The sequence below is a fragment of the Microtus oregoni genome, unplaced genomic scaffold (assembly GCF_018167655.1).
Source record: "Microtus oregoni isolate MIOR12 unplaced genomic scaffold, Mior012 000067F_001, whole genome shotgun sequence".
Taxonomy (NCBI): Eukaryota; Metazoa; Chordata; class Mammalia; order Rodentia; family Cricetidae; genus Microtus; species Microtus oregoni.
The window spans coordinates 276609-420412 of NW_024543954.1; the positions used below are offsets into that span (position 1 = coordinate 276609).

Below are 143804 nucleotides of genomic sequence, written 5' to 3' on the forward strand. Positions count from 1 at the left end.
CTTCTCAGAACAGCATGGGCACTGTGGAGAGGTTCAGACTGTGAAAGGATGACTCATTCATCGCCCACTTAAACTAAGAGCATCCAAATCTCCCAAGCTCACTCTCAGGAAAGATTGAGGCGGGGGGGGGGGGCAATAGCTGGGTTTCCTCTCAGCCTCCAGTTAGCCTCACTGACCTCTAGCCCTCAAGCAGTGAGGCAGGCTCTGGCTGACTCAATGGTGGTGGGGGCAACCTTGAGCTAAATGGGAAGACATTTCATTGCCCAATGAAACCAACTCATTCCAGTACTCCTACCTCAACTGGTGCTTCTTACCCATACCTCTTCCCTCTGCTGCCTCTTGTGACGGATAGAGGAACACAGTGCCAACACGTGGCCCTTCTCATGTTTTTTGCTCCCAGGAACATTCACCATGAGTCCCCTGTGGCTACTCACCTTGCTGCTGGCCCTCAGCCAGGCCCTGCCCTTTGAGCAGAAGGGCTTCTGGGACTTCACCCTGGACGATGGACTGCTCATGATGAATGATGAGGAGGCTTCAGGCTCAGACACGACCTCAGGTGTCCCTGACCTGGACTCTGTCACACCTACCTTCAGTGCCATGTGTCCTTTCGGCTGCCACTGCCACCTGCGGGTTGTTCAGTGCTCCGACTTGGGTGAGTCACTAGGCAGTTTAAGGTGAGAGTGTCCAGAGAGGTACCGGCCCTGCCTGGGAGCCCCTCCTAAAGAGGACACATGGGCTGTCCTGTGAGATGGGTATAGAATGGTAGGGGTGGGGATGCTATGAGTCACCACAGGCTGAGGTATTGTGGTATGAGTGTTTGTGGGTGTCCAGTGTCTGGCATGTGAAAAGCAAGTAGAATGCAAGCTTGGAGCTGGCACCCATTAGCTCAGAGTCTCTGCATTTGTACTAATGTCTCTGGGCGTACCCATATGCATGTGTGTGCCCAGCAGCTGTGGGCACCTTTACACCAGCTGTGACAGCAGACAGGATGAGCCAGGCTTATGCTGGTGATGATGCTGGTCCCCAGGTCTGAAGACTGTGCCCAAGGAAATCTCACCTGACACCACACTGCTAGACCTGCAGAACAACGACATCTCTGAGCTCCGCAAGGATGACTTCAAAGGCCTTCAGCACCTCTATGTAAACTTCCTTTTGCCCCCTGTCCTTTCTGAGGAGCTGGGGAGAGTTTGATGTTTCTCTAGCTGGGAGGAGGGATGCTCACAAATGGGACTTGGAAGAGGGACTGGGAACCAATGGAGCTGAGATAAGTCTGGCCCTGGCTGAGGTGGGAACACCCAAGACCATGGATTATGTGCACAGGCACAAGACAAAATTCCTCGGGTCAGTTCCCTTTTTGACTGAAAGCTTTGCATTTTACTGGCTCTTCTGAGCAACACAAAGAGAGTAGATTCTGTTGTTACTCTTGGAGAAACTGACTAGTAGACTGTGCTGGTCAGTAATGGCATTCCCAGGGCAGCTTGGAGCTAAACTTAACCTTAGTTCCTTGCCATGCACTCTGCTCACAAACACTGACCTCCAAGAAACCAAACAGGTTCAGATGCCTCTCAAGTGCTATCAGTAGTTAAGTTCAGGAGGCAGAAGAGGGAAGGTGGTGTCAGGGGTTGGGATACTCACCTTGGTCCCCTGTCCTGCCTCAGGCCCTGGTCCTGGTAAACAATAAGATCTCCAAGATCCATGAGAAGGCCTTTAGCCCTTTGCGGAAACTGCAGAAACTCTACATCTCCAAGAACCACCTGGTGGAGATTCCTCCCAACCTGCCCAGCTCCCTGGTAGAGCTACGCATCCATGACAATCGTATCCGCAAAGTGCCCAAGGGCGTGTTCAGCGGGCTCCGGAACATGAACTGCATTGGTGAGAGTCAGGCATAAAGGAGCCGGGTAGAGGAGATCCCTTCCAGCCAGGGCAGTTGGGTCCTGGACTGTCCTGTACTAGTGGGAAAGCCCTGTATGCCTCAGAATGTTCCAAAAGCTTGATTCAGGGCACAATGAAGGACACTGGGGTGGGTTTAAAGACTCAGGTAAAGAAAGAGTCTCAAAAGTAGTCTAAAAGAAGATTATTATGCTTCTTGACAAAAGCCCAGTTTGCATAATCATTGTGGGTAAAGGGATGGTATAGGACGCAGGAAGATCAGGCTAATAGAAAGAATGGAGAAGGGCAGCAGACCACCATAGCAGCAGAAATTGGAAGCCCTGACTTTCTGGAAGTTCTGACTTTTTCTCTACCTCTCCTATCTAATACTTTCCTATGCCTATCTGATACTTTCCTATTGCTTCCCAACTCCCAGAGGCCAAGAACAGTGCCAGATCTTTGAACTAGTCATCTTGAACAGATGGAGTTTTCAGTTAGTTAGCAGGGCAAATTCTTAGACTGCTTTCTAGAGGAGGTAGGAAGAGTCAGCAACCAGCAGCTCCCCAGCCCAGAAAAGAATGGTGTGTGGGGTGCCACTGATTGGCTCCAGGCTGACAGGACTTCTCTCCTAGAGATGGGTGGGAATCCCCTGGAGAACAGCGGTTTTGAACCAGGAGCCTTTGATGGCCTGAAGCTCAACTACCTGCGCATCTCAGAGGCCAAGCTCACTGGCATCCCCAAAGGTAGGAGAGTGTCAGTGCCCTACCTCCAGGAGCATTGAAGGGGGTTTGTCCAGTATACTGGATCAGGGCTGCCCTCCTGGAGCAGAGTGGGATTTCTTTCTACCTGCTCCAGACTCTGCACTTACCTGCCAGCATGCTCTCTTCTGAATAGATCTCCCTGAGACCCTGAATGAACTTCACCTGGACCACAACAAAATCCAGGCTATCGAGTTGGAGGACCTACTTCGCTACTCCAAGCTGTACAGGTGAGGCTGGGACAGTCCTTGGGGGCTGCGGGGCTCCATCAGTAAATGGGGCAATTCATAGGGTGGCACCCAAGTCCCTGTGCTCTATTCCAGCGTCCTTCCTCCCCTCGAGCCTCTGATGACTTCTAATTTACTTCTCTTCAGGCTGGGCTTAGGCCACAACCAGATCCGAATGATTGAGAATGGGAGCCTGAGTTTTCTGCCCACCCTGCGGGAACTCCATTTGGACAACAATAAGCTGTCCCGGGTGCCTGCTGGCCTCCCAGACCTCAAACTCCTCCAGGTGAGAGCTGGCTCTCCCGGGCTGGGTGGGAGCAAGACACCAGCCTCTGAATTGCCTGCCTCCCCTGACCCCATTTTTTAAGGGACCCAGGGTAGAGAGCATAAGAGGATCTAGATTGCTCCCTGGGTCCCAGGTCCTCATTCAGACCCCACTGGAGTGGTGCCCACTCTCTGTTTGCACCGAGGCAGTACTAACTCCCATCTGTGGGATCTCTTGGGAAGGGGAGCCTCCCTCTTTGACTTAGCTTTCAGCCACATAGGCAAACTAGGTCTTTCCCAGCCCTGTTCTGGACCTCAATTTTATGTCAACTCCATTCCTGATAGAAAGCACATTCATCCTCCCCTGGGGCAGCACATGCCAGGCTGAGAGCACCCTCTACTGGCCAGTGACCTTACTACACCAGTGAGCTCCTAACCAAAGCACCATATCTCCTACATAGATAACCTATCAGGATCACTGTTTGCTTCCTACAGCAGCCTCATTCTACCAAACATAGCCCCCACCCCACGCATCGCAACTCACCTCTCGCTATACACCTCACCTGAGCCCCTCATCCTGGCCTGGGTTCAATCATACGCTAGTACTCTAATCACAACCAATTCCCGCTAACACACTCGGGTCATTGTTCTCTTCTGAATTGGGTGAAGCATCACCAACTGGCCATCAAAGGGTGAGCATGAAATGACACTAGGAAGTGACCGATGGAGTTAAATATGGAGGCAGGCCCTACCACTCTTACATCTGCCCTCCATCTTGCCTCCAGCCTATAACACCCACCCAGGCTGGGACAGAGTGGGAAAGGTGGTCTGTGGCCCTGGGCCCCGATGAAAATCCCCAGTCACATCCCCTCTGCCCCCAGGTGGTCTATCTGCACTCCAACAACATCACCAAGGTGGGCATCAACGACTTTTGCCCCATGGGCTTCGGAGTCAAGAGAGCCTACTATAACGGCATCAGCCTCTTCAACAACCCTGTGCCCTACTGGGAAGTGCAGCCAGCCACCTTCCGCTGCGTCACTGACCGCCTGGCCATCCAGTTTGGAAATTATAAGAAGTAGAGGCAGTAGTAGCCACAATGGTAGCCTTGGTGAGAGTCTCTGAGGAACATAACCAGATAGATGTTCCACAGGGGAAGGGGAAGCAAAGAAGCAAAGCCCCCTCACCACACACACACACACACACACACACACACACACACACACACCTTTGTTCCCCAACACTAACTCACTGCCCCAGCTCAGCCTCCCCCGGCTCCCAAGCCTGCATGTATGCACATGGCATGGCCCTCTCGCCCGTTCCCCTCAGCTTTTGAGATTTAACACTCACCTTCCATGTACACTCAAAGACTCCCTATAAATCTTTCTTCTTGTCCATTCTGACACCCAGCTGCCGGTGGCAGGAGGAGCTAGCAAGTGTGGACACAGAACACTACCACAGCTACTGTTCTCTCCAGACATGTGTTCCTCTTCTTCCTCATCAATGTCTGTCTTGGACCCTACCTGCTGCCCTTGCCCTCTGGTGATCCCGAGTTTACAACCTGTCCATCCCAGGCATTACCTGGCTCTACTAACTCCCAGATCAGTCCTTCTCTCCAGCCCTGCCATGCTTCCTTTTAGGGTAGTAGATATCTCCCCTGCCATCTCTGGACCCCGTTCATATCTCTCTAGCTCTGTATCTCTTTGCCTAGGTCTCTGTCTGTCTCTCTATTTCTGTCTCTCTCTCTCACACACACATACACACACACACACACACACACACACACACACACACACACACGCACACTGACCATCCCCTAGGCTGCTTTCTGCTTCATAGGTCTCTGACCAGGCCTTGCACAAACAAATCTGTGGGCAACTATCTCCGTGATTGCCCTGCGCAGCACTTGACCCCCAGCCCTGGAGGAGGCTGGAAAGTAGAGGCCCAGAATCCTGTCCATATTGTCCAGGAAGGGACCATACTCTGCTACCAAGATGAGGAGCAGGAAGCTTCATAGACCCTGAAGAGGCTCAGCAGGCCACCAGAGCCTCTAGAACCAGTTTGCATTGGCCCGTGCCTTCACCCCAAGATGGCTAGGTCCCTTCCCCTCACCCCTGGGTCCCTGCTGAGGTAGGGGCTGGTGAGCAGTTGCACCCAGTTGGAGGGCGTGCTGCTTCTGAGGTCGGTTGTCTTTCAATTAAAGAAACACTGTGCAATATGACTCGGTGCTACTTCTCTGGAACATCACTGGGCATCAAGAAGAGAACAGAGGTGAAACAAGGGACCTGCTCAGGCCACCTCCGAGGTTCTGCATTTCCACGCTCCCTTCCAGTCCTTGCCCTCAGAAGAAGGCCCTCCTTACCACAGGTCCAAAGATATAAAAGCACATACCAATTGACCAGACATAAGGCTGAGGTCTTGTCTGCTTTCCCGCTCCTTTCTTGGTCCTTCCATTGCTCCAGCTGTTCTTGATCTGAACCCAAAAAGCGGGCCACACCTGAGGTGATATCTGCCTTCCCGGTGTGGAGCATTTGTGAAGCACCTTCTGGCTATGGGATAACAAGCTAGGACCTACTCTCTTCAGAAGGGGAACTTCAATACTCCAGCAGATCCCTGTATGCCTGTCTAGATGGAATTAGGGGAACAGAGTAATTCCAGAGCCCTGTTGCAGTTTGAGTAGTGACTAGTACCTGTGCTGACACTAGGAAAGGGCAGAGGGGAGGAGCCCTTGGCATCAGGCAGTATACTGGTACAGCTACTTGGGCCAGTCTGGCTTGCCCTCCCATTCAGCACCCCACAGGTCCCTGAGAGCTGAGAACAGGCTGCAACTGGATCATGATGGAGGCTCTAGTTTGGGTTCAGGAAGGCAAACCCACTGGGAATACAAGCTGCCCTGAAAAGAAACAGAAGCCCCTGAGGGCTGAAGGGAGCCCATGCTAAGCACAAGGCCTCCTGCTCAGGTCATGGGAACTGGAGCTTCCCTATGCAGTGACAGCCAGACAGCAAAAATAGAGCAGCCAAGGCCAGAGTGAGTGACAGACCAGAAGGGGTTCACCCAGAGGCACTGTCTGTGATTTCTCACACACAGCCATACTCTTATGCCTGGCCTGGCAACCAAGGCACCAACTGTCCCCAGGTTTCTCCTTTTGGGGATGGGAGGCACCACTCAGTGTGGTGGCCCAGCGATAGAATGTCACCGAGCAGCATCATAGCACTATTCTGGGGCATGTGCTCCACAGCCTGGCAATCTCTGCTGAGCTGGGCAGACACAGGGCAAGGGCACTGGCCCAGGGCCAGGAGTCAGGGCCTCAGTCCAGTCCCTGTGCTGGTGGGAAGGAGGGGCAGACAGCAATGAGCCCTGGTAGAGACAGAAAGATGAAGTCCTCAGTGTGTTTCTCTGGGGTATGTTCTGGGGGCAGGATTCACCTCAACAGGTCCCACACTGCGTCGCTTTTCCCTTCCTGCCTCTCTCCCTGGCTATTCACCTTTTTTCTCATTTGACTTTCTCTCATTTCAGTAAAGTTTACAAAGCTATCCTCCGCAGATCTCAGATGAGAGGCCCAGTAGGGCACCACCAGCAGCTCAGGAGACAAGTGTTACATAAGTGTTAAGTTCAGAGAAAGGATTCCACAGACAGTTCCTCACTGTATAGACCAAAGGCTGTAAGGCCCCAGAGAGGAGCCCATGAAGCTGGGCTGTCATGGTTAAAGATGGACTCCATCTTCATAGCACTTGGTCTTGGTCACAGGGATAAATGCCTTTGCCTTGGGACTGGAGAGATGGCTCTGCAGTTATGAACATTTGCTGCTCATGCAGAGGACCCAGGTTTGGTTCCCAGAACACAGATTGGTATCTTACAAACAGGGGATCCAAATTCCTTCTTCTAGGCACCAAATGCCCTCTTGCATGGGCACCAGGCTTATGCATGGTGCACGTACATACACTTGAACACACACATACCCATAAGATAAAAATAAATAAATCTTCCATTATGTGTATTTAAATTCTTCAACCTCACTTTACTATTGAATACATTTCAAGTTACCAGATAATGATCTGAAAAAAATCACAATGAAACCAGGTACGGGGGTGCACTCTCTAATCCTAGCACTTGGGAGGCAGAGGTAAGAGAATAGGAAGTTCACGGCTGACCTTAGCTACATGTGACTCAGTCTAAAAAACCTACAATTGTATTAAAATAGGCCCTGGGACCCAGCAGTCCCTACCTCAATTTTCATTAGGTTGGAAAGTAGATTATATTCTGGGCATTGGCTTTGGTCATAGGTAGCCCCATGGTGGTGGATTATGCAGAGCATAGAAGACAAGTTCCAGCCCAATATTTGTTTGAGTATGAGTTCCTGGACTTTGGGACAAACTAAATGAGGAGTGAAAGGAAGAGTACATTGCAGAGTACTCATGACACCAAAGCAGTCCAATGTGCTGAATGGGGGACAATAGGGGCTGCGGGCACCAGAGCTACCAAAGGCAGTGGGCATGTTCATATGTGACTCCAAGCAAAGGCCAGCTGGGCAGCCATAAGACTGGCAAACACTCACGTGTGCACTTATGAACACACTGAGACAGAAATACATAGATACACACACAAGGATACAAGCTTACATGAATATGTGAAACATATGAACATACATGCACAGAAACACACATGCACACAGACACAAATTAACACATACACAAGTATACACAAATATATACACAAGCACATATGCACATACAAGTCTATGTATGAAGACAGAAGCACATGTACATAATCTACATAGAAACTCAAGCAAACACACATTAATGATACACAATGTAGACATATCTCCACAGGCATACCCATTCATGCACTGCATAGAGAGAAACACACAAATAGATACAAATAGATGAGCATGTAGAAGTACATGCACAGAGTACATAGGAATGTGTGCCATTAGAAACAGCTATTCTATGAACAAGGTAGCTGCCAAGGAGTGGCCTTGGCATGGGTCTAGGATAAGGAATTTTTCTGAGCACTAACTACAGGTCAGGTGCCTTCTGCATTCAGTGGGTCCCAGCTGGAGCCTAAGCCAAATCCACTGCTTAGGTTTAAACAAGTCAGATCTTGTAGAAGAGGCAGTTGGCCAGGTATCCTGGACCAGGGCCTAGATGGAAACAGGGCCCCTGGGGGGGGATCTCTCCTTGAAGGGATTGAGCAGAGGAGGTGAAGGACCTGGAGTGGGGGCCATAGGGCTGCTCTGAAAGTGTGGTTCCAGGCGCTTCCCATGGGTTCCAGGCTCTCCTATGCACTCTGGGATCTCTTGGGAAAACAAAGATCATAGGAAGAGGTAAAGATTCTATTCTGGATACATAAGGTAGAGCCCTTGTTTCCCTTGGGGACCCAGAGAATCCAAGGTAGCCTGGTGATGAAGGGCCCTGGTGCCCACTGCACAAGGAGCGACTAGGGAAGAGGGCAGTGCCCTAGATAGTGAGCTGTCCCTGCTCAAGAGAAGTGGTGTTCAAAGAGTCATTGTGTGCATATGTGTATGCAACCCACACACATATGCACACACATAAAACATAGCTGATCAGAGCTTTTCAAAAGTCCCAAGTGTGGGATCTATTGAGGCTAAGCAGGCTGGGAGGTGGCGGGTTATGCAGTGGACAATACTTTGAAAGATGATTCTCCTTGATAACTAAGTTGGGGTTTATATGAGGATCCTTGGACTTCTGTGACAATTATTGTGGCTGATGAAAAACAATATTATTTATTCTTTTATGGTTCAGGGGTCATGTTGGCAGGGTGGTACTTCCTGATAAGGTCGTGCCTCTTGCAGCTCCTGGTAACTCCTTGTCTTGTGGTTACTTCACTAAGCCTCTGTTGTTCACAGTCCCTTATTTCCATATGTGTTGGGAATTTCTCTCTGCTTGTCTTAGGATACTGTCATTGTACATGGGGCCTGCCTGAAGCACCAGAGAATATCTGCTCAGCTCACCATTCTTCACTTAGTCACATCTGCAATGACCCTAGTTTCAAATAAAGCCCGTTCCAGCAATGGCAATCAGCCAGGATGACTCTCTGGGTTCCTGTCAACGTGCTCCAGGGCTGCAGGTGAATACTGACCCTAGAACATTGGAGACGATCTGTGATGTTAGCCTGGGAAGAGTAGACATGAAAAGGGATGGATAGGTCAGTGTCTACCAAAGGGACCAGGGCCTCTGGACCTGACCAAGAAACTGCCATTCCAGAGGAGGTTGTGACAATCACACTAAGTGGCAGAAGTGAAGTTGAACAAGCAGGGGACATGACCTGGAGGCCAAAAGAAAGCAAGGTGGGTAGCCACAGGGTCCATAGAGTGGAGGTGGCTGGTAGTCGTGACAGAGCGGATTGAGGACTCAAGAAAATGAGAAGGGCTGGACATAAGGAGACCAGCCTGGAAGGTAGTCAGCTGACTGCTTCCTGCAAATTTCTAAGGCTAAGGTGAGATTGCCCAGGAGTAGCATGAAAAGCACAGGAGAGGACCGAGGTCCTGGAGTGGCAGATTCAGACACAGTGGGGGTAAGGGTAGGACCAAGAAGAAAGGAGGGAAAGGACAGGGAGGGAGCAGAGAGTCAGTCTAGTGGCTATCCCCATCATAGACATCTCTGGATCTGTCTCCCTAAGGATTTCCAATGTAGGGAACTGGGACAGGGCTTGGTGTAAGAAAGAACTTTCTAGCAAAGGACACTAACAACTAGATCCTCCCTCTTCTCACTCTGGACCCAGAGCCCTCAAGACTGGCACAGAAGGACAGTGATACCAGGGGTCTTCCCACATTGTGAAAGGCCACAAAGGGGACCTAGTCTGGTGATCTTGGGGAGGGAGGCCACGTTCCTGTGCTTGCAGCTCCTCTACCCTCATTTGCTAACTTTCTCTAGGTGATTTATCAAGACCCCCACAAGCCTCCACTTGTTTATGGAGAATGTGGGTGATAAAGAAGAGCAACTGGAAAGTGGCCAGATCTGGTGCCTGCAGCCCAGAGTTGCCCTTCAGGGAAGCTGGGGCTGCCTAGTCCCCCTGTTCTAGGCAATGGAAATCAGGAAGTGTACCGGGGACTCTGAAGTCCACCCAGTCCCTAAGGAACCAGCTGCTGATTCCAGGCATGCCCAAGTTCCAAGACAGCCATGGATCCTCCGGCAGAGCCAATGACACTGTGGTGGGGGTGGGGGGAGCTCTCACCTGGAGGATAGACAGAAGAAAGGGGAAATGGGGACAGTGTAGTGTGTGAGCAAACATGTGAACAGGAGCGTGAGGGAAAGTGAGTGAGCATTAATTAGTGTGGAAAGTAACTGTCTAAGTACTCATGTGTGAATACCCCCCCCCGTGAGTGTGTGTGTGTGTGTGTGTGTGTGTGTGTGTGTGTGTGTGTGAGAGAGAGAGAGAGAGAGATGATGATGATGATGATGATGATGATGATAAGTGACTTTGTGAATCAATAGGCATGTGTGGATGAATGAATGCAGTCTAGCTTATATGAGTGTGAGGAAATATGTGTAAGTGACCTTCTGTGAGTGTGAGTGAGCAAGTGCCATGTATGAGTGCATGAATGTAGGTACGGGTGAACATGTGAGTAGTGTTTAATGAGTGTGAGAGTACGGTGTGTGACTGAGCACATGTGTGAATTGCATGAGCTTGGGGGTGTGAGGGTGAACATGTGAAGATATGTGTTGGATGAATGAGGAGTGGGGTGAGCTTACAAATATGTATGTTGGGTGCTTGTGGTGTGGGTGAGCACTTGAATGTACATGTCATGTGGGGGGCTGAGCGTGAGCATATGAGTGTGCATGTTGGTGGATGTGGACTGAATGTGGGATGGCATGAGTATGTGAGTGTACATGTTGGCAGCTGTGGATGCCTGTAAATGACTGTATGTTTAGTGAACGTGGCTAGGTGTGAATGAGAGAGTGTATGTGTTGGGTGACTGTGGGATGGAGGCAAGCACCTGAGTGTACATGTGGGGTGAGTGTAGGAAGTGGTGAGCATGTGCATGCTGCTGAACGTGAGTGTGTTGGGTGAGTGTGGGTTGGGACGAGCACATGAGTATCCATTTTGGTGACTGTGGGATGATGTGAATGAGTAGAAATGTATGTTGGGTGAGTGTGTGCAAGTGAGCACACGAATGAGCATATGGGGGGAGTGTAAGTGAGCAAGTGAATGTGGACATTGGGTACAGGGTAGGTACGAATATGAGTGTTAGCACTGGCTGAGTGTGGAATGGCTGTGTAGTAAGCATGCTGGTGAGTGTGAAGCGGCTATGAATGTGTATGTGCTCATGTTGTGAGTGTGGGGTAGCTGTATGAATGTGTATGTGAGTGTGCAAGTAGTCTGCCTGTGCTGAGAAGTGTCAGTATTGGCCCTGGCTTTTCGACAGAACTAGATGCTTCCTGGGGGAGGGGCTGACTATAGGGGTGTGACCTTCCCTGGTTCCACCACAGCAGTGCCTTCCTGTGCTTTAGATACGTGTCTTACACAGTGGCAGCTCCTCAAAAACTGCTTTCTCTGAACTTCAGAACCAAGTCATTCCCCGTCAATGGTTCCCCCATATCCCTTATCCCAAAGATCTGAAGAATCACGGTCTGGCAGCCACTCCCTTTCAGCAGACACCATTGCATCCCCATCACCCAACTCTGCCTGGTATATAGGCTCCCTTGGTGCCCTGTGTGTTCAGGTTTCTCCCTCTCTTCAGCAGGTGGAGTGACCCCAAGGTTTGGCCCATAGCCTTCTCCTCAGCCCCTACACCTGTTCACAGACCAAAGCAAGGTAGGATCTAGGGTCAGCTTCTGCTGTCCCAGCCACTGGAAAGCTCAGTGCTACAAAGACCAGTGACAGGTGCAGCTCCCCTCTTTAGGTCCAGGGGCACAAAAGGGTGACTGCCCTCACTGGTGCGCATGGGTGTTAGGGGGTACATGTGGGTGTCTGCTCTAGGGTATCCCCTATATCTATGTTTAGGTGTCTACTTTATCCTGGAAAATGGTTGTTGCTTGATAACCTTTAGGGGTCACAGACTGAAAAAATCTGTTATAAGCTCTAGCTTCCCTCTGGGGAAATGTGTTTGAATGCCTGCACTCCCAACGCTTACCAGGCGGTTTCAGACAACCATCAACCACAGGATCCCACCAAGAGCCCGGAGACCCCAAGCTACAAATCAGCTCCAAACTCCAAGGGTAGAGGGTCTTGAGAGGTGCTGTCCAGTCATATGCGGGGGCTTTCTTCACCAGCAGCTTATCAGCCCCACTTTCCAACCACGCCCATCGCTATTCTGCCAGTGTCCTTGGAGGGCCATGCCAGGCTAGGAAGTGCTGGCATTCCCTCACATCCTGGGGACAGAAGGGCGCACACCGGGCGCAAGGCTCAGGAGCACCTTGTCCCCAGAGCCTGTTCGCCAGTGCACTGCCCCTCCATCCGCTCCTCCTCCTCCTCCTCCCCCTCTTCCTCCTCCTCTTCCTCCTCCTCCTCTTCTAGCACCATCACCACCACCAACACCACCAACACCACCTCCTCCTCCTCCTCCTCCTCCTCCTCCTCCTCCTCCTCCTCCTCCTCCTCCTCCACCACCACCACCACCACCACCACCACCACCACCATCCACCACCAGCACCAGCACCAACACCACCACCACCACCAACACCACCACTAACACCAACACCACCAACACCACCACCAGCTCCCTCCCTCCCCCACCCCTTCCTCCCTCCCTTCGTGCTTAGAGCTGCGGCTGGAGTTGAACGAGCGCACAGCGTCGCCGCCGCCTCTGGTGCGGAGCGTGGGGAGCACTCGGCCACAGCCCTCGCCTGCTGCGGAGGGTCCTGCTCCGCACTGCTGGTCAGGCCGCCGCGTGCCCGGGCCCTTCCGTCCTTGGAGCGGATTGTTGCCCGCCAGGCGCCCTCCCGCAGCAACAGCGACAGCCAGAGCAGAGGCCGCAGTGGCGGCTGTGTCCATGCCGGGGTAAGTGGTGCCCGGGGCGCACAGGCGGGCGCGGAAGGGGTGGGCGCGCTAGCAGGCGGGGGCGAGAGAGCGGCCCAGCAGGTGGCGCGGCTGCAGGTGGGGGGTACGCAGGATCCTGCCCCAAGGCACCTGATCCCTAAGGGCCTTGCCTGCCTGTCCTTGCTGCAGTATGGGTGCGCGTCACCCTGGGGCCTCAGAGCTGGCGGGCAGCGCCCCGCACCCGCACCCGCACCCTGCACCTAGAATCCCGCGCGTACGCGCATTTGTGTCTAGGGAACAAGGCCGCTGGGGGCTGCGGGCTGTGGGCTGGGGCTCCTGGCAGGCATAGCCAGGGGTGCCAGGCCTGGGCCAAGAGTCTAGCCCCTGCGCACACACCTTCCCAGGGCTTTGAGGCAACCCCTCCCCCTGCCTCCCCGCACTGTATCATCCTCCCCCTCACATGTTCCTACACTGTCCTCTGCACGCCCACATAGCTGCCCAGCTGACCCTGCCACTGGCATGGACAGTGCCACCCGCAAGTGGCGGAGGCACATTGAACAAGTCTTTTATCTCTGCCAACAGCTGCCTTCCTCTCCTCACCTGTGTGACCTTGGCCAGAGGGTTTCTGTGATGGGGAACCTCAGTGTTCTTGGGGTTGAAGGCTCCAGCTCTGCTATTCCAGGATGTGGAGCCACTGGCATCATCTCTGGAGCCCAGGAAGACATGCTCCTCTCTCTATGACCTGGTCTCCCTCTCCTGTGAGCCACTATTGGGCTTAGTGACTCAGCCAACAGAGAGAGGCAGAAGGCAGGGTCCGGGTTCAGGGTCTTGGTGCCTCACCTGGGCAGGACAGGCAGGCAGGAGCTCCCTGTCGGAGCTCTGGCCAAGGGCTCAGGGAAGGAAGGTATGGGAGTATGCAAGCGCATCTCCTTCACTCTCCTGCTGCAAGGTAGGCAGGGCCAGGATCTTCCCCTTCCCACTGAATGTTTGCCACTCCAAGACCAGACCCTGAAGGAGGCTACTACTTCTTTCACAGATGGGGCCTTGAGTTTCTGGCCTAAAGTGGGCTGCTACATAATCAAGTCTCCATCCCAGTCTCCCCTAGCTCTCTACAAGGGTTTTGGCCGCATCCTGCAGATACCACCTGCACATACACCCCCATCCATAGTTCTGGGATCTGAATCTCTACCCTTGCCCCTTCTATTATGTGACCATTTAAAGTAAAGGTTTGATTCTTAATCTACATGGGCTTCCCAGGTGCCTGGCACAGGCTTGACAGAGTGGGCACTTGGTTTTTGTGTGGCACATTCATGACCTTGATTCTGCTAGATCTACAGGCTCACTAATAAGATGAAAAGCTTTGATCTCTGTCCCCATTTCACAGACAAGATCGTTGAGGCTTCAGGAGGGGAGAGACTTATCAGTACACTGAAGGCATAGATGAAGGTCTCTTTGTTTTGTTTGGGCAGATAGCTGGGGATGCTTCTGTATATCTATGGGTTGTATGTATAAATAATGCCATATCACCCCCTTCCTGAGCTCCTCCTGCATCCACACATGGTTCTATGCAGGCTCCTGGATCCCCTGGTGGAGCCTTCCATCAACCGTATTTATGAACTGAAGTATTTACACCCACCACCACCACCCTCCCTCGACAAGGAAACCAAGATTCCCTGGTTTGGAGAGGGGACCTTGGAGGAGTGGTCTGTAAGGCTGTCAAGTTCCGTTGGGGCCCAGATTAGGCCTAGCAGAGGAGCCAAGAGTGAAGCTGACCCCTCAAGTCTGCACCAGGACAGCCAGTTGGTCAGTCGGAAGGAACTGGGCACTTGTGGTCCTGGGGCATTGATTGCCTGCCACTAGCTTTAAGGCAGGAGAAGGCCAAGGGCACAGGCAGTCTTGATCAGCTCCACCTGGTCCAATCCCAGCCCTGCCAGGTGGTTTGAGTGGAAGGCAGCCATGCTCTAGCACAGAGGAGGTGAGGCAGGCAGATGGGAGCAGGGCGGGCGTGGGAGGGGGTTCTGCACAGAGCCAGAAGGAGAGCCAGTCCTTGGGGAAGGGAGCCCCTGAAGCTGGGAGTATGTTTGGAAGAACGCCAGGCTCAACAGAGGGAATGCCACTATGAACCCCTGGGGGCAATCAGGGGCACCAGCAGCCTGTGGCAGACACCTATCTTGGTCTCTGATGACAGGGGCTCCAGGGTATAGTGCCTGCTCTATGCCTGATGGTTTCTGTGACCTTGGCTGAGTCTTTTTCCTTATCTAAATCTGAGGAACAGGGTGCACCTTGCAGGGCCTGCACTGACATTTCAAGATTCCTAGCTGGAGGTGCTAGGTTGAATCATTCGAGAGAGAAGAGATGGAAAGTTAGCCAGCAAGTGAACAAGTGAGCAAGAGAGAGAGGCCAGCCTGTGGATCACTGCACAATAGTCCAATCTGACCCAACCAGTCAGAAAGGCATCCAAAGTGGGCTGCAATGAGCTACCAAAGCCCCTCCACATATGGTTGCTATGAGATGAGCCTAGCTGGATTCTTAGAGTTAATGTAGCCAGGTCCAACTTCTTCCAGCCATTTTACCTTGATCGCCCACCACCTCTCAGAGCAAGTTGATGTACTGTATACCCTTCTGATTTTAAACTGGTGGAGCCTGTGATTCAGAAGTGATGGCTGTCTCCATCCCAGGTTACGAGCACATCAAATGGCAACGGGAACACTAACAATGGGAGTCACCTTGTGCCAGATACTGTTCTGAATGTTCCACAGACATCCTTTGTCCTGCCCTTCACTGAAATAATAACTGAATAAAGCAAGTGTTGTCCTTATCTGCAGTTGACACATTAACAGACTGAGGCCCAGAGAAGTTAAATAATTTCCTCAAGATCACACAGCCAGAGGATGGCAAAAACACCTGTTGTGATATCTCCAGAAGTTTCTTCCATTGTCTCTAGAAATATGTGTTGAACTTTACTAAAGGGAACACTGAGTGTTTGAGCGGACTATCTGGGGAACACTTCTGAGGTAGAGTACAGACTCTTAGAAACATTCTACAGCTCAGGAGCTGAGATATTGGTGTCCCCACCCATGTGCCCAGTGAGAGAAAAGGATAAAATTTCTACCCATACAAAGCACATGGAGAATGATTCACTTTCAATAAATTATCTATGTCATGCCTTCAGGGACACCCCTAAAAAAGAGCAGATAATGAATGGAGACCTGGACTGTGGAAAGTTCCCTCAAGACCCTCCAGGGCCACCTCTGACTTCAGAGTGTGCCCTAGCTGTACCCCAGACTGGCTATGAGAAATCAAGACCTGCAATGAACACATGGTTCCTCCTTGTCCCCTATCCATTTCCCAGCTCCTCACTGTAGCCTTACTCTCTGCCCTGGCTGGGCCAGTGTAAGCCAGGCCAACGGTGCCCAGCTGGGTAGCCCTCCCCTGCCGGGGTACCTTCTGTTGGGTGGGCAGTGCTGGTTCTCAGATGTAGTGGAATTTGGGCATCTGAGACCGTGCCAAGGTTGGAAAGGGAACAAGTCCAAGGTCACATGGCTGAGGAGATGACAAAACTGAACTAGATACATGGTTTAGGCAGATTCCCAGGGCTAGCAACTAGACTCTCTTGGAGCCCCAAAGCTTTTCGGAGACTTGTGCCCAAACCAAAGATATGTAAATGGGCGTTACTGTCATTTACCTCAAACTTTTCTTCTCCTTAAATATTTATTTCTTTTATTTTATGTGTATGTGTGTGTGCTTGAGTGTATATGTGTAGCATGTAAGTGCATACTACATACATGCAGGAGCCTGTGGAGTTGCGAAGGGGGCATCAGACCCTCCAGAACTAGAATTACAAGCAGTTGAGAAACCATCATGTAGGTGCTGGGAACCAAACCAGGTCCCCTGAAAGAGCAGGAAGTACTCTTAAGCCATCTCTCCAGCCTGAAGTGTGCCTTTTTCAAAGGGATCTCGAATTCACTGTTCTTGGTTCTCCCAGGAAATGGGCAGCCATTCCTTCAAATGAGTTCTTTCATGAACCACAGTCTTGAGACACTTTCTAAAGTGACATTATCTGATATGCCATTTATTATCCACAAGTAAGAATTTAATTTAATTAAAGCGAAATTACAAGTCCCCATCTTCGGTTGCACTGAATGTGTTAGTTACAAGTGTTTAGTAGCCATGCATGGCTGCTGGCTTCCCTATCGGATGAGGAGGTATAAATAAATGTTCCCATTGTTGTCCAAAGGTACCACCTCAGCTTGGATGCAGACCTAAGTCCTTACATGGCTCCTAAAGCTACTTGTACTACACTACCCTGTGGTATTCAAGCTACCAGTCCAACTATGGATCAAGATTTCCCAGAAAACCTCCCAGAAATGAAGTCCCCAGTGAGTTCTGGGCACTCATAAACATTTGAGGGAGTGTTCTTTGATTAGCTAGACTCTGATCGGAGGGTTTAACAACTGAGGATACAAGGTGCCAGGATGAATGTATTCTATTGTTGAGATGTGCCCAGCCATGCCAGGGGCCACATCTTATTGGTGTGATGGCCCTTAGGGACTCTGTTCCATAGTCATTCAACCGTATTTCTAGTGACCCTTGTGCCCTGTGTCTGCTTCTGTGAGAGCGGGGAGGAAAGCACAAGCGAATGAGCTTCACTGTGTTCATCAAAGATGCTGCTGCTACCAAAGCGCCCAGCTGGCTGGATCCAGCAGCTTCAGTGGAGGCTGTGAGGCTTTGAAGCCAGGTTGCATCTGTCACAGCACAGTCCCCAACTTTACCCCTGCCCTGCACATCCTGCCTAAGCAACTCAGACTTAGCTAAACAGCCTGAGCTCCAACTTCTCAGGAGCCACGCAGGGCTGGTGCTTGCTAGACTGGTCACAGGAACTAGAGACAATCTAGTCATTCCAGCATGCTCAACAAGGTCAACTCAAAGTCCCTACACAGACCCTGAAGCACTCTCTTCTGACTCCTTGAAAGGGAGTAATGGAGATAGATGTGGACATTCCAGGTCAGCTCATCCATTCCTTGAAGAATCCATTTCGGCCAGAGCAATACTTCCTGAGGACCATTTCAGGGACCTGGACACTTAAGAGCATAAAGCCCACTTATCTGGGGGGTGGGGGATAATTGTGCCAGGCATCCTGATGACTCCAGGGGTCCTCACACACCCAACTTGGAGCCAGCCCCGAATCCTAACACTACAAAATCCTGATGGTGCTAATTAGTCCCCACCATGTGCCCAGGGCACTCCCAGCATTTGGTAGCTGAAAACAGAAGTCAAGACTGGGAGGCCACAGTTCAGAGGCCTGGGAAGCTCTGTATAGATGGGTAAGATATTGTCTGGGGTTTAAAAAATAACATTTGTGTTCCTCCTATTTTTAAATAATGAATGTTTTACAGACATACTCCTTTTTAACTATTAAAAAATAAAACACAAAAAATCTAAGATGTAGAAAGCTCCTCTCCACCTCATTCTACCACCAAAGTACAATCCAGTTTTCCATTCTATTGGACTTCCTTCTGCTCTCTTCTCTTTGCATGAACTATGTATTTTCACATTACTGTAGTTAAACCATGAGCTCAATTGTGTGATCTATTTTTTACTTTAATAAGCATTTTCTTTATTAATATAATCCCCCCAAATGAGCTTTTTTTCAAAATGGACATAGTTTACTTTGTTAAAGTACTCACCACAAAAAAGTCAACTTGAACTGTGACATAAACACTGCAAATGATCATTCACTCATCTGACAGTTATTATCAGGCACGCTGATGTATCAGGGCAGTCCTCAGTAATTACAATTTTTAATGGCAAAATAGTATTCTCTCAAGACATTGTAATTCTCTTAATTATTTGGCTATTTTTGGAAATCTAGGCAGCCAGATTTGTCTCACTCTTTTGCATGCGGCTCTCTGAGCATCTTGGGAGAGAACACTCATGCTGTCCTGAGGAGAGGACCCAGACAACAGTATAGCCTGCCAAGTGGCTCTCCAGAAGGGCTTCTGAATGTGCCAGAAGGGCTCACTCACTGCGGCCTTGCCAGCTTTAGGTATTCCAGTCAAACAAGCTGCCGTAGGTATCTAGGTCAGAAAACATCTTCTTTGCTTTATCTTCAGTTAATTACCATTGAGGGGGAACATTTCTACATGTTTCTAAACTATTTTTTTTAGTAAAATAATACCTGGTCTTAACTTTATTTACTGGGTTTTTCAATGTTTTTCCTGTGTGTTTAAATCAAGGAAACTAATTTATACAAGGGAAATAATGGTATGAAATATTTGCTGCAAAACATTTTAACCTCTTGATTCTTTACCTTTTGATTTTTTTCAACCCATAAGATAAACACTTTTGTGATATTTTACTTGGATTCTAGGCTTACAGAATCTCTTCTTTTTAATTAACATTTTTTATTTTATGTGTATGTGTTTTGTTTACATATGTGTCTGTGCTTATGCCAAAGGAAGCCAAAGATGGTGTCAAATCTCCTAGAACTGGAGTTCCAGATGGTTGCGAGCCTCTAAGTGAGTGCTGGGAACCAAACTCAGGTCCTCTGTAAGAGCAGCAAAGAGCAGCCAGGACTTTTAATCACTAAGCCACCTCTCCAACGCCATTACATGATCTCTTTACAAAATTCTAAGAACTATCAATTCTGGGTTTGTTCTCTCCCTCCTCTTTTGTAGTTATGCTTCTTAAGATGTTTAATTTTTTCCTTTCTTTCTATACTGGGGATTGATGCCAGGGCCTTGGGCATGCTCCCACTGAGCTGCACCCACATTCTTCCTTAATTCTTTTTAAATTTAGTTTTAATTTATTACCAAGACTGGCTTTGAAGTTCCAGTCCTTTTGGCCTCAGCCTTTCCAATAGTTGGAATTATAAGTATGGTAAAATATTTAAGTCTCTAATCCAGGGGTCAGTATCTTCTTTGGTAAAAGTGTCAGATGGTAAATATTTTCCACTTTGCAGAATACATGATCTCTATCCCAGCTACCATGCTCTTTATGAAAGCACAAACATAGACAGAGACCATATAAAAATGAATGGATATGACAATGTGCTAATAAAACTTTATTCACAAGCACAATTTTGCTGGATTTGGTCCTTGAGCTGTAGTTACTGAACCTCGTTTAATCCAAAAGAGATTCCTTTTCAGGACTATGAAGAAAGCAATGTGTCTCCTCAGTCAGGTTGCTAGCCACAGGTCCCCATTTTCTTTATCAAAGCACTTGTTCCCTGGAGAATTTATATGGGATCTTTCATCTTCCTCCCAAAATCCCTCCCCCCATTGACATGCCTGCTGGTGTCAGTGGAGTTCCTGAACTGCAAAATCACAAGCAGAGCTTCCTGACTAAACAGGGAACAAGGAGGGAATCCAGGAAAAGGAGAGATGGAGAAGGCTCTGGGGCCATTGCATTCCCATTGAATTCCCACTGGCCTCTTGGTTTCCCTGAATAAAGAGTATTTGAGAGTGAGCCATCCCATTTTTCCTTTGTTAGTCCCTGAACTATCCCAGAACTCAAAATTACTTGTGCTCTAGTATTATTTTGACATAAACCAGACCTAGGTTATACGTTGAGTTTAGTTCGATACTACTGAACCAAAGTTTGCATGGATGGATGGCCAGGGCCGTGATGGTGGTGGCATGGGACATAACAGAGAAAGGAAGTGTCTGTTGCTCCAAAATAGGCCAGCCCTGCTGAAACCATTTGGTGTTTTCAGAGCACAGTTCTGTTTCCATGGCAGAGTAAGGGTTCTGTGTCATATCTCAGGCCTCAAACTGACTGCCTATGTCTATGGACTTCAGCTGCATTTCTCCCAGAAGAATGTGGGATCAGACACACTACATCTTGGCTTGGAGCCATAGGTCTGGAAGGGATGACTGCGGCCCAGGAATAGCTGGTCCAGGGTCCTCAATTCCTGGGGACTTCCAGGAGGGAGACTGTCACTAGGAATGGTAGCCTAGTGCAGAAAACAAGGAAAGGGGCACACAGACAGAACAGGTCTGTCCTCAGCACTTCTCTCACACCATCTAGTCTCCCTTGTGGTCCATGACTCATTGGCCTCCAGCTCAATGAATACTGGCTGGACATGAGTTTGGAAAAGGCCCTACTTATCCTGGGGGTGGGGGAGCAGAGCAAGAATAGCCGTCACATTCTAGTCTTTGGTCTAGGGAGGAGAGAGGGCTCGCCTGGGGTGGCTGCTTAGGATCCTTGGACTGATGGTCCCTGGGGAGGTCTATTGAGATGTCTGGACATGTGAGTCAGACATGTATGGTCAGAACTCTTGGGCCCCTGTGTTTCCTGCTACCCTTCCAAAGAGGAAGCAGAACCATAGCATCATTGTAGTCACCTTAGGGGACAAGTGGAAGAAACTCTGTGTCTACCTCCCAGAGAGAAGAAGCCTTTTGCAGCCTCACTACCTATCACTGCTTCAAGCTCTCAGCGTCATAGAGCATCTACCCATGAGCATCTACAGGGAAACTTAGAGGAGGGCCTGGCTTGGGCCCCTGATGGCCTCTGTGGCCTGCTGAGGAGTGCACTTGGATTCCTGACTTAGCGCTCATGTGCCCTAATGTAAAGGGACCTCTTCGGGACCTATTCCCTCTCAGGCCACCCCATAGACACTGCATGACTTTGGCCGTGCAAAGCTCAGTGTATGTGATCCTGGTGGCAGCCAGGCCCTGGGTGACCTTCAGGTCCTGCTGTCACAGCCAGTTGGGATTGTTAAAGATGTTGGAGGTGTGCCTAGCAGCCTTTTAGGTGACCCTCCCCCAGCTGCAGTTTCTGAGGTATACTTTCTCAGGACCACCATGGGTCACTGGCCTTTTCTTCCTTTGTTACTGTATTTGCCAATAGGCAGCAGTTGGGACAACTCAGCTGAGGCTGAGTCAGAGAGGTGGCAGCGACTGTTGCTTCCCATCTCTAGTGTTTTCTATCCCCAGTATCCTTGACCTCTTCTAAGAATAGCATGGTCACAGATGTTTCAAAAGAAAGACAGGTAGTTTGGAGACCCCTGTGGCCTCAGAATTCCACGCAGTGACAAGCCCATTTCTTTACAACTCCTTTTCCACATGGGCTTGGTCCTCTGGCTGAGTAAGCTAAGTAACAAAAGGGTCCCAAAGAGACTACTTTATGAGCATTTGGGACCCCTAACCTCCAGCTCCTGACCTTGACCCCAGTGAATTCCTCCTACCCTTGCCTCTGCCTGTTGGCCCAAGGACTTTAACCTGCTTCCAGAAACAACCCTCCTGACACACACATGAGGCTTGTGTCCCCAAGAGGGCGCATGCATGTCCTGGGAGTCTTCTTATCTAGTCCCTGCTTGTCCTGGCCTGTAGCCCCAATGGCTTCCAGCTGTCTATAATTTCCTTAATTACCTGTTTAGGCCTTGGTTATTTCCGATTGTGAGGCTGACTCTGAGACTGGACTGGAACCACAGTAGCCAGCAGAGCTGGGAGACTTGGGTGTCCCTCCTTCCAGCAGGGGGTTTTCTGGATATGATGGGCTGGAGGATTAGAACCTGCTGCCTCCTCGACAGGAGGCTTTCACAGAAGCTAAGCCATGGTGACTTCGGGTCTCCTTGCCCCTCTAGAGAGCACAGGCTTGCCCAGCTGTCTGTGCTTCAGGGCAGGAGGAAAGTGGGGGCCTGCGTGTGGCAGACGCGTGCGGGGGCGGGGCGCGGGCCTGGCTTGGCTCCTGCTGCAATGCAGCTCTCTGCCCGCACAGCTCGCTGTAATTGGATAATTAGTGTCATTATGCTTCCTGCCCATAGGCTTCTCCAGCTCCTGCTCTCTCTCTCTCTCCTTTTTCAGCTTCTGCCTTCTCTGGCAGAAAACAAATGACTGTCCCCTTTCTCCATGTAGAGTCATGACCCCAGTAACTATACTGCATGGCCCCAGCCAGAAGGGAGTTTCTAACTTTCCTTTGTACTCAGGGCCATGCAGCACTGTAAGAACCACTTGTGTGAGCATGTTGACTCATCCCACAAAAAATATTCTAGGGACCCCAGAGCAATGTGGGATCCAAGCAGACCTAGGGATGGCCTCTGGCTTCAGCAGTGGAGCCTGGTCCTGACCTTTGAACTCTGGGATCTGGCTGATGTCAGCTTCGGGATAGGCAGAGATGGAAGGTTTGGGAAATACATGTGAAGAAAAACTAACAGACTGAACAAAGAGCTTTGCCTTGCTTTATTTTCCCTGGGCTAATGGTCAGGAGGAAGCCTCCAGAGCAATGGATCAAGCCCTCTGAAGGGTATGCACTGGGGGCATACCAAACTCAGCAAGGACAAATGAAGTCCTATTTTCAACTAGGCTGTGTGACTGCAGCCAGTGCTTGAGCTTCACAAGGACACTGCCTATCCAGCCACTTTATTAACTCTTTGAATTGGTTCTAATCAGGTGTCCATTGCTTTCTTGGATGTTCTGAGCAGTCACTCAGCAGAAGAGCGATACAGAATCCTCTGAAGACAAATTACTCAAGTTTACATCAGCCTCCACTACTTGTTGGCAATATGACCCCAAGTAAGCACCTCAATCTCTATTCCTTAGATGCCTCTACTCCACAATAGGCATCCCCATCTCTTAACATAGAGCCTCATTGTGCAGGGCAATCATAATCATTTCCACAATGTCTTGGCTTGCATGTAACAGGACTGACCTTTTGTCTCTCTGCTTTGACTAGAACATCTAGGACAGTGTCAAATAACACAGGTAAGAGGGAGTCAGACTACAGATGCTCACGTGCTACACAGGGATCCCATGAAAGTGGAAAGCTTAGAAAGGCTCCTAATTCCCCACATCTAGGCCTGAATTGGGCACATAGTGAAGGTGGGGGCTCTAGTTCTTCCCTCTGCATTTCCAATATCTTCAGGTTATGGGGTTACCCTCTTTTGTGAAGATCAGGAATAATAGCAGCTGTGTGAGCAAAGAAGTCCATTCCTGACTGCACACTTGTGTCCACTGTGATGGCTTCTTAGTCTATAAGGGCTCCTATATGATACACATAGATCCATGTGCAAGATGACACAAGATAAATGTTACCGTCTGACCCTCACACCAGCATTTTAGCTAACAGGCAGAAGAGGAGCAGGGGAGAGTATGTCCCTTCTCTTTTACACCTCAACTCGAACTTTGAAGTTGTCCCTGTCACTTCTGTTTACATTCAATTAGCCAAAGTGTAGTTACATGGTCATATGTAGCTGAAAGGGAGTCAGAAATACAGCCACTGAATTGGACATCAAGACATATAGCTAGCAAAATATTATACAATCTCTTTCAGAACATTCTGGGGGTTCGTTAGCACTTCCCAAAGCTGTTTTGGCATGAGGAGTTGAACTCAGGGCTCATGATGGCTAAGTAAGAGCTCTACTATGGAGCTGTGTCCCCAGATGTCTTAGTTAGGGTTTCTATTGCTGTGAAGAGACACCATGACCACAGAAACTCTTAGAAAAGAAAACATTTGCCGGGCGGTGGTGGCGCACGCCTTTAATCCCAGCACTTGGGAGGCAGAGGCAGGCGGATCTCTGGGAGTTCGAGGCCAGCCTGGTCTACAAGAGCTAGTTCCAGGACAAGCACCAAAGCTACAGCGAAACCCTGTCTCGAAAAACCAAAAAAAAAAAAAAAGAAAAAAAAGAAAAAAAAAGAAAACATTTAATTGGGGTGGCTTACAGTTTCAGATATTTAGTCCATTATCATCATGGTGGGGAGCATGGCAGTGTACAGGCTGGTGTGGTGCTGGAGAAGGAGCTCAGAGTTCTACTCTTGAGACAAAGGCAACATGAAGTGAACTGAGACACTGGGTGTGGGTTGAGCATATATGAGACCTCAAAGCCCATCTGCACAGTGACATACTTCCCCCCAAAGGCCACACCTATCCAACAACACCACACCTCCTAATAGTGCCACTCCCTTTGGAATCCATTTTCAAACCACCACACCAGTCCTTCTTTTATTATTTTTGTTTTGAGACAAAGTCCCACTAAGTTACCCAGACTGACCTTGAGTTTATTCTAAAGCCCAGTCAGACCTTGAACTTTCAGTCCTCCCATTTCAGTCCACTAAATACCTGGAATTACAGGCCTTGACCAACAGGATCTGCTTCCAAAGTCCTATTTTGTATAAAGAATTCACCCATCTTGAGGCCAGATTTTTTCCCCCAAGTGATTAGACCGTCCCTTCTGAGGATGGACTGGGCTTGATGCTCTCAAGGCAGCTCTGCCAGTAGCTCCAAGAATGGGACTACATGCCTGCTCCAACTGTTTCCAAGCAGGAGAGAAATTTGCAGCATGATAGTGAAAGACCACTTGTTTAGAATGCTTGGACCAGTGGGTCTGCCCCTAGCACCAAAAGACAGAAACAAAAGTGGTCCAAGTAGGTGGGCAATAATGGTAGTGGCAGGCAGCAAGTCGCAGGGATGAGGACATAGAAGCTATAAGATATGAGCAGGGCACATGAGGAAGGGTGTTGTAGGAGCTGCGGGCTGCGTTCCTGCCGCCCCAGCTCCTGGTCGCCTGGCTAGCTTATGCCCCGAAATAACAACACACAAATTGTATTCATTTAAACACTGCTTGGCCCATTCGCTCTAGCCTCTTACGGGCTAATTCTCATATTTTGCCTAACCCATTTCTATTAATGTGTGTAGCACCCCAAGGTGCGCTTACCGGGAAGATTCTAGCCTATGTCCATCCTGGGTCAGAGTTTCATCGCATCTGCTCGGGAGAGGGGAGCATGGCCTCTGAGCTCACTTCCTCTTCCTCCCAGCATTCTGTTCTGTTTATTCCGCCTATCTAAATTCTGCCCTATGAGGCCAAGCAGTTTCTTTATTACTTAACCAATGAAACCAACAGATTGATATATGACACTCCCACATCAGAAGGGGCTCTTTAGGTTGACATTTTCCTGACAGGAGTCTCCATACAAGCTCATTTCCACGTGAGTAGAATGGACCACTGATTTGATCTGCCTAGGAGGTGAGACAGTATGACTTAGGATACCACAGGAAACCGCTCAGGCCACCTTGGATACAAATGAGAAACGTGATTGGTTGGACTTATTTCCTTTTGGCATTATGGAACACACACACACACACACACACACCATGAAACAGGACATCACCATTAGAGCCAAAAGACTTGAAATATGCCCCACATCCTCACTGCTGGACTACCATCAGCACCATCAATCTCCAGATCTTGCTCATTATCTCGAGCTTCAGCTCAGCCCCACTAAACACCAGCTCCTCATCCTCCTCCCCAGTCCTCAGCACCCATCATCCTATTGACTACTGCCTGTCTCTGTAAGGCTAGTGACTCTCAGGACCTCCCAGAAATGAAGCCAGACAGTCTCTGTCCTTTTACGTCAACCACATTAGCATGGCATGTGTGGGAATTCCCTGCCTTTTAAAGGTTGACTGATGTTCCATTATATATAAATGGAGGGACACACAGTCTGTTCAGTCATCCATCTATGGACATTGGGCTGCTTCCACCTTTTGTCTATAATGAGTAATGTTTTTGCAAACATGGCTATACAAGTCTCCATGAGTCCCTGCTTTCTACTCTTAAGAGATAAGCTGCTGTAATATGATGGTGAATTTTTTCAGAAACTGCCATGGTGTATTGCATTGTGGTTGTCATATCTATCATTCTGTCCCGAGGCCTCTTTTCACTGGAGAGCTTGGGGCCCTCCCAGAACCTCTGAAAGCAGACAAATATGTAGTCACAAACTTGGCTGGTCATGGGATGCTCTTGAGGGGTGTTAGATGGGGTGGAGGTCCCAAATCCCCCTTTTGGATGGAGTAAACAGTTCTCCAGGTAGGGAGGTCCATTCACTGCTTGCCTGGGCTGCCCTTAGTGAGACTAAAGTGACTGACCATCAGTTTGATACTGACCTACCCACAAGCAAGGGTAAAATTAAGCAATGTCTGGATCCCTACCAACCCCATGATTCTGAATGTGGGCTTTTCTGGGATCCATACACCTTAGCTGGATCCTCAACAGGGACTTCCACTTTTCCTGTGTACATTGGTCTTTCTGCAGAATGAGCAGGGTCTCTATGACTATGCTGACAGTCACCAGTCATCCTCCAGGTGGCCTTGAAAGACTTGCCTGCAAAGGCAGGACTTGAGGCAGGTGGATGAGTGAGCAGGGAGGGAGTACCATGGTGACAGTTGACCCTCTTCTGTTATTATTGTTTTTGCCCAAAGCTGTTCTGGGCTTAGAGCTATTCTGCGGCGGTGGCAGCAATAGCAGAGTATGTACAGATTGTACCAGGAATGGGGGAAGGACGAAATGGAGTAGGGGGTGTGGCTGTCCCTTTAAATCTGTTTTCTCGGTTTTATTTCCTTCTCTTTTCCCACCCTCCTCTCTCCACAAGCAAAAGTGGTGGGACTGTGAGGACTCGGGAGCTGCAGTGACAGTGTCTCTGAAATATTAATGAGGTTGTTCTCAGCCTGGCTTCTTCCCTCCCCTCTCTGGTTGTATGCATGCCTTGTCCTTGGGTGGTCACCAAGGTGCATCAAGCAGAGGGGCGGAGCAGAAGTGGCCAAGAAGACAAGAGCCCTGTGCTGAGAGGGAAGTTGTGGAAAATCAAGGGTTAAAGCACCACCCCAGGGCCCCAAGCCAAGCCTATATCTGCCCCATCATGTTAGAGTGGACAGCCAGCTGCCCTGCAAGATTCTCTCCTCCCAGACCTTCTCCCCACCTGCTCCCTAGCTGGGCCCCAGGCCCCACCCAGTGTGCAAGTGTGGCTGGGATGTCTGACAAAAGGCAGGGGTTAGGCCTCTGTTCCTGCTTCTGGATCTGTTCTCTCCACCACATGGGCAGGCTGGTGTCTTCCAGGTGCCTGAAGATAGAGACAGACCAGGGCCTATTATTTCAAGGAAGCCCAAGTGAGTCACACTGCTGAGTCCTAACCTGGTGAGTCCATAGGGAGATTCTAGTGGGTGGTGAGGGGGCCCAAGGTAGAAGCACATGCCACATCAGCCCAGGCTTCTGCCTGCTGCCCGTCCAGGATGGACTGTTGCCTTAGGTCCTGGACCTGGCTCTAGCACCAGGACATTGGCAAGTCCAGGAGCCATACACTTGGATTTGTGCAAGGGGACTGTTCTTATCTCTCAGGGCCCTGTTCTTATCTCTCAGGGCCCTGTTCTTATCTCTCAGGGCCCAGAAAGTAGGAAACAACTTGGGACTGGGACTTTTTGGCGTAAAACTAGTGCTGGTATCCAGCTGCATCTACCCCAGGAACAATGGCAGCACTTGGTGGCCAGATAGCCCACCACTAGTATGGGTCCTGTGTCCCCACAGACTTGGCTGGTGCTGAGTGAGGGCAGCCTTTGACTGTTTCTAACTTGACAGTGTAATGGATTTTGATGCATTTCTTTTTTTTTTTTTTTTTTTTTTTTTTAGTTCTGACACGGGAAATGGCAGTGGGCTTTGCTCTTTTCCTAGACCTTCTGAACATGAGGCAAAGCAGCTCCACAGAGCAAGTCAACCCAAAGGGGTCCCTCTGAGCCTGCTAGGGAAGCTGCTCAGGGCAGTAACAAGGTGTCCTAACGTGGGCAGCTGAGACTCACCTCCGGCCATCAAGCAAGCGTTTGATACCTGAGGTCTCTGATTCCACCCGAGCGCTAATTCCCCCTGTGTTAAATGGGTATTGCGCACAGTGGGTTGCAGCAAGCCTTGGTGAATATTGTAGGTACTGTTACTGCATGACATTGACAACTCAAAGGTCAATGCTAAGAGTGGTGTCACCAGAGGAAGCCTAGAAGCAGAGGGTCCTTCCCTCAGGACTTGCACCGCTTCCTGAAGGGCAAGGGCTGTCTAGGGTCACAGGAAGCACACTTATATTAAATTGAAGGAGCTGGCAGAGAATCCATTCAAGGTGGTGAGAGAGAGAGGAGAGAGGAAGGAAGGGAGAGAAAGAGGAGATGGAGAGAGAGAGAGAACCAGAAAGGAAGAGCCTTGATATTCTGGTCAAGCAGATTTGAGTCACTAGAAGAATAGGTGCTAGAGGGATGAGACCAGAAGGAATCTGTGTGATGGTCACACAGTGAGGGTGAGCTAAACCAGGGAACCCAATGCAGGTTTCTGCTCTCTCTACTCTATGATGTTGGCCAATTTCTGCCAAGATGGAGCAAATGCCAGAAGGTTCAAGGGCCCCTCTGAGGAGGTTCTCAATTCAATTAAGCCAATTAAGGTCGGAAAGATGAAAGAGCACAGAAATGGTACATTCCCTGTCCTTTTGATGCCTACAGGCCACTCTCGGCAGCCAGCCCAGGCCGGAAATTCTGTCAGGCCTACAGAACTGATAGGCCTGGTCATTTCTGTTCTTGGCCATTTCAGTGATGGTTGCTGTCCTTATTAAAACTGGAAGAGACCATCATCCATGCTTACAGACAAGCCAGGGATGAAGAGAACATATGGCTTCTGCTCTCTGCAGCAGTCAAGAGTCACCCACAGGAGGTCTCCCCTTAACTGGTGCCTTCCGTCTGAACTGTGGCCTGTTGAGTGAATGAAGATGAGGAAAATTTGAGTGCCCACTCCTATTGGCTTCATGCTGCCACCTTCAGAGCTTCAAGCTCCTTCTCTGGGGACCAGGCACCCACTTACTAAATCCTCCAACCCCATCGTCATCTGGGATAGACCACTCTGTGCACTTTGGCAACTCAGTGGTCAACAATGTGTCTCAAAGAATTAAGGATGCAGGTAAAGGCAATTCTGTTTACGGCTGTGCCCAGCCCTGGGAAGTAGGAATGGATAATGGGATCTTGGGCTCAGCAGCAATTACTTATGACTGGAAAACTAACTGGTAGATACATTCTAGAGAACGTTCCACAGTAACTGTAACTAAAGGAAGCCATTGGATGTCAGCAGGTGGTGATGAGAGAAAAGGACGTGTTGTTGAAGCTCGGAGATGGCCTCTGGTAGAGGAGTGATGGCCAGTGTAGGCTGGTGTGAGGTATGGGGAACACGCCAAAGGCAGAGGAAGGGCCGGAAGGTGCTTTGAAGGAATTTGGTCTTCTTGATTGGGGCTGGAGAATGAAAATGTGTGGCAGAAGCAGTCATGGACTACAGGAAGAGTTTCCTAGAGTGGCGGCGCCCAAGCCAGGCAATGAGGATTTTAGGGCAACATGGCCACTAGTTGCTAGCCTATAGGGAGATCCCTCTGCTGGCAAGCAGGGTGTCAGGGTTGCTTAGTGGGAGATGAGGGGACAGGAGCTAGACACAACTGGCAGTCAAGGTGTTGGGGGATACTGAGGTGGTAAGGGCAACTTGACCCCAGGACAGTCACACAGGAGCAGGGGTGCCATGAGCTCCAGAAGTCCCTCTGGCTACAGGGAGGTGACATGGCTTGACCTCTCTACCCAGGACCCTTACTATGAGACACCAAAGGTCCAGCCATCTTCAGGGATGACAGAATTCCAAAATCAGGAGTAGTTCTACGCTGCAGGTCAGGGACAGGGAGGAGGGGGTGGCAAAAATGCTTCAGTTACATTAGGGGAGCCCTGGCCTCCTCCAGGACTCCTAGATCTGGGCGACTGTAGTTGTGACCTACAGATACATGCTCTGAAGAGCATGCAGACATCCCAGCGTTCACTTCACACCCCAGGCCTAAGAGCACCCTTATTTCCAGGTGGGCAAAATGGCTGAAAAGATTAATGGACTTTCAAAGAGTAAAATCCTTCATCTGGCTTCCCTTTCCCAAAGAGTCTCTGTGGAGTCCTTAGGCAACTCAGCTGGGAACTTGCAGGTTCTCAGCTGGAGCCCTGAGGCTTCAAGCCTGGGTGAGTGAATACAGTACTGAGCCCTTGCCTGAGGCGAGTACTGGCCACCCCTCCAAAGGACTGAAAGAGCCTGAGAGCCAATGAGGACCCTTCTGTGATATCACTTGCCAGTACTGGGTACTTAGAGTCCTGTTGATCTGGCCTTTCCTCCAGCTTTGTCTGACTAGGGCCTAAGAAGCTGACTCATGGGGGAGGGGGTTGTGCCGACTAAAGACAGTGTCTACCCTGACAAACTAGACCCATTCATCTTCTCCAGCAGCCTGCAGACTGGGGGGTGGTGGAAGTAGCAGAGGGCAGAAGGCAAATCTGACAGGTACATCCAATTGCTTTTGCACTGGGACTCTGGGGAGCAGTAGAGCTCTGGTCAGAGACAGGAGGGGGGAGAAACACCCTCCTGTAGTCAGGACACCATCCTGAGCCAAGGCCACCTGGGGTAGGGGTTGGGGAAGGCAGATATCAGTGGGAAGCTAACAAGCCTACCTTGAGGCTGCAGTCTCAATTTCCTCTAACTCTGTCGTTTCCCTTAACGAAGCCTTGACTTCTTGCACTGACAATTGAGCGATACTTGTCACCTCCCTCCTAGGTGGTTGGTATGGCAAAGTCACAGAGCGCCAGTGGAAGGAGCACACTCTGCCCAGCTTCCTGTGTGCCCACTGCTTGCCCCTGTCATCCCGAGTCACTGCTTCGGGCTGCTGCTGCTCAACCAAGCAGAAGGGCCACGTCCCTCTCCCTCCCCAGACCTTGCTTAGCTGTTTCTCCTTTCAGTCTTTTTTTCTCTTTGTCCTTCCTAGAGGCCTTCCCTGAAACCCCAGCCGGAACTTTAGTTTAGTTTTGTCAACCTCTAGCCCAAAAAGTCAGTGCCTGCCACAGATACCAAAGAAATATAGAGATCCACCTGCCTCTGCTTCCCAAGTGGCTAGGAGTAAAGGCGTGCGCCACCACACCCAGCCGGATGTTTTCCGAAAGGCAAACCTTAGCTCCTTCATTGGGGTGTGGGAGCAATGCATAGGGAGCAGAGTGTCAGCAGAGTCACTAGTGGCCTGGGGTTGCTCTGAACTTTCTCCTGTGTGCCCTGTCCTGCTCACCTCCACTTTGATTCCCCTTATCCTTACTCTCTTTTATCTATCAATTTCTCTTTACCTCCTTCCCTCCCTCACCCCTTTTTCTGCTCTGCACTGGGCCTCCTCTCCTCCTATCCCCAGGAACCCCGAGGGTTGCGGAAACACCCTGCCCACTCAACCTTGACAAGGAGTGCAGCTGCTCCTTTCCATGTCTCAGTCTATCCCCTGGAGCCCTAGACAGCCCAAGCCTGAGCCACTGAGGACTTCTGGGGACTTAGATCATGGCAGTGGCACTGGGCAAGTGGCACTAGGCAAGAAGTAGGCGGGAGGGTCAAGCAAGAAGTGGTGATGGGCCCTGATCTCTTGTGCATATGAAGCAAGAGTAGCTACCTATGACCCCAAATTGCCTTACTTCAAGTAGGTTTCCAAATGGTTTAGAGAGGCAGTGAGAGCTGGCTGGTGCTGGTGGCAGAAGGGCCCCACTACTCCCTTCTTTCCCACCTAACAAACCCTCTAGCTCTGGATGCTCACGATAGGCAGGACAATGGGGGCTGGTCTAGAGGGTCAATCTAGCATTTGTGAGTCACAGAGTACACTGAATGAAGATGGGGAGAAACGTCCATTTTGTCTGAACCAGTCCCTTGACCTCTTCTTGCCTTGTTCTCCTCAGGTGTTCACATTTAGCCTCTTTCCCACCACCACCTTGCCTCACCTCAGCACTGGGATCTTAGGTGGCCAACTGTCCCTAACTGCGACTGAGTCAAAGCTGCACCTGTGAGAAGGCCTGCCAGACAGGATGGGGGACATGGCAAACAGTTCCATCGAGTTCCACCCCAAACCCCAGCAGCAGCGGGAAATGCCCCATGTGGGTGGCTTTGGGTGCACACTAGCAGAACTACGCAACCTCATGGAACTCCGAGGTGTCGAGGCACTGCAGAAGATTCAGGAAGCCTACGGAGATGTCAGTGGGCTGTGCAGGAGGCTGAAGACCTCGCCTACTGAGGGTAAGTTCATCGGGTTTGGGGAGGGAAAGGGCTATCCTAGGAACTCGGGGTCTGCCGTACGCCTGGAAGACAGTTGGAGCGCTGTGCTGCTCTGACTACCTTAAATGGCTCAAGTTAACCTTGGAGGAAAGCCAGCCACTGACTGTTGCCTTCTGCTCAGTCACTTTGTCTTGACTGGAAGGTGCCTTGTGCAGGGGTACTAAATTCTGAGGGTGTGAGTTGAGCCTCCTCCCACCCCACAAGAAAAAAGAGAAGGAAGGGCAGATGAGAACCGCGAAAGGTGGAGGGTTCAAATGGAAACCCTGGATTCTTTTAAAGAAACAGCAGTGTCGACTGTCTCCTACCGAAGAAGGAGGAAGCCATGGCCTCTGTTAGGGGGAGAGCAACCGAGAAGACACATGAAACTGACCTTTGGTCATAAGCACATATGAGCATAGATGAACACACACATACATAGTGACAGCAGCCGCAGGCTGTCCCAGTGAGGTGCAAGTCTGAGGCACTGCCAGGACCACACCGGTGGGCTTCCAGAGAAGAAACATGGTGAGAGTCCTCTAGAGTATCTAGAGCGGGTACTCTGTGACTGTCCTCTTAGGTTTTCAACTCCCTGGTCTGCTGTGAGACTAGGGTCACCAAAGAGCCAAATCTAGCCCCAGATTTCAAGAGTTGGAACCCTTTTTGGTTCATCTGACACTGGCCTGGCAGGATTGTGGGAGCTTTCCCAACCTGATGCCAGGCCTGCTTCCCAGACACTGCTAATTGATTTTATCAGTCACCCATCTCAGTAGTGGCATTTTGGCCTACCCAGTCCTGCAAGTCCTAGCCACCACCTGGGTTCTTCCGGCTCCCTGGCTCCTCTGTCCCTCCCATTACCAGGCCTTGCCCATTCTTGTTTCTAAATCAGTCCTTTGGTTGCAACACTCATGCTCATCACCTCAAGCCTCCTTGTTCTGCCCTTGCCCCCATTCGGAGCCTCTAAGATACACACCAGATGCTCTTACTCTAGCCTTGCCCTAGGTGGATTGAAGAAAGCATCATGTATCCATAGGAAGTGGTGCATGGGCCCAAGGAAGTATTAGAAATGGAAGAAGGCATGCCCAAGGGCCAGGTTAAGAACTCCAGGCAAGGTGGCCTCCCGGGGCCATCTGGATCTTCCTTAACTGTAGAGTTGCAGAGCTGCTCCATCCATGAATAATCTATTCAGCCTGCCCACCACACACACATACTCCAGCCTGAAGCACTGTTCTGCCAGGACAGATGGCTGGGCTTCATGCCAAAGGCTCTCTTTCCGTCCTCCTCCTTGCCCACCCACCCCCCTGAGGACTGGGGGCCTCTAAGAAGGCTGGGGTAGAGGGTCATTTAGCTACAAGGGCTCTGGCCTCTCCCAGATCAAAGGAAGCAGATGGGCTTTGGCTGGCAGCTCTTCCCTCTGCCTGTCAGGCCTTGTTAAATATTTAAAATGTCAAGGCCCCTGGGAACCTGCCCGATTCTGCCACAGAGCTCCAAGGCTTGTCTGATGCCTATAAATGTGGTGGGCATGTAGAAGAGCAGGTTCCCAGGTGGGTGGCTCAGTCCCTGACAGGCCTCTGAGACCCTATGTCCCCATGGCAGCCCAGGGACCAGCCCTTCCCCCTAGCTCCTAGGGCCCAGCTGTCTGGGGCCAGGAGCAGGTGATTCTCACTCCCCCATTTCCTCAGCGCAGCAAGCAGCAAGCCTGGAGCAGGCAGGCTCCTCAGCAGGCCTTCTTAATGGAAGGGGCAGACTTAACTGTACTTCCGGCCCCATGCCAATCCTCTGGGGGCCCAGAAAGGGTTTGACAGAGGAAAAGCGGGCCAGGTAGGTATGTGGCATGTTGGTGGAGGGGACTTTGGCAGTTATTACCTCTGCAGAGATTCAGAAGGATTCTAGAACCCATCCTGAAAAAGGGTCTGCCTGCTGGTCAGGAACCTCCTGGTAGGCTAGTTAGGGGGCTCTGCACCCTGCCCCTGTCTTATCTGCTCTCCACCGACAGTCAAAAGAAGAAGGGGGCAGATGAGCTGAGAGCTGACACAATGTGGTCCTAATCCAATTCTGATGGCATCTGGCCTCTGCTCTGGGCAAACAGCCCATCTGTGTCCATGCCAACCGCCCAGCCTCTTTCCCCATGTCTTGGGCCTGCTAGGTGGGCACATGTTTGAAACCAGAAGGACCAGAGCTGCCTTCTCTACCACACCCATAAGCAATGGTACCATGGCAGTTGTGACAGCTGTTGGGACCCCCAACCCTACAGAAAGGCCAAGGCTCAATCTGAAGGCAAGTGCTAGTCTTGGGCAGAGGAGGGGAGGGGAATTGCTGCAATAGCAAGGGCAATCCAAGGACAAGGCAGAGGAGGGGAAGGAGCGAATTTCTGTGGGAAAGGGACTAAGGGCCTCATTGGCTTTGGGAACAGTCTGGACATGTGAAGCAGGACAATCAGGAAGCAGAGTCACATGGTGCCATGGGTCTCAGGCTTTCTAGAAGCTAAAATGGATCACTTCCCCTCTCTGGGGGCTCCAGGCCAAGGGCAGTGTAGACCCCAAGTGTCTAGGAGCTTAGAGTTCTGGTGCATCCCTTGTAATGTTGAGTCTTTCATAGCTCCTGCAGTTGAAGGCAAAAAGGCTCAATCTGGGGAAAAGACTGAGGTCTCCCAGATACCCTACTGGGAAAGCTGTGGTGGGGGTAGGGAGAAAGCTGAGGAGGCCCAGCCTTTCTTCCTAACACCTTACTAGGAAAGCTGTGGGACTTCAGAAAGAGGTCTTTGGCCCTAGTAGAAATCTGAGATGCCAGCCCAGCCCAGGCTCAATGAGGGCAGGGAGAGAAAGGCAGGGACAGCTGCAGCCCTTCTGGGTGGGAAGGACACTGTGGCTGGATGCTATGGACGTGCCAAGGCTGTGCTGCTTGCAACTTTTGCTCTTGTCAGTCCTTCATTTAAGCTCCTCCCTGCTCCTCTGAGAAGGCCCATTGTCAGCACTTCCTTATTGATGAGCGATCTGGGGCTGAGTCTTATTGCTTTCCTAAACTCCGCCTGCTGTGCATGCTCCATGGACCAGATGGCTCTTTTGATCACCACTCAGCTCCTTCAGCAGGTGGTAGAAGCTATGTCAATGACTCTGGTGGGAACTTCAACCTACCACCCAAATACTAGGTGTCAGTGTAGAGCTGGTCCCTTTGGGGTGTAGCACTGGAGGCCTGGGTGAACCTAAGGAGGGGCTGGATCAGCCTGCAGAGAAGATTGCCAGCTAAGGGTAAGGCTGTGGCAATTTCTCACTTGTCTGAGATCTACATGGAGGTTACCTCCACGGTCCTGGAGCCATGAGTTAAGGACTTCTCTGCCCTTGGACCCTACAGTGATCGAAGTGTCTCATGTTAGGCCTGAGAGGAGCTTCCCTTTCCTCCCCTTTCCTCTCCTTTCCTCTCCTGTTCTCTGCATGAGTCAGTGACAGTCCCCTTAGTCTCGGCCATCCCCATCGCCAATTCCAAGAAGGTGTTGGGTATTTGGGAGCCACGTGCCTGGGCATTTCCCGGGCACTGTGGGCACCAGACCTTGGGTCATCCTCTCCTCAACTCTGTGTCATGGTATCTTGGCCCTGTGGGACTCTGTTGTCCTTTCCTGGTGCTGGTCCTTTCAAACTCCAGCCGCCTCTGGAGCTGGTAAATGGAGTCCTTCCTCCCCCACTGCAGAACAGGCTCCCTGCACGACCTAGAGGATCAGTTCCCCATAGCAACAGCTAGTTATGAGAAGCCATAAACCTCTGCCTTCGTTTCTTCCTGCAAGCCCCATACTTCCACCTTGAAGGACTTCCAAGCCTCCCTTTCATAAGACCTTATGTAGATCTCTGGAACTAAGAACTTGCTCTCACACTCATTCTCTCTGAGCTTTCCCTGGGAAACTTCTAGAAAGTAGGCCTCCATCCATGTCCAGAAGACATTGTTCTATCTTCCTCAACAGCTATGCTCCTGGATACATCCATGTCCCTGGTTCCCCTGTGCCTTGCCCCCTTTGCAGATCAGGCTGGGTAGCCCTGCATATCTTTGGAAAAGGTAGGCCATAGGGTAGGGTGGCCAAGGTCCAAAGGCTGCCTCACTTTCAAGGTGCCAGAGTCTCAAACACAGTCCCATCTTTCAAGCATGTGTGGGGCCTAGTGACCAGCACTCTCAAGAAGACATGGAGTCTAAGTGTTAGGAGACAGATAACTTTGTCCGATCCCTCTAGAGAGGGCCCTGGCCAATTCTTTGGCACTTGGGTGAAACTGGGCTAATATTACCTGGATCCCCTTCATTGGTAACCTCCCCACAAATCCACTGAAGCCACTTAGATATTGATTCACCTCTCTACTCACCCTCAACCCAAGGAGCCCCTGGGTGCTCTGTTCTGCTCCTATCTCAGCTACCCTTGGCCACATAGCATCCTCCTGGGTCCTTGCTGTCCTTTCCTTTGTTGGGTGTTAGCGCTTCCCTGCAAGCATCCCTCAAAGATAACTTTGACACAGAAATGACAGCAGACATGAATGGTGCAGAGTGTAGGCTAGTGTTTCAGCAATTGAGACATCTACAGGCCTAAGACCTCCTTCCCTAGACTTGCTGTCTTATAAGTGCATCAGGATATACATAGCCCCTTTTCCTGGGTTACCATCTCTTCCTCAGGCTGGGTACTCACTATGAGGGCTGTGCTTGGTCCCCTATGTGCAGGTCCTGTGCCTGCAGAAAGGCTTGTAGCACTTGGCCTGTACCACTCTGCATTCTCTAAGCATCCACTCTGGAGTTCCAGAGAGGCAGGCTTTAGCTAGAGAGCCACAAGGGGCACTCTTGCTGCTGCTGCAGCAGCTTAGTCAGAGATGCTTATGGTACCAAGGGCTAGCCTGTGCCATCTTCTTCTGTGCTTCTGTCATTTTCCCGGCACACTGTGTAGGCCTGGCAGACAACACCAATGACTTAGAGAAACGCAGGCAGATCTATGGGCAGAACTTCATCCCTCCCAAGCAGCCCAAGACCTTCCTGCAGTTGGTATGGGAAGCCCTGCAGGATGTGACTCTCATCATCCTGGAGGTGGCTGCCATCGTCTCCCTGGGCCTCTCCTTCTATGCACCACCTGGAGAGGAAAGTGAAGGTAAGGGGCGAGGCTCTGGGCTAGAAAGGGGGGTCCCAGCGCTTGGTTTCCATGACTTTACATCTCCTTCATGTTCTCCTCCATCCTTGGTCACAGCCTGTGGGAATGTATCTGGTGGGGCAGAGGACGAGGGAGAGGCTGAGGCTGGCTGGATCGAAGGGGCTGCCATCCTACTCTCTGTCATCTGTGTGGTGCTGGTCACGGCCTTTAATGACTGGAGTAAGGAAAAGCAGTTCCGAGGTCTTCAGAGCCGTATTGAGCAAGAGCAGAAGTTTACTGTCATCCGAAATGGACAGCTCCTCCAGGTCCCTGTGGCAGCACTGGTGGTGGGGGACATTGCCCAGGTCAAATATGGTAAGTGTACCCATCTTCTTCTACCCTGCCAAGAAAGCCTGAATGCCATTTCTGAGAAGGGTGAGCCAAAGGAACCTCCCCAGCTTAGACTGTCTCCCCAGTAGTCTGTGTGTTTCCCCCTACAGGGGCCTGGGATTGGAGCATGCGGGGTGTGATTAGGGGCAGAAAAGAAATTTGAGGTACAACAGTACCCACAGGAAGCAAGCTGGCCTCAGCCTCTGGAGAGGTATTCTTCTACTACTATAGGATACAAGTGTTGTCCCTGTTATTTGAGAGCTGGACAACATGGTTAGATGTGGATGATCCCCCCCATACACACACACACAAAAGAGGAGGCAGAAAGAAGAGAGACCCCCAGACCTCTCCCAGATGATAGGACCTCCCCTAGGAAAGGCAGGAAGAGGAAAGGGTAGGGAGGACCCATGGATCCATAGCCTTCAGTTCTGGCCTGGGCTGGCTTATAGGAGACCTTCTGCCTGCCGACGGTGTGCTAATCCAAGGCAATGACCTCAAGATCGATGAGAGCTCCCTGACGGGCGAGTCAGACCATGTGCGCAAGTCAGCAGACAAAGACCCTATGCTGCTCTCAGGTAAGGGTTACCTTCTCAGACAGCCCAGGTAAGGTTGCTTGAAAACCTGGCCCTAGCATCCCCAGGCAAGCCATCCTGGTGGACTTGCCTTAACTAAGATCTCCCTGAATAGCCCTTCTGAGAATGCTACCCACTGCCATGCCAGAGCAGGTCACTGGAGGCCTGGTGGTGTGGCTCCAGCCACAGGACAAAGAAATGATACTCCACTGTTCAAGAGGACCTTTGATATCATGAATGGGACATCCCAAGGGGAGGGCTTTCTGGGGTCAATAGTGTGCTCCATCTACATATAGACTCTGAAGATGACCCCATGTATGTTTTGTTCCTTTTCTAGAAGGTTCAAATTCAGCACACTTTTATCTTAATGGGAAATGTAATATGAAACCGAACAGAAAAACCAGAGGTCCCCTGGTGGGCCCCGTAATGGCTCAGACTGTGCTTCTGACAAAGACCCGCCAGTCTGTGGTACTTTGGCTCATTCCCACTACAGCAAGCCTATAAACAGGCTGCAGTCTAGATGAAGGGGTCAACAGCTGCAGTGACTTCTGCAAGAGAAGTACCTGCTTCAGGGAAACCCTAAGAGCCAGCATATGGGTGCTGAGCGTGTCCTACCAGGTTGTCTTAGTTCCTCTATGTTTCTGTGCCAGGCACTCATGTCATGGAAGGTTCTGGAAGAATGGTGGTAACAGCTGTTGGCGTGAACTCCCAGACAGGCATCATCTTTACATTGCTTGGAGCTGGTGGAGAGGAGGAGGAGAAGAAAGACAAGAAAGGTAAGGCAGCCATGATTCCAATGTCCAGAGATGATGAGACAGCTTCCTTCTATGTTAATGTCCTTGCTTCTTCATCTGCCTGCTGGCCAATCCTGGCTCCAGGGAGATGGGTGGGAAGCCACCACCTTCTTCTAATTCTTCTTGAGGATCCTTCTGGTATTTTTTCTAAGAGTGTAGGGGCAACTTTCCTTAGACGGCTAATCTATGATGGCTTTGGTACATCTGTCCCTGGGGTAAAGTGTGCTCACAGAAATGTAACCTCTTATCTCAACTTTGAAAGGTACTGCTGGGATCTTCAAGCTCACCCTCAAAGTACTCAACTTCCATAGGGAAGATTCGGGGTGCTCACAAAATCTAAAGTGGAAGTCTTCTGAGCAGATAGGGATAGGTCTCAAAATAACAGCCAGGGCCAGGGGATGCCGGATGGGGTGGGCAAGGTAGGCTCTTTAGCAAGTGGTAGCCCTGTCTCTGAGGATAGCAATGGATAGAAACAGAAGATTTTGGAGAGTCCAGCTTCCTTATGACCCCGAGATCCCTGGCCTAAAGCTACTATACCACCCCTTCCAGCCATGGCACTCAAAACCATGGAGTTACAGAGCTTCCCCTTGTCAGACCCTGCTCCTCTGTGACTCAGGCACACACCCTAGCTCTGGTGAGCAGTCTGCCCTTGGTTCTTTTCCACAGCCCCAGGTGACTATGGAGCAGATACTTCCAGATGCATGCCCGCCCGTCTTAGAGGACCTGGAGCCACAGTCTATACAGGGACAGACCAGCATGAGGAAGGACAAGTTAATAGTCCTGGCCTTAGGCTACTTCTTGAGGTCCCCTGTCCCTGGGAGCCTGGAGACATGACTGTCAGGGCTACAATCACTGAGAAGCTTCTATTATCCTTATTCCCTGGCAGCCTGGTCCTGTGCCTCCCTGTATGGGCACCTCCCTGATGTTGACAGGCCAGGTCTTCTGCCACCTGCACCAAGTCCCCAATCTCCACTGAGCCCCTCCCAGTGTTATCCCACAACTTTAATGTGTGCTCCAGGAATACAAAGACAAATGATAGGTTAGTTTGAGTCCCCAGGCATGATGACCTTACCTAGTGTCTTCTTGGTTCTGTTAGGTTGACAGGACACGCCTTCCACATAAATCCCTTTAGGAAATCCACTCCCTCCCCTTGAAGCCAATGGTCTCTCCCTTGAGCTGCTATCACCTGCACTTTCCTGGTGTCCCTGGTGGCTCCTTTCCAAGCTCCTAGCCTCCTGTTCTATCTCTTAGATAGTCTTCACAGCTTGGGCCTAGGCCACTCCCTCCTCATTGAACTTGATCTTCTTCATCCAGACCCTCCAAGACAAGCTGCATGCACTTCACCAACACTGCTTGGCTGTGAGACTTAGGGAACTGGAGTGGGCCAGCTTCCTGGAGAAGTACCCCGAGGGGCTCTGAGGAATAGCATCTATCTTGGCCAGTGCCCTCATCTTACTCTTGTGGTTCTGTCAACCCACTGGGCATGCTCTGAAGCTGTTCCTTGTCAACCTGCCACCCTTACATTCTATTGCTATCTTTTCTCATGACTCCTATATGCCCTTTTCTTCCTGAGTCCCTCTGTAGTAATATGGGGCGGCAGGGCTGCGTCCCCCACACCCGGCCGCCCACATGGCTAGCTTATGCCCGAAATAACAACACACAAACTGTATTCATTTAAACACTGCTTGGCCCATTCTCTTCTAGGCTAATTCTCACATATTAATTTAGCCCATCTCTAATCATCTGTGTGTAGCACCCCAAGGTGCGCTTACCGGGGAGATTCTAGCCTAGTCCATCCTGGGTCCGAGCTTCATCCCGGGAGCAGGGCATGGCGTCTCTCTCAGGCGTCTGTTCCCGAGAGGAGAGCTGTGAGTCTCTGACCTCACTTCCTTTTCCTCCCAGTGTTCTGTCCTGTTTTCTCCTCCCACCTATCCTCTAACCAATAAAATGGGCCAGTGCAGTGCCTTTATTAGCCAATGACCTTCCTCCATCATTTCCCCTTTTTCGGTTTAAACAAAAAAAAAGACTTTAACATAGCAAAATTACATATAACAAAACAGTTATCAAGTAAAAGTTACAATAATCTTTATCATAACTAAGGAAAACTATAACTATTCTTAACTCCATCAAAGACTCCAGAAAGATATAATATTACCTAAGTAAACAAGAACTAATACTTCAAACTCTAGAAATGACAAAGACATCTCGCTGCCTGGACCCAAAGTTCTTTTGTACCATTGGGGCATCCATCTTCAGCCTTCAGGCCCATGGTATCCAGCAGACATTTCCATAAAGCAGGAAAATTCAAAGTCAGTTCAGTCACTATCTGTTGTGTCCTGCAGAATGTCTCGCAGACTCTTTCAAAATGAATCAGGAACCCCGAAAGATCATCTCACCTTTAGGCAAGTTCAGTAGTCCTCTCTCTGAGGGTTCTCTGTGTCCAGTTTATGCAATAGTCCAGGCAAGAGCAGTTTCTTGCCCATATGGCTATCAAACTCCATAAGGTGCCTCTTCGATGCCCATCTTCCTCTTGAAGTACATTGGTGCTGCCAGGAGCAGAGTGTCTCATTGTCATGAAAAGTCCTCAGTTATTAAAACATTAAATGTCCTATTCTGTAATCTTTGAAAGACATGAAGAATGTCTATCTAAAATATATCTATGCACATCTAGAAAATATTAACTAACATGACTACAAGCTTTACTATTATCGATGATTATCCATTAACAACCTATATTTCTTAATTATACAGTACATATTTAAATGAACTACACAATCACAATACCTTAATCAAAATCAGAAACACTTATACATATAACAAAATTGACCTTAAATCTCTATCAATAAAGCAAAATCTATACTAATGCAAATTATTCATATCTATATCATATCCCCCTTTAAATGTAAAGGAACATTTATAAACCATATTTGGGAACATGGGCGCAGTTATTTCTCTCCAAACTGCTTCCTGCTGAATGGGGGCGTCGTTAATTAGGTCTTTCATGGTATAACCTGTGTGTTAGCTTCATCTCAGTTGGCAGTTGAGCGAAGCAATTTTTTGAAGGCGTTCACACCAACCCTTCAGGAGGGCGTGGTCCATCATACCAAATCGGAATAGAAGAAATGAACAGCGTCTCATCCTCTGTGAAAACAAAATAAGAAACTCCTTTCCAAAGTATCATATCCTTAGATACAAATTCAAAATATCTATGTTGGATTAGTTCAGCAGCATTTATAAACAAATATCTTTTAGTAGCTTTTGCTCTTTCCTCAGCATTCAAACAATTCAAAGAGAGCATAATAGCATACAGTATCAAGATTCTCTGTGTATTTTCCATCTTTGTGCAGCTTTGTTTTAACCTCTATTTTGTTTATTTTTACTTTTAACTCTTTGCTTTTTGAGACAGGTTCTCTGTATCTTTGACCTGAAGTAACTCTGTAAACCAGGCTGTCTTTGAACTCTCAGAGATCCGCCTGTCTCTGCCTCCCAGGCATTCGGGATTAAAGGTGTACACTACTACACCTTGAACTCACAGAGATCTGTTTGTCTCTGCCTTCTAGGCACTGGGATTAAAGGCGTGTGCTACCACACACACAACTTTCTTCCTTTTTTTTTGTTACTTTAAGAACTTTAAATTTTAGTCTGCATATATTTTTAACACACTTCAAACCATTTAGAAATTTTCTTTGTCTTTGAATCTCTCTTTACTATATATCTCTCTTTTTCTGACCACACGAGCCTTTAAATTACTGAGCAATATGGGTAGGATTAAAGGCGTGGCTTTGCCAGCTAGATCCAGTCCATTCCTTAGCTTTCCAGCCTCATGGCTGAGGTACTGGCTGTAGCCAGCAAGCGAGCTTCAGCAGCCTGTGTTTGCAAACCGCAGGGACCGCCTGCGTAAAAGAGTCAGAGTTTGTCCTGGCAGGACAGCCCAGAAAGCCGGCATTTTTAAATGGCGCAGCTTTTTTCCTGCTATGGCTGAAAACCGAAAAGCATGCGTTCAGCTTTAACCGTTTAAGTGTTTCGTGGCAGGACCTCTTAATGAGCTGCAGGCTTTTGCAGCTAAAGCTGAGTCAGGAAGCCTCTCTTAGATGACGCGCCCGCTTGCCTCTAGCAAGCAGAGCAGACCCGAGAACACAGCGAGTCAAGTTGCCATCAAACAAATCGTAGCACTTTACTCCAAATGCTCTATTCAAAAGCTCTGTCTCCTGCAGGAGTCAGACAGAGATCGCAATGGTGGCACAGCCCCAGGAAGTCGCGCTTTAAAATGACACAGCGTTTTTTCTGCTACTGTTGCCGAATCAGGAAATCTCTCTACAGCACGCCACCAACAAACAGCAAAAATCTGTGTTAAACTCTCTCTCCCTTATTTTTAAGCCTTCTCAGGTTTTTTAAGTGGGTTTCGGCTGTCCACATGTCTGGGCGCCAACTGTAGTAATATGGGGCGGCAGGGCTGCGTCCCCCACACCCGGCCGCCCACATGGCTAGCTTATGCCCGAAATAACAACACACAAACTGTATTCATTTAAACACTGCTTGGCCCATTCTCTTCTAGGCTAATTCTCACATATTAATTTAGCCCATCTCTAATCATCTGTGTGTAGCACCCCAAGGTGCGCTTACCGGGGAGATTCTAGCCTAGTCCATCCTGGGTCCGAGCTTCATCCCGGGAGCAGGGCATGGCGTCTCTCTCAGGCGTCTGTTCCCGAGAGGAGAGCTGTGAGTCTCTGACCTCACTTCCTTTTCCTCCCAGTGTTCTGTCCTGTTTTCTCCTCCCACCTATCCTCTAACCAATAAAATGGGCCAGTGCAGTGCCTTTATTAGCCAATGACCTTCCTCCATCATCCCTCCCTCGCCTCCTGTGCTCTGCTTTACTCCAGGCTACCTCTTCTAGTCATGTTCACTTTGCTTCCTAGCACCAGTATTGGGAAGTTCACAACCCCCTGCAACTCCAGCTCCAGAGGCCCCAAATGTCCTTTCCTGGCCTCCATTGTCACAGACACACACACAAATAAAAGAGACATAGGCCCATGCATGCACTCACACATGCATGAACACACACACACACACACACACACACACACACACACACACACACAAATAAAAGAAGTCTCTTTCACCTCTAAACTACCCCTAACCCACACAGGGGCCCTGGGCAAAGAGGGTCCAATATATGATCTGCTTATGGTTGAAGATGTCTCTCTCATTCTTGGGACCCCAGATTGTGGTTCCATTGCCTAGAAGCTACCCGATACTCTGTCTTTTGATTCCCCAGTGACATGAGCTACTGGGTAGAAAATGATCCTGTGCTGGAAGATTCCTCCCTAAATGGGGACCAGTGAAGATGTGGCTCCCAGATAAACTCCTCTAACTGCTGTAGTAATACGAGCAGCGGGGCTGCATCCCCAGCACCCCGGCCACCTGGCTAGCTTATACCCTGAAATAATTACACGGACACTGTATTCTTTTAAACACTGCTTGGCACATTTCTATCTAATCTCTTCTAGGCTAATTCTCACATATTAATTTAGCCCATTTCTAATCATCTGCATAGCACCACTAGATGCACTTACCGGGAAGATTCTAGCCTACGTTCATCCTGGGTCGGAGCTTCATCGCGTGTGCCCCAGAGAGCAGAGCTGTCAAGTCTGAGCTCACTTCCTCTTCCTCCCAGCATTCTGTTCTGTTTACTCCTCCCACCTATGTTTTAACCTATGAGGGCCAAGCAGTTTCTTTATTGCTTAACCAATGAAATCAACAGATTGGTATATGACACTCCCACATCAAACTGCCACCTGGGCTGTGCAACCCTCAGAAAGAGTGACTGGCACTATGGGCTGTACCCAACCTAAGGCTTCAGACAGAGCCACCTGGAGTCTAGTATTTGCACCTTCTCCCTAGTGCTGCTGGGTACTCACCACTTAGACCTCCTTTTCACAGTGGCTCTGGACCTACAGTTTGGATGTGCCCACCAGGGCCCTAAAACAGACAGAACCCTGTCCCTTTAAAGGACACACATCTAGTAGTGGCCTCAGAGAAGAGTACAGGGGTTGGGTTGGTTCAGGGCTTGGGAGTTACCTCCTGTTGGGTCTGAAAGATCAGATATCTAAGGGAAGTACATACCTTAAGGCAGCGGGCCTTCCAGAAACTGTCAACAGCTACTTCACCTGACCCAGAAACCGCCCAGGACTGGCTTTAGAGACTCACTGTGGAGCGGAGGTCAAGGCCCAGTGGGAAACACTGGGTAGGAGCTTGGCCCAGGAAGCCCAGAGTATATGCAGTTAACATGTTCTGGGAGGTACTGACAGATTGCTCCTAGAAAGAATAGATCATCAAGAAAGCCCATCCATAGGCAAGGTCATGGCTAGCAGCAATCAGGCCTTTCCTTTCCCTCCTCTACCCCATGGAGCTGCAAACTGCTATATGTGCCCAAGTTCTTCCTGCTCTCCTGTGCTTCTGTGTATGTCATGACCACATGGGTGTTCTCAAGTCTCTCCGTGTCTGTCATTCCTCTTCCATTGTAGGCAAGCAGCAGGATGGGGCGATGGACAGTAGCCAAATCAGAGGTAACGTGCGTGCATGGCTCAGGGCTGCTGAGGAGCTTGTGGGGAGGAGGGAGAGAAGGGGGAATGGGGAGGGACCACCTACTGCCAAGGAAGAAGCAGCACCTAAAGACAGGTGAGTGGGCCCCAAAGTCCCATCCTGGCTTGGCAGTGAAGGGGATACTCTTGGAGGATGCTCCAGTTTCTACCAGACACTGCTTCCATGAAGCCTAGATGAGCCACCTGGAAAACGACTGGTCAGTGCCAAGGCCACCAGCATGGCTTGAACTTGTCCATGTATGAGAATTCCCCATAGACACCTGAGACCACTTTGGCCAGATAAGGAAACTGAGGCATAGAGAGGGTAACTTGTCAAAATCCCTAGGTGACAGTCCTCTGAGTTTCCCAGGTAAGAGGAGTTAGCCAAAGCCTGGAAGATAAGCGAGATTGCTAGGGCTTTGTGGACTAGGAGGCATCTGGCTCTGGCCCTTGCTTGGTGGGATAACAGAAGGTAGGGACTCAAGGCTAGAGTGACCCAGCTAGGCAGGGTCTGGCATGTCCTGAAGGCTGCTAGGAGGAAAGAGCTATGGTAAGTAGTCTCGAACTGCCAGGTGAGGTGAAGGGATGCAGAATAAGAGGAAGACAAACTGAAGCCGGGTGGTGGCAGTGCACACCTAAAATCCAGCACTTGAGAGGCTGAGACAGGTAGATCTCTGTGAGTTTAAAGCCAGCCTGGTCTACAAAGTGAGTTCCAAGACAGGCTCCAAAGCTACAGAGAAACCTTGTCTCAAAAAAAGAAAAATAAAACAAAAAAGTGTAGAGTTGTGCTATGATAGCCATGGTCACCTTTAGCTGGGTGGTGGTGGCGCACACCTTTAATCCCAACACTCGGGAGACAGAGGCAGGCAGATTTCTGCTCTACAGAGCTAGTTCCAGGACAGCCAGAACTGCTACACAGAGAAACTCTGTCTAGAAAAACTAAAATAAAGAAAGGAAGGAAGGAAGGAAGGAAGGAAGGGAAGGAGAAAAGAAAGGAAGCAAGGAAGGAAGGAAGGAAGGAAGGAAGGAAGAAAGGAGGGAAGGAAGGAAGAAGACAAAAACAAAAACAAAATGGGGGACACCCCTACAACTGCTAGGTCAGGCAGCCCCTTCCTTAGGAAGAGTGGAGGAGGCAGGTGGAGTGGACATGGTTATTTTTGGCAATGTAGCTGGAGAGTTTCGAGCCCAAGGACTGTGTAAAACTTGACAAAGAGAGAGAGATGAGGAATCCATGTCACCACCACAAAGGCAGCAAGAATAAAAACTAAGGGGCCTATAAAGGTGAAGTGGAGCCACGTGATCTAAGAGGGAGGTAGGGAAATATCAGGAGGAACAGAACAGGTTTGCCCACAGAGGAGGCGAGCTGGGCAGGGTTGTCTAGGCTAAAAGGAGCATACACTAGGGCCCCTTAGTGATCTTGAGGGGAAAGTAGAAGTGGCTTGGATATCTGTGGGCAAATGAGTCAGATTTTGGTTCCAGAACATTCCTTGGACCAACCACAGGACTTCTTTCAGGTATTGAGCTTTGGGACATTACTGGACTGACCACCTTGTCTGTCACAAGTTCCTTATGCTAGTGTCTGTCCACCCTTCCCATAAAAGAACCATCTCTCTGTCCCACCTAGGACAATGCTGCAACTGCCTGCCTACCTCAGGAGGGCCTGGGCTTAGGATGCAACAGAAGCCTACAGATTCCCTTTGCAAAACTTGAAGTTAAAAGTGCTCCATTGAATCCCATATGATGAGACATGTCTTTCCTTGTGATAACCCTCTATAGCCCCTTTACCCTTGATAGGCCCTAACTTCAGCCAAGGGTTTCCTCTATGTACAGCTAAGAAGCAGGATGGGGCTGTTGCCATGGAAATGCAGCCCCTGAAGAGTGCTGAGGGTGGGGAAATGGAGGAGCGAGAAAAGAAGAAAGCCAACGTACCCAAGAAGGAGAAGTCAGTTCTGCAAGGAAAGCTCACAAAACTCGCTGTGCAGATTGGGAAAGCAGGTATGTTCAAGCCAGAGATGGCATGCCAGGAGCCTGGGGGACACTGGGCTCCTGGAAGGAATATGACTTCCAGATGCTGTGAGTGCAAAGGACAGAATATTGTCCTGGCTCTAGGAAAGCTCGCGTACAGAGAAATGGATAGTATTCCAGAAGAATGTCATATACTGGTGGGCCAGAGGTGCAGGCCAGAGCCAACCATGACTGCCAAGGTCTGGCTTAGCACCCTCCACCCCAATAAGGCCTAAGTCACACACTCATGTATTACCTAGCAAATCCCCTGATTCAAGGTTTCTGGCCACATCATAGTCAACAGGTAGCCAACTTCACCGAGAGCCTGCTGGCCAGAGCCCCAAAATATGAGGGTGGCTAGTACCTCACAGATGTACCTTTCATACCCTTAGCTTTCTGTTCTTTACCCCACACTGTCCTGGGGAACTAGAGCAAAGGCTACCCTAGGACCTCTCATTCCATGGAGTCATCCTTCAAGCTGTTTATCCCAAAAGGTACCCCAAATCCATCAAGCCCTTACAACGGCCCTGACTGGGCTCAGGCCAGCCATGGCTACCTTGCCCTGAACTTTTCTTCCTTCTCTCCTCTCACCTCTTGTGGCCCCTCTCCATCATGGCTGGACAGGGTTGGTGATGTCTGCCATCACTGTCATCATCCTGGTCCTCTACTTTGTGATTGAGACCTTCGTCGTGGATGGCCGGGTGTGGCTGGCAGAGTGCACACCTGTCTATGTGCAGTACTTTGTGAAGTTCTTCATTATCGGAGTCACTGTGCTGGTTGTGGCTGTCCCTGAGGGCCTGCCTCTTGCTGTCACTATCTCCTTGGCTTACTCTGTCAAGGTAATAATACTACTACTTACAACTAATTCCATCACACAGACCCCAAAACTAGAGTGGGATGTCATCAAAGCACCTTAGGTGTAGTGGGGACTAAAGAAGGCTAGGGATGCTAAAGGAAGAAAGGATACTGGCTGAGATGAACTTTGATAATACATCCTAACAGACAGTCCCACTGTGACCACCCATCCCTTGGACACAGTGAAGGGAGCTAGAAAAGAAGCTGATGTCGAGAGAGACCTCACAGGGAGATTCAGAGGATCCAAGACAAAAAAGAACTAGTGCTGCTTGTAGAGACAGAGACAGAGAGGCAGAGCCTCAGAAAAGGCTTTGGGCCACTGAGAAGCAGTTGGAGAGTAAAGAAGAACCAGGGGAGTGTGGAGGAGCACAGATATAGGAGCCAATTGACGAGGGAGCTCTGGCAGAAAGCGTCCAAGTCATTCATACAGAGAGTAGCTTCTTGGAAGCTCACTGTTCCCCATCTGATGACAGCCCTTGCATCTTACTCTCTGTTTGATTGCCACCCATCCCAGAGATGACCAAGGTCACCAAATGGACTGTTAGTATCACTCGCATTGCCTTTATCCTTATAAGTAAACAACTAAGTACCCCCCCACACACTCCATCTTTGCTCTTTACAGAAAATGATGAAGGACAACAACCTGGTACGCCACCTGGATGCCTGTGAGACCATGGGCAATGCCACAGCCATCTGTTCTGACAAGACAGGCACACTTACCACCAACCGCATGACCGTGGTCCAGTCCTACCTAGGAGACACCCACTACAAAGAGATTCCAGCTCCCAGCGCCCTGACCCCCAAGATCCTTGACCTTCTGGTTCATGCCATCTCCATCAACAGTGCCTATACCACCAAAATACTAGTAAGCAAGGCTAGGAGGGCAGATGAGAGAAGGGGGCAGGACTGGTGCATGAGCTTCTTGAAGAGACTCACTGGGCTTACTTATAAATCTTGGGGTGCTGAGAAAGTAACTAAGTGGTATTGGTAAAGAATTTGCCTAGTGTACATGAAGTTTGCCCAAAATGGTTTGCCCCATCATACTATAAAAAGAAACACAGAACAGGGGAGAACAGGTGGACTTTTTCATCAGGACCATTGGCTCCCCAATAATGGCATGAAGATTCATTATTAATTATGAAAGCTCAGCTGATAGATTAAGCCTGTTTCTAACTATCTCTTACAACTTAAATTAACCCATTTCTATTAATTTACTTTCTGACTAATGGCTTTATTACCCCTTCTCTGTAGTGCACATCCTGCTTGTTCTGCATCCCTGGCATCTCTACCTTCTTCTTCCCAGTATCCTCTCTGCCTAGAAATCCTGCCTAACTATTGGCCATTTAGTTTTCTTATTAAATCAATCAGAGTCACACATCTTTATAGTGTACAAAAAGAATATTCTGCAACAGAAATGCAAAAAAACAAGGTTAAGGAGATATACCAGTCAGTAAATTGCTTGCCTTACAAGCATGAAGACTTGAATTTACTTACCAGAACCTATTTAAAAAAAAAAACTAGGCAGAAGTCTGCTTGTACTTCCAGCACTGGGGAGGCAGAGACAGGCAGATATCAGGGGCTCCAGGTTAGTGACAGACCCCATCTCAACAAAACAAGAAAAATTACAGACTTTTAAGAGGAACCTTTAGGGTGCTGGTTGCCTTTGTCCCTGTCCTCCTGTCCTTGGCATTACAGAGTGCTCTTGATATTGAGTGAGATAGGTTGTTCTAGAAGTCCTTTCAAAGCATGCTAAATGATGGAAAACCTACCTATAAAGGGCCACTTTGCAGTCAAGTCATGGCCTGTGTAGTCAACAAGGGTGGCCTTACTCTGTTCCACGCCTCTGCCTCCTAGCTACATGATGATCAAAGCCAAATGGGAACCTTTGCTTTGGGGATGGAACAGAGGGTGCTCTGGGCCCTGATGCCAAGCTGACTGTCCTTTCCTACAGCCTCCAGAGAAGGAAGGCGCTCTCCCACGCCAAGTGGGCAACAAAACAGAGTGTGCTCTGTTGGGCTTCGTCCTGGACCTGAAACGAGACTTTCAACCTGTACGGGAGCAGATTCCAGAAGATAAGCTTTACAAAGTATACACCTTCAACTCAGTCCGCAAGTCCATGAGCACGGTTATCCGCATGCCTGATGGTGGCTTCCGCCTCTTCAGCAAGGGAGCCTCAGAGATCCTGCTCAAAAAGTAAGTGGGTAACAGGAAGGAGACAGAGGCTGGGTGGCTGAAAGCTAAAAGGGCACAAAATTTCTTGTTTTATTCTTATGATAAATAGAGCTAACACAATATTGACCATGTTAGCCACTTTAAAGTATACAGTTCAGTAGCATTAAGTATACTCCTAATGTTTGCAGTCATCACCTGTAGGCGGAGGCTGTTCATTTGTTCCCAGACACCCAGACCTGAAATAATCACACAGAGACTATATTAATTGCAATACTGTTTGGCCAATAGCTTAAGTATATTTCTAGCTATCTCTTACATCTTAAATTAACCTGTTTCTATTTTATATTTTACAACAAGGTTGAGGCCTACTGGTAAAGTTCTGGCATCTGTGTCCTTCGGTGACTACATGGCATCTCCTTGACTCCACCTACTTTCTATATCCCTGTTTGAATTTCTCACCTGGCTTTACTCTGTTAAGCCATTGGCTGAAGGCAGCTTTTTTATTAACCAATGGCAATAAAACACATTCACAGCATACAGATGGGAATCCTACATCATTATCACCACTATGGAACTCCAAAAGAGCTCCATTACCCCCAAAAGAAACACTAGGCCCCACTAAGGAGATTTTCCTGCCCCCTCTCTACCTCTGAAAACTTCTGGTCTGTCCTTGTGGTTTCACCTATCCCAGAGACTTCATAAAAGTGGAATTCTGTACTTTGTACCTTTTGTGTCTAGCTTCTATCATAGTTCATAATGTCCTCAAAGTTCCTTTATCAGAACTCCACTCCCATTTGAAGGCTGAGCAACCTTCCATTGTATGGATGACACCACATTTGGTTCAGCCATTCGTCTATTGTCAGACACCCAGATTCTCTCTACATTTGGGCTCTTGTCATTCAAGCACGGGTACTAGTTTGAACACACACACATTGTCAACCCTTTGGGGTATGCACTGTGTCAGAATACTTGTTCTAGCTGCATCAGATGATGAGTCAGGAAGATATCTTGAATCTAGGAGTTTGAGGCCAACATGAGCAACATAGGGAGGCCCTCTCCTCCAACCACCACCAAAAAAGGAGAGAAATCAACTCACAGAAGATTTATTTAGAATTATAATTTTAAAAGTTCAGTCCATGGTCAGTTGTCCCCACTGCCTATGGAGCTGTGACAGGATGAACGCCCATGGCAAGGAGTATATGGTGAAGCAAAAGGCTAGGAAAAGAACAAGGAAGAGGAAGAGACCATAGTACCACAAATCTCTTCAAGAGTAATGAAGATCCCCCAATGACCTAAAATTTTCCTAAAATGCCCCCATGTTAAAGGTTGTACCACCTCCCAACAGCATGAAAGTGGAGATCAACCATTTGATCATCCCTGCCCCTCAAACTGTCCACTCCTAAGATTCCTCCATGTCTTAACTGTTCCAAAAGTCTAAGTTCAAAGTCTCATTCGCACTTAGTATTGAGTCCCTAAAAATTCAAACAACAATTATTTTAACATACAATGGCACAGAGTCAATATTCCCATTCCAAAAGTCAGGAATGGAAGGAAGCATAGTGAGTGCAGATTGAACCAAAGCAAAACAGAAAATGAAAAACTTGTGACTCCATGTCCAATAGCATCTGAGCCATGTGGTGATGTGATAAGACCTACAAAGGCCTTAGGCAGCCCTACCTCTCTGGTTCTGGTTCTCTCTCTCTCTCTCTCTCTCTCTCTCTCTCTCTCTCTCTCTCTCTCTCTCTCCCTCCCCCCCCCCCCCCTGGATTTCCTATTTCCTACAGTTTTCTTCAGCAGGAGTTACATAGTGTGAGAATCTCCGGTAGCTTCAGCCTCACACTCACAGCTGTGTGCACTGCCTAGAGGGATCCTGACACAACCACACATCTATCTCCTGGCTCCCCAGACTTTCCTTTAAAATCTAGGTGAAAACATCCACAACTCTGCAACTCTTGCATTCTGAACCTCTGCAGAATCACCACATGGGAGATGCCAAGGCCTTCCACTAGTTTGAGCTACATCTGGACCCACTTGAACCTCGGCTGCAGTGACTTCTGGGTTTCTTCCTGGGTGAATGAGTAGGACAAGCAGGACATCCTAGAGCTGTCCCCTCAAAAGACTCTGCCTAGAAAGTCTTTAAAAGCAATTAGTATTTATGCATCCCTGAACTGTGGTGGCTATGGCCTTGCTCATTTCTGAGATTCTGTCCAGATATCGTTCCTATAGTATCAGGGTAATGGTTGCCCTTTTGAGGTAGCACTACCACTTCAGCAATGCCCTCTTGCCTTGAACATTATAGCACATCTTCTCTGATAAAACTGCAAGTCTTCTTTTAAAAACGTTTAAAATTACATTTGTGTGTGTGTGTTTATGCACACACGCAATATGTGGAGACCAGAAGACAATGTGGGTCCTGGAGATAAAAGGAAGTCATCATGCCTGAAGGCAAATGCCTTTACCTGATGAACCATCTCACCAGGCCTCTCTTCCTTCTTACTCTGATTACATTAAATTAGGCTTAAAAAAAAAAAAACAACCACAGACTGAATGCTGGGATGCTTGAAATTTCATCTGCCAGATTAATTAATCTACCCTCCTTTACATTTAACCTCACGCTGAGTGTGAGGGCATGGACGAAAGTGTAGACAAGATCTTTTCCATAGCATAATACAAATGGTTTCCAGTCCAGTTATCAATCCTCGTTCTCATCTGCAAGCTTGCAAGCACAGGCTTTACTGTTTGCATCCCTATCAGCATTCTAGTCCTCTGAGTTCCCAACAGAGCTACCTGTTAAACTCTGCTTACAATTTACAGTTCTTAAATACTAGTAAGGATGAGGAGATATTAGAATATTTCTATGTTGCTGGTGGCAACATAAAATAGTATTATTACCATGCCGGGGGAGGTAACTCAGTTGTTTAAAGAGCTTGCCACACCAAGCAAAAAGATCAGTATTCCAGCCAGGTGGTGGCACACACCTTTACTCCCAGCACTTAGGAGGCAGAGGCAGGTGGATCTCTGAGTTCCAAAGCCAGCCTGGTCTACAGAGAGAGTGTCAGGACGTGTAAGGCTGTTACACAGAGAAACCCTGTCTCCAAAACAAACAAACAAACAAACAAACAAACAAACAAACAAACAAACAACAAGAAGAAAAAAGGTGGGTATGTAACTTGGTCCTTGGAGAGAAGAGAAGGGGCAATGGTGGTAGGGAGAGAGACACACAGATAACTGGATTTCATTGGCCAGCCATTCTAGCCAAGTAGATGAGCTCCAGGTTCAGTGAAAAACCAACCCTATCCAAAGAAATAAGGTGGAGAGTAATTATTGAAGAAGACATCCAAGGTGACCTTCGTCTCACACATGCACACACCCACAGACACATGTGCATATACTACACACACACACACACACCACATACTAATAGTATCATTTTGGAAAGTATTTTTATATTTTATATGGTTTCTTAGGAAGTTAAACATAGCACTACCATGTGACCCAGCTGTTTTATTTCTTGGCATATGCTTGGTAATTCACTGATTGTCACCTTGACTGTACCGAGGGATATTTAGAAAACTGGTACCTAGAACTAGAATCATTGCTGTCACCATGCCAGATCCTGTGAAGGAAAACTTAGGATTGACTTGTAATAAGAGTTAGGAACATTTGGAAGCATACACTAGAGAGTTGTCTGTCTTTTGTGTTTTTAAAAATCCTTGCTATATACTGACTGCTAAATCCTCATCAAACATATAATTTGCTCTTTTTACTCTCCTTACAGTGTCTGTAGATGCACAGATATTTTCAAATCATGATGAAATGCAATTTGTCTGTTTTTGCTGTTGATGTTTATGTGGGTTGCTTTTGGCTTACTTCATTATCTTTAGTTTTTATTCCATTTATTTATTTTTAAATTATTGTTGATTTATGTGTATGGATGGTTTGCCTACATGTATGCCTATGTACCAAGCATGTTTTATGCCCATGGAGACCAGTGGGGGCATTGGATCCTCTGGAACTGGGGTTACAATAGTTATGAGCTACCATGTGAGTGCTGGAAATCAATCCAGGGTCCTCTGAACAAACAGCTACTACTCTTAACAACTGAGCCACCTTTCCAGCCCCTATTTTTTTCAATATATGTGAGGTTTTTCCTATATGTATGGCTGTGCGCCACATGCATGCAGTGCCTGTGGAAACCAGAAGGGGAATCAGACCCCCCAGAACTGGAGTTACAGGTAATTAAGTAGGTGCTGGGAATCAAACCCCTATCCTCTGTAAGAGTAGCCAGTGTTCTTAACTGCTGAGCCATCTCTCTTGTGCCTACTATATTATTTATTGTTTGTGTGACTTCATGTGTGTCACACACATGCATATGTACACACAAGTGGAAGTCACAAGACAACCTATAGGAGACTGTTCTCTCCCTCTACCATGTGGGTCCCCAAGATTGAACTCAGGTCATCAGGCAGAAATCAAGCACCTTGACCCTTTAGGCCATCTCACCTGTCCCATTTGGTTTGTTTTCTGAGACAGAGTCTCCACTCTATAGCCCAGGCTAGCTTGGAACTTGCGGTCTTTCTGCCTTAGCTTCTCGAGTTCAGGAAAAACAGGCATGTGCTACTATATCTGTAGTGGGGTTTCTTTCAGAGATGATAAAAATATTCAAAAGCTGACTGTGGTTATGTTTGTGTGTGTCTGAAGATATACTAAAAATTGTTGAGTTGTATACATTAAATGGGTGAATTGTATGGTTTGTGACTTGTATCTCAATGAAGAAGAAGGAAGCATCTCTGCTTCTCCTACTCCTTCTCATCCTGCATACTTCCCCTTGCTCTTGGCCTTTCTCTTTTCCTGAATCCCTCTGCCTCAAGCACAGGGCTTTTGTCATCTACTCTCAAGGCCTTGAATACAGAATCTCCAATAGGACACCAGGGTTCTCTGCCCCCAGGCTCAGTCTGTTCAGTCTGCCCCGTGCTCTCAGCAGATCTGACCACCAAATAAATACATCTCTACTTGGTTGCCTTACTCAGAATACTGTCCCCAAACAGCCCAGTCAGCCTTTGCAGCCCATAGTGAAGGCCACCTTTCACCTGAAGCACTCCCTACTGGGGTAAGATGAAATGCTACATTTGAAGGCCCTGGTTCTCTTTCTGTGCTGCTCCTTTGATGGGTACTGAGGCTGCCCACCAGCCACTCTGCCCTTTGCTGACTGGGACATAAAGAAGTTACTACTCTGTCCTGCCAGCTCAGCTTCCTCATATAATATGGGGATTCTGGAAATACGAACCTCCTGGGAGTGTTGAGAATTACATGAATGAATCCATGACCCTATGAAGATGTCAGTCTATGGTGGCTTTTGTTAGTTTCTCTCTGTCACCCCCCCCCCCAACCTTGATAACCAGCTTTGCCAGTCTCATGGCACCTTCCAAATAAGGCTCCATTAAGTTTAAACATAACTTTGCTGTAGCTGCCTTCCCTAGACCTGTCCCCTTTGAAGCTCCCAGACTGTCAGAACTGGGGCTGAGGCAGCTACTGCCACATGTTGTGGCTCCACTCTCTCAGAGGACTGTCCATTACTTTTGGGTTCCACCTACATTCCACACCCTTGTCCTATAGAGTCTGTAGGGAGCTATCATAAGCTTCAGGCTTCCACCCCTCACCTGGCTATCTTAGCCAACCAGGGTGTGAGTGTTCATAGGTTGCTGTAACAAATGGCCCTATGATGGCTTAAGATAACAAAGTCTTAGACTGATGAGATAAATGAATTGGTAAAGTTCTTGCCTCAAAAGCACAAGGACCTGAGTGTGATCCTCAGAAGCCATGTAAAAAGCTGGGTGTGGTAATCCTTATAATTCCAACCCTGGGAGGGCAGAGCAGAGATGGTTGATCCTTAGGGCTCTCTGACCAGTTAGCCTACCCCACTCGGCAAGTGTAGGTCAGTGAACGAGCCTGTCTCTAACACAAAACAAATAACAACAGGTGGACAGTGACTGAGGAACAATACCCTAGTTTTGACTTTTGATTTACACACACACACCAACATAAATTTATTACTTCACATTTCTAGTGGCCAGAAATCAAAAGTTGAGGTGTGGGCCAGCTATGTTCTCTCTGAGAGTGGGAAGGGAGGATCTTTGCTTGCCTCTCCCTAATTTTGATGCTTAGAAGGCATCACTCCTATTTCTTACCTGTGGTCACATTACCTTCCCCCTGTTTGTGCACATCTGCATCCTCTGTTCTTTAGAATATCACTGGTTAAAGTCCCATCATAATCCAGTATGACTAGCACTATTTCCTCTTGTTCACTCCCCATTCCCACCTCACCCTACCACCCCTCCCCTGCCAGGTGTACCAACATCTTAAACAGCAATGGTGAACTCCGAGGATTCCGTCCTCGGGACCGGGATGACATGGTGAAGAAGATCATTGAGCCTATGGCTTGTGATGGCCTCCGCACCATCTGCATTGCCTACAGGGACTTCTCTGCAATCCAGGAGCCTGACTGGGACAATGAGAATGAGGTGGTGGGTGAGCTTACCTGCATAGCTGTCGTGGGCATCGAGGATCCTGTGCGACCTGAGGTAGCTGCCCCTTTTCTGGGAACTGCTCTAATAAATATTCCCAAGGTTCAAGGTTTTCCTATAGGTGACAGGGTGGCTTTTTCCACCCTGGACTTCCACACTATAGGCTTGGGACACAAACATGCGTGGTGGGAGTCACTTTCTTCTGACTTTGCAAGATGTCACACCTCTTCCCACCCTATTTATAGATAGAGCAGCCTGGAAAACAGAGACTTGGAGTCCTTCAGGCCCATGGGACCTTCCTCAGTGCTTTTGATGCCCTTGCCAAGGCCTCTTGTCCTTGACCTATGGGAGCTCCGTGGGCCTGCCTGGCCTCTGGACAAGGCTCACACTCCGCTTCTCCTGAGTGTCTGTAGGACCAAGTGATTGAAGGCCCAGATGAGGGGAACTGAAGAACTGGAAACAGCTGAATTGGGTGGATATTGGTTTGGGGACATGGTGAGCAATTGTCAATCAAAGGCTTAATTGTGTCTGAATGAGATTAAGGGCACATCCATGGAGATGTCAACTAGGCATGTAACTGTGGGAATGGAGAGCTTAGAGCATACGTTCTGACTGGAAAGACATCCTAGAAACATCTTCCTGTGCATGTGAAGTCACTGAGAGTAGCTTCCAGTGATAGAGGCCAGATGTAGGGGAGGGGATGGTTCTCAAGGGTCATATGGGTGAAGCAAGCATAGAATGAAACAGGTTGTCTGCCTATTGATGGTCTTGACATTGGGAGGTCACTGAAGCCTTTGACCCAAACACATTTTATGTGATGTTTGTATTTCTTGGTCTTTGAAGATGGGGGATTCTTGTGAGTGGATCCTGAAGAAAAGATTGTGAAAGGGCCCTCTATCTTCCCAGCCCTGTCTGCTGGTATCCGCCTCATGTTAGACTACCTCGATTCTGCCCATTAGCCTGAAAGCATGTATCTGTGGGAACTGCTCTGGAGCTTTGGGTAGGACAAGGAAGGAGAAACTTTGCATACAAGGTCACAAAGCAAAGGTTCTAAAACAAATACTCCCCACATCTAAAGAATGGCCACGGGTCACTGTCAACTGCATATCCTTGTATTCGTTGGGAATGGTGTGAGAACTAGAGTCAGCACAAGAGACCTAGGCTGGGCTGGCAGCAAAGTGAGCCCCAGGGCCAGCTATACAATAATATTTTTGCAAGTTTTCACCTCAGGATATATGAAACACAGACAAGTGTTAAGAAAGATATAACCAGGACCTAGCCTCAGTGGATACCACGGGGCAGGGGTGGTCCAGGGTTGAAGCTCAGGACAAGAAGAATGTATCTCAGTTTAGGTGATAACTGAGGGATCCAGGGAACAAGGATAGCTCCTCTGTGACTTAAAATGGCTGAGAAGGAGTGCTGGGTGGCAGTGGTGGCGCACGCCTTTAATCTCAGCACTCGGGAGGCAGAAGCAAGCGGATCTCAATGAGTTTGAGACCAGCCTGGGTCTACAAGAGCTAGTTCCAGGACAGCTAAGACTGTTACACAGAGAAGAATCTCTGTCTCTAATTCCCCACCCCACAAAAAAAGTGGCTAAGAGGGAGTTCAGCAATAATGTTACTGGGAGACCAGACATCAGGTCCTGGCTCTGGGGCAAGCACAAGGGATTTGCGAAATCTCCATGAGTCTTAGCCAAACTCTCTGGGCATTGGAGAACACAGGATGGCCACCAGAGGGGGGAAGAGAGCTGTGTCTAGAGAAGTCCCACAGATGAATACTAGACCCAGGAACTTCTACAGACATCAGCTCCCTGATTATGCTAAAGGGGCCTTGAGGAGAAACCAGGAAACTGGTCAGAGCAGACGAGGAGAGAACAAGGTAGGGTATCTTCTGGGGTAGTGTCCCTGCCACCTGGCTGGGAGGCTGAGAGCTTGGAGACTGAGTATGTGGGTGGGCCTTGGAGTGGTGGCTGCACCTGGACCCTGGGGCAACTCTGTTCAAAGTTCCCAGATTCCAGATTCAACATGGTCACCTGGAAGCAGCAGAGAAGGCGGCTTCCAGCCAGTTTGGGAAATGAAGCTACAGAGCGCCTTACACCCCTACTTGAGAGGAAGTTCTCTGTACTCAAGGTCTTATGGAGCACCTTAAGACCCTAAGAGAACAGAATGTGTTCTTAAGACTGAGCATAAATAAGAAGACACATCACACACACACACACACACACACACACACACACACACACAGAGAGAGAGAGAGAGAGAGACAGAGACAGAGAGACAGAGACAGAGACAGAGAGAGACAGAGACAGAGGCAGAGAGACAGAGGCAGTGAGTAAGCTACCACTCTATCAGAGGTATGTCTGTCCTTCCCTGTCACTTAACAGTTCTGGCTTTGATTATCAGATCACTATCAAAGCCTTCAATAGGGACACTGTTCTTGTTTGCCACAGTCTACTTCTTTCCTGATCCTGACTATCCCCAAACATCTCTGTTCCTCTTGCCCACCCTGCCTCCTCTAGGCTTACTAGTTCAGGCGATTAGGCCAAATCTAGAGATCTCCTACATTCTTTCCCCTCGGGTTCAGCAGACAGCCCACCACTATTCACGGGGTACCCACCAAGGAAGTCAAAGACCTAGACCTCTCCTCATCCAACTCTTCAAACCCTGAGCTGGCCTTTCTCCTCAGTGTTTATGCTATTCCATCCGGCCTGGTCTGCGGCCCCAGGGCCTGAAGGGCCACACATACCATGTGTTTGGAAACTGTCCTTCCCATCTGCCCACTACTGTTACCATGCTACAAGGCCCAGGCTGGTCTCATGGCTTCCCACCCTCTTGTCCTGTTTTGTGCTTTGTGCTTGGGTTCTCTTTCTCCTTCCTTAGTTCTAGAACCTACTATGTTATTTGAAAAAGAAATGCAGGCGTTGTAATCCCAAGTAATGTCCCACTCCCTCTAGTGAGTACTTTATATAAAAGCTACAGCTGAGACAAAGATTAATTCCTGAGGAAAATGGTTGAGTTCTATGCTGAAAAACCAAAACAAACTAGACAAGAGTGGGAGGAGTTCAGCATAGCTGGGTCTAAGTCACTGCTCATCCTGTGAGCAGCCACAGTGAAGGAGATGTCAGGGACAGTGGGCTGGGGGGCTGGGGTGGGTGCCTGCCCACTGCAGGCCATCCTCTGAACTGCTTCAGACCACACTCCACAGACCCTGCCCTTGAATAATAGGCTTTACTATATACTTCCATATTTGTTGGAAGTTGGAATTCTGCAAATCTGTACCAGACACAAAATATGGGCTTGTCTTGCCAGCCCCACCCATTCTTATATCTCCCAGGTTCCTGAAGCCATTCGCAAATGCCAACGTGCTGGCATCACAGTCCGTATGGTGACTGGAGACAACATCAACACTGCCCGGGCTATTGCAGCTAAGTGTGGCATCATCCACCCAGGTGAAGACTTCCTGTGCCTGGAGGGGAAAGAATTCAACAGAAGGATTCGAAACGAGAAAGGCGAGGTAGCTCCCTGCATCTGTCCCGGGCTGCTGCTTCTCCCATCCCTCTCCCATCACTACCAGCCACAGTGCCTGTCTGCAGCCTAGACGCTGAGGCCTCCATTATTTTCTCCAGATAGAACAGGAGCGGCTGGACAAGGTGTGGCCCAAGCTGCGAGTGCTCGCCCGGTCATCTCCCACTGACAAACACACGCTGGTCAAAGGTAACCAAATGTGTTCACCCTCTTCAACATGTGATTGTCTCTGGCATCCCTGAATGTTGTCACCTGCTCTTAGATTCTAAGGTGGAAGATTCTAAAGACTATGACTAGAAAACATGAAACTAATAATGGCTCATAGAAGCAGCCCTTCATTGGAACAAATGGGGAAACCAAGGCTGGGACAGGGAGACAATCATTCAGTTCACACAGTGTGGGACCTTCCCTTCTACCATATCTTGCCAGCCTATGTTACTGAGCAAAGGACCTTGGTGGAAGTAGGGGGATGAAGTTACCCCATTAAAGCCTGAGAACTTGACCCCATAAGTGACAAGGAGCATAGAAGCAGGCCATACCAAACATTGGCAGATACCTTCAACCCTACCCTAACCCATTCTGTGTTCCAGGCATTATTGACAGCACAACTGGTGAGCAGAGGCAGGTGGTGGCTGTGACTGGGGATGGTACCAATGATGGGCCAGCTCTCAAAAAGGCAGATGTGGGCTTCGCCATGGTAAGCCATCTGGTGCCAGACCAGTTCATCACACAGATGAAATCATGTTTCTCCTGGAGTTAACTTTGCATCAGAAAATGGAGAGCCAGTATCAGGACAGGTGACAGACTGCTAGAAGCTTTCTTCACTCACATCTTGACTGCTTGTGGCTGTGTGGGCTCTGACCATTAACAAATATATATGTGATTTGTTTAAAGACATCTGGTGTGAGGACACCAGAGGTTACAGTGGAGCCTAACTGCACCACTGAAGAAAGGGAGAAACGCTGAACGGTGGCTTGACAACAGTGGTACCTGCCCATAATCACCTATTCTTAGTCCACTCAAAGTAGCCCCTGGCCCCAAGAGTGATGAGCAGAGACCACAGGGAGTTCTTCCTCTGGTTTCTCTCTTTCTGTTCATATAGATCTAGCTCTTCTTACTGAGCAGGGTGGCCTTCTAGATACTGCCCACATGGTGAGCCCTGCCCCCAACTCACAGTGGTTAGCAGCCTAGTGTCACCCCCCCCCAGCAGAAAGGAGAACCTTTCACTCAGTCATATTTGGTTCAGCAGTGGGATGGGGAAGTACAGCATTCCTGGATCTCACAACCTGGAGTAGAGAGCAGGCTGAACTGTCCAGGGTGACTGATGTCACAAGACCAGGTCCAAGATGGAGTGGGTGAGGGCTACACAGACTTGATGTCTATTGCTATGCCCAAGCTTATGCGGTGGGGCAGCAAAAATCTGCTATGGAGCCAGGGGATGGGTCCTTTCCACTACCCAGACAGACAGCCCACATTTCTCAGGGTTTCTTCAAGTAGCCAGACAAAGGACTGGTGAGTAGCCACCCAGAGGGAGCTGGACCTTGTGGAAGGCTGTATGGATGTTGTTTAGCAGCAAAGGCCCCCTCACAACCAAATGTGGCAACATGCAGTTCGCAGTGTAGAGTGTGTTAGATTAAAACAAGTGCTGTTCAATTAAGGCCTTATTTGGAAGAGAAAGGCAGGGGACCATCCCAGGTGGGCTGGGTGCCCAAGGAGGACTTGAGAAATAAGCACTATGCTTATATACCATCCCCCAGGGCATCGCAGGCACTGATGTGGCCAAGGAGGCCTCTGACATCATACTGACTGATGACAACTTCACCAGCATTGTCAAGGCCGTCATGTGGGGCCGCAATGTCTACGACAGCATCTCCAAGTTCCTGCAGTTTCAGCTGACAGTCAACGTGGTGGCTGTGATCGTGGCCTTCACAGGTGCCTGCATCACTCAGGTGGGCACCAGGGGCCTACAAGAGGCAGTAATGTGGGCTCAAGAGGGCCATATTAAGAACAAGTGTTTTGCTTGTTGCAGATTCTTTTTATTGAAATCAAAATCATATACGAAAAATCTTATCTCTTCATGGTAGCTGTTTAGTAGATTTTTTAGTATATTCACAGTGTGAATCATCACTTCCTTCTAGTTCCAGAACACATTCATCCATCTCAAAGGAAACCTTTCGCCTACCAGCAGTCATTCCCCACCCCACCCCCAAGCCCCTGACAACTGCCACTTCTTTCTGCCTCTATTTATTTGCCTGTTGTAGATAATTTGTATCAGTGGAATGAAATGGCATGTGGCCTTTGGGGTTTGTTTTGTACATTTTTTTGCCAAGGGGGATGGGCATGTGTATGTGCTGCACTGCACATGTGGAGGCCAGAGGGCAACTTGCATGAATAACTTCTCTCTTTCCACCGTTTGGGTCCCAGATAATTGAACTCAGGTTTGCGCCTCTATTCACTGTGCCAATTTGAAGATTCAACATATGGCCTTTGCACCCCACATCTCAGTTTGCATGTTTGCAAGATTCATCCATCTTGCAGCTTGGCCCAGTGCTTTATTCATTATCATAGCTGCACAGGAGTCCACTCGGCCCCATTATGTTTGTCATTCATCCATGCTTTGGACCACTTCCGCTTCATTGCAGTGTAGTGTTGCTAGGAACGCTCATGTCCAAGTTTCAATATGCATATGTCGTCCGCTCTCTCGGGTTGAGATCTGGGAGTAGAATGACTGAGTTTCAGAGAAATTCTATATTTCCCCTTTCTCAATGCTTTCATCTTCCCCATTGGTTGGAGGCCAGAATTTATTGATTTCTTGTTAGGGATGGTTGACTTTATTGTCAAAAAGTAGTTAACTATTTTGAGTGATTAGCTTGATTCCTTAGTGTGTGTGTGTGTTGGCAAGGTGTACATACACGTGCATTCATGTTTATTTAGAGGTCAGAGGTCAACCTCTGGTGTTCCTTGGAAGTTTTTCACCTTGTTCTTTGAGAGACAAACTTTTTTCAATAAGACCCCAGCCTCACTGATTAGGACAGGCTAGCTAGACAGCAAGCCTTAGAGATCCTCACATCTTCATCTTCCCATCACTGAGATTACAAATTCACACTGCCATGCCAGGCTTTTGTGATACAGATTCTAGAGGTTGAGCTTAGGTTTTCATGCTTGTAAGAGAAACACTTTACTAACTGAGCTAACTCCCCAGCCCCTCAGGGACTTTCTCTTGATATCTAAGTCAAGTATGAATGATATCATAACAACCATCCTAACCATTTGTAAGTACAAAATCCATGCCTCGGCATATGCAGTTTACTCTCAGAATATTCCCATGATTCCCTAGAGGATACCTCACACCCATTAGCAGCCACTCCCCATTGCCTCTCCAGCTTACCTGTTCCTCTGTATGTGAAATTCAGACCACAACTTTGAGATCACTGCCACCAGGCAAGAAGAGAGGGAAGTAGGTGGGAGTTAGGAAGCCAAGTGGAAAACATCTGCAAACCTGAGATTCCCATGACATTGGCAAAACTGAGCTTCTCCTCAGTAGTGGCAGGCTTTCATATCCTAGCATCCCAAGGTTACTCTATGTAGTTCTGCATGGCCAGCATACACAAAGGTGACTGCCCTTCTCTGCAGGACTCTCCTCTCAAAGCTGTGCAGATGTTATGGGTGAACTTGATCATGGATACATTTGCCTCACTTGCCCTGGCGACGGAGCCCCCAACTGAGTCACTGCTGCTGCGGAAGCCATATGGCCGAGACAAGCCCCTCATCTCACGTACCATGATGAAGAACATCCTTGGCCATGCTGTCTACCAGCTCACTATCATCTTTACGTTGCTTTTTGTTGGTAAGTTAAACCGGAGGCACATACTTCATGCGTGAGCCCTGTCTGTGTCCTCAGTCTGGCACAGGATGGGATACAGCACTTATAGACTGAAAAAAGCAGGCCCGCTCTATACCTTTGACCCATACCTCCCTGCTTCAACATGTACCCTACTGTACATCCCTGGGGCAGATGTGGTGGGGGAGAGTGGCCACTGGGGCTGAGAGATCTCCCTTCTCAGCCCCTGCCTCTCTCCTCCCTTCAGGAGAGCTCTTCTTCGACATCGACAGTGGAAGGAACGCACCCCTGCACTCGCCCCCCTCCGAGCACTATACCATCATTTTCAACACCTTTGTCATGATGCAGCTTTTCAATGAGATCAATGCTCGCAAGATCCATGGTGAGAGGAATGTCTTTGATGGTATCTTCAGCAACCCCATCTTCTGCACCATTGTCCTGGGCACCTTTGGAATTCAGGTAGGACATGAAGGTGTAGGGGCACTGACATTGGCCTTCTTGTACCCAAATCTTTTCCACATTCTAGAGCAGATGTTTTGCGTCTTCCAAGCATTGCTGAGCTCAGTTTTTCATCTAACCTACTAGCTTCCAGGGGGCTATGGGTAGCCTTTATCCCCTATCCTTCTCACATGGTTTCCAGAACCCTTCTTCCCTAACTCTCTCTTGGTCAACCATGTTAATTTCTAGCACCTAACTCCTTGGTGTTCTAGAACAATAGAGATTCTTTAGGAAAAGCTTGTTGTGCACATGGTTGATATGTTAAACTTTGGCTCCCACAACACTGTGGTCAGGGTGGCAAGCTCAGCTCCCCAGGAGGGGCTAAATGCTCTAAAGTATAGTGTCTTCAAACAAAACATCATTTATAGTTAAGTCCCACAAATCAGAAAATGGCTGTCATAGAAATGTAGCTCACTGTTCACAGATCCCAAGAAGAGGGGCATGTCATACATTGGTGGCCACCTCTAAATGCCAGTAAGGAACCACTGAGAGGGGAATTTTACTGTGGTTTCCCAGGACCAAATGAATAAGGAGATCAACAGACTTCATCTTGGCTAGCATGAAATCATTTCAGCCCACCATGGGGTATAGACTGGCCCCGCTTGCCTGGAAAATGGCTCTGAGCAAGGTTGGGTAATATGCTATGGATTGCTTGGTTAGCATTTAAGATATTGTCCTGGGTGTAAGACTTCTTCTAAAGTAGACAACAAGGAAGTCAGGAGGCCGAAGCAGGGTGACCCTTAAACTATAGGGCCATGCAGAGCAGGCAAATGTGAAAATAGCCTTGATGAAGCGGGAAAGATGGTGCAGACAGCTGAGTCTCACCTGGAGGCTGGAGGCAGCAGAGGGTAGGTGGGAGTGGGTGACAGCATGTGAAGCTACACAATGACACATCCTGGTACCAAAAGGCAGTACATGCCAGTAAACATTTGTCTATGGCCAAAGTGGTCTGGCTCCCAGGAGACAAAGTCAGTCTGGAGGGCAAGGTTTGTAGAGGGCTAGACAGGACGCAGAGAAGTCAGGAGCCATCCTGGTAATAAACTGCTCCTCCTCCCACCACTCTCCATTCCTTCCCCCAGATTGTCATCGTCCAGTTTGGTGGGAAGCCCTTCAGCTGTTCACCACTGTCCACAGAACAGTGGCTCTGGTGCCTATTTGTTGGTGTTGGGGAGCTGGTCTGGGGACAGGTGAGTGTCTGCCTCGTCAACTTTCTCACCAATACCTTCATTCCGGTGGCTTCTGTTCATGGCCCTCGGAGTGGATAAGACACCAGGCATCCTGTTCCACCTACGCCTCTCACTATCCCTACTCCCTGCCCCACAGTCTTGGAGCCTGTGGCCCGGAACTTGTGTGGTGTGTGCTCAGGCTCAGGCCTATGACATACTATAGCCTGGGGGTAAGGTCACAAGTGACAACCTCAGGAATGAGAACATAGAGCAGATAAGTCACACACTGTCCTAGGAAATCATCTAGTTTCCTTCCCCATAGTATAAGCGAAAAATTGCCCCCTCAACCTGGATATTTGGGGAACTGCAAGTGAATCTGGGTGTAGAGCACTTGTTTAGCTGTCATAAAGTCCTGGGGACCATCCCCAGCAGTGCAAAAAAACAAGATGGAAAGAGAGCCAGCCTGTGGAGCTTGGGATGTCCCAATAGATTTGAAATTAAACAATGCCCTGCTATGACATCTATGGGACAAAGACAGCTTGAGAAAAAGGAAGTGTTTGGGCTTCATGGAAAGTGGCAGGACAGCACCTGTGGACCTGAAAGTCGCAGCTGCCCCAAAGGAGCAGTTGTAGTACCCAGTGATGAAATCAGGAAATAAAATTTTAAGTGTCGGCAGCCAGTACAGTCTTAGGCACCAAGCCAGCTCCCTCCATGGTACACTGAAGCATTTTGTTCAGAGTTCGGGAACACTAGTTTGGGAAGCCACATCAGGATCTGCTTCACTTTGGGCCTTGGTCAGCTCAGGCTGCCGCAGCAGACTACCAGAGACAGGCAGGTTACACGAAGGCATGTATTTTCTCACAGCTCCAGAAGCTTGAAGTCTAAGATCAAGGGCAGCAAATTCAGTATCTGATAGGGGTTCCTTCCTGGCTTCTGGTTAGCTACTTTCTCACTATGGGTTCCTAGAAAGTTCTCTGGTATCTCCTCTTATAATGGCACAAATCTGGTGGGATCAAGGCTTCAACCAAATGACTTTATTTACCCTCTATTATCTGCCTCCTCCAAATACTTCCAAATTGATGGTTAGGGCTTACGACTAGGGGATAAGGAGGTACCACTTAGGTTTATAACACTATGAATTTTGTTTCTTTATCCTCTTGGTATGTCCTCTACCAAGCTGGCCGCAGAGGCCACTTCGACTATGGCAGTTGCTGGCCTCTGACATTAATCATGAGAGACCACTTAGTTTTTCCATCTCATTTTCAAGAAATCTCTTCCTTTCCATCAGTGCACCTCCTTCCTGTTAGGCTTCTGCTGGAGAGCCCAATGGAGTCCCTTCATGCTCTGCAGTCTAGACTCCATATACTCCACTCTGCCCTATCTATGCCAGCCTCTAGTTAACCTTTGAACTCCCTGACGCAATAGCCACTGCAGTTCTTCTGGGGTGTGTGCTGCCTGCCTGTAGCTCAGAGTATTTTTAATTATAAAAATAATGCACATTCAAAGTGACAAAACTTGGAAAAAAGGAATCTCTATAAAGAACCTTAAAGCCACTCCTCTCATGCTGACAGGAACCTAAGAGGGACAGAATGACCTGCCATCCTCCACCCAGACAGTTGAAAGGCACATCCCAGCCTTTCCTTCTTGTCACCTTTTCCTCCCTAAAAGGGTGATGTGGGATTTCCCTCTGTATGTTGTGATTACCATTGATTAATAAAGAAAACTGCTTTGGACCTATAGCAAGGCAGAACTTAATTAGGCATGGAAAGCTAGGCTGAATGCTGGGAGAAAGGAGGTGGGGTCAGAGAAAAGCCACATAGCCCAGCTGGAGCCAGACAGAATTTTACCCAGTAAGCCACAGCCATGTGGCGATACACAGATTAATAGAAATGGGTTAAATTAAGATGTAAGAGTTAGCCAATAAGAGGCTAGAGCTAATGGGCCAAGCAGTGATTTAATTAATACGGTTTCTGTGTGATTATTTCAGGGCTAAGTGGCCGAGAACTAATTAGTGGCCTCCTCCAACAAAAGCCCCTGATCACAAGCCCTTTTCTAAGTACTTCTTTCTCCGGGAAATGCCAGGAATAAGCTTCCATGGAGCTCAGTCTCAGAGAACATGGCAGCCAGCTTTTCTTTCAGTAACCATGAAGGCCAGCAATGTGGAGTGTTATCAGCTAGGAAGCTCACCTGAGTCCCGGTGTGCAGTTTCTCTTTGAGGTCAATCACATGTGTAGAGTGGGTATTATACTGTACTGAGATGGCTGGCCGCAGTATCCACACCCTCTGTGCCCCATAAGAAATGTATACACTAGCAGGTGTCCCAAAGCCCCCAAATGAGCCCATTCTTCTCAGGAAGCATGCCCCAGGCACTTCAAGATCCTTCCCAGAAGTGGTCAGAGGCCAGCACTGTCTTCCTCACATGGTACTCTATACATTGGCCTCTCTGCTCCATGGTCCTGGATGAGACTCAGTAGATTAGGAGTCTTCTACAAGAAAGCAGCAATTTAGGGTCTACTAGGCCCCAAGTGGGCTTTATCTCTGAGAGGTGGGGCCTCTGGTTTATTCCTGGTCATGGAAGAGCCTGCTCTCATGGCCACCTCTGTTTGCTGCCCTTTGACTCTGGCTTTCCCAGGTCATTGCCACCATCCCCACCAGCCAGCTCAAGTGCCTGAAGGAAGCAGGGCATGGGCCTGGGAAGGACGAGATGACTGATGAGGAGCTGGCCGAGGGGGAGGAGGAAATCGACCATGCTGAGCGAGAGCTCCGCAGGGGCCAGATCCTCTGGTTTCGGGGCCTCAACCGGATCCAGACACAGGTAAGCTGCTGTTCCACGTGACTCCTATTTTGCTGCCTTAAAAAGCAGGCAAGAAGCAGAAACTGGGCATACAGAATCCCAAAGCCAGCAGGGAACTCCCTGGATCTGGCCCCCAAGTATGCAGAGGCAGTGGCTAGTTCCCCTTCTACCACACAGAGGTGCCCACCACTGGCTGGCCATTTAGCTCACGTCTCCCTGACAGGTCCCTCAGTGCCCAGGTAGCTTCTCTCCTAGATGGGTACAAACATGTGCTCAGGGCTCTCTCCGAGGCACAAACCAGCACTGTCTGCTTTCCTTGACAGGGCTACTTAGGCAAGTTGCATTTGAGTATGGGAGAAAAGACTCCATTTCAAGGAGTCTTCGACTAGTTCTCTGATCACCAAAGTCTTCTGTAATCACTGTGCAAAAGCCTCTCTAGGAAGTGGACTCTGCCACCAAGCTAGTTCAAATCTCAATAGGCTAGGCTAGTCAAGGCTAAAGCCATCAGCTACAGTTCCCAAAAACATCAGACTGCCAACAAAAGGCAGTAGTTAAGGCTTTTAAAAAAAAATCTCACGTGCCAGGCTACCCTGATCTCTGCCACCAATTCCTTTTTGGCCAGCTTTCTTACTAGAAGGTTCCATACTTGCTGCCTATTTCCATCTTCCCCTCACACTCTGTCATGATTGCACTGCCCACCACTCCCACTATGGCTGACACCACTGTCTGCAAGGCCTTCTTCCACTCCATGCTTTCCAGTTGCCCTCTGGAAGTGTTGCTGGCCCTGCTCATCCTGACAGCTTGCTGTTCCTTCTGAATTTCCATCTCCTCTCTGTCTTTATATTCCTGGTATCTCCACCTCCCACTCCAACCCTGATCTCTCATGCTGAAAAGCCCTGGGAGAACCTGCTAGGGAACTAGCTAAGGCCAAACATTGCACCAGGCCAGTAGGCCTCCTCACACTGCAGCCTCCGGGACTGACCTGGAGGCGATTCCCCATGGCCTAGCTGGTATCCTCTAAATTACCGTGGCACTGTTACTCATTGCCTGTTCCCATCCAAGGCCTTGGCTACCGTCTCTCTGATGCCAGTCTCACTACCTCGGCTGTAGGCACAATCACTTTTCCTCTCTGGGAACTTATTGGCTAAGGCAGAATCAGCTGGGTAGATTCTCCTTGAATCTGTCTGACAACTTACGCACTGGGACAGGACATGATTCCACACCCCTCCCCATGTATTCTTTCAGCTGCCTTGACACACGTGGCCCAGAACAGGCTATCCTCTGGACTCTAAGGTACACACAGCTACTCCAGCACCCCTAGTGATCTAATGGTGTCCATCCTGAGAGTGCCTCCTCTTTTCCCTTCTAGGCTCTGTGGGTATACCTGCCACTGGCAAGGCACCAGGGTCATTCCTTGCCTTCCATCTGTCTTTGTTTATGCCTGCCCCTCTGCCACCACCATGGGGCCTATGGAGCTTATCTCCATTATCCCCAGGATGAAGTTTCAGCTTCTGACTGTAGTCTTCAAGCTCTAGCTTCTTGGCATCACCGCACTCCTCCCCTACATATCCCGATGACTCTGTGCTGCTTTTCCAGATGTGCACCCTGCCCACCCACACTGCTGTGCCTCCCTGCTTGCTGCCGTGTACCCTCAGGGCTCTTTTTCCATGCTATAAAAGCCTACTTAAAGGTTGCCAAGTCTATGCTTTCTTCTCACATACTACCCCCCTACCTCTATGGGCCATCTGTGTGACTGAGGCCAGCACACTGAATCTGAGAATACCAGAATTCTGTGGGGGAACTACTTAGAGAACAGGATCCTTTAAGACTGGGCGAAGTGGTACCAAAGAAGTCCAAGTTGAAGGCATTCCTCAAGGACCAAGCATCCCAAGAACCTACTCCAGTGTGTCCAGGTTCATATCTGAGCCATGTTACCCTAGCTATGATTCAGATGGATCCTGGTAAAATGGGAACCACCATTAGATCCCTAGCCCAAGCCTCCTCTCCCCACGGGGTGAGACAGTGCTTTCAATACAGTGCCCAGGACAAGCATGGCTGCAACCTAAGTAGCTTTGACTTGTTTCCTGTAATAAATGTTTACTCACTAGCATGAATGTATAGCAAATGTCAGAAAACAGCCCTCATATCTTCCCAATGTGCATGTGGCCACCTAACTGTGCCTTCCAGGAGACTGTGACTGTGACCACCCCCAGTAACCCATCCTTTTCTGATTCAGGGCAGATCTTATCTGCCATGCTCCAGTTCTGATGCAAAGCACAGAAATAGAGTACAGCAGTGACCCAACTCCACATCAGCCTCTTTTATTTCTGTTATGTAATTCCAGATAGAGTTAGCATCTCTATCTGCTTAAGCAGCCCTACCCCAACCTAGAGTGTCAATGGTAGCCTGGCCACCAATCTATGTAGTATCTTTGTGTGTCTGTAAACTTCTGGGCCTGCCACTGCTGCCCATCCACTTGGAGTCTTGGTGTTCCATGTCATTCTAACTGTTCCATGCCCATGTAGATGCAAGCAAGCAAGGAGATGGGACCCCAGGGAAAGAGAGAGTGGTACAAAATCAGCCAATGAGCGCCAAGGCTGGTACCAGTTCCTCAAGCACACTTCTTGGCCCTCAGTAAAGCCACACTGATTCCCCCATGGGATCTCAACTTCCATGGCTTTTCCAAGTGGGGCTTTATCATTTCAGATTCGTCATGACTCTCAAGAATACTGAACCGGTCACTTTAGCTCAACTTGTTCTATTTGATTCGGAAAACCCGCTTTTAAAAAAAATTAACTAAAGCCTCTGGAAGGCTTTTCAGGTTGTATGTGTTTCCTAGGCAACTGGCCCCAGATTTCTGGATCTTGTGAACCACAAAATTGCTCCCCGGATTTCGGAGGCCTGCACACCATTTTCTGTTGCAAAGTAACTTGATGCCCGCTCTCATGCGTGTTCTATACTAATGTATCCATGCACCAGATGCTAGGGTGCTGCTCCACAATAAAAGAGAGTGCCTCAAACCTGGATCATGTAGCTTTTTGGATGTTCATGACGTGGTCTGTCTTTTTTGCATTCCATTACAAATTGATGAGATTCTTTACCAATGGCTGAGCCCTTGTTCCTGGCCAGCTCTGGGGCCTCTGGTAGGGGGAGGGTGGTGACGGTGATGCTTTCATAGATATGGTTATCCTGCGGGGACATCACAGAAGATATCATGGAGACTGATGCCAAACTGAGGCAGCAAAGGCAGCTTTCCCATCCCTTGTCTTTTCCATCGCCTAGAAACCATGCAGTCCAAAGAAGCAACGCCACAGCCCAGAGTCTGCAACACCACCACATCCACACATCTTCCTTACATGAAATACCCAACCACGTGTACAACATATTCCTCACAGATGCACTCACGGCCTCAAAGCCTGCCTTCTCTAGAGGAAAGGAGTGAGGAAGTGGGTCATACTGGGTGAAAAGCAGCCCTGGGCAGGTTAAATGGAAGGATGGCAAGTCTTTCCTCAGGGGGGCTCAGGTTGAAAGACATTTTGTTTGGAGGAAGGAGTCAACAGTGAAACTGCTTCTTTTGGAGAAGCCCTGTCAGAAAGTCAGAGGAGACTGGAGGCCAGGGAGTTCCCACTGCAGGGCTTGGGATGCCAGACCGTAACAGGTCTTTGGAGTCCAGAAATGCATGTTGGCTTGTCTGCTCGTTTTATTCAATGAACTGCATGATACTTTCCAGAAGTTAGATCCACCATCAAAGCTTCTCTCCACACTGAGGCCGTTCTCCAGGAGAAGGCTGCCAGTGTACCTTGCCTCTGGCCTCCCTGAGTCTAGGCATGTGGTCTCCCAGTGTCACAACTGGATATGGTGGCTCAGCTACAGTTCCTTCAGACCCTACTTCCTATATTTGTCACAGCGTCGTAGTCAAAGACAGAGTCAGAAAATCCAAAGACAATGAGTCAGGAGGCTTCTAGCAGGATTTATTTACAGCGCTCTCCTATGGGTCTCATCTTCCCCTTCGTCTTCTAGAAAGCGCAAAGGGTTGTCCCCCAGTCCTCCAAGCCTCCATGCATGGGGGCTGTAGGAAAATTTCTGACAAAACAAAGCCTCTGATCTTGGAAGCCCCTCTTCTACCTAAGTCTATATTCTGCTGAAATCCGAGTGATTATCAACTCCCCGCCACAGTGGAGCAGGACAGAACAAGAGACCCTCTGCTAAGAGGACCATGAACAAGGGCAGTGATTTCCCAGGGATCCAGGCAAGAGCCTCCAGCCCACAAACTGCTGGAGAATGCTTCTACCTTCTAATAAGAGCATGTCATATCCCTCAGGTGTGTTGGGGCGGAAAAAAGTGTTGAGAACTACCGAAGTAGGATAAGGAAGTGTTGCCAGACACAGGTACTTATTGACGAGTGGCTCTCGATGAGCGAGCGTATCGTGAACGCAAGTGACTACCTACAAAATGTTTGCAGTGTGCTTCCACCGGTGACCTTTCCTTCCCACACTCCTGACCACTAACCATTTGCCCAGCAAAACCCTCTCTCAGTCATGGCTTTGTCAAAAGCATTGTCAGCTTCCAGGAATGGGGCTGACCTAGCTGAGGCTTTGCTGGCCCCATATGTCCCCCGTGTGGCCCCTGCCCTCACCCAGCCCCACCCTGTGTGGTAGCCTGGACCTCCATGCAAGCCAACTTTTATCTCATTTTCTCTCCCACAGATGGAGGTAGTGAGTACCTTCAAGAGAAGCGGGTCATTTCAGGGTGCTGTGCGCCGGCGGTCTTCAGTCCTCAGCCAGCTCCATGACGTAACCAATCTTTCTACCCCTACTCACGTAACTCTCTCTGCCGCCAAGCCCACCAGCGCTGCTGGCAGTGAGTCTTGACTTCCCTTTTCTCTCATAAATGGCACCTGGGGGAAGATAAAGCGTCCCTGACTCTTCCTTCTCTTTTCCAGTCTTGCATTTCTGCTCACCGTGGCTTTTCTGTTCCTTCTTTACTGCCCTGTCCAGTCCTTCCCGCCAGACGGTATCTCTCCAAAGCCATATTCTCTTTATGAAATGACCCCACAGCACTGCCGGGCCTTTCGTCCTTTGCTTTGTTTGGGTTTTGGTTTGCATTTAGTACCCCTGCTACCATTGGTTTTCTTTTCTTGGATTTGTCTGCATGTACCCATGGTTCTTCATGAACTTGGGCTTCTTCCAGTGGTTTCTGGTGTCAGGCTGGGGACTTGCTCCATGTTCTGGGGTGAGTGTCAGGAAAGCATGTGACCCATGGCTACCCTTCTGGGGTAGGTAAAAGCCCACAGTGTGGTATCATTTGCAGCAGAAGAATCCAGCCTATCTCCCTGGAGAAGAAAGTAACAATTTTCAGCATTCTCCTTGAGGTGGCTTCCAAAGGATGCCCCTGTCTCCAGTCCCCAGGTGGCTTAGTGGTGACTGAGAGTGCCTCTGTTGAACAATTCGTGCCTGCCCTGAAGGCCCTGCCCTGAGTCAGGATCTGCTAGAGGAGCCCTGATAACAGGAGCTCAGAGGCCAGACAGGTGCTGTTTTGTATGTTCCCAGGCATCTTGCTCTTTCCAAACAGGCCTCAGTACTGGAGGATCTGAATCCAATCTTGTGCAATCCTCTCTACTCCTTCCTCAGAGAAGCCAGGGCATTTCAATGACAAGTTCCCACCTTGCAATTCACATTTTGAAGAGAACCCTGGGTTGACCTGACTAGATAGAAGCTTCCATAATTGCTCACATCTTTTTATAAAGACAAGGAAGAGGCCACTAAACTGCTGAACCTGTCACCCTACAGTGCCCCAGCAGGAGAGAATGCAGGCAACTACATGGAGGCGGGGTCACTCCTCGGAGGTTGTCTACTTTTGGTAACAAAGTCGGGAGGTTCCAAAAAGTGAACAGTAAACCTTCGAGTATGAGTCCAGGGCCCCTGCTGGGACGGTTTGATGCTAAGTCTTTCCTTTCCTTCCAGTGAGCCCCCTGCAGCTCCCACCAGACGGAAAGCCTTAACTACCTCACCTTTTTCCCATCACAGACTCTTCGGGTTCCTTTCTGCTTGGTTTCTTTCTGTTCTTTTCTTTTATTTATTTATTTATTTTAGGAACTGGTGAGAGGTCCCCAGTGGGAGGTATCCCTCCTCTTCCTTAAGCTCTTCTTTTGGGCTGCTCTGTCTTTTATAGAAAGGATAAGTGTCCCCCAGGAACAACACAGATGTATGTGCTCCACAACCACAGGCCACATGCACCTCCAGCTTGTACACCCCCTGGACTAGCCACCGCGGCCCCAGATATGGCCTGACACATGTCACTGTTGGTCTAGAAAGCAGCCAGTGCTCCTGACATACCTCGATGGGACCAAGAAATATCTCAGGGCTACTTTAGATGCCAACAGGAGGCTCTCTACTAAATCAGTTAAGGACAGACTGGCCCATGGCCTTCCAGCACATGTTGGCCATGCCCACAAGAACCTCCTACACCAATGCCCAGGTGGGCAGCACTAGCTTTCTTCCTCTACACAATATGAAGAGTGGATGTAGGACACACATAGATCTGCTCAGCCCTTCTCTTCCTGCTGACTTCTTTCTTCACTTTCCACCTGTCTGCCTACCCACCTGTCTGTCTGTCTGTGCATCCATCTACCTGTCCACCTATTGCCTCAGGGGAAGAGCAGTTGGCAAGATTCTTCTATGTATGACACTCCAAGCCTCTTCCACAACTCTGGTCTTAGCCCTCACTGGAGCCAGTCAGCCTCGGAGGCCCTGCCTCACCTGTCTCTACTACCTAGGGTGAGGCCTACTGCCTCTTCAGCCCCCATTTCTCCTATTTCCTCCTTAAATGTGGTCTTTATTTTCTTCCTTGGCCCATAGTACCTTGCTTCTTTCCCTCCTTCCTTCCATGGTCATCTGTTACCCCCTTCCAGACTTCTGATTCCACCAGTGCCTGGTAAGCACAGCGGGAGAGACACTCCCCTCCTGCTGATCATGAGCCATTCCAGGGAAACCTAAGCAGAGGTGAGAGCTCAGTGTCAGGGTCTTCTAAGGAGGGAGCTGGCAACTCCAAACAGGACATGGTTTGCTTCTGGAAGCCACTGGTTCAAATTTATAGTTGCCCCACATCAGTTCCAGCTAGAGCTCAGAGCCTCACTTCTGAATTCTGAGGGCTTTCACAAATCCCGCACCCAACACCCTCACAAACTAGGAGAGGACCTCACAAACTAGGAGAGGACCCTACTCAGGACCCCAGAGGCAGGCAGGCCTGGCAGAGTGGCCACTAGCTCACCTTCCCCCTTTCCTTGGAACTCTTCAGAGGACCAAATCTGCTTGAAAGTAAAGCAGGGTAAAGGTCATGATGGAGCTCCCCTGAACAACGTGCAACATTGGGCAAGGTGTTTTGACCACAGCTGCCCCAGCTGTCCTGACTAGCCCTAGAATTTCCCCATATATGAGGAATTTTCTATCCTCTTTACTTGATCTAGGCTGTATTGCCTTTCACCCCTCAGAGTCCAGAGGCCTGTGACTCTTGGGTACTGGATAAGCTTCCTGTTCAAAGGTATTCCCACTAAGAGCCTCGGGCTTTCTAGGGATAAAGCCACTCATCGTGTGCGCTGGGGCCAATTCAAGAGTGGCCAGATGGAGAAGTGACCAGAATCCTTTGGACTCAATATGCTCTTCTCATCTTTTCTAATGCCTCACTCTGTGTGTGTTCTCTCTCTCTCTGTCTCTGTCTGTCTGTCTCTCTGTCTGTCTCTCTCTGTCTCTGTCTGTCTCTCTCTGTCTCCCTCTGTGTCTGTCTCCCTGTCTGTCTGTCTGTCTGTCTGTCTTTCCCGCTGCTGCTTCTGGCCACAAGAGTCTCTCCACATTCCCACATTCCCCTTGTACAGTCTGAACTGGCCATGACCTCCTCACTCCTAACTCCAGAATGGCCTGTGCAACTTCTACCCTACTCAGCTATTTTTCCTCCCTTGCCTGGCCTCAAGGCCGTCCCTATCACAGCCATTTCATTCATAATCCTCTGGGTCCAGGGCGTATTGTCTTCCCCCTCATGGCTGCTACCTCATTTCTTGTGACCTGGGCCATTATCTGGTCAGCCTGTCTGGGATGGTTCAGGAAACGATGAGGCTGTGAAATCCTGTTTGCTGTGGGTTTCCATCATGCCCCTTCTCACACCAGCCACACACTCACACACTAAGGCTGCAGAACTTCATTCTCCTAATGAATGTCAAGAACCTCAAAAGGGAAGTCAGAGAGGGGTTTATGCAGTCATCCAGCTTTGCTAGCAAGCAACAAAAACAAGGCGCTAAGTATCTCCCTTCTAATGGGAACAGAAGGAGCATGATCTTTGGAAATGCAAGCCTGGATCCTGGCATCACTGAAGCCTCTCTGTGGGCTCCAATGCCCAAGAGTTCTTTTGTGTCTCTTTCCCATGGGAACACAGAGACATACCTTTGACCCTCTTCTGCCAAATACCAAACTCTTTTCCCCATCAGCTCACCCTGGGGACCCTCTCATTCCAACCAGCAGCCAATTCCAGCCCATCCTTCGGGTAGCAGCACTGGGCCTCTATACTCGAATGTTTACTGTCTCAGTAGTTTGAGATAAGATACCTTCTGACGCAGGACAGCAAAGATTTGAGCACCATATCGCCAGAGGGGCTTCTTCCAGGTTCTGATGAAGAATTTGGAAACCGATAACAGCAGTTGCTTCATTTTAAATGGTTTTCGCAACATGGAAACCTTTCACCCATTGGGGGAAGGGAACTAAAACCAGCCAGGTAAGCCCCTGCAGCTTTGCTTTGACATAAACTTCCAGAGCCCAGGAAGGCATGCTTTTCACTCTCACACACCCAACAAGGAAGGAGCTGGCAAATCGTTTTAAGTTTGCATCATTTTCAAGAAATGAGTTAATGCTGAGCCAAATCACCCCACTTACGTTTTCTGGGAGAGTTTATTGGCATTTTTTGTAGCTATTTGAAAGTGTGCACACTGGATCCACACTAGGAAAGTTATCAATTAGTTCTCTAGTTGGGGTCCTGTCCTACTCTTTCTGGAAATAGAGGCTAAACCCCATGGAGAACAAGCTTCCAGGAAATTACTAAAGCACACGACAAAATGTAGCATGGACATAGGCCTGGCCCAGGAAATCGGGCTTCTGAGGCCCTGTAGGTAGGTGCTGTGAGGACTGCCGCATGGCCAGCAGCTGGGAGCTTGTGGAATTTCTTCTAGCCCCACCTTCTCTGTCCACCCATACTCCACTCTGCCACCATAGCTGCCCTTGGCTACTGAAAGGGCAAGGCAATAGGTAGGGCTTTCTCCTGTGTTTTCTGTGGCCTGACTATGTGTTTGGGCCAGGCTGCTGCTGTCAGGAGCCAGGCTAGTTCTCATGTCCTGGGCAGTTAGTGCAGAACAGTTAAAGGGACTTAAAAAACTAGCCAGTTTCTCCTCAGTTTCCACCCTTACTGGGCCAGAATGTCAGGGCACCTGACAGGTCCCTTTTCTCAAGGAGGTGTTGGACCAGTAGTTGTAAAGAGCAATGAAAGGTGAGGAATGAGCCAGACAGAAGAGTGTGGACCCCATGAGCCTTAGCAGCTGAGACCAAGCAGAAAACATGGGCAAGCCTCCTGGGGACCCTACAGCCTCTGGCAACAGTGGCCAGGTTGAAATTCTCTCTGGCCAAAAAATTGGAAAGAAGGGGGGGAAAGGTGTGCCAGGCATTTTCTACTGTTGCTTTTGCCATTAGGATTCAGGAGCCTTTGCTTTTTTTTTCCTCTCCGTTTTTTTTTTTCATTCTTTTTACTGGGATGAGCCTTCCCTCAAGTCCCTCACTCTTGCTCCATCCTACACCCACAGCCTACCCTCCACATGGAAACCCCAACGCAGACACACACATACACACAGAGAGAGACATCACAGACATACACATACACACACAAACATACACACACGCACACACGAAAGCTTAGGCACGAACATATGTAACCCAAGAGGGCTTGAAGATCCCATCCCTCAGAACATCCTCAATTCCTTCCCACTACAGCTTGTGAGCTGGGGCTTGGTCTGCAGCATCTCCACCAGGCTTATGCCAAGTTATCAGCCTTTACTCTGCATGCCCTGCTGTCTGGGCCACATAGAGAGGAGACACTGTGAGTCTCCTCTGGGCAGCAATTGGAGTGATCAGCAAAGGGAATGAATGTAGATAGCCATGGGCCTACTAGGAGAAGTGAGCAGACCACTCAGAGCATTAGGGGTGCTCTGCTAGGTTCTAGGTTACCCAGGATAGACACTGAATTTGGTATGGAGAGAGAAACGGCAGTTGTAGTGGGTCTGGGAGAAACTATGTTGGATCTAGAGTTTGGGAGTTGGCAGGTGTTGGGGTTGGGAACCTTAGGTGTTCTAGATAGCTTCAGCTAGCTGGCTACGGTCAAGTGGGTAGAGAGCTTTGGAGGGGTGATGCTATACCATAGGAGACAGAGGCAAGGATGGACCAGATATTCCATACCCTCTAACTATATGCTTAGCAGGAGCAGTTCATGGGATAGTGCGGCCACCATTGAACGCTACAGAAAAAGTAGCTAACCACTCTTAGGAGGAGTAGTTAGCTTCCACTATAGAGAAAACAGACGAGAAAATAGCTATTGTTACTGATTGGGTGCTGGGGGAACAGGGCAGAGCTTACTGAAAAGGTGGGGAGGGAGCCCTGAGGCTCACTGAGGAAGAATCTTTGTGGTAGATCACACAGACAATACCCTGTGAGAGGAACCTGTCAGGAGCTAGAGATGAAATGAGAGAGCCCAAGGCAGGCCCTTGGTTGGGGTTACAGGTCTTCTTCTTTGGGAGATGCAGCTAGTAATTCCCTTGCATTGGAAACCATTGACTAGCTGCCATGTGAAGGAGAGACTGTGAGGTAACATAAGGGTAGCAAGGAGACTACATAAAAGTTCCTACAGCATCCAGCTTGAACCTGGTGTTGTGGCACTGGTGGTGATGTGTGTGTGAAGTGGGAGATTCTGGATGTCACTTGAAGGGAGGGAGTGGTGGGATTGTCAAGGGCTAAGAACATGTAAGGGAATGAGATAGGACTCAGACAGCCGCATTTGGAGCTGAGAGAGCAAACAGAAGCTGTTGGTAGGTAGGAGCACCCGGGCTGAAGGAAGCAGCTCCTGAATATTAGGGAAGGGTCTAGGGAAAAGTGGCTAAGAAGGAGTTCAGGGGAGGTGGAAGGAGCACCAAGTACTTCACTTGGTTAGGGATGGCATTACAAAAAAAAGTATCAAAAGTCTTCTTGGGATGGGTTTCACAAGTGGGGCAGCAGCTGAATGGGACTGTGGAAGTGGGGTGGGAACAAGTAAATCATGGTCAATAGGCTAGTGAGGACAGCACCTCAACCAGGTGCTGAGAAGAAATTGGAGACTCCCCTGCCAGACCAACTTGATTCCCTTGTTTCTCCCAGAAGCCTCAGTCATAGTCTAGGCTTTATCTTTCCTAGAGACATCTTTTATGTAAAATTATCTTGTAGAGCTGGATCTAGTGGTACATGCCTGTCATTGCAGCACTGAGCAGTGCTGAACAGGAGATCCGGAGTTTGAAACCAGCCTGGTCTGTATGGTGAAACCCTGTCTCAAACAAACAAATAATGCCTTATCCTACAGGTAAATGGATTGTAAATTAAAGTTCAATGATTTCCACCCCCAGTCAGCACCCAGGCCAGTTCCATCACTTACAAGAATACTTGAAGTCGGGTAGGGAAATGACAGGGTCTGACTCAGTGCCCAGAAAGCCTGGAAGTATCATCTGGACATGGGACATTGCAGGCCACCATAGGGTCATCAGACCCTTAGCCAGAAGATGTGTGTCCGCCACAGAGGCAGGATGGAGGCCCTAGACAAACAAGGTCATCAATCTTCAGGCAGCACATGGAGGCTGTAGTGGAGGAGGAGGAGAACTCTGGTGAGATGTTTTGGGGTTGGTCCTATTGGACAAGCTGACAGTGAAGTGTTTAGAGAAGATGGGCCAGGAGCTGGCGAGGATGGGAGACTGAGAGTTCCAGTGTTAGAGAACAGCGACACCTGGGAGCAGTGGGAGTGGGCTAGGAAACGGGGCCTGGCTAGATGTGGTACTCAAAGCATTGATGGCATCTAGGTGGTCTGATGTGCCTTGAGGGTGTTGAAGGTCCCGGGAAAGAGTAGAGGTAGAGGATCTTTGGGAGTAGCGCCCTGAGAAACCCAGGCATGAGGCTGAAGAGAGGCCAGGGCAGTCTGTGAGCTGGGGCATATCATGGGCTCAACCCAGCCTTGGCTGCAGGTTAGCCAGAGACACCAAACTCTGTGTCTGAAAGAAGAAATCCCAAGGTCTTGGAGATACCTTCAGGCACCTGGCACAAGCCGTGCCTTCCAGAACAGGCCACTCTTCCGGGCAGTTGCTGCTTTGCCTGGACTACTCTCCCAGGAGGTACCTGTGCCCTGCAGCCTTTAGCTGAGAATACTCCCAGTCATAAGATCAACAGCAAACCAGTTTGTTCTAGCCCTAGATTTCAATGCAGGGAAGAAAGGAGCTGGAGAAAAAGCTGACTCACTCTCAAATGTTGCCCTCAAGATGACTCAAAACAGTGGAGTGGGTGGCCCTCTGTATGCATGTGATCCCCAGGTGTTGGTACATTGGGCACTCTGTGCCTGGATCTGGCAGCAGGAGGAAGGCAGAGCAGCAGTAGCTGCAAGAGGCAAGGACAGCATACGAGGGTTGCCTTGTGGCCAGGGCTTCTCTCTTCAGGGAAAGACTTTGGAGCTGAGCCAGGTACAGTTGAGACCCATGAATAGGCCTGGTCATGTGAAGTCCAGTTGAGGAGAATGTTATGGCCAGTCACCTGGGCATTGCTGGAAGACTTAACAGAGTCAAGGGCAACAATGTGAAGCTCATTCTCTCTTTTGTGGCATAATGGTATGGCTGACAGCTAGAGTTAGGTGACGTCCCCCACACCAACATTCCAGTCTTGCCCTAGAAAAGCTAATTAATGAAGCAACACTGGCATTAGATACAAAAGGTGAATTATTTTTTCCTCATTAAAATTGGTGATGGTTTTCCATTTCTATGTTAACCCTATATAAGCAACCAGTCTGAAAATAGTGGCCTGAGGTACGGCTATCCATCCACAGTCTGACAGAAAAAAATCCTAACTGGACCTCAAATGTGCATTTAGAAAACCCCAGTTCTCTAGAGCCTTTGGCTCACTTCTTTGCATTCCATAAACTGTGAGGTTTGCCTCATTTAAAGTGATTTAGTAGCACTGCGCTTGACCTGGTTGAATTTTCAGGCCTACAGTCCTGACTGGAGGCCTGAAAGGGACTCATTGTAGCCCAGATGATTCATTGTCAACTGTTCCTATAAAGGACCAACAAGTAAACATATTTAGCTTTTCAGGCCAGGTCTCTGTTACAACTGCACAACCCTGCCCTTGTAGTGTGAAAGCAGCCACAGACGGGATGCAGATGAATGGGCATGGCAGCTCGCCAATAAACTTTATTTACAAAACCAGAAGAGGTCCAGGGTTCGTTTACCTTTTGGCCAGAGTTTACAGATACGTTACCTAAACCATGGAAACCAAATCCTAGCTCCTTGGAATGCCGTAGAATGTCTCACACAGGGAGAGAATGACTGAAGCTGGGGAGCACAGTTCTCCTCCTGGGGAACCCACAGTCCTTCCACTGGCCTCTACACTACCTGGAGGCCAGCAGGGCTGGCTTTGTCGTTGCAGTGGGACCAGCTGATGTGGGCGGCAGTGCTGGCACTGGCTTGTGTGAGGTCTAGCAGAGGGCTATTCATTGGCCTCTGGTTCTAGAAGCAGGAAGGAGCCCAGCATCTGGGGCCAGGGAAACATCAGAGAGGCAGCTGTTCTGTGGCTTGAAAGGATGAGACTGGAGTCAGTGTGTGAGTGGCCATGGAAAAGCCAGAGAAGGGAGAGGCTGATTCTCAGGCAAGTTCTAAAGCCTTGTCCTACAAGAGATGCAGGAGACTGGAGGGGATGCAAGCTTGGCTCTGAGCACATGGCCACAGTGGTGGGGAGGCCAAGTATTGTGGGAAGCACTTCCTTGCAGAGTGTAATGCTGATGTGAACTGAAAACAGCAGTGGGGTGGACGAGGAGCATTGGCAAGGCACAGGGCTGTCTGAACAGAAGCTCAGTGAGGAGAAAAAGGAGAGAGGTGGTTTGGGGGAAGAAGGGCCAGAAAGGTAGATCGCAAAAGGCTGCTGAAAGCACCAAGTATCTAATGAGACCCGATGAGACACATGTAACTAGGACCAAGAGGATAACTGATAGACCAAGACAGCTGCATAGGAACAGGCTTGGTACGTGCAAATTCAAGTGTGGCCATTTGTAGTCTTGGCCTCCAGGTAAGGGCCAGTGGACTCTAGGGCCCAGAGCTCTACCATATCCCTAGATAGCTTCCAGCACTGTACAGAGATATGAACAGGGAGGAAGCGTAACTGGGACAGTCCAGAGCTTTGGGACAAAGGAGAAGCAGAGGAAGCACAGCTGCTCAAATGAAAGAGGGCCAGGCAGAAACAATGTCAGGGAGACTTGAAAAGTTTTCAAAAATGGTAGTTCAAGTGTATGGTGTGCCCCTTAGGAAGGACTAAGATGAATGTGCAGAAGTGGCCACTGGCACACTCTTTGGAGAATCTCAGTATATTTGTCTTCTACCAAATTGGAGTTCAAATTGAGCAAAGACCTCAGGTGCCACCTAAACCATTCCTGTTCTCAGGGCAAGGACCAGGAAGGTAGCATGCATCAGCCTATTGTTCCAGATATCTACCTATGTCAGAATGTTTTCAACACCAAGGCCCAGATCTGTAAACCCTTGCCACAGTCTAGCAAAGCAACTCCATTCCCTACAAGTTCCCCAGTGTGTGAACATTCATCATGCAATGTGCCAGCCTCTGATGTGGGCACAACTTTCCAGCATCAGCTACCCATTGACTGTCTCCTGTCCTTTCCTCTCCCTCCCTTCTCCTTCCCCTCTCCTCTCCTTTCTCTGCCCTTCCTCACCCTTTCCATCTCCCATGTGGGTTCTGCCCCTCCCCCTTGACTTCAGATCCGGGTGGTGAAAGCATTCCGTAGCTCACTTTATGAAGGCCTTGAGAAACCGGAATCCAAGAGCTGCATCCATAACTTCATGGCAACGCCCGAGTTTCTGATCAATGACTACACCCACAACATCCCGCTCATCGATGACACAGATGTGGATGAGAACGAAGAGCACCTGAGGGCCCCGCCTCCCACACCCCCTAACCAGAACAACAACGCCATAGACAGCGGCATCTACCTGACCATGCATGCCACCAAGTCAGCTACCTCTTCAGCATTCTCTTCCAGGCCCGGGAGCCCACTCCACAGCATGGAGACGTCCCTCTAACCAGAACTTCTGTTATCACACATGTATACACACACATGCACACACATACATACATACACGCAGTCACACATGGACACACATGTGCATGTACACACAGAGAGGGGAGTCGTGCACCTGCCAAAAAGAGAAAACATGCTAAAGAGGCTAAAGACTTTTCTTATGTGGTATTTGCAAGAAGCCAATTGCATTCAATAAGGGCACAACCCACTAGGCTTCTCACCAGACTTCCAGGAGGTGGAGGAAGAAGGAAAAAGGAGAAGAGGAAGTTCTTCACCCAACGTGAAGGAAAAAAAGGAGAGCATGAGACAAAATGCGCTTTCCACCTTTTTTTCTACTGATGCTTCTTTTTTAACAAACACTAGTTCCGCCATGTTTTCAGCATTTGAGCTGTGCAGCGTGGTAGGGGCTAGCTGAGCTTGTTTGAAGCTTTGCTGCACCCATATTAAAAAAAAAAAAAAAAAGTATACCAAAACCAAGGAGGTCATTGTGCAGACAGGCCACCGGAGGGAGCCACCTGCAAAGGTACCTTCTACTGCAAAGCACACTAGACCCATCTGCAGACCGCATGTGTGTGTGTCTATATGTATGTGTGTCTGTATGCATATACATATATATGGCAAATGCATATTTAAAGAATAAGGAACTATTTATCGGCATGATATTTCCATTCCTCTCACCAGGCCTTCTCCTTTTGAAGTTTCATTTTTTGGATGTAGCAAGGCTCTTTTCAGGGAATGAGACTGCAAGAACATCCTCTCGGTACTGGACTTCCCTCCCCAAGCCCCTGACCTGAGGATCTCCATGCCTGACCCTGCCAAGATTCCAGAGGAGGCAGTCTGGGGAGCGTTGTGCAAGACCTAGAGGCCTTGCACTTAGAACCTTTGCACTTTGAGACCTCTGCTTGTAGAGGAAAAAGACTTTTCAATGGCATTTTTTTAAAAAGAAAAATACCAAAGTATTGATGACAGTGGTCCCCTCCAGTACAAAGCAAATCAAGTTTTGGTTTTGGCTTCCTTCCACTTCATTTCCGACACCTTCGTTTTTGCTGGTGGCTTTCTTTGTCCAACTTTGAAAGCATGAAGAACCCTAGGAGTAAGGTGATAGAGCAGAGACAGACAGCAGGCCTAACCTCTACGGAGGCCACCTGAGAAAGAAGGGTCACCAAAATCAAGATGCCAACTGTGAGGACAGTCCAGGTTCATCTCTGTCATTCCTCTCGATTTGCACTTTGTGCTTTGGCAAATGGCAGGGACCACCTCTGCCAGGGCATGGGCGTGCTACCCACCAAAGCATGCTTCCAACCCCGGTCTTCTTGCCCATGGGGTAAATACAACCCAGAGGGCAACACTATAGAAACATGGCCTCTTGGAAAAATGGCCTCCATCACTGTTGCCGTTTTTTTTTTTTTTTCTGTCTGGGCCTATGGGGGCTGAGCACAGGGTTCGCAGGGCTTGGTCCCACCTAGGCAGGCAAGGCTAAAGCAAGGTCTGGGCTCCAGGAGCCTGCCCCATCACTGTAGTCCCCCACTGTGCCAAGCCTGCTTTCCTAGAAAGAGCGCCAGCCTGGGGGAAGAAGGCAGAGGAGAGGGGTCTAATGCCTGCTGCCCTGCAGGGAAACCCACGCTAATGAGTCTCTTCCTAGTGGTAACCTGCCCCTCCCTTGTGCTCTTCGGCCCTGAATCCGGACACCCACAATGACATCCTGCCCTTGAGGGTCCTTCACCTTGTGAACTCATGGCTTCCTGAACTTCTCAGGAAGATGTCTAGAATCTCACTCCACTCCCACACAAGCCTGTCACTTGGGCCTGAGGTTTTGTGCCAGGAGACAGATGTAAGCTTAGAGATGGAGGGGTAAGGACAGGCACCCTCAGGAGCTGCATTTGCTCCACTCCCATCCCACGCCACCCCACAGAAAGCTTGTCTCAGCTCCTGGGCATCCACACAAAGTCAAATGAAAATGTGCTTTGTCCTCACTGGTCACACCAATGCCATGTCATCCCCTGAGCAGGAGTAGCCACATCTCGGGCAAAAGAATTTCAGTTACAAGAGAAACTCCACTTTAAAATGCCAGCTACAGATCACTTAAAGCCATCCCTTTTTTATAAAGGGCATATTGAGAATGTTTCCCATTTGTAAATTGTTCCCTGATGTCCTCGTTTAAACCACCACAACAAAAAGGCAACTTGGCTTGCTGAGGGTCTTTGTGTTCTTCAACAAGAAATCGAAATGTGGAGTATTGCGGTTGAAGTGGGTCAGCTGTGCCCAGCTATGCTCATGAGCTTCTTGCCATCCTCTGTTATAGACACACAGATAGAGCAAATGGCCACTATATATTTAAAAACCAACCCTCAATGCTGCTGTCTAAAGTTGCCTGATGTCAGTGTCGACTGTGTGATACCCAGGCTGCCTTTGTGCTGAGCTGTGGGGTTCATTCGTTCTGGGTCTTGTACAGTCTTCAGGCCGAAGAGACCTGTCTCACTGGAAGCTTCTCTTTATAAAGCATTATACTATATGGAATGGCTTAGTCAACTGTGTTCAGTTCATAAATATGTTTTACATTTTTATCTGCCTGTTATAAAAATGAACAAAATATCTTAATGAGAAAGACCACAGATGTATAATAAAGTCTGTAGTTGAATTTCTTAATTTAAAGAATAGACCAAAATTTCTGTGTATAAAAGAAAATGAAAGGCTCCTACAATCTTGGTCTGGGTCACATGTGTGATTTATTATTTGTCAACTTCCCATGTGGAACCAAACAAAAGGTACCTGTATGTCACTGAACCAAGGTGGGAGAAGCCACAGGCGTGGCCTCTCTTGTGGACTGCTGCCCTGCTGACTTCTATGGCAAGAAGGAACACTGGCTCCGTGGGCAAAAGGTGCCCCACCTGTGGCGCCTCCCACTGACTGATTTCACCAGGTAAAGCCTGCTGTGACTATCCAGGTCAGTGTCCTTGGATGGGTCAATGGGAGAATTCAGAACTTTTTTACCTTTCCAAACGTTAACTCCATGCCATTTCCCTCCAACTTTCCACTCCTCCTCCCCAGTCCCCTCTTCCTTTGTCTGTCAGCAATGCTTGGACTACTCCCATCTTTTAGGTATTGTGAATAATACTACTGTGAACCTGCGTGCACAAATTGCTCTTTGAGATCCTGGTTTCCTTTGGGAAGTAATATATACCCAGCCACAAGATTGTGGGATCTCATGGTAATTGTTTTTAGTGTGTGTATACATGTGCACAAGTGTGTGCATGTGTGTAAGGGTGTGAGTGGCCACAAATGTGCGTACATGCATGTATTTGTGTAAGGTGGAGACCAAAGGAGAATCTCCAGTGTCATTCCTCAGGTACTGCTCATCCTGTTTTCTGTGACGGGATCTCTCGTTGGTCTAGAACTCACCAATTAGGCTAGTCTGGCTGGCCAACAAACCCCAGGGACCCTCCTGTCTCTACTTTCTTACTACTGGGATTATAAGCACCTAGATTTTTTTAAAACAAGGATTATGGAGAACAAACTCAGGTCCCCATTCTTGCAAGGCAAGATCTTTACCAACTGAGCCAGTTCATCAGCCCAACTTTAACTTTTGAAGGTCCCATCAGACTTTTTATCCAGCATCTGCGCACTTTACATCCTCATCACTAGCGTACCTGTGTTCTCATCATTGACTTCTTGTTTGTCCTAAAGCCTCAAAAGCAAAGCCCATTTCATATTTACTAACTCTTAGTGCCTCTCTCCTACCGTCTCCAGATCCCTCTGAATGCCTTTGTGTAGACATCCATGCTCTGTGGCACTCCCTTTGAGCCCATAAGAGCCCCCAGTTCTGTGGTTAGGCCTTGCAAATGAACACCATGGTCACAACACTATGAGTCCCTTCCACAGCACTCTGCACATTGTCCTCAGCTTATCTTCATGATATTTCTTTTATTTTCTTCAAGGTTTTTTTCTATTGATGTGGATAGATATGTGTATGTGCATGTGTGTGCAATGTCTGTGGGGGCCAGAAGAAGTCAGCAGATCCCCTGGAGCTGGAGTTAACAGGCAGTTGGGAACTTCAGTCTGGTTCTCTGGAGGAGCAACAAGTTCTCTCAACCACTGAACCATCTCTCGGGCCTACCTCATGGTATTTCTATTTATCTGGTGCACACAGTGTCCTTTTAGATTTGTTAGCACCAGAGGACAGTTTTCCAGGGCAAGCGCCAACAAGAAGTAGCCTGTTTCCAAAGATCCCTTAAGCCTCTGCTTCCATAGCAAAAGGCAAGCAGCACAGCTTGAGTAAGAAGACTAAGAAAGTCTAGACAAGACATATTCTCTATCAACACTACTGGCTCCACATGAAGAGATAAGACATGATGCTGCCCATAAAGCTCCTCAGTCAAATGTCTGGGAGCAACAACACATCACAGCAGTGGAGCCTGGGGAATTAGGGAAAGGTCTGTGTGTCTTGAAGCTGTTTTGGCAGACTTCCCCACACTGGTCAAGGAAAAAAAAAACAAGAGAAATGTAGTCTCTCACAGTTCTAGATGCCCAAAGTCCAAAATCAAGACAATAGCAAGGCCAACATCCCTCCGAAGATCCTGAGAATGTGTTCCAGACCTTTCTTTTATTTTCTGGTGCTACCCATCTAGGTATTATTTGACTGGTAGACCCTTCCTTCTGTCGTCATACAGCTCTGTCGTGTACATATCTGCCCCTGTCTCTTCTCTTCCAAGGGTAGTAGTTTGTGGAACTTACTATAGTGGTCTCACTTAGCGTACTTACAAATAGATCAGAACTCACTATAGTGGCCTCACTTAGCTTACTTACGAATGGATCAGAATTCACTATAGTGGCTTCACTGAGTTTGATTACAAATGCGAAAAGCTCTTTCTAAATAAGGCTATCCTTACAGATTTCAGTGTGAGAACATGGACAGATCCTTTGAGAAACACAACTCAGAGCACCATAGTCAGGAAGAAAGGGGCCAAGCGATTCCCAGGACCTGGTTGCCCTCCTCCTCATTCCATTGGGTTCATGGGCTAACTGAGACTCAGCCACTTATCACTATGCTCTAAGATATGCTCTGTACCACAAGATCCTGGAATCTTCAGGCTCTAGAATATCTTATCTCAGTCTGTCATTGCTGACCCTTTAAACCTAAAATAAAGGAGATGGAAGGCTGAAATTCTTTAATCTCCACCATTTTGTTTACAAAAGCCTTCGTAACAAGAAGTAAAAAAATAAAATCCAAAAGACCCAGAGTACAACAATGTCTTTACTTTTATGATGCCTAGAAACAAGGCCTTATCCTCAGTGTCCCACGGGCCAAGTGACAAGCACTGAGCTGATAGGCCCAGAAGGCAGCACACCATTAACCCCAAGTAAGGCCGGCAAGAGTCCTGGGCTATGTGACAGGCACACAGCGCATGGGGAATTCTAAAAGAGCAGTCACAATCAGGTTCTCTGGTACAACCAACTTCATCTACAAAGTAGAAACTGAGTCACAGGGAGAAAGAGAAGATGATAATCAGCGAGAAAGCAAGTATCAGGTTTCTAGGTGCTATGCACTGTGTGGAGCACTTTCACAAGGAGGGGTGCCTGTCCTAATCCCCGGGGAGTTTTATCAACTATCTGTCCCACTCTATGCTCTGCAGAGGCCCTGAGAAGGGGAGTGGAGCAACCTGAAGTAGACGTGGGCAGACAGGGCCCTCCTTAGGCTTTGAAAAACCCCATCATCCACCACTGCTAGTCCAAAGGGAGGGTTCTGCCTTCTGAGAGCTGAGAGAACACCTTTTTGTAGGTCAGGGGAACTCAAAGAACTGAGATGGTACAGGGCTGAGGTGTAACTTGGTGATAGACCACTTGCCCTGGCTTCTTGCCTAAGCACACCAAGAAACAAGGAAATGTGAGCACCCAGGGACCATTACTGGAGGTTGAAGCCTGGGGCAGGGGCCTCAAAAGCCCATTGGGAAAGATAAAAGAAGCCAAGAGTGGAGCATCTGTCTTGAAAGTCTGTTCAAGTATGGCTAGCACAGGGGTCAGGGCAGTCAATGCTAAAATCAGCACAGACAACGTACTTGAAGACAGCAGAATGTCAGCCCACACACCATGCTCAGAGTCCTTGCCATAGGCCCTGAGTCGGCCACAGGTCTTCTCCAGGCATGTCAGCCACACTCTTGGGACTCAGAGACAGATCCATTTGTACAATGTCACAACCATTCATTCAGGTTAAAGGCTAAGAAGGAAAGATAAGAAAGCAGGAGACGCAGAGTGGATGACAGAGCAAGTCTCCTTCAAGCAGCCTCTGAGGAGCAGAGGCCTACAAGGAGTGGACAGAGGTTCAGGGCAGCTGATAGAGGTGGATGCACACTCCTCCCTCCCATTTCCTGGACTGTTTGGAAGGGTGGCCTATACTTCCCAAAGCAGGTCAATGGTGTCTCAGAATGGGTGGTGAGAGGACCTAGGGGATTTTTGTCAGGTCCACCACTGTGAGCCCTCCCAGATGGAATGTTAGAGATCTGGCCCTCTTTCACTTGCCTCTTGGAGATTGTCTTCCACTTGCCTCTTGGAGATTCTCTCCACACTAGATATGGTGCGAAGAGGCCATACTTTTGTATTCAGAAGCATCCAGAGGTCATTTGACCAGCTGTGTAATGAACAAGACACTCAGGCAGGTTACTAAGAGGAGCTCATAGTCACGAAGTGTCCAAGAGTAGCCAGTCCCACATACCTGTTCTGGTCACTTGTCATTCCTAAGACCTGGATTTCCTCCCATGCAAGTGTTCAGTGAAGAGATAATGAAGCTGCCACCTATGTATTCAAAAAGCCAGGACCCAGGCACACACTGGACCTGTGAGGCATTGAAGCCTATCCCAGCCCGGGACAGCCACCTTCTTCCTCTGTTGTGCCTTTCACTGCCACCCCATGGGCCTTCCTCCCAGAAGTGAGGCAAGTTTTGTCAAGTTGCTGTGTGGTTCTGTCCCCCAGCTGACAAAGGAATTGGTACGCAGCAGCTGCTTAGTAAATGTTTCATGATTGCTGGTCTCAAACGTTTACAGTGAGAACAGCTCAAATGGGAGCCTGTAATGAGTTTCTCATTAGCAATCACAGGAGAACTTTAGGATATGGAAGCCAGCTCACTGGGAGAGACTGGCTTACCAGAAAAAAGGCTGTACCGTTTTCTTGGCTTCCTCACCCTGGGGATAGATAACACACGTACTTTGTAAAGTCAAGAAATTCTTGCCAAACTGTGCCTAGTATGTGACCACTCTCTTTACTCACCAGGAACAAGTAAGGCCCAAGTGTTGTGCCTTCTTGCTTGAAGCTCCATGAGCAACTGCTGGCGTTACCCCAATCTGCATACCTATAGGTGCCAGAGTCCTTTCCAGTGGGGACAACTTACCATATGAGGGGAAGGGGCTGCCGTGTGCTGGGTGCAGATCATGGCCAGCAAGAGGTTCAAGGAGCCCACAGCCAGCTGTCATTGCTCCTATACTCAGAGTCAGACTTTCTGAAAGGGTAAGAATCAGAGGGGTGCCATCGGGTAGAATGCCCCTGGACTCTGGCTCTACATTGTCTTGACACACAAACCCCAAGAACACTGGGAATTGTGGTGCAAAGATGGAGACCTCTGTTGATTCACATCAATTTTTTTTCTCTTTAGCTTTTTGAGACAGGGTTTCTCTGTGTAACAGTCCTGGCTGTCCTGGAACTAGCTCTTGTAAACCAGGCTGGCCTTAAACTCAGAAATCTGCCTGCCTCTGCCTCTCGAGTGCTGGGATTAAAGGCATGCGCCACCACCGCCTGGTCTGATTCACATTATTTTTGTTATACAAAATAAAATTCCATCTTTATTACACATTCATACTTTCCATAAATCTGGCTTTTAAAAATCTAATGACAATGGCCCAATTGTCATTAGAAAGGCGTCATCCAGCAACTGATGAAGGCAAAGACCCATAACCAAACATTGGGTAGAGTTTGGGATCCTATGGAGGAGGAGGAGGAGGAGGAGGAGGAGAAGAAGAAAGGATTGTAGGAGCCAGAGGGGTCAAGGACACCCTGGGAAGGCTCACACAATCAACTAACCTGGGCTCATAGGGGCCCATAGAAACCGAACCATCAACCAGGAAGCCTACATGGGACTGACCTAGGCCTCTACATATATGTTACAGCTGTGTAGCTTGGTCCTCTTGGGGAACTCCTAATAGTGGGAGCAGGGGCTGTCTCTAACGCTTTTACAGGCTTTTGGGACTCTACTCCTTGTACTGGGTCACCTCACCCAGCCTTAGTACATGGGGAGGTGCTTAGTCTTTCTGCAACTTGATATGCCATGTTCTGTTGATATCCATGGGAGACCTGTACTTTCCTGTTTAAAGACAGAAGAGGAGGGGATTGGGGTGTAGAAGTAGGAAGGATACGGGGAGGCTGTGGCCAGGATGTAAACTAAATAGATTTTTTTTAAAAAAAATCCCTAGGAATGCAGTCCCATCTGTTCTTTGCCGTTCCTGTCAATGACATCACACTTGGACTGCAGTTGAATCTTCACAACGGGCTGAAGCAGAGCCCCAAGGCAGCCACCTTCCTGTGCGTTCCAGTCTGCCTGGCTGGAGGCAACTCAAGTCATCGTCTAGACCAGGTCTGCTGGGGACAGTCACCAGTCCCTCTCCAGCAGTACAGCTAGTCCTCTCAGCTGCTCCTCTGGGGACTGGCTCTTACAGTGGTGTGGTGGCACCATCCCCAGGGAGCCAACCATCCTGGGCTTCTTTGGAGAATCCTGGACCAGGGCCTTAGGGAATTTCTGTGTCCATAATGTTATACTTTTAAAAATGTCGTAAAGAGAAGTCACACCATGTAACAGGGTTCACATGGGAGATTTATTGGAAGAGGAGAGGAAAGGGGCAGAGAAGGGGGCAGAGGGGAGCAGGAGGGGTGGACACTGGTCCCTGGGAACAAGAGCGGTGGAAGAGAAAAGAAAGGAGACAGAGAGAGGGAGGGAGGGAGAGAGGGGAGATGGGCAAGGCCCACCTTTTATAAGGGGATGTAGCAAATGTGCACAGGAGGTGCTCTTAGTGGCTGCAGCTGAGGACGTCTCATGTCAGGACCCCAAGGGCAAGCCAAGACAGATGCCTGAATACTAACAGTCCTCCCTTTGACTTATTATAAAAAGGTGAAGAGTTAGAACGGGGTAGCAGGTGAGACTGGGATGAGGATGCCACATTCTCGAGACTGTTTCATGCTGTCCTGGGGACGTTGGGGGACCTGAGAAAGCTGGGGTTCTGGCCATATCCTGGAGTATCTGGACGTTTCACTTCACTGTGGACCTGGCAAGATACTGTTCAAGGTGGATCCAAGTCGGCTCCCTGGAGCTCACAAGAACTTAAAGCACCCATTCCTTTTCCATAGCCACAGCATCACCTGGACACCCTCTTTCTATCCGATTCACCAGGAGACACAGGGGTGGATTGCTGAGGGCAGTTAATAGTAAAACGTGAGACAGAACAAACTTGTACCAAACTGGTAAGGCTGTCTCCTGAGAAGGCAAGGAAGAGTGATGGGAAAGTCACCAGGGACGAATGAAAAGAGGAACTGAGTAAATAAAAAGAAAGAGAAAATCAGTGTGTGCTGACTTCTCCATCTGATCTGCACAAACAGGCAGGGTATTTAGAGAGGAAGAGCAGACAGACCCAAGCAGGTTTTGGAGCAATGAAAAATAGAAAGTGGAAAATTCTTTCTTGGTTCCCTGACTGTCTGGTCCAGGGAATACCGAGGCCAGATTTGATTTGAAAGGAGTGGTCAGTGGGTCTCCAAAAGACATCCCAGAAAGAAATTGAAGAAGACACCAGAAAATGGAAAGACCTCCCTTGCTCTTGGATTGGGAGGACCAACATAGTAAAAATGGCAATTCTACCAAAAGCAATCTATAGATTCAATGCAATCCCCATCAAAATCCCATCAAAATTCTTCACAGATCTGGAGAAGACAATAATCAACTTTATATGGAAAAACAAAAAACCCAGGATAGCCAAAACAATCTTATACAATAAAGGTTTGTCTGGAGGCATTACCATCCCTGACTTCAAACTCTATTACAGAGCTACAGTATTGAAAACAGCTTGGTATTGGCATAAAAACAGAGAAGTCGACCAATGGAATCGAATAGAAGACCCTGACATTAACCCACAAACCTATGAACACCTGATCTTCGATAAAGGAGCTAAAAGTATACAATGGAAAAAAGAGAGCATCTTCAACAAATGGTGCTGGCAAAACTGGATGTCAATCTGTAGAAGAATGAAAATAGATCCATATCTATCACCATGCACAAAACTCAAATCCAAATGGATTAAAGACCTCAATATCAGTCCGAACACACTGAACCTGATAGAAGAGAAAGTGGGAAGTACTCTACAGCACATGGGCACAGGAGACCACTTCCTATGTATAACCCCAGCAGCACAGACACTAAGGGCATCATTGAATAAATGGGACTTCCTGAGGCTGAGAAGCTTCTGTAAAGCAAAGGACACTGTCACTAAGACAAAAAGACAACCCACTGACTGGGAGAAGATCTTCACCAACCCTGCAACTGACAAAGGTTTGATCTCCAAAATATATAAAGAACTCAAGAAACTAGACCGTAAAAGGCTAATCAACCCAATTATAAAATGGGGCACTGATCTGAACAGAGAATTCTCAACAGAAGAACTTCAAATGGCCAAAAGACACTTAAGGTCATGCTCAACTTCCTTAGCGATCAGGGAAATGCAAATCAAGACAACTTTAAGATACCACCTTACACCTGTCAGAATGGCTAAAATAAAAAACACCAATGATAGCCTTTGCTGGAGAGGTTGTGGAGAAAGGGGTACACTCACCCATTGCTGGTGGGAATGCAAACTTGTGCAACCACTCTGGAAAGCAGTGTTTCGGTTTCTCAGGAAATTCGGGATCAACCTACCCCTGGATCCAGCAATACCACTCTTGGGAATATACCCAAGAGAGGCCCTATCATACAACAAAAGTATATGCTCAACTATGTTCATGGCAGCATTGTTTGTAATAGCCAGAACCTGGAAACAACCTAGATGCCCTTCAACGGAAGAATGGATGAAGAAAGTATGGAATATATACATATTAGAGTATTACTCAGCAGTAAAAAACAAGGACTTCTTGAATTTTGCATACAAATGGATGGAAATAGAAAACACTATCCTGAGTGAGGTAAGCCAGACCCAAAAAGAGGAACATGGGATGTACTCACTCATATTTGGTTTCTAGCCATAAATAAAGGACATTGAGCCTATAATTCATGTTCCTAGAGAAGCTAAATAAGGTGAATCCAAAGACAAACATAGGCATCCTCAGGAATATTAACCTTCATCAGGCGATGAAAGGAGACAGAGACAGAGACCCACACGGGAGCACCGGACAGAAATCTCAAGGTCCAAATCAGGAGCAGAAGGAGACGGAGCACGAGCAAGGAACTCAGGACCACGAGGGGTGCACCCACACACTAAGACAATGGGGATGTTCTATTGGGATCACACCAAGGCCAGCTGGCCTAGGTCTGAAAAAGCATGGGATAAATCCGGACTAGCTGAACATAGCGGACAATGAGGAATACTGAGAATTCAAGAACAATTGCAGTGGGTTTTTGATCCTACTGCACGTACTGGCTTTGTGGGAGCCTAGGCAGTTTGAATGCTCACCTTACGAGACCTGGATAGAGGTGGGCAGTCCTTGGGCTTCCCACAGGTCAGGGAACCCTGATTGCTCTTCGAGCAGATGAGGGGGGGGGGCTTGATCGGGGGAGGGGGAGGGAAATGGGAAGCGGTTGTGGGGACGAGGCAGAAATCCTTAATAAATAAATAAATTAAAAAAAAAAACTTTGTTGAAGGAATGAACAAACCCAAACTCTTCATTAACCCAGGGCGTGGGGACTAAGTTGATCCAAAATAAAGTCAGCTCCTCCTACATCAAAAAAAAAAAAAAAAAAGACATCCCAATGGGAGCGAGGAGGTGTATAACACAGTCCCCAAGGATGGGGCAGAGGAAGATTGGGCACAATGAGTGGGGTAGAGAAAGAAGATCCAAAGGCCTGAATACAACGGCATCCCAGGGATCCAGGGAGAATCCGCAGCTCCTTCAACAGATCCGGCTGAGTGGAGACAAGCTGTTCAGTATGTCATCATGCAAGAACAGGGGCCAAGGGCTCTGAGCCCAAGAGAGACACAGTCTCCTGGTACCAGTGTTGTAATAGTAGGAGCGGCGGGGCTGCATCCCCAGCACCCAGCCGCCCACATGGCTAGCTCTAGCTTATGCCCCGAAATAATTACATAGAAACTGTATTCTTTTAAACACCGCTTGGCCCATTATATCTAGCCTTTTCTCGGCTAACTCTTGCACCTGAACTAGCCCATTTCTTATAATCTGTGTAGCCCACGAGCTGGCTTACCAGGAATGATCTTAACCTGCAGCTGCCTGGAGTGGGAGAATCATGGCGACTCACTGACTCAGCTTCTTTCTCCCAGTATTCTGTTCTGTTTACTCCACCTATCTATGTTTTAACCTATGAGGGCCAAGCAGTTTCTTTATTGCTTAACCAATGAAATCAACAGATTGATATGACACTCCCCCATCACTTCCCCTTTTTCTGTTTAAACAAAAAATGGAAGGCTTTAACTTTAACATAGCAAAGTTACATATAGCAAAACAGTTATCAAGCAAGAATTACAGTTACAATATTTATATCTATTTTATCTTTATCATAACTAAGGAAAACTATAACTATCTATTCATTCTTCAACTCCATCAAAGACTTCAGAAGGATATAATACTACCTAAGCAAACAAGAAATCCAAACTCTAGAAATGACAGAGACATCTCACTGCCTGGACAGTCACCCAAAGTTCCTCTGCACTGTTGGGGCATCCATCTTTGGCCTACAGGCCTATAGTTTCCAGCAGACATTTTCATCAAGCAGGAAATTTCAAAGACAGTTCAGTCACTTTCTGCTGTGTCCTGCAGAATGTCTCACAGACTCTTTCATGAATCAGGAACCCCGAAAGACCATCTCACCTTTAGGCAAGTTCAGCAGTCCTCTCTCTGCGGGTTCTTTGTGTCCAGTTTATGCATCAGTCCAGGCAAGAGCAGTTTCTTGCCCAAATGGCTATCAAACTCCATAAGGATCCTCTTCGATGCCCATCTTCCTCTTGAAGTAGATTGGTGCTGCCAGGAGCAGACGTGTCTCATTGTCATGAAAAGTCCGAAGTTATTAAAACATTAAATGCCATATTCTGCAGTCTTTGAAAGATATGAAGAATGTCTATCTAACTGAAATGTATCTCTATATATCTAGAAAATCTAACTAACATGATTACAAGCTTTACTATTATCGATGATTATCCATTAGCAACCTATATTTCCTAATTATACATTACATTTTAAAAATGAACTACACAATCACAACACCTTATTCAAAATCAGAAATACATATACATATAACAAAATTGACCTTAAAATCCACACCAATGCAAATTATTCATACCTATATCATTTCCCCCTTTAAATGTAAAAGAACATTTATAAACAATGTTTGGGAACATGGGCGCAGTTTTTTCTCTCCAAACTGCTTCCTGCTGAATGGGGGAGCTGTTAATCAGATCATTTAGGGTTAACCTGTATGCCAGGTTTATCTCAGTTGGCAGTTGAGTGAAGTAATTTTTTGAGGGTATTCACAGGAACTTTTCGAGAGGTCGTGGTCTATCATACCATATCGGGATAGATGCAATCCACAGGGTCACATCCTCTGTGAAAACAAAAGAAGACCCTTTCCAAAGCATCATATCCTTAGACCCAAATTCTGAAAACATACCCTCATTATATCTATTCTGGTTCCACTTGGCAGCCCATATAATGAAATGTCTCTCTGTACTTAGCTCCTTCACAGTCAAAAATTTTAAAGAAAACACAATGTACATAATCCAGACTCTCTGTGAATTTTCCATTTTTACGTGGCTTATTTTTCTTTAGTCTTTTAATCTCTTAACTATCTGTACTCTGTCTCTTTAAAGACTTTACCTTTTTTTTTAAAACCATTAACTTTATTCTCTATATTCTTTTTCTTCTCTCTCTCAAGCCTACGTACATTCATCCAACAGTGTGATTCATTTAGTGGTCTGAATCTGTCCTATTGTGAATCTGCAATTTTTTACTATCCAGGAGCACTTTTGATTTGTGCCTTTAAATTACTAGGCGCTTAAGAATCTAAGCTGTGACATTCCTAGGTCAAAAACAGGTACTGCCTGCTGGCCCTGCCCAGTCCAACATGGCGGAGCCGCTCGTGCCTCTGTTCCTTGCACATTGCACCATTAACATGGCAGAGCTGCTTGTGCTTCTGAGCTGCGGCACGCAATGACCCCTTTTAGGCACACAGCAGTCTAGTTGCCATCAAACAAATCATAGCACTTTACTCCAAATGCTCCATTCAAAAGCTCTGTCTCCTGCAGGAGACAGATCGCAATGGCGGCACAGCCCAGAAAGCCGGCATTTTAAAACAGCCAGTTTTTTCCTGCTGCTGAGTCAGGAAAATTTCAAAATGTAGGACATACCATTTTGTGCTAGCTCTGGGGCCGCCAGGTAGGAGCGGCACTCAGCACTTTAATTCTGAGACTGAGCGTGCAGCACAGAAATTCTTTTCATCCAAGTTACAGCCAAATTTGACACGCAGAGTGCTGCGCAGTCTGAAAACACGTCTCTTCCGCCATGTTCTTCCGCCTGCCTAAGCCTGATTCTGCTGTCTGCCCAGGTGCAGGTGGGGAGCATTGAGCCTTCAGCACGGTCTCAGAGCACTCTCCTTCTGATCCCAAGCGGGAACACAAACATCCAGTCCCATAAAATCCATTGAAATGCTTTAAAGCCAGAGTTCACCCTGGCAGCACAGCCCCAGGAAGCCGCGCTTTAAAATGACGCAGCGTTTTTTCTGCTGCTGATGCTGAATCAGGAAATCTCTCTACAACACGCCACCAACAAACAGCAAAAATCTGTGTTAAATTCTCTCTCCCTTATTTTTAAGCCTTCTCAGGTTTTTAAGTGGATTTAGTCCATCACGTCTGGGCGCCATCTGTTGTAATAGTAGGAGCAGCAGGGCTGCGTCCCCGGCACCCGGCCTCCCACATGGCTAGCTCTAGCTTATGCCCCGAAATAATTACACGGAAACTGTATTCTTTTAAACACTGCTTGGCCCATTATATCTAGCCTTTTCTCGGCTAACTCTTGCACCTGGACTAGCCCATTTCTTATAATCTGTGTAGCCCACGAGCTGGCTTACCAGGAAAGATCTTAACCTGCGTCTGTCTGGAGTGGGAGAATCATGGCGACTCACTGACTCAGCTTCTTTCTCCCAGCCTTCTGTTCTGTTTACTCCTCCCACCTATGTTTTAACCTATGAGGGCCAAGCAGTTTCTTTATTGCTTAACCAATGAAATCAACAGATTGATATATGACACTCCCACATCATACCAGGACTTCGATAAAAGTCAGATGGTGAGGAGAGGACTGTGCTTGAGAAATAGTCTTGAGAAATGAAGACCATACAGAGGAATGATCAGAGGCAGGTAGCCCCACCAGAGACCCAATTACCAGTACTGAATGGAAGGCAAAGTCACCAGTTAACAAGAAAGCAGATTGGTTGCAGGTGGAAGACAGCGGGTCAGAAAGCAACGTCTAAGGGATATTTGGGTCGCATCTGACTGCAAAGGTGGATGAATTTAGAAGCCCTTAAATCAGGCATTGAGTGCAAAAGTTGGAGGTATAGACAACACTATAGTTCCCATGAATGAGGCAGATGAGTGAGACCCAAGAGTCTGTAATTCCTAGCATCCCAGAGATTCACAAAGGGTCGATTTTGAGAAGGCACAGTGATTAATCAAACACCAAGCAGGGGCCAGGGACTCTGAGCCTGAGAGAGCCATGGTTGCCTGGTACCAGGGCTTAATGAGGCCAAAAGGCAAGAAGCCATGCTTGAGAGACGAGTCCTCACTCGTGGGAAATGGCCAGAGGTGGAGAAGAGGGGGCTCACCAATCATGCCGGTGTTGGATGGCGGGGCCCAATGTTCATCAGTTGAAGAAGTGGGGCTGTCATATGTGGACCGAGTTCCAGGGTCCTGGCGTGCTTCAGACTGCTGGTGGGCAGGAGGAAGCAGCAGGAGAGCCATCCTTGTAATGGTACCAATGTTATAATTTAAAAAACACTGTGAAGAGAAGTCACGTGAAGAGAAGGGGCAGAGAAGTGGCTAGAGAAGGGGGCAGAGAGGGGGACAGGAGGGAGCAGAGACTGGTCCCTGGGGACAAGAGTAATGGAAGAGAAAGAGAGGGAGAGGGAGAGAGAGAAGGGAAGAGAGAGAGAAAAGAGACGGGGGTGGGGTGGGCAAGGGCCACCTTTTTAACGGGAACAGCAAATGTGCACAGAAGATGCTCTTCATGGCTACAGCTGAGGACATATTCTGTCAGGACCCCAAGAGCAGGCCAGTGCAGATGTCTGAATGCTAGCACATAATATAAATCTGAGTGAGATCAGACACAATGTTATCAATAGTTGGCTTGGAAAGGTTGTCATCAAATACCTAGAAAGGAAAAGGAAAACAGGCTCTGATTAGGACCTCATAGTCAATGAAGTACTGACTACTAGGACACAATGGCACTGCCCATATGGGGCAGGGTACACTGGAACTTGGCTGGATTATGGTGGTGTTCCTGGCAAGCCAAACCAGTTTCAGTCTGCTGGGTCTAATCAAAGGTTTCACAGAGTTGAGGACATTCCAGATAAAGAAACCTTGGTGATGGATATTGACTAAAGAAGAGGGAGTCTCGTTTTCAGAAACAGGCAGGTTAGGCAGCATAGGGCCCCCCTTTGGCCCGGTCTGTGGAAAACCAGGAGCAGATGAGTGTGTGAGAGTACCCAGAAAAAAAATGGAAGCATGTCCTCAGGAAGCAACAGCAAGAGGGGCATGCAGTACAGGGCCAGTTCACAGGCCTATGGCCACACACTTTCTCCCAAGGCCACTGGGGATCATCTCTGAGCCCCCCGGGAAATCCTGCCTGATGTGAGTGCCCTAGTTTGCCAGGGCCTAAGGCCCTGTCAGGCTGTCTAGGCTGACAGCAGGGTTCAGGTGAGGGACCTAGAACACACAACATGGTAGCAGCTGAGCCTCAGGGTGGCTGAGGCCTAAGAGAGCCAGGTAAGGTACCCATGTTCTCTCATGTCTGGATGACTGAGCCTAGGATAAACCCTGGCACTCTGGGTGCAGGTGGGGTTCCCAGATGATAGTACTTTGTGGACACTGCTCCCACTGATGACAAAAGCTCACACCTGGCCTCTCCTGATCCCTGTACTACGTATCTTGTGCCTTGAAAGATTTTCAACTGGACCCATTCACTGTAATAAATGAATTGTGTTGTGATGGCTTCTCTTGGTTCTGAAAGTCCTCCCAGCAATCAAATCCGAAGAGACTCTGAGGACTCTAAAATATGCCCTGGTAAGAACCATACTCATATTACACCAGGATGATGCCTAGGGGACCAAGAAACCAATAAGGTCAAGGCCCTGGACTAAACCAAGGCAAGAACTGGACCTAAGGCCACTCTCTCCAAGCCCCCAAAAGGGAGGAAGATGCCTCTACTACCTCCTATAACCTCAGGTAGAAGACAATGACTGAAATCATTCAGGCTTGGCTCAGGAAGTATGTCTGACACTCTAGGCTATCTTGAATCATGCAGGCTTACTCTTCAGCCCTGGGGGACTTATTCTGAGAGTGGACAGTTAGTAATCAAAAACAAATGATTGCAGCTACCCAAGTGTCCATGAGTGGATAAAGTGGACATGGCTTATCCATACACTGGGATATTAGTCCACCTTTCAAAGGCAGGGAATTTCAACATCTGCTACAACCATGGAAGAACCCTGAGTATATGCTCAGTGAAATGAGCAGGTCACCAGACAATGAATTCTGTGTGGTTCCATTTTGATGAGGTCCCTACTAGGATAACCAAATTTGAAACAAATAGTAGATGAGCAGGGCCAAGGGATGAAAGAGAAGGGGAGCCTAGTGTTTAATGGAGACAGTGTTTGGATTTGTGTGAGAGTTCTGGAAAAGGATGGTGGTGAGGATGTACATCAACATCAGTGGACTCAATGCCTGTGACTATACAGTTAAAAATAGCAAAGACAGCACATTTTAACTTTCATATGTATCATCATGACTTATGAAAAATGTCCAGAGAAGTTGACAGCCCTTGATGGGGGAAGCTTTGTTAACCAATCACCTCTAAGAAGTGGAACCTAATTAAGGCGTGGCTACCTGGAGCCCAGGAATTAAAACTGGGACGGACCAGGTACTGCCTCTCTCTGGGTGATTCCTGTGGGACACAGCGGAGCTTGGACACCCCATTCTCTTGGCGTGAGTTTCCCCTTATAATAAGTAAAAATATAATTATTTATCTTCAAGTTGGCCTTGTTATTTCACAAATCGAGTTAACATTTACAAACCCTGTGATACCTGTCAGAAGAAAAGACACATTCCAAGTCTAGTGAGAAGACATGGCTGGCATCATTGACCAAAAAGACCTCATAACTTGATTCTGCCTGGCTAAGATATTGACTTCCTGTGCACTTGTAGGACAAAGAGCAGCAGTAATCAGACATAAATAAGTCATCCCTACTTTCAGGAAGAAGGTACGGGTGTCTCTGGCTGTGGAATGGCCTGTAGGATCTCTGTACCTACAACTGCCCAGCACCTGTGGCTCTGAGTGAGCCAGAGATGCTCAACTAAGTTCGATGGCTTTAAGTAGAGCTGGGGCTGTGGAGGTGGACCAGAGAGATGGCTCAGGGATTAAGAATACTTGCTCCTGCAGAACAGTCAGGTTACAATACTGGTACCCACATAGCATCGCACAACTGTCTGTCATTCCAGTTCCAGGGAACCCAGTGCCCTCTTCTGAACTCTGGGCAGCAGGCACACACATGTGGTGCACATATATGCAGACAAAGCACTCATACACATAAAACAAAATAAACCTAAAATATTTTTAAAAGAAGATATGGTGGACATGTGCCTGCTACCCCAGACAGGGCAACTTCTTTCCAGGCTGAGCAATTGCTGGGTAGATCCATACTACCCAGAAACAACTTCCTCTGGCAGTGTTTGATCAGTGTAGTTGCCAAGAGGACTGAGCCCTGGAGTGGAGGCAGTACCCATGTACCAAGTGAGGTTTAGACGCTACTGAAGAAGAAAAGGTTAAGAAAGCAAAATGGAGAAAAGCCAGAACAAATGAACAAATAACAATGTTACGGATCCAAGCAGTTGGGAGACAGGGTCATCATGCTCACCAGTTATTCCTCAGAGAGCAGCGCCAGGGAGTGACAGTCTCTTCTGCTGCCACCTGGTTCTAAGGAAGTAAGGCCACTCTTGTCCTCTTATCTGAAAGTCCTTACTGACTAGCATTGACTAGCACTCTCTGTTGGCACAAGTGTCCTCTTCATCGCACATGACCTGAGAAGAACTCCTGGCTTGACACTGACTATAAATACATCTACTTAAGGACCATAGCACTGACTATATGCCTAACTAATCAAGAGTAGGTAGACAAAAAACCTGAAGGTCAGCTCTCCCATAGATGTCACACAGGCCAGAGAAGAGTATGTAAGAGACCAGGCCGTTTCTGCTTCTCATCCGCACAGCTTCTCCAATGAAGACTTCAGCATGCTGCCTACCAATGGTGCCTTCAGCATATCATCCATCGATCCATGCATCCATCCATCCCATCATCTATCTATCCATATATACAACCCATTTACTAGGCTCAGCTACATATGAGTCCATCATCTCTCTTCCTGTAGTGTCCACTCATCCATCACTTCATCTGACTATCACCTCCCTATTGTTTGCCAATCCATCTTTGCCAATAAGAACTGCAAGGATTCTGAGGTGAAACTGGGTCTATTCATCTTGATCAATGCCAAGATCCTCCTAATTCAGTGTCTGTTTTATGTTCTTGGTTAATCTGTTGTTCTAACTGGGGCAAGTCCTTCTTCAGGACAATTGGCAATGCCTAGGTGGAAGCCAGGGCTGCTGGCCAACATCAGACAGCCTTTACCACAAAATAACCTGGCTCCGAGTGGCAACAGTATCAAGAGGGAAAGCCCCAGCTGAAGACTGCTAGCACAGATTATTTTAAAGCTTCAATATTCCCAAGTCCTCACAACCTTATTTATAGGTAACTACTGGAAAGGAATGGGTGAGCATCCTTAAGATGAGCAGCCACCTCAATGCCACCACAGTTTCTTGGCCTCACTCTCAGCAGGCACCTCAACTTGAAAGAGCTGCAGGTCCGGGTATACCACCGTCACCACAAGGTTCTGAGCCTATCTCAGCAGCACAGCCCCACATGGTATCTGTCACGCAGCAAGGCACAGTCTGCAACAGAGATGGGAGTCTGCTGCCAGCTGTTCTTGGTGGAAGTCAGGCAGTGGAACAGAAAGTGCTAAGACATACACATCAGCCTCCAGCTGCAGGTCCCGCCTCCTCGCTGCTTCATTGCATTCTCTCCAGCAGCCAGCCTCCTGGCAGTCTGCCTAGCACGTTACCTCCCTGCCCAAGTCAGCCAATGGCACCTCCAAAGCCATCTATTGGCTGCCAAGCCTTGCTTTCTTCTCTGGTCTCATCTCCCAGTGCCTTGAAACCACACTGCTGGGAGTTAAGATATGACAGACATGTTCCACTCTAATGAGCTAATCCCCATGTGTACTCCTAATCTCTTCTTCAGGGTAATTTGCTCCTTTTTTGTTTTTTGTTTGTTTTTTTGAGAAAGGGTCTTCTCTGTGTAACAGTCCTAGCCATTCTGAAACTCTTTCTGTAGACTAGACTGGCCTCAAACTCACAGAGATCCACCTGCCTCTGCCTCCCTACTGCTGGGATTAAATGGGATTAAAGGTGTGTGCCACCACCACCTGGCCTGTCCAGGCTAGCCTTAAATTCACTCTATGGCCCAAGCAAGCCTTGAATTTGTGATTCCTCTCAGCTTTCTAAGCAGTGTGGAGATTACAGATATGCACTACGCTGCCTGGCTTGACAAGAAATCATTTGAAACCTGGTGCTCCTAAAAGCAGCACCTTTATTTGCGGAATATAGAAGATACCGCTCCCTTGTGGCCTGAGTCTCATGCAGTGCAGAAAGATACCAGCAAGAGTCTCCCATATGCATGTGATCCTGGCATGCCAAGAGGGTGACACCTGTTACTAAAACCTGCAGCAAACAGAGGGAGGCAAGGAATCCTAGCAACACCTGCCACCAACTCTGATTTGGGCCCAGATCATAGAGCTTCCAAAGTCAGAATGTTGTTCCTTTCCAAGTCTTGTTGTCTGGACAACCTCAGCCAGTATTCCATTCCCATCTTCGGTGATGCTGATCAGACAGTCTGCCCAATAAAATCTACTGTGCAGTAACCCACGGCCATAGGTGAAATTATGAAGGGGAACCAAAAGGACACTTACATGAATGGAGTCGTCTCACATGTATGCTCTGGTAGTGAACACATGAGTGTAGAGACACAATAAAATCATATAAAACTAAACATATACAAAACCAGTAGACTGTGTTGCTGTCAACATCTCAGCCTTGACATTGTATTATAGTCTGACATAGTGTTCTCACTAGAGGTGGCTGGACAAAGGGCATGAGATCATTCTGAAATATTTTTTACAGCTGTATGTTAATCTATAATTATGTCCATCTAAAAAATACCAGAAGTCATAGCCTTGACTTGACCCAAACCCAAGATCCCTCCACTGTGGGCCATTCCTCCACTGCCCCTCTATATGGACCTAAAGCGCCAAAGTGGTACATCCAAGGGCTCCATAGTAGGCCTTCTCCTGGGCTGCTTTTGTGAATGGTCTTCTGCTGAGACTTCTGTGACCATGGAAGTTAAAAGAATTCAACTTAACAACTGGTTCTTCCTATAGATCTTTAAGCACAGCAGAGTCAGATACAATAGCAAGTCATGAGGATAGGGAGGATAATCACAAAGCCAGCCCTGCCTCTCTGAGGCTCTGTGAGCACCAATAGAGACAGGCTGCAGGTGGTGCAATGGCTTCAGAGAGCAGAAGGAACCCCAGATGTGGCCACAGAGAAGTGCACAGAAAGGCAGAAGCTGAAATGAAAACTGGCTGAGACCAGTCCCAGATAGGGCAGAGAAAGCTGCCCCAGGTGTGGAATCAGGAGCCCCAGTTCCCAGTTTCCTACGTCCTCACAAGTGCTCTTGCACACTGGACGGGATCTGTTTCTAGATTAGAGAGCAGAAACCCGGTTAAAGCCACTAGGAACAGTTCCCAGCGTCCAGCACACCGACACCTTATGTGGATGCTGAAAGGAAACCTGGAAGTGCAAATTTCTCAGCATGAAAAAATCACATTGCACAATGCTCTCAGAACTCCCAGAAGCCATCATCCAGGTCTGGATAAAGTACCTGAAAATAAAACTGCAATGCTTACAATAGCCAATGAAAGCCCCCTACCGCCAAGCAATGAGGTGGCTCCATCAGGCAAGCCCTTAAAGCAAGTGATTTCCAGCTGCACATTAAAGTGTCTTTTAATATTGTTGGTTGTCCACCAGAATAAGATGGTAAGACCCTAAAGTTGAAGATAACATATGTTCTGCTCACAGAATGTAGAGAAAGCAACTGGAATTAACCCGGAAGCTTCCTCCCCACTGGCTAGCCTCTATAGTACCAGAAGGTCCTATGCAGACTGCTGGGGAGGAATGGCCATCAGCAGTCTTAGTTATGGATCCTGTATGCCACACTATCCACCAGGCAGGAAAGAGAGGTATACTACTGGCAAGTCTGTTATGAGGCAACCAACTGCCTTTTGACCAGATTTGATACGTATTCCACAGAAGGAGCTTGTTTCTGGTAAGCACAGTCAAAAGTCCATGGCTAGGGAAGTAACAGGCATTAGCAGAGAGGCTACTACTGCTGATTTAACCCAGGAGGCTGTCCATTGTTAATAAGATGCTGAACAAAAAGATTAACCCTTTGCAATGGCTCCAGAGGAACCAGAGGCACAAGCACTGAAGCCAGTTATGTTCCCTTTTACAGGCAGTGGAGCAAAAAGATGGCTCTTTATATCTGGAATACAATACCCAAGATTCTCACCTGGGGCTCAAGGAACGTATAGAAACACAGCCATATATGTGTATGTTCTGAAATGCGAATGTTGGTATTTTTGTTTCCTATTTCTCATATCTTCTTTCCTTTCTTCCATAACTTTATGTCCTTATTTACACTCTTAACAGCTACCATCTCCTGAGAAAGAACTCCAAGAGGGCTACAAACAGGGTTCACACCAAGTGCTCACAATTCTGTGCCATGACTCATCCTTCTGAGCTACAGAACACCATCTCCCTCCCCAGGTCCACATCTAATTAGGGCTCCACACAATTCCCTTCTGCTGCTGCTCCCTGCTGAGGAGCAGGCAATTACAGGTGGAATCCAGGCACCCTTCCTCATCTCTGCTCTCTTTTTATCTTCGCCTCGCCCTGTCTACTGTGAACCCAGCAGACTCGAGTGAGTGACGAGTGATTTTGTTGTGGTGGCTGTTACTTTTTTACTGAAAAAGCAGCAGAATAAAATAGTCTGCGTCTTAATGATTAGAGTTCTGGGAAAGGCCCATGACACAGTTAGTCAGTAATTTTCCGTAAATGTCATGGCTGTCTCCAGAGCCCCAGCATGTTGGTGCAGCCTCAAGGCTGGGCCTAGCATCTTCCCTTGGCAGGAACACAGTTGCACTGCCCAGCTATGCAGTATTCTACCAACATCCGGGGGAGACAGGCTGTGCACTACTGAGACTCAATTTTTTTTCATAATCTTAGCATGGCTGTTGCCTAACTCTCTTTGTAGCCAAGGTCTTGTGGGCCTTGCAGGTCTGCACAATCCCACAATGTAACTGGGAGAGTTTCTCTCCCGTGATCGTTTGCCTCTATCCATCCAGGTTCCTTTGTCCTACTCAAGACTCCACATGATTCCTCTCTGACATACTTCTTCAAGTCTTCTTCTCAAGTCTTCTATCCAGCTGGGGTGGCTGGGAGTGGGAGGCTTCAAAGCTTCCCTTCTATAAAGACCCCTGAGTAGGTACCTTTCTGATTTTATAACTAATGTTTTGGAACCTGCTTCCTGTTTGTGCCTAGAGGGCAAAGCACATACAAGTTTGATCTGCTCTCCTTGCCAGGGTGGACAGTGGGATACCCTCCTACATGCCTCACCCAGTATGCTAATGCCTGTTGGACATATTAATGATTGGAACTCTTCTACTTTGCCAGCCAAGTAAAAGGAAGGAATAGCAACTAGGCAAGGGTCAGAGGTGTCCACGTTCATCTTGCAGAAAAACTTGTAAATTGTAAAAGCAGTGGCAATGGAAATGGACTGCCTGCCCAGCATGAGCTCTACAGCTCAAACCAGGTAGCTAGTCCTTCAGTTCAATGCTCATGACTCACTGGGCTAGGCTCCGATGCTACATACCCCACCAAGATCCTTTAGCTTTCACGGCACCTCCTGCTGGGTTGCTTGCTAGGTCTATAGGCTTCTCAAATGTCAATAGACTAGTAAAGCCCTTGAGCCTGGAGTTGAGATGCAAACATCCTTCATGAGGCCTCCTGGGGCTTTGAGAGTCTATACTTCTAAGAAACCCCAAGCTTCTGCCTATTATATGATGTACAAAATACTGTTGATGAGCAAGAGTTAAGACTATTGTTCAGTTACCAGCTGACACATCAGGGTCTAGACAGAAGCTTAGAAAGGATAACACACTGCCCTATGTGTGCTTACACCAGAGCAAGCACTTACCTAGAGGTCACCCAATCCACAGCTCACCTAACTAAAATCCTGCCAAGATGACGAAGGAGAAAGGACCCCTGTGTCACCAAATCGATGCCCAAAGTCCTAGTGTTATAGTTAAAGATTACACTCAGCTTCTAGTTTGTCAAATGTGGTGATACACATCCTTAATCCCAGCACTTGGGGGTCTGAGGGTGGTGGATCTGTGTAAATTGAGGCCAGCTTGGTCTACACAGTGACTTCCAGGCCAGCCAAGGCTACATAATATGACTGTATCCAAAAGAGAGGACCAGGCAGTGGTGGTGCATGCCTTTAATCCCAGCACTCAGGAGGCAGAGGCAGGTGGTTCTCTGTGAGTTTGAGGCCATCCTGGTCTACAGAGCAAGTTCCAGGACAGCCAGAGCTGTTACACAGAGAAACTCTGTCTCGAAAAAACAAACAAACAAAAATGGGGAGTGGGGAGGAAGAAGAAGAACAAAAGAAGATAAAGTGACATTAAACAGACCAACCACAGTGCCCTCTAAGAAATTAGATTGGTCCTCTACGGCTGTTGTAAGAAATAATAAATACTGGTAAACTCCGTGGCTGAAAAAAAACACACATATTTATGTTCTTACAGCTCTGGAGGGGTCAGAAATTCAAGAGAAGCCTTAGGGAGCCAAGTCAAGATGTCAGCAAGCCAGGTTCCTAGACTTTTCTAACTCCTGGAGGCTGCCTGCATTCCTCTGCATCTGGCCCCTTCCTCCACCTCAAAACCAGTAGCACTTTGTTCACCATATGACCTTCTCTGAGTGACTCTTGTCTCTCTCTTACACAGACAGATATAGTGACAACAGGCCAGCGATCTCATTTATCTCAAGGTTTCATACCTGCCAAATCCCCTTTGCTACACAAGATGACTTTCACAGGTTCCAGGGATTGGGGCAGATTCTGAGGGCAAGGATGTAACACAAAGAACAATGATATATACTGCAGGGAACCATGGAGTTGGTTTGGCCTGCCTGCCTTAAGAGGTGTGCATCAGAGCTTCCTCAGGTTACAGTCCAGGGCTCCTGGAACACAATGTGTCTTCCTGTTCCTGGGACTCTGATGCACTGCCTCAGGCAGTGACACATTCAGACCACTTTGTGGTTTTCTGTATGTTCCCTTAGTAGTCAAGGAAACATGGAAACTTGACAGGACAATTGGTCTTAGGCATTAATCTTGTGTATCCTGTATGGTTTGCAAATGTCAATGTGTCCTGGCAACTACAATGTATTTATCCTGACAATTGCCATTATATTCTGTTTCTGATAAAGGTATAAGAAGCCTGATTGCTCTCAATGAAATTGTCACAGCCTCAGTTGTTCTATATTCAGAATGGCTTCAAGGCTGCTGGCTAAGATGATCCAGTCTCACAGAATTCTCCAGTCAGGACTTGACCAGAATTCTGGATTTTTTCAGGGTCCCCCAAAGATTACCAGTGCCACCAATCAGCAGTAAGTAGTCTAGAGAACTGTGTCCAAAAATGGGTCATGGATATTTATTATCATTTAAAAAGCGTTTGGGTATAAGCTGTAATTGGGAATTGTCAAGAAAAAGACTGAACAAAGGTGATTAGATCCAGGGATCTTGTTGTAAAAAGGAAAGGGAGATATAGAAATGTGGTAAAGCAAGGTAAGGTAGAAAGGAAATTAGGTACAACACTTTGGATTCACCAAGATAGGAGAGATAATGGAGGATTTTCTTTGAATTTGTCAAATGCTAGTGGACTAGACATTGTTGATGTAATTATTGCCTGTATATATTTATATATATGATTATTGTACTTAATGTATTTAGTTTTTCATATATTAATTATAACCTTTTTTATTTTAGACAAAAAAGGGGAAATGTGGTGATGTTTTGTCTGTGCTTTAACAAATAAAGCTTGCCTGAAGATCAGAGTTTAGAGCTAGCCACATTAGTTAGCCTTAGAGGCCAGGCTGTGGTGGCACAGACCTTTAATCCCAGTACTTGGGAGTCACATGCCTTTAATCCCAATACTAGGGAGGTGGGCAACAGGAAGGGATATGGCTGGACAGAGAGAGGAATATAAGGTGGAAGGAGACAGGAGCTCATTTCATTCAGTCTGAGGTTTCATAGAGACAGCATTCAGTCTGAAGCATTAAGTCTGGGGACTTGTAGAAACAGAGCACCCTTTTCAGTCTGTGGATTTTGTGGAGGTGAGAACTAGTGGCTGGCTGCTCTGTTTCTCTGATTTTCCAGCTTTCACCCCTAATATCTGATTCTGGGTTTTTATTATTAAGACCAATTAGAATTAGAGCTAAACTTAAGGAAATACTGTGCCAAAATGTAAAGATGGCCTTTTCTGATGAAAACATTACGGGTGTTTATGTCTGCCCTTCACTGCTTCCCAACGTTTGTTGCAAATGTGGTTGTTTCTTACCTTTCAAGCCTGGAACTCAGTAAATGTTTTACTGAAAGAAGACTGAGTATGAAACTCAGCTGCTTAATATTTCGTCTAATTTCTGTCTCTACAAATAGGAAATTGTGCAGCATAGAACATCAAAAGAATTCCTAAACTAATGACTAACTCAGATAATTTTGATACATCCAAATAATTACTCTGATTCCAGATCCCAGGAATATGAAAAGAGCTACTGTTCCTTAAGCCCTTATGTGTAACTGGTCTAATCACACGAGAATGCAGAAATCCCCATAACCTATTCAGTCTCATTCTCCTTCTTCAACATGGTCTGCCTCCACCAAGCTCCTTAGTGTTCCCTCCATGCCAGCCAGGATAGTGTTCTAGGACTGCTATAATAAATGGTCACACAGCAAGTGGTGAAAGTGGAAAAAATGTGTTCTCTCACCACTCTGATGGTCAAAGGTAATCAAGGTCAATGGGTTGGGCTTCATCTCTAGAGGTTCTAGTCCTCCTTGCTCTATCAACTTCTTATAAGCTGGAAGCAGAAGCTGTGCTGTGTCTGCTTCCCAAATAACTGACTCAGAGACTCAATATTTATTATAAATGCTTAACCTATAGCTCATACTTATTACTAGCTAACTCTTACATTTAAATTAACCCATATTTCTTATCTATGCTTTGCCACGGGGCTCATGACTTGTTACCTCATTTTCTACTCGTTCTGCTTTCTCGGCAGTTGTCTGGTCTCTCCTCTGCCTCCTCCCTTCTCCTTCCCATCAGCCTTAGTTTAGTTGCCCTGCCTGTACCTCCTGCCCAGCTACCAGCCAATCAGCATTTTATTAAAGCAATTCGAGTGATAAATCTTTACAGTGTACAAGAGGATTATTCCACAGAGTTGTTCCTAGCCTTCTGGTACCATCACACCAGTCCTTATTTTTACCTGGTTTTCTCAACCTACTGTGTGGCAAAGTGCATGTGGAGCTGGGATACCTCAGAGAGGTTACAGAAGACCTGAGTGTGTGGGGGGACCCATGGTGTGTGTCAATTCTCATGTGAGTCATCAGGTCACTTCTATCACTACCATCAACACCTCATCTTCCAAGATACTACCAAGATTACCAATTCCTAAGGCCCTTTCTCTACCCACAAGGTCCTCCTCCCTCGGCTATGTCCATGCCTGTCCTGACAGCACCCAGGAAGCCCATGTGGAGCTGTGGTGACAGATGGAGCTGGCCCAGAGCTGGTTTTAGCTGAGGCAATAGGGACAAACAGGGACATGAAAGGGAGAAGCAGGACAGAGAGCCGTGGTGTCCTAGAGCTGCCATCACAAAGCTCCACAGCTGGGTGTTCTAACACGACAGAAACATGGAATCCAGGTATGAGGGAGCAAGCTCCCTCAGAAGGCTCTAGAACATTGTGCTTGGCAGTTTTATGTCACTTCGCACAGCTAGAGTCATTTGGGAAGAGAGGCTCTTAAATGAGAAAATGCCTCCATGAGATTTTCCTGGAGATAAGTCTGTGGTGCACTTCCCTCACTGATGTAGGAGGGTCCAGTTCACTGGGTGGTGACATCTCTAGACAGGTGGGCCTGAGATGTAAAAGAATTCAGACTGAGCTCTGCAATGGCACATGCCTTTAATCCCAGCACTCAGGAGGCCAAGGAAAATGGATCTCTGAGTTAGAGGCCAACCTTGTCTACAAAGCAAATTCCAGAACAGTCAGGGACACACAGAGAAACCCTGTCTCAAAAACAAAACAAACAAAACAAAACAAAACAAAAAACAACTCAGACTGAGCAAGCCATGAGAAGCAGGCTTCCTCCATGGCTTCTGAATCAATTTCTGCCTCCAGATCCCTACCTTGAGTTCCTGCCCTAGATGATTGTTTATAAACAATAAGATGAAATAAACCCTGTCCCCTCAAAGTTTCTCTAAGACAAATGGGATCTTCATTTTCCTCTCTAGCTTCTAGCAGCCCCGAACTGTCCCTTGATTTGTGATGACATCACTCTGGTCTCTGTTTCTGTGTCTCCTCTCCTATATGTTTCCTCTGTCCTTTCTTCTGTCTGTCATGTGGACATTAGGTTTACAGCCCACCGCAGTAATCCAAAGCAACCTCATACCAACATCCCTATCCTCACTACATTTACAAAGGCTCTTTTGATAGATAAGGGTAGTTTCAAAGGGCCTGGGGATTAGAACATGGAAACATTTTGAAAGACTATCATTCATCCATGACACCAGATATCAAAATGAGCTTCCTGGAACAGTAAGATGAACAGGCCCTGCCTTGCTGGGGGGCATTTACTTCAAGAAAAAGCCAGTAGCTAGGACTGACCTTCCAATCCCTGCCTAGTCACTCTGTTGACTGGCCAGCCTCAGGCCTATGAGTCTCATGATGTGGACCTCAGGCAGCTCCCCTAAAGATGGCGGTCTCTCAGCTTAGCAACTTGGTCTGGTGTAGGAACTCTGCCATACATCTTTCTATCCAGCTTGTTCTGGTCTGTGTTGCCATGGGTATTTAGAATTGGAGGGGGCTCAGGCCCACAGGCTTCTGGGTTGTGACATTTGTCATGCTCTGAGCCCTGTCTTGGCTGTCTATCTCCAGGCTGTGAGCAGCCCCACTTCCCTCTCTGCCTGAGGCTGAAAATTCTCCCCCATCCTGTCTGTCTGGTGGAGTCCATGATGTTTCTCTTATATAACACAATGCCTGGGCCAGACCAATAGCTCTGAAAACCAACAGCTTGAAGTTCACACTCCCTAAGTGACATGGACCTTGGGGGATCAAGCTGCTGTCTCTCAGTTTCTTACCCTACCTCCACCATGCTTTCAAGCACATGACACACTCAAGTGTGTATGCATACATGCACACACACACACGCACTCACACACACACACACACACACACACACACACACCCCACATATTTCAAAATGTGATGTTTCTCCCTCTCCTGGTAGCCAGCCTGTTTAGCCTCTCAGTTAAACAGTGTTGTGTGGCTGCCTGCTTCTCCCTTGGGTCTTTTGTGGTGTGAAGAGTCTGGGCTCAACAAGTAATAGGTGCCTGTGAATGTGAGCCAAGGGAATGACTCAATGAACACATTCATTTTTAAAGCCCTGGGTCACAGGGCACTCTATTGGCAGGCAGTCTCTGCACAGTGGTTGATAAGTGAATAATTCACAAGTGACCAATAAGAACTAGCAAACCTCTAAGAAGGGCTCTCCCTCTGGCAAGCCACACCTATCACAGAGTCTCTCACTTACATACCACCTATCACCAATGTCCGCAAGTAGTACATCCCCTCACATCATCCTGGTCCCCCCATTCCTTGCTTAGTTGATGAGCTCCCTGAGGGCATAGACCTGGGATGGGATACCCCTCTGCATGATGTGAATATGTTTTATTACCATTGGTTAACAAAGAAGCTGCTTTGGTCTATGGCAGGATAGAATATAGCTAGGCAGGAAATCCAAGCAGAGATAAAGAAGGTAGAGTCAAGGGAGACACAAGCAGATGCCAGAGAAGCAAAATATGAGGTCACAAGCCACAAGCCTCTATAGAATAATAGAAATGGGTTAAGTTGTAAGAGCTAGTTAATAATAAGCCTGAGCTAATAGGCCAAATGCAGGAAGTCCCTAGGAATGGATGATATCACGGTGGAGGAGCCGGAGGTGGCTACAATAAGCTCAGGGGCTGAGACACTTCTCATACTCTTCAGAGAGATATGGAAACACAAGGTGATTCCCACGGAATGGACACACTCAGTTATAATTCCATACACAAAAAGGACAAGCTGGGCTGCTCAAATTACAGGGGCATTAGTTTGTTGTGCAATAGCAGCAAGATCTTCTACTCCATTATCCTGCAAAGGATCAAGGGCAGAAGAAAGGAAATCCTAGCAGAGGCCCATTGCAGATTCAGAGCTAACAGGAGCACAATTGATCAGATCTTCACTTTGAGGCAACTGGCAGAAAAATACAAAGAATTTGGAAACAACTTATATGTCTATTACATTGACTTCAAGAAGGCATTCAATAGTACTTGAAGGAAAGGACTTTGGGAAACAATGAGATTCTACAGGTACTCAGAGAAAATCATAAGAATATTAGAAAATGCATCAGACAAAGTCTGTGGAGAGCTAAGTGATGAGTTTAAGACAATTGTAGGAGAGTTGCAGGGATGCGTCCTCTCACCACTGACTCTTTAATATATCCCTGGAATTGATAATAACAACAGCCCTGGAGGGTGAGGAGATAGGCGATCAGATAGGTGGGGTGCGAATCAATAACTTGCATTGCGATGATACCATTTGCTGAAAGTCCAAATGAGCTGTCTGTCAGCCATGGTCAATAGAGTGGTGGAAGTCAGTGTAAACCTTGGTGTGAAAGTCAACATCTAGAAGACTGAGATACAACACATGGGAAGGGCACACAGGATTTTAACACTGTAATAAAGAATCCAAACCTCAAGCAGTCAGCTTTGTCTCTCTGGGAGGAAACCTCAGTTCAAAGGAGGGAACTATTTCAGACGTCAAGAGGCAGATATGTCAAGAGGTAGATAGGGATAGCGAGGGCTGCATTCCAGGCACTAGGAAAGGTTTGGTCAGCAAGAGACACAACGACAACAACAAAATGACAAGTATGTGAGACACGTGTCCTCAGCTGCCTTCTTTACAACTCCGAAACCTGGACAATGAAACGCTTCTCAGAACAGCACCTGAATGTGTTTGAGATGGCGTGTCTCAGGAGGATTCTAGTGTCACACGAAGAGATCAATCAGCTGTGCAACAATGACATTAAGAAACATCTCTGGCTGGGCAATGGTGGCGCACGCCTTTAATCCCAGCACTCGGGAGGCAGAGGCAGGCGGATCTCTGTGAGTTCGAGACCAGCCTGGTCTACAAGAGCTAGTTCCAGGACAGGCTCCAAAGCCACAGAGAAACCCTGTCTCGAAAAAGAAAAAAAAAAAAAAGAAACATCTCTATCTACAGAAGGAAATAAACTATGGGATCTGGCAATGGCCATATTATGAGAATAAATGATGACAGATACCTATAGATAGCACTGCTTGGAGGAGTGCACATGACAAGGCAAAGAGGTAGGCCCAAAAAATGCTGGATAGATGTTGTGATCCATCTGCCCTCACACCCCCTGACTGACAGCTGAACTTCCTTGTGGTCTGTAATTGACAAGGATGTTTGTGTTCTTTCTGGCTGGTGGGTCTCCACAGAAGGAGTAGAGGTATAAAAGGTTGCTGGGCAAACTAAAGGCTGTTGTTCTTCCACCTCAAAAGAAGCCGCGTCTCAATCCCAGCACCCCCAACCAGTCTTTGCTATCCAGGCTGTGCTGGCTGCAGCAGATAGACAGCGTAAAGGAGGACTGTGGAACCTTGGGTATAACAACAACACAAGCATTTAGGGCTGCCCAGGATAGGAACAAGTGGAGAACCGCCATAAACAGGCTGCCCATGCATGCTCAAGTTTTGCTGGGGCATAAATGATGATGATGTTATTACTTGGGACTGGGCGACTGGGAAATGAAAGCACAGCCTCTGGTTACACTCCTGTCCAGTCCCGGTGAAGTGAAGATGCTCACCAAAGGTAGAATGGGCAGTGACTGGCTGAAGCACTTCCTTCTCACCACATGCATTCTACAAAATGGCAGCTACTCACTAGAGAGAATGACTTATAGGCGGACTTTTCTTTCTCACTCACCAGTTTCCAAACAACCAACATGGAGACTTAGTATTAATTATAAATGCTCAGCTGATAGTTCAGGCTTATTACTAACTGGCCCTTACAACTTAAATTAACCCATTTCTATTCATTTACACTCCGCCATGTGGCGTTACCTCTCTTTCATCTTGCATCTCCTGTTTCCTCTCTGTGTTTTTCTGGCAACTCCTCTGATTCTGCCCTTCTTCTCCCCAGGGTCCTTAGTCCCACCTAATCTTATCCTTTCCAGCTATTAGTCAGTCAGCTTCTATATTAAACCTTAATCACAGCATAATTTACACAGTATAAAGGAATATTCCACATTTTCCCCTTTTTGTCTAAAAAAGTAAGGTTTTAACTTTAACATAGTAAAATTATATATCAACAATATAATTTTACAGTTATCAAGTAAAAATTACAATATCCAGTCCATTTGTATTTGACAAAATTAGAGAAAATACTCCATTATTTATCTTATCTTTGTGAGTCTAAAGTTTCATACATAATTTACCTCTTATAATAACTAAAGAAAACTTTAATTATGACTATCTAGTCTTCAACTCCATCAGAGTTGTGGTGTGCTGTGAACTCCGAAAGTAAAGAAGAAGTGTGATTTCTGGGGGTCGGAAAGAGGGACTAAGAGGTGACTGCTACTACGGACAGAAGAGGATGCCCTTCGACCTAGATTTTGATAAAAGATGAACATTTCTGAATATGTTTAAAAACCATTGAATTGCAGAATTTAAAAGGGTAACTGTTATACCATGTGAATTATATCTAAATAAAGCTCTTGTTTTAAAACATTATAAGGGAAGCTAGGTGGTGGTGGTGCACACCTTTAATCCCAGCACTCGGGAGACAGAGGCAGGTAGATCTCTGTGAGTTTGAGGTCAACGTTGTCTACAAGAGCTACTTCCAGAAAAGGCTCCAAAGCTACAAAGAAACCCTGTCTTATACAGAACAAATGTGCTATTGAGGACAAAAGCTTCCCAATGGGCAAGTTCAAGACTAACCAACAAAGGAAGCAGAAGGGCAGGAGGACAGGTGGCCAGCCAGGCAAAGGAACCAGTGGAAGTCTTGGAGGGCTCAAGGTTGCTCTATGAAGACATGTGAGCTCAATCTGAGACATGAACAGGAGGACAATTGCAGTGAGGGTGGAAACGCTATGCCATAGAAAAGACCCTTAACTGATAACATCTGTAAAGACCCTTCATTCAAAATAAGATCCCATTCATAGAGAGTTATAACCTGATATCCTTGAATTAAAAAAAATAGATCCAAGGTAAGATAACTTTCTAATGCCACTCAGTATGTTGGTAGCACTCTGCATATTGCTGAGGCTCAGGGCCAGGAGTACTAGATTTCCTCCTTAGCAGGCTGTGATAGTGAGCTTCCTGTTATGATAAAACTACTTCACCAGGAGATGGTGGCACATGCCTTTAATCCCAGCACTCGGGAGACAGATGCAGATAAATCTGTGACCTTGAGGCCAGCCCAGTCTACAGAGTGAGTTCCAGGACAGCCGTGGCTGTTACACAGAGAAACTTTGTCTCAAAAAAAGTTATGAGTGATAACTACTTGAAGGAAGAAAGATTTATTTGGACTCACAATTTTGAAAGCTTCAGTCCATGGTCTCTTTGCCTCATCAGTGTGGGACTGTGACAAAGAAGGGCATCGTGACAGTGGAGACACAGCAGAGCAAAGCTGCTCACCTTATGACATCTGGGAAGCAAAGAGAATCCAAAAGAGAAAGAAAAGGCCTAGGAACACAGTGGCCTGCTACCTTTAAGAAGGCCCAGCTCCTGTACTTTCTTTTACCTCCCAATGAAGCTGTCAGCTGGAACCAGGGCTTCAACACAGGAACTATTGGGAACTGCTTAAGATCTAAATCATAACATGATGGTCATTGAACAAGGTCTACCTTGTAGCTGAAGAAAAGCTGTGAAAATTAGTTGGTTAGCAACATGGAGGCAACTTAACAGAAATGTTCCCAAGCCTCACACAGTCATATTCACAATATTCAAATTATGGAATCAGCCTAAGTGCCCATCAACAGAATAAGGGATAAAGAAAGTGTATATACAAAGAAAGAAGTTTTGTTCAACCATAAAAAGATCAGAGCTGCTGTGGGAGTTCATTCCACTCCTTCAGCCAATAGCTTTTAAGATACCAGCCCACTGGTAGCGAACCAATGACTGGCCCATCTTGAGGCCCATGCAGTGAGAAGGAGCCCATCTCTGACACTACCTGGAGCACCAGCATCCACAGGCTGGATGACCCAGAGACCTAGGGTAGAACCAAACAAAACTAGAGTAAAAATAAGTGTTAATATAATGACACCTAACGATATTCTGCTATACTCATAGATTAGTGCCTAGTCCAACAGTCATTAGAGAGACTTCATTCAGCAAATGGTGGAAACACACACAAAGACCCACAGTTAAATATTAGGTGGATCTTGGGGAATCCTGTGGAAGATGGGGATGAAGAAAGAATTGTAGGAACCAGAGTGGTCAAGGACACAAGAAAATGGCCCTCAGAATCAACTAACCTGGACTCATAGAGGCTCACAGAGACTGCAGTGGAAATCACAGATCCTGTATGGGTTTGGCCTAGGCCTTCTGCATATATGTAATGGTTTTATAGCTGGGTGTTCTTAAGGGAGCAGTGAGAACAGGGCTGTCTCTAAATCTTTTGCCTGCTTTTGGGTTCCTTTTTCTTCTACTGGGTTGCCTTGTCCAGCCTTGATATGAGGGTTTGTGCCATTTGTGGCTGATAGCCCTGGGAGGCCTGCACTTTTCTGAAGAGAAACTGAGGAGGATTAGATCTGGGGGAGAAGGTGAGTTGGGGAGTGACTGGGAGGAGAGGTGAATGTATGAGAGAAGATTAATTGTTTTAAAGTACATATGTATATAGATATGTGTACACACACATACAAAACACAAACACACAGGGTTCGGTACTATCCATGGCTCAAGTCATCTGTGTGATATGTTAGAATGTGTCCCTCTTGGATAAGGGAATCCTACTGTTTATACATTTTTAAATTTCATTTTCTCTCGCTAAATAAATAAATAAATAAAAAGATACCAGCCCATTTGGGCGCGGTCTCTTAAAAGCTATTGGCTGAAGAGCAGAAGGAGCTCCCACAGCACAGAACTGTGTCATTTTCTGGAAAATGGATGCAACTAGAGATCATCATATTAATTGAAATAAGCCAGATTCAGAAAGACAAATGTCATGTTCTCTCTCATATATAGTTACATAAAACCATACACATACACACAGATATGTGACATATAATCCTAAGTTAGACTGGAAAAAGTAGACTGGGGAAAAGGGGAAAGAAAGAAAAGAGTAAGGAGGGATAAAGTTGTTCAAAATGCATTATATACTTGAAACAAATTCTTTAGAAAACTCAGTACTATGTATAATAAATGTATACCAATAAAAAGTAATAGTCGAGAGAATATTTCTAAAAATAAAAAGATAATAACATTTGTAACAGAATTAAAAGAATAATACCTAGAAAAAAATTGTTAAAAGAAGGGCAAATTTGTACAAAATTTTATTGAAAGGCATTTAAAAATCTAAATTTTAAAACCTCCAAGTTCATGGATTAAGACTTAATACCGATGGGAAGGCAATACTCTCTACCCAAGTGGTTCACAACCTTCCTAAAGCTGTGACCCCTTAATACAGTTTCTAATGTTATGTGGACCCCCAACCATAAAATTGTTTTCATTGCTACTTCATAACTGCAATTTTGCTACTGTTATGAATCCTAATGTAAATGTCTGTTTTCTGATGATCTTAGGAGACCCCTGTGAGAACCAATGCTCCAAACTGATCTACAAATCCAATGCAATCCGTATCAAAAGTTTCCTGACATTTTTGCAGAAATTAACAAGCTAGTTCCTAAAATTCATATGGGCAAAATATTCATGATGGGCCAAAAACTAAAGAAAGTTAAAATAAACATGGAGAAAAATATTTAGAAGATTCACATTTCCTTTAATCCCAGCATTAGTACCTTGGGACGTAGAGGTAGTTGGTTCTCTGTGAATACAAGGTCTACCTAGTGAGCTCCAGGACAACCAGGGCTATGTAGAGAGAGACCCTACCCTGCCTCAAAACAAAATAAATAAAAATAAAAGGAAATTACCAATAAAGTCAAAAGAGAACCTTTAAAAAAGACTGTGCAGTATTTGGCAAAAGGACAAACACAGAGGGGCTTAGGTGATGGCTTTCATGGACACTGCTGTGGGACAATGGTCTTGTACCCTGTAAAGATTTGTCACTTGTATTTTAATAAAACACTGATTGGCCAGTAGCCAGACAGGAAGTAGAGGTGGGGCGACAAGAACGGGAGAATTCTGGGAAGAGGAAAGTCTAAAGTCTGCAGTTGTCACCGAGACACAGAGGAAGAAAGATGAACATACCTCACTGATAAAAGGTACTAAGCCACGTGGCTAACACAGACAAGGATTATGCGCTAATTTAAAATGTAAGAATTAATTAATAAGAAGCCTGAGCTAATAGGCCAACCAGTTTATAATTAATGTAGACTTCTGTGTATTTCTTTGGGACAAATGGCTGTGGGACCGGGCAGGACAGAAACCACTGTCAACAGTACACAGACATAGGAACAAGCAAAACATCCATTAACATAAAATGTTGAACCTTGCTTAGCTTGAGAGATCAAATGTAAAGATATGATGTTGTATGTCAGTTTCTTTTTAGAATAAAACATTCCATCTTAGCAGGAAACTCTTTAAATAAGAAGATAAACAACTCAAAATAGCTGACCAGATTCACTAGCCGCCCCCCCCCCCGCCAGAGTAAACAATAAAACCTGAGAGTCCCCCTCAGATGGAAGGAAGTTGAGCTGTACAGAAGTTTCTCAAATGAACTGAATGTCAAAGAAGACTATCAGAGGAAAAAAAAGCTGCAAAGAAGACTCTTGAGACCAGACTGTAAAAAATCAGAAACCAACTGACCTGTCTGGGAGAAGTTTTAGAACAACTGAGGCACCTGGAAAGGACAGTCTCCAACCTGTTTATCTGCCTGCAGGCTGTGCAGTGTGTTCCAGATTCCCAGGTTGTAATCTATCACCTGTGCAGGGATGGGTTTCGGTGATGCAGCTGTCTTTGAGTCATTCCTGCTCCTGTAACCCCTCAGCCACTTTTCTATAAGTAACACCAATAAACTCATTGGTTCACAAAGTTGACTTTGGTGGTATCCGAACTTTAGTCTGTCCTGGGTTCCATAACTAGGGTTAGTAGGCAGATGTGTTTTGTGTTTGCAAGAAAAGTTTTGTCACACAAAATGTGATCAGAATGTTACGACTTTAGGTAAGATTTACTTATTTGAATCCTTCATACAGTCTACAGGTAGAAAATGACATGTAGTATATGATCCAATTCATATAAAGGATCCAAATAAATAAATTCTATTTACAGATCCAGCCTGATAGTGCTTGGATTAGAGAATAGTAAGTAAATCCTCGGGGACCGAAAATGAGGAATTGATGTTGGGGTTTGGAGGAGCAGGTAAAGGGAATGAAAGCTTAATAAGTACAAGGTTTCTCCTAGGGGTGATAAAAAAATTCTAGAATAATACAGTGATTGATGTACAATTCTGTGACTATTCCAAGAATGATGGAATTGTATGTTCTGAGTGAATTAAGTATAGTATGTGAATTTGTTTTTTTTATTTTTATTTCATGTTATTTATTTACTTATTTCATTTTTAAATGAAGAGCACAGTGGAGACCCCTTTATTGCTATGCACAAACTTCAGTGGCACTGTATGAAGACCCAGGACAATAATCTCTGGAACCTGACTTGTACATTGTTCTTAAAGACATTGCTACTGGAGTAGTGATACACACCTTTAATCCTGGCACTCGAAAGGCAGTCTGGACTACATAGTGAGTTCTTGGACACCCAGGGCTGCCCATGTCAAGAAAATAACAACAAAAAGATGTCAGTACTGTGAGAAACTGGTTAAAGGGTTGTGGTAGTTTAAATGTAACTGGCCCCCTTAATCCCATAATTTCATAGGAAGTGGCATTATTAGGAGGTGTGGCTTTGTTGGAGTGGGTGTGGCCTTGTTGGAGGAAGTGTGTCACTGTTGGGCAGGCTTTGAGGTTTCCTATGCTCAGAACTGCCCAGTGTGTCAGTCGACTTCCTGTTGCTTCTGGTCATGATGTAGCACTCTCAGCTCCAGCACCACATCTGCCTGTATGTGGCCGTGCTCCCTGCCATGATGAACTGAACCTCTGAACGATCAGCAAGCCACCACAATTAAATATTTCTTTTATAAGAGTTGCCTTGTGTCTCTTCACAGCAACAAAAACCTTAGACGAGGGTACACAGCTGCCTGTACTATCTTAGTAACATCCCATGTCATATAATTTAAAAGTTAAAAAAAATGTTGAATGGACCAGGTTGCATCTGGGTAGGCCCAAAGAGCTTATGTAGATAGGAGTGGGCAGACAGCCATAGGATCAAGGCTTCCACTTTCTTGACACACAGCCCTCCCTGACCTTCCAGCAAACAAGGGCAGGGGACCACTTCCCATCATCATGGCAACTGAATGAGCTAAAGAGGCAGTGTCTGACACAAGGAACAGCTGCAGGGAAGAGAACATGAGTTTCATGCAGACATATATTTTGAGGAGGAGCCTGTCTCTCCCCTGGGGTTATTCCAGTCCTTGGGATCTACTAGTCATGATTTCCACCAAACAGAGGATCATAAAAGAATAGAAGAGCGGCCATGACAGAAGGCAACTCCAAGTTCCTCCTGGAATCTTCAACCTTGAACTCAGCCTGTGGCTTCATGTTGCACCCAGCATCAAGAGGATGAGGACTGCAGGGTGGTGGTGGCACACACCTTTAATCCCTGCACTCGGGAGGCAGAGGCAGGCAGATCTCTATGTGGTGTGCAAAGTCCTTCTGTATATGCGTTGATCTTCTTGGTTAATAAAGAAGCTGCTTTCGGCCAATGGCTTAACAGAATATAGCCAAGCTAGAAGAGACAGAAAGAGAGAGTAGGCAGAGTCAGGGAAAGGCATGTAGCAGGAGACAGACAGCTCTGCCAGAGCCCACTAGAACAAAGCCTTGTGAACCACAGTCACATGGCAATACACAGATTAATGGAAATGGGTTAGTTTAGGATATAAGAGCTAGCTAGTGATATGTTTAAGCTATTGGCTAAATAGTATTTTAATTAATGCAGTTTCTGTATTCTTATTTCAGCAGTCTGAGCATCTGGCAAATGAACTAACAGCCTTCCAACTACATCTATGAGTTCGAGGCCAGTCTGATCTACAAGAGCTAGTTCCAGGACAGGCTCCAAAGCTACAGAGAAACCCTGTCTCAAAAAACCAAAACAAAACAAAAAAAGAGGATGAGGACCCCAGTCTGTGCCTCTATATGGTTCATTTCCAAAGAACCCCTAGGGAACTAGAACAGTGAGTTCTAGCTATTGGGGCAACTTATTTCCCCATCCCTGCCCTGCATGCTGATTACATCCTGTCACTAGGGGGCAGAGTTGTCTACACCAAGTCACCCAGCTGAGTGTGTGTGTGTGTGTGTGTGCGCGCGCGCGGATACATGTGTGCATTTGTGGTGGGGTACACTAGGCACAAACTGGAGAAGTGTGCTGACTCATGGGAACGTTCTCTCTCTCTCTCTCTCTCTCTCTCTCTCTCTCTCTTTCTCTCTCTCTCTTTCTCTCTCTCTCCCTCCTTCCCTCTCTCCCTTCCTCTCTCTCTCCCTCCCTTTCTCTCTCTCTCTCTCTCTCTCTCTCTCTCTCTCTCTCTCTCTCTCTCTCTCTCCTTTCCTTCCTCCCTCCCTTCCCTCCCTCCCTTCTCTCTCCAGGAAGTCCCAAATAGCCCCTGCCCTGGAAGCTCTAAAAGGACCCCTGTGCTGGAAACAGGAGAGAGTTCAGGCAGTGAGAAATGTCCCCCAGTCAATCCTAATTCATTTGCCCCTGTCTATCTGAAAAGGGATTGTGCTCTGAAGATGAGTATGAGCTCAAAAATGGCCTTGGATGTTGGAGACAGTAGTGTAATGTCCTTTGGAGAAAAGGGAAAGCGGAAAGCATGCTACTTACTACACACACACACACACACAAACACACACACCTGCCTCAGGCCCACACTCTCGATACCATCTCTCCAAAATTGAAATGCACAGCAAAGTACACAACTAGTGAATAGATGGGCTCAGGTCCCAGAAATAGGCTGCCCTTTCTAAGAGGAATATCCTCTCTGCTTCCTGTTGCCATGGTTTCCACTCTGCTACTAGGCAGACTATTGTGTGGAAGCCATTTTGCATGATGGGATGCTGGTGATGGCCCTGTGTGCAACTTCCTGGTCTTAGATCCAACCAAAATCCAGAGAAGAAATGGGAACCGTCTCACAATCCTGAGTTCATAGATCAAGGGACTTTTGAGAGATAGTGGAGACAAAACAGACTAAAGCCAACAAATGCACAAACAGGACATGCTATTGTTTTGAGCATTGGACTTCTTTTTTCAGAACTGTGAGGCCCATCTTCACTTCTGGTCAGAAAGGCCTACCAGAGGGCTGTCTTCCAGACAGGTCCCAAACTAGCAGAGTACAATAGACTCAGAGGAGCTAGAAATTTACAAACAGCGCTGAGCTTAGCCTGCTGCAGTTTCCCTTTGAATCCAGAGCAGCAGGTCCTCTCCTGACATCCTCCTAGGAAAGAAGAGCAAGGCCTTGCCAACTAAAGGACCCGCTCTCAGCCAGTGCTTTCTGTCCACACCAATCTGTTCCCACCCCGCCTCTTAACCTCCCCTTGCTCATTGGGAAAGTCTCCTGGATTCCGAAGGCCACAAGTCAGTTCAGCTATTTTGAAAGAAGTGAGCCAGCTATCCTTTCAAGGGGGGGTGGGGTCCTCTGGGAACTGTCCTGCCAGGAGCGTAGGGAGAAAGCGAGGACCCCCCCACAGTGGAAGCCAGGCTCCAGGCTGGCCACCAGAAACTGAGACTGAAGGGGGGGGGGGAGTTACACCTGGGCCCACAGCCCTCTAGCACTTCCGGGCGGGGGTTCTGCCGGCCAGTCCAGACCTTTCCTGTTGGTTCACTTTGTTTATGACGCTCACTGTGTATTCTGCACCTCCCCCACTCCCGCCCATTAACTTTTCTGGTCTTTTTCAGTGTTAAAATTCAGCCCAGACTCAAATCCCCTTGGAAGCCTTTCCCTCTCCCCACATCCTTAGAGCTGGAAAGGACTGGAATGGAGAGGGAGGTGGCCTGACCTCCCGTCCCTACTCCACCCCACCCCCTCCTTAGCTGAGACAGGCAAGGCTCTTTCTGTGCCAAAGTTGAGGCAAGGGGCGTTCATCTTTGTCTGGGCTTGATAATGCCTATCTGTGCCCTCTTTTGGGACTCTTCTTCTCTAGCCCTCACCAGCTCTTGTAGCCCAGTGCCCAGACAAGGATTCCTGCCCCTCCTGTCCCCTCTCAGGCTCTAGATCCATACTTTGTTCTGTAAAAACAAAGAAGCTGGGATAAGGATGCCTGCTTTTCTTTCCCAGAACCCATCATTAACTTTTCCCAGCTAGCCCTTCTGCCTTCAGAAACTCTAGGTGGCTGGCAAAGGCTCCCAGGCAAATCCATCAAGCATCCTCATCTCCAGGCCCAGCTCTTCACAATCTTACTCCAATCTTACAATCTTACACAATCTTACCATGGCCTGTGCTCTTCTTTGTTTGCAAGGATTGTGTGAGCAGGACCAGACCCGGCACCTAGAGAGGGCCCTAGCAGCCCCAGTGTAGCAGGCTACGGTCCGTCCTGCAATAACTCCTTATTTTCTTCCAACTTTTTGTCGTTTTCCAGATTACAAGGCCAACCTCAACAAAGCAGTACTGTGAGGGCAGTGGGAGAAATTTCCTCTGTGCTTCCTTTCTAGGTAATCTAGCACAGCTCAGCAACTTCCAGGCAGTTGTAGCTCGGTCCTCCTTCATCCAAGGCTCAGCCAGCAGTCCAGAGGCCACCCCTGCCACATCCAACCTTTGTACTTTTCTTGTTCTGTGCTGGAATATTTAAGGGCTTTTCTTCTGCCTTCCACATAAAAAAGACCTTTATCTAAAGGTGTTTTGTCCTGTGAGTAAGTACATTCATTATATGAAGATACTTCGGATTTTCCCTTGAGTCATTTAGTTTTGAGCTAGATAAGGTGTGCTGCTTCAGTCTTCTGTCATCTTGACAGAACCCAGCATGGAGGTAACTGTCCAGGTGGCCCTAGCCAGGGAGTGGCCATGAGGAGCCTCAGGGCTGAGTAGACAGCTCTGTAGCAAGGGTTGTGGTGTGGAGATTCAGAAAAGATGGTTGCAGCTAGACACATCCACTTTTAAAGGAACAGGAAAAAGGAATCTCCAGAAGAAGATACAGATCCTTGTCACAGCTGTGATGCAAAGATGAATGACAAAAAGCCTTTAGTAAATTGGTTTCAAATAATTTTGTTTTTTTTCCAATCAGGCAAATTGATCATTAGAGAACTGATCAAGCAAGAGTCGCTGTTAAAATAAAAGGTGAAAATAAACTCCTTCATTTGAATTTAAAATTCAGTGGAGGTGACCTGGTAATGAGGTAAACTGGTCATTAGGCAAACTGGCTGAGGGTGGCCAGCGCAGTGCATGAAGCCAGCAGACAGCTGTAACCTTGATCTTCTCTCCTCTGAAAGTGTGGTTGTATATATATAACAACTTAAGAGGGAAGAGTTTGTTTTGGTTCATGGTTTGAGAGGATACAGTCTACCATAGCAAGGAAAACATGGAGACAGGAGCAACTCTTTTGGCTGTGGTGCATCTGGAAGGAGAGAGAAGAAAGATCAGAGCTATAAACTTCAAGTCCCTTGCCTTAGAAATCCACTTCCTCGGCTAAGCTCCACATCTTAAAGGTGACACTACCTCCCAAAACAGTGCCTTAATCTACTGCTATCTCAGCCAGCAATTGTGTCTCCTCAGTTACCAGCCTGCTTCTCTGGCAGTAGCCTGGCCACTCAGGCCACAGCCTGGGGGGAATTCTGTTCCTAAAGGTACTGGCCCTGCCGCTGCCACTAACAGTAGGTTTAACTGAATTTCTATTGTTCTTTTTATAAATAAGACTTGAGATTCAAAGCTGGGATGAAAACCTGAGAGCTCAGAGAGGCAGAGTAGCAACTAGCTGACCTTCTCTCCTTGCCAGCATCTCTGAAAGAGCACATCCTTCTGCTCTGCCAAAACATAAAAAGCCACACCACTTCAAGGTTCCTCTGTAACGTTGGAGCATCCATCTTTGGCCCACAGACCTAGAATATCTGACAGACTTTTATATGAAGCAGAAAGTTTGAAGGACTGTCCGAACTTGTCTTGACAATATTTGGCAGTCACTCTCTTTTGTGCCCTGCTTGTCCAATTTGGAAAGCATACTGTCAGCAATCAAGGCAAAGGCAATTTCTTGCCTGGTGGCTAATTTTGCCACATTGAAAGCAAATTCCTTATGGAGGTTCATTGATGTCCATCATCCTTTTTTGAAGTTAATTGGTGCTGCAGACATGTCTCACTGTCATGAAAAGCTTTATGTTATTAAAACATATTAAATGCCATCTTCTATAGGTCTCTTAAGTGTTTGAAGACCACCTGTCTATCTAAAATATACCTCTGTTTAACCTTCAAAATATACCTAACATAACTATGTTTGATTATTATAGATAACTAACTACTAACCTATATTTCTTAATTATACATTACATTTTTTAATGGGCTGCATAAGTACAATACCTTAAACAAGAGTAGAAATGTACACAGTATAACAAAAATAATCTTAAATTTATATCAATATACAAAAATCCATACCAATGTAAAATATTTGAAATGAATAATTATCTTGTTATATTTCTACATCCCCACTAAATGATGATGAGCATCCATAACCCACCAAATGACCAAAAACTATCTACCCCACCTCTTGGGAATGTGGGCATCGTGTTCCCTAGACTGTTTCCTGTTGTCTGGGAGTGATGGCATCCCCAGGGGACCCTGAGAAAATAATAGAGTAGGCAGTTTGGATGCTCACCTTACGAGACCTGGATAGAGGTGGGCAGTCCTTGGGCTTCCCACAGGTCAGGGAACCCTGATTGCTCTTCGAGCAGATGAGGGAGGGGGACTTGATCGGGGGAGGGGGAGGGAAATGGGAAGCGGTTGCGGGGACGAGGCAGAAATCCTTAATAAATAAATAAATTTAAAAAATAAATAAATAAATAAATAAATAAAATAAAAAACATTCTATCCCCCCCCCAAAAAAAAGAAAATTGCAATAATGATCAAGTCCTAAGAAAACTAGCTATAACATTTGTTGTTCAGTCTCTGTACAATGGGAAAGTACAAGGCTTATCTGCAGTCCTGGCTAGAGTAGTTTGTGAGTCTGGACCATCTCAATTAGCAGCCTTGATGCTGTTCTGGATGCAGAACTCTGAGGAAACAGCAACAGGGGCACTCTGATGGCTGGATCACCTGAACCACCCGTTTTCATTAGTATCTGATCCCCTTGCTCTGAAAACACATAAACTTTATAAGTCTGTTTGGAGTGTATAACCAAACCTCTATCCATGTCATATGAAGGGATGGCATGTAATAATAAATCATGAGGACTCTGTAGCCAACAAGATTTCTCATGTCTCACCCATTCTCAGAGCTGTCCCCACATCAAGGGATCAGCTTATGTGTCACCTGTCTTGTAGTTTTTCTGGGTTTATTTCTTTATGTCTGTAGCCAAGATTTTCAGGGAGTCCCCCCTAATCAAATTTGGTCTCTATTAATTTTGAAGGAATCCACAGCCTTTCATTTCCTATGGAAACAAATGCATAACCTCTCTCCCAACACAATACACATTCTGAATTCCATTTTTTAATTTTATGGGCAAAAGTGTTTTGTCCACATGTGTATCTATGTGAAAGTGTCAGAAGTCCTGGAGTTTGAGTTACAGACAGTGGTAAACTTCCATGGGGGTGCTGGGAATTGAACCCAGGTCCTCCAGAAGAGCAGTCAGTGAGCCATCTCTCCAGCCCCTGAATTCTTTTTTTTTTTTTTTTTTTTTTTTTTGATTTTCAAGACAGGGTTTCTCCTTAACTTTTTGGTTCCTGTCCTGGAACTAGCTCTTGTAGACCAGGCTGGCCTCAAATTCACAGAGATCCACCTGTCTCTGCCTCCCGAGTGCTGGGATTAAAGGCGTGTGCCACCATCGCCCGGCTTTCCATTTTAAAGTTGTCACCCCTAAAAGAATCTAGGCTGGTTTACTCCAGCAGTCCCTTTTACAATCCCATGTCTCTCAGCAGCTGCCATTCTCTCATCCAAACTCCCTGTGGATTTCCCATCTTTACATGGCTTATTCTTTTTATATTCTTTTATTCTTTCTTCAAAGAGTTGAGTTATTTTTAAACTATTTTTTCCTATAACTGTCTATATCAATTTTCTTTTATTTCATAAGTACCTATGCATACTGCAACCTGTTTAAAGGTTTTGGGGGGGGGGGTGGATCTGTTTTTACTGTGCACCTATAGCATTCTCTGACCATGCTTGACCCAAACCTTAAACTGCTGCTAGGCCATCTGCTGTGAGGCTTTCATGGTTGGCTTTACCCCTTCTCAGATCATAAGAGCCAAGCCTTAAGCCCGCAGGCCTGGCCGAGAGCTGTGTTTAACTGTGAGCTTGCTGTTTCTACTTAGCATGCTGGCTGCTCAAGTGCTCTTACAGGGGCTTTATTTTGGGTTTTTGTTTGTTTGCTTTCTCTCTCTTTTTTTTCAACTTTTTCAGATCCTATGTGGAAATTCAGGTCCCATGTTGGGTACCAGCATAGAGAAACTCTAGCAGCTGTACACATCGTATTGACAGCAACAACATCTGAGACCTTCAGTTTTGCTACATCCTTGTCAACCCTCATTATTGTTAGTTTCAATTACAGACGTCTTAGTTGGTGGAAAGTGTTACCTCCCCTAACAAGTTTGTGGGTGCTCAACCACTTGAATGTCTTATCTAGAAAAATCTCTGTGTAAAACTTTTTTCCAATTTATAAAAGTGATCATTTGTCTTTTTGTTGTGAAGTCCTGAGGACTCTTTACATTCTAGACAGTCCTTTTGTGATATGTGACTTGCTACAATTTTATCTCTTTCTATCAGTTTTCTTTTCATTTTCTTGATAGTAACATTTGTAGCACTGAACCATGTAAATCTGATGGAGTCCAAATATGTGGTTTCTCTTTAGTCACATGGTCTTGGTGCATTACCCAGAAAACTATTGCCTAAACCAAAGCCAGAGAGATTTATACCTACATTTTATTCTAAGAGTTTTATAATTTTAAAGCTTATATTTGAGTCTTTGTCCCATTTGAGTCAGTTTTTATAGGTTATGGGACTTAATTTCATTCTTTGACAAGTTGATAGCCCATTGTTCCTGCCCTGTTTGTCAAAAAGCCATTGTTTCTCTCATTGAATGACCTTAATGACCTTGTCAAAATGAATTGGTTATGGCTGGTCCTTCATTTCTAGTCTCTCAACCGTATTCCAGCTGGTCTATCCTAATGTTAGTGCAATAAGTAAAAAAAAAAAAAAATGAGGCAGGTTCTCACTGTGTAACCTTGTCTGTCCTGGAACCCGCTGTGTAAACCAGGATGGACTCAAACTCACAGAGATCTGCCTGTCTCTGCATTCTGAGTGCTATGCCATCACACCTGGCTTCCAGTTTTCATTACTATAGCTTTACAGCAAGTTTTGAACCAAACTTCTTTCTCTTTTCAGATTAGTTTAGCCATTATGCAGGAATAAAATGTGTACCATTACACCTGGCTGACTTTTCTTTTCTTTCTTTCTTTTCCTTTTTTTGTTTTTTGTTTGTTTGTTTGTTTGTTTGTTTTTTCAAGACATGGTTTCTCTGTGTATCTCAGGCTGTCCTCAAACTCACAACGATCTGCCTGCCTCTGCCTCTGCCTTTGCCTCTGCCTCTGCCTCTGCCTCTGCCTCTGCCTCTGCCTCTGCCTCTGCCTCTGCCTCTGCCTCTGCCTCTGCCTCTGCCTCTGCCTCTGCCTCTGCCTCTGCCTCTGCCTCTGCCTCTGCCTCTGCCTCTTGAGTGCTGGGATTAAAGGTGTGTGCCACCACAACGTGGCTCCTGTTTTCTTGATGATAACCATTTTGACTAGGGTGAGGGTAAAAATTTTTCAGAACTGGTTGTCGTGATATACACCTTTAATTCCAGCACTCGGGAAGCAGAGGCAGGTGAATTTCTGTGACTTCAAGGCTACATAGCAAATTCCAGATCAATGAGAATCTGTCTCCAAATGAATTTCCTACATATTACATCATGTTACCTTTGAATAGAGAGATTTCATTTCCTGTTTCTCAATCTGTCTGCCGTTTGTTTTGTTTTCTTAGTTACTTTAGTCTCTAGTATGATGTTGATTGGAAGTGATTGTCTGGTTTGTTTTTTTTTTTAATCTTGGGGAAAAAAGCATTCAGCCTTTTACTACTAAGTACAAAATTAACCATGAAATTTTTTTCATAAATGCTTTTTACTAAGTTAAAGATGTTTCCTTCAATTTAAAATTATGTTTTAAGCTAGGCGGTGTTGGCATATGCCTTTAATTCCAGCACTCAAGAGGCAGCAGCAGGAGGCAGAGGTAGGCAGATCTCTGTGAGTTTGAGGGCAGTCTGGTCCAGTTCCAGGACAGCCACGGATACACAGAGAAACCCTCTCTCAAAAAAAAATACAAAAATAAAATAAAATTATGCTTTAGAGAAAAGTTTTTTAAAAAACATATTGTCTCCTACTTCTTTAGCATAATATAGTTTATATTGGTTTGGGTTCCTCTATTTTTTAAGTTATTTTATGTCTGTGCAACATGTGCATGTAGAAGCCTTTGGAGGTCAGAAGAAGGCTACGTATCCCCTGGAACTGGTGGTACAGACAGTTGCAAGCTGTCATGTGGGTGCTGGGAACTGAACCCTGGTCCTCTGCAAGAGCAGCAAATGTTCTTAATTGCTGAGCCAACTCTCCAGCACCTATATTGTTTTTTTAAGTCTGTACTTTAATGTCTTATAAACTATTACTTTCTTGGTTTTGGTTTTGTTTTGTTTTTCCAGACAGGGTTTCTCTGTGTAGCCTCGACTATCCTGAAAGTCCCTCTGTAGACCAGGCTGGCCTCAAACTCTCAGAGATCCCCCTGCCTCTTCCTCCCAAGTGCTGGGATTAAAGGTGTGCACCACCACCGCTCAGCCACATTTTTTTATAAAATACTCTTGCACATCTTTATTATATTCATTCCTAGGCTGTCATACATTTTGAGTATTGTAAATATTGTTTTCTTTTCTTTCTTTCTTTTTTTTGTTTACAAATTTTGCCTCTTTTGATTTGTATACCAATTCTGTATCTACAAATCCTGCCAAATTTTATTGCTTTGAGTAATTTACATGTAGATTCTTCTGGTTTTCTTATAAGCAATCTTGTGCCTGATCTCAAAGGAAAGCAATGAATGGCCCTCCATTAGGTGATTTGTTTTGTGGTGATTTCACTGCGTTGTCACTAAGTGAGCATTTCTCTTTGTTTATTCTGTATGGAGTTCTGAAACTTCTTTACTCTGCAGTTTGATATTTTCTCTCAATTTCAGAAAGGCTTGGCCATTTTTTTGTTTTGGGGAGTTTTTTTCTTTTTTTGCTTGTGTTTGAGACAGGGTCTTGTTTTGGAACCCATGTTGGTCCTAAACTCTCTCTCTGTCTCTGTCTCTCTGTCTCTATCTCTGTCTCTGTGTGTGTGTGTGTGTGTGTGTTTGGTATGTTTGGTGCATGCATGTGTGTGCACATGTATGGGTGTCCACACCTGTAGGTGCATATGTACAATGTCTAGTATCCTACTCTATCACTCCCTGCTTTATTCCCTTCAGATGGGCTTACTCATTTGTCTTTTCTTCCTTTTCCCCCTTTTGGCTAGGCTGTAAACTCCAATGCTAGAATTACAAGTGTATCATATAACCGCACCTAGGTCTTTACATGGTTCCTGAGATTAAAACTCAGGCCATCAGGCTAGTGCTAAATGCCTTTACCTGTTGAACCATTTCACCACCCTTCCCCCTTTAAATTTTTCAACGCTTTGTATCTCCATAGTTCAATTTGGATAGTCTCTTCTGATTTATCTTCCGACTGGTTCCTTGGCACACACTTCAGGTTCTATAGGGATCTAATAATTATGCTCACTGTCATTTTACAGTTCTAGGATTTCCAGGGATTTTTTTTTCATGCCTTCAATTCTCCATCAATGATATAAATATTGTCATTTTTATCTTTAGACATATTTTGCTTGATTATTCAAAGCATTTCAGTAATTTTGACATTTGGAGGCACTGATGACTCTGTTCTGGTGCCTACTCTCTCTACTGACCACCACCACCACCACCAATGACTTCACCTCCCCAGGCTCTCGCCTTTTTCTGGATCCTGCTCTGAAAACTCATCTTCTTTTTTTCTTATTCCTTCAAGCAGATAATTTATTTTTCATCAGCATTTCTAATTGTCTTCATTAGGAGTCAAACTTAAATGAACTGATATACCATTAGTAGATATGGAAGTTCTTTATTAAATTTTTTAAAATCAATTATCTTTTTTCCACTTTGAGAAGTATTTGGTGCATTTTCAAATAGACCTGCTTGATTTTACAGAACAGTGTTTTCAATTCTCTCTGATTTACCTTAGCCCAATTAACATGCCGAGTTTCTGCTCCCAGTCTGATCAACCTGCCACTCGAATTGGTGGATGTTTGATTTTGTTTATGCTCTTTTATGGGTCTCTTTCTTCTTTTTGATTGAGTGTTTAGATTCTTCAACTGGATCTCTTTCTTTCTGAGAACTTTATAGTTGGAGTGCTTTATAGGGGAGATCTGGCCAAAAGGAAGTCCCTTCCAAAAGGAAAATTGCCTCCTGACAATTTTCAGAACCAATAAAAGTTAAATGTTTGTGGCATTTGTAGACTACAATAATCCCCACTAAAACCATGTGGTACTCACTAGGGAGTTCGAACATTTCAGGGCTGTCCCTCAACCCATACCAGGCCTACAAACAAGACAGTCCCTTGAGGCCTGGTACATGCAGAAGAAGGGCTCAGTAGTTCTGGTTTATCGTAACCATGACATCATCTTCATGCAGGTCGTAGGAGAAGGTATTTTCTGATAAATTTGTATGGTTGGTCTTGACTATCAACTTGACTGGATTGAGAGTCACCTAGGACACACATTTGAGAGCATGTTTTTGAGCATGTTTTAGAGAGGTTTGAATGCAGAGGGAAGACCCACTCTAAATGGAGGTAACCAGTCTTGTGGGCCAGGGGCCAGGTTGAATGCAATGAAGAAAGAGAGCTAAGGAACAGTGTTCATTTTTCCCTGCTTCCTGAAACAGCTTATCATAGCACCTAGCCCCATGCCTTTTTGCCAGACTAGCCTGTATCTCCTTTTAAAGCAGGGGCCAAAGCATATCCTTCCTTAAGTTGATTTTGTCAGATATTTTGTCACAGCAACAAGGAAAGTAACCAATACAGTCTCTCTGATTTTGCAAGCTTTGGGCTTTGTCCCCATATCCATGAGGCCACAAAAATAAAGGCCAAGGTCACCGGTGTCTGCAAAAGCCCACAGGGAGAAGGTTACATGTCACTCAGGGTTCCTGCTTTCATTTCATTTGAGGATTAAGAATTCCTTCCTTTTACCATCTCATTGTTGTGTTGGAAAAGTTGATTTTAAAATATTTTATTTACCTATTACATACATAAAAACCAGCTTCATTCTTGGCTTTCTCATTACATTAAGCCATGACGAAGCTCAATTTTTGTTCAGACAATCGCCTTGTACTTTTCCTTCACAGATACATTTTAAAGATTTATTTATATGAACAACTTTATGTGAGAAGAGGGCATCAGATCCCACTAAAGATGGTTGTGAGTCGCCATGTGGTTGTTGGGAAATGAACTCAGGACTTTTGAAAGAGCAACCAGTGCACTTAACCCCTGATCCAACTCTCCAGCACTCACAGACACTTTTGCAAAAGTAACTAGACAATCTGCCAGGTGTGGTGGCACACACCTTGAATCCCAGTACTCCAGAGTCAGAGGTAGGTGAATCTCTGTGAGTTCGAGGCTAGCCTGATGATCTACATACTGAGTTCTAGGTCAGTCAGGGATACAAAGTGAGATTCTGTCTCCAAAAACAATATAACTAGGTATTTACTAATTAGATATGTCATTAAATGGATGTCCTCTGCTGAATAATAACAGAGACCGTGACTTTTTTCTTCTCCTATGTCAGTTAGGATTAGATTTCAATACACAGATGGACAAAATGATGATTTTTGACCAAGACAGACATTTATATGTGTTATACATTAATGAAGTCCAGAGGAACCACTAAGACTAGTTTAGAGATGTATTTTCCTGCACCATAAGCCTTGGGCTATGACCTTCATTCTCTTGGTTCAAAATGGCAACTGTAACTCCAGATATTAAATCAAAATAGAGCTGAGGAAAGGGATAGAGGAAGGAGAAAAGTACAGTACCGGTATCTTTTGAAGGAGTTTCCCAAAAGATGTTAACCAAAGTTTTAGTTAAATCTCACCAGCCAAATGGCTACAATCAGCAGGAAAGGCATCTCAAACAAGAGGAAGGCTTTTAGGAAGATTGGGAGTTCAAGATCATTCTTGGCAACATAACAAATTCTAGGCCAGCCTGAATACATTAGTCATTGTCTCAAAAAAAATATCTTTTGCGTTGCTAAATGGGCAAAGAAAGCAACTTAAGATCTTCCTTTATTGGCCAGGTGATGATGGTGCATGCCTTTAATCCCAGCACACAGGAGGCAGAGGAAGGTGGATCTCTGTGAGTTCAAGGCCAGCCTGGTCTACAGAGAGAGTTCTGGGACAGTCAAGGCTACACAGAGAAACCCTGTCTCAAACAAGGATATTCTTTTATCATTTTTCACATAGGGATTGAGTTCTGCTTGTAACTGTATCCTAGAAAAGTGTCCACCAAAAAAATAGGAATAAAGAAGTTCTAATGAGCACAAGACATGAATAATGAACACAGCCCTCATTTGTGAAAGGGGACACATACTATAGTGTGTATGTGGAAGTCAGAGGGCAACTTCTGGGAGCCATTTTTCTCCTTCCACCATGTGGGTTCTAGGGATCAAACTCAGGTCATCAGACTTGGTACCAAGTGCCTCTTTATCTACTAAAGTGCATAGATCTTTAAAATGTTTTTTGTGGTACTATATATGGAATCCAGAGCGTGGTATACTGAGCACACCTTCGCCTACAGAGCTATACCATTAACTTGTTCAAGAATTTAAAAAAGAGAGGGGACTGGGGGACATGGTTCTGTTGGTAAAGTGCTTCCTGAGCAAGAATGAAGCCTTGAGTTTGAATCCTCAGCATTCATGTAAAAAGCCAGGCATAGGAGTCCTTTACAGGACCAGAGACCTCTGAGGGAGTAGACCAGAGCCAGAGACCTTTGTGGAACCAACCCCAAGCCAGGGACCTCCACAGGAATGGACCCAGACCAGGGACATTTATGGAAACAGTGCTGAGCCAGCGACCTAGGCCAGAGCAGGCCTGAGATAGCCCAGACTACTATACCCAGCAAAACTTTCAATCACCATAGAAAAACAAAACAAGATATTCCATGGGGGGAAAAAACAGATTTAACGAATACCTAGCCACAAATTCAGGCATACACAAAGTACTAAAAGGAAAACTCCAACCCAAGGAAGTTGGCTACATCAACAAAAATATAGACAATTGATGATCTCACAGCAGCAAATACTAAAGAAGAGGAAAACACAGAATAACATCACAATAACAAAAACTAAATTAACAGGATATAGCAATCACTGATCATTAATATCCCTTGATATAAATGGACTCAGCTTATCTATAAAAGGATACAGGCTAACAGACTGAATACAAAAACAGAATCCATCCTTCTGTTGTATACAAGAAACATCTCAACCTCAAAGACAGACACCTCAGAGTAAAGGGTTGGGGAAAAAATTTCCAATCAAATGGACCTAAGAAAGAAGCTGGTGTAGCTATCCTAATAGCTAACAAAATAGACTTCACACTAAAATCAATCAAAAGAGACAAAGAAGGACATTTCATATTAGGCCCAGGAAAACTCTACCAAGAGGAAATCTCAGTACTGAACATCTATGCCCCGAATATGTAAAAGGAATACTTCTAAAGCTTAAATAACACATTAAACCCCACACACTAATAGTGGGAGACTTCAACACTCCACTCTCACCATTGGGCAGGTCAGTCAGACAAAAAAAATTAACAGAAAAATAAGGAAACTAACAGATGTTATGATTCAAATGGACTTAACAGACATCAATAGAACATTCCATCCAAACATGAAAAATATACCTTCTTCTCAGCACCTCATGGAACCTTCTCAAAAATTGACCACATACTAGGTAGCAAAACAAACATCAACAGATACAAAAAAATGGAATAACCCCATGTGTCTTATGAGATCACCATGGCTTAAAGTTAGAATTCAACAGCAACACTAAGTCCAGAAATCCCAGAAACACATGGAAATTAAACAATGCTCACCTAAAGCATCAATGGGTCAAGGAAGAAATAAAGGGAGAAATTAAAGGCTTCCTAAAATTCAATGAAAATGACCACACAACATTCCCAAATTTATGGGACACAATGAAAGCAGCGTTAAGAGGAAAGTTCATGGCACTAAATGCTTACATAAAGAAGCTGGAAAAATCCCACACTAGTGAATTAACAGAACATTTGAAAACTTTAGGACAAAAAGAAGCAAAATCACCCAGGAGAACTAGATGGCAGGAAATAATGAAAGTGAGAGCTGAAATCAACAAAATAGAAACAAAGAAAACAATACAAGAAATCAATGAGACAAAAAGTTGATTCTTTGAGAAAATCAACAAAATAGACAAACCTTTATCTAAACTAACCAAAAGGCAGAGAGAGAATATCCAAATTAATGAAATCAGAAATGAAAAGGGGGACATAACAACAGACACGGAGGAAATACAGAGAATCATTATTAGGTCATATTTTGAAAACCTGTACTCCACAAAATTGGAAAGCTTAAAGGAAATGGACAACTTTCTAGATCAATATCACTTACCAAAATTAAATCAAGACCAGATAAGCAAATTAAATAGACCTATAGCTTCTAAAGAAATAGAAACATTGTAAAGCAAAGGACACTGTCTCTAAGACACAAAGGCAACCCACTGACTGGGAGAAGATCTTCACCAACCCCACAACTGACAAAGGTCTGATCTCCAAAATATATAAAGAACTCAAGAAACTAGACCGTAAAAGGCTAATCAACCCAATTATAAAATGGAGCACTGAGCTGAACAGAGAATTCTCAACAGAAGAAGTTCAAGTGGTTCAAATGGCCAAAAGACACTTAAGGTCATGTTCAACTTCCTTAGCGATCAGGGAAATGCAAATCAAGACAACTTTAAGATACCATCTTACACCGTCAGAATGGCTAAAATAAAAAAACACCAATGATAGCCTTTGCTGGAGAGGCTGTGGAGAAAGGTGTACACTCATCCATTGCTGGTGGGAATGCAAACTTGTGCAACCACTTTGGAAAGCAGTGTGGCGGTTTCTCAGGAAATTCGGGAGCAACTTCCCCGGGACCCAGCAATACCACTCTTGGGAATATACCCAAGAGAGGCCTTATCATACAACAAAAGTATATGCTCAATTATGTTCATAGCAGCATTGTGTGTAATAGCCAGAACCTGGAAACAACCTAGATGCCCTTCAATGGAAGAATGGATGAAGAAAGTATGGAATATATACATATTAGAGTACTACTCAGCAGTAAAAAACAAGGACTTCTTGAATTTTGCATGCAAATGGATGGAAATAGAAAACACTATCCTGAGTGAGGTAAGCCAGACCCAAAAAGAGGAACATGGTATGTACTCACTCATATTTGGTTTCTAGCCATAAACCAAGGACATTGAGCCTATAATTAGTGATCCTAGAGAAGCTAAATAAGGAGAACCCAAAGAAAAACATATAGGCATCCTCCTGAATATTAACCTTCAGCAAGCGATGAAAGGAGACAGAGACAGAGACCCACATTGGAGCACAGGACTGAATTCTCAAGGTCCAAATCAGGAGCAGAAGGAGAGAGAGCAAGAGCAAGGAACTCAGGACCGCAAGGGGTGCACCACACACTGAGACAATGGGGATGTTCTACTGGGAACTCACCAAGACCAGCTGGCCTGGGTCTGGAAAAGCCTGGGATAAAACCGGACTAGCTGAACATAGCGGACAATGAGGACTACTGAGAACTCAAGAACAATGGCAATGGGTTTCTGATCCTACTGCACGCACTGGCTTTGTGGGAGCCTAGGCAGTTTGGATGCTCAACTTACTAGACCTGGATGGAGGTGGGGGTTCCTTGGACTTCCCACAGGACAGGGAACCCTGATTGCTTTTCGGGCTGAGGGGGGGGGGACTTAATAGGGGGAGGGGGAGGGAAATGGGAGGCAGTGGCGGGGAAGAGACAGAAATCTTTAATAAATAAATAAATTAAAAAAAAAAAAGAAAACACTATCCTGAGTGAGGTAAGCCAGACCCAAAAAGAGGAACATGGGATGTACTCACTCATATTTGGTTTCTAGCCATAAACAAAGGACATTGAGCCTATAATTATTGATCCTAGAGAAGCTAAATAAGGAGAACCCAAAGAAAAACATATAGGCATCCTCCTGAATATTAACCTTCATCAGGCGATGAAAGGAGACAGAGACCCACATTGGAGCACTGGACAGAAATCTCATGGTCCAAATCAGGAGCAGAAGGAGAGAGAGCACGAGCAAGGAACTCAGGACCGCGAGGGATGCACCCACACACTGAGACAATGGAGATGTTCTATCGGGAACTCTCCAAGGCCAGCTGGCCTGGATCTGAAAAAGCCTGGGATAAAACCGGACTCGCTGAACATAGCAGACAATGAGGACTACCGAGAACTCAAGAACAATGGCAATGGGGTTTTGATCCTACTGCACGTACTGGCTTTGTGGGAGCCTAGGCAGTTTGGATGCTCACCTTACTAAACCTGGATGGAGGTGGGTGGTCCTTGGACTTCCCACAGGTCAGGGAACCCTGATTGCTCTTTGAGCTGATGAGGGAGGGGGATTTGATCGGGGGAGGGGGAGTAAAATGGGAGGCAGTGGCGGGGAAGAGGCAGAAATCTTTAATAAATAAATAAATTTAAAAAAAAAGAAATAGAAACAGTCATCAAAAGTCTCCCAACCACAAAAAGCCCAGAACCAGATGGTTTCAGCTCAGAATTCTACAAGATTTTCAAAGAAGAACCAGTACTCCTCAAATTGTTCCACACAATAGAAACAGAAGGAACTCTTTTTATAAGGCTACAGTTACCCTGACACCCAAACCACAGAAAGACATTACTAAGAAAGAGAATTCCACACCAGTTTCACTAATAAACACTGATGCAAAAATACTCAATAAAATACTGGCAAATCGAATCCAAGAGCACCTCAGAAACATCATCCACCATGATCAAGTCAGCTTCATTCCAGAGATGCAGGGATGGTTCAACATACAAAAATCTGTCAACGTGATCCACCATATAAACAAACTGAAAAATAAAAACCACATGATCATCTCATTAGATGCTGAAAAAGCTTTTGACAAAATACAATATCCCTTCATGATAAAGGTCTTGGAGAGAGCAGGGATACAAGGAACATACCTAAACATAATAGGCAATATACAGCAAGCCAACAGCACACATCAAACTAAATAGAGAGAAACTCCCAGCGATCCCACTGAAATCAGGAGCAAGACAAGGTTGCCCACTCTTTCTTTATCTCTTCAATATAGTCCTTGAGTTCTTAGCTAGAGCAATAAGACAACAAAAGGAGATCAAGGGGATATAAATTTGAAAAGAAGTTAAACTCTCACTATGTGCTGATCATATGATAGTTTACTTTATAGAAGAGAAACTGGGAAGTACACTTGAACGCATTCCTAAATAGAACCCTAGCAGCACAGACACTGCGAGAAACAATTAATAAATGGGACCTCTTAAAAATTAGAAGCTTCTGTAAAGCAAAGGGCACGGTCAACAAGACAAAACGGCAGCTACAGAATGGGAAAAGATCAGAAACCCTGTCTCGAAAAAAGCAAAAAAAAAAAAAAAAGAATGGGAAAAGATCTTCACTAACCCCACATCAGACAGAGGTCTGATCGCCAAAATATACAAAGAACGCAAGAAATTGGTCATCAAAAGAACAAATAATCCAATAAAAATGGAGTACATACCTAAACAGAGAATTCTCAACAGAGAAATCTAAAATGGCTGAAAGATATTTAAGGAAGTGTTCAACATCCTTAGTCATCAGAGAAATGCAAATCAAAAAAAATCAAAACAACTGCAATTCCATCTTACACCTGTAAGAATGGCCAAGATCAAAAACACTGATGACAACTTGTGCTGGAGAGGTTGTGGGGAAAAGGGAACACTTCTGCATTGCTGGTGGGAGTGCAAGCTGGTACAACCCCTTTGGTTGTCAGTGTGGCGATTTCTCAGAAAATTAGGAAACAACCCAGCAATACCACTTTTGGGTATATATCCAAAGGAT

At 47.0% G+C, this 143804-nt stretch overlaps 2 protein-coding genes across 10 annotated transcripts in view; both read left to right on the top strand.

The window, feature by feature from the left end:
• The window catches only part of LOC121440317 (biglycan), a 12427-nt gene extending 7094 nt beyond the window's left edge, over positions 1–5333 (top strand). The window contains exons 2-8 of the mRNA XM_041641133.1: positions 401–652; positions 1028–1140; positions 1659–1872; positions 2502–2612; positions 2764–2857; positions 3002–3140; positions 4000–5333. Of these exons, the coding sequence (XP_041497067.1) occupies positions 412–652; positions 1028–1140; positions 1659–1872; positions 2502–2612; positions 2764–2857; positions 3002–3140; positions 4000–4197 (1110 nt within the window). The 5' untranslated portion in view covers positions 401–411 and the 3' untranslated portion in view covers positions 4198–5333. The remainder of the gene's footprint in view (positions 1–400; positions 653–1027; positions 1141–1658; positions 1873–2501; positions 2613–2763; positions 2858–3001; positions 3141–3999) is intronic.
• A 7467-nt stretch (positions 5334–12800) lies between these two features.
• On the top strand, positions 12801–88242 carry LOC121440270 (plasma membrane calcium-transporting ATPase 3). Of its 9 annotated transcripts, none has more exons than XM_041641041.1 (23): positions 12801–13076; positions 23447–23569; positions 32562–32895; positions 37823–38020; positions 38117–38374; positions 38839–38964; positions 39612–39737; positions 46280–46321; positions 48167–48331; positions 48965–49179; positions 49818–50060; positions 51147–51388; positions 57714–57948; positions 61225–61404; positions 61517–61604; positions 62006–62112; positions 63173–63364; positions 65049–65262; positions 65504–65715; positions 66834–66941; positions 69553–69735; positions 74036–74102; positions 74421–74491. In XM_041641041.1, the coding sequence occupies exons 3-22, from the start codon at positions 32688–32690 to the stop codon at positions 74060–74062; spliced, it is 3369 nt and encodes a 1122-aa protein (XP_041496975.1). In that variant the 5' UTR covers positions 12801–13076; positions 23447–23569; positions 32562–32687; the 3' UTR covers positions 74063–74102; positions 74421–74491. The 9 variants fall into 9 exon arrangements, with proteins under 9 accessions (XP_041496975.1, XP_041496977.1, XP_041496974.1 ...); XM_041641038.1 differs by lacking the exon at positions 74036–74102 and adding an exon at positions 84785–84957 and having other exon boundaries at positions 12802–13076; positions 74421–74574; XM_041641043.1 differs by lacking the exons at positions 23447–23569; positions 74036–74102 and adding an exon at positions 84785–88242 and having other exon boundaries at positions 74421–74534.
• Positions 88243–143804: the final 55562 nt, after the last annotated feature.

Bases quoted from the DNA above. Each gene is read 5' to 3' on its own strand.
- LOC121440270 (XM_041641043.1), top strand. From the start codon at position 32,688: ATGGGGGACATGGCAAACAGTTCCATCGAGTTCCACCCCAAACCCCAG. The intron at 50,061-51,146 runs GTAAGCAAGGCT...CCTTTCCTACAG, and splicing joins CCTATACCACCAAAATACTA to CCTCCAGAGAAGGAAGGCGC. The intron at 74,535-84,784 runs GTAACTCTCTCT...CCTTGACTTCAG, and splicing joins ATCTTTCTACCCCTACTCAC to ATCCGGGTGGTGAAAGCATT.